The sequence below is a fragment of the Topomyia yanbarensis genome, chromosome 2 (assembly GCF_030247195.1).
Source record: "Topomyia yanbarensis strain Yona2022 chromosome 2, ASM3024719v1, whole genome shotgun sequence".
In the NCBI taxonomy this organism is placed as follows: domain Eukaryota; kingdom Metazoa; phylum Arthropoda; class Insecta; order Diptera; family Culicidae; genus Topomyia; species Topomyia yanbarensis.
The window spans coordinates 465880521-466024699 of record NC_080671.1 but is presented as its reverse complement, the minus strand read 5'-3'; the positions used below and the strand labels follow the sequence as shown (position 1 = coordinate 466024699).

Sequence of the window (144179 nt, the reverse complement as noted above, 5' to 3'; positions counted from 1 at the left end):
CAGCGGGAAAAGAGGGGCAGTCGGCTTCTCGCTCGAAGTAAACGGAATCACAACAGTCGAACCCCAAGAAATTGCTGAAGAATTAGGCAAATACTTCAGCCTCAGGCACTGCCCAACCTTTTTAGCACAATATAGAAGACTCGGAAGAGCGCCCATATTCTTCACATAGGACTTCGGACAAGACTTCAACAGAGCGTTCTCTGGGAATTAACGGCGGCACTCGCTACCGCCCATGGCAATTCCGCGGGACTCAATGATGTCGGCTACCCTATGCTGCAGCATGCTCCACCCGGGGCTAGAAGAGTGCTATTGGAATGTTTGAACTGCATCTGGTATGACCAATCCATCCCATCTTCTTGAAAAATGGCCCTTGTAATCCCCATACTAAAGAAGAGCAACACTCCTTGTACGGCGAAAAACTGCTCCTCTGCGTAGCGAAAAGTATGGAGCGGACGGTCAAAAAACGGCTTATGACCTACCGCGAAGAAAACTCCCATCTTGACCAGCGCCGATTCGCATTTCGCAAGGGTGGAGGGACTGGAGCGCACCTCGGATCCTTTGGAGATATCCTCCGACAGGCTCTGGCGGACGATCTGCATGTCGACATAGCAATATTGGACATCGTCAAGGCCTACAACATAGTCTACCGCGAGAGGGTTCTCCGGCAACTAGCTAGCAAGGGAGTCACCGGAAACCTTGGGAACTACAGCAAGGACTACCTCAACAATCGTCTCTTTCGAGTGGGAAGATCATACAATCCAGAACATATGTTGAAGAAAACGATATCCCACAAGGATCCGTCCTCGCCGTCACTTTATTTCTAGTCAGCATGAGCTGCATCTCTGTCGGGGGGAGTTTATATTTTCGTCTACTCCCACATCATCATCGTAATAGTAGGAGGATTGACCGCTCGAGTGCGGATAAAACTCCAGGCCGCAGTAAACGCTACCGAAAAATAGGCTGAAGCAGTGGGGTTCAACATAGCCGCCGCCAAATGGTCAGTATCGCATTCCTATCACCTAGCTACTAACTAACAGACCGGTTAAACACAGAAATACACTTATCCCTTTCCGCAGAAAAATCCTCGGTATCATGCTGGACCGCCGTCTCACATTCGTATCTCACTTCCGGACTGTCAAAAGAGACTGTGAACGCAGGAAACGCCTCATTCGAACCATCAGTGACCCGGCATCCGACATGGAACAGGAGAACTGCTCTGAACGCCAGCAGTGCGCTCATATACGGTATTTAAATAACCAGCCATAACTTGGATGGTTTACGAGGATCCTTGCCCCCTTGTACAACGGAACAACTAGGTTGCCTGTGTCGAAGCTGGCATTCTCCCCATCCGGTGGGCAGCCGCTAACATCACACTCAGGCGCGTTCTGGGATTTCTCGAAAGGACTTCTGGTAGTACTTCTACCCTCCTGAAAACGGATGAAAAAACATTCCTGGAATACACCGGCTCAGAGCTCCCAGAAATAGTTCGCCTCCACAGAACCCGGGACCGACCCTGGTACAGGAGAAGTCCGAACCCCAACATCAACCTATCCAGCTCGCCGCGAGCAGGCTTTCTCTTGGGGTCGCTCAGGCCAAATGCCTAGAGCTGATGAACCAACGTTTCCCGAACCATGTCCGGATCTACACTGACGCTTGTATGCTCCAAGAAAAAGTTTGAGTTGGGGTCTCTCCACAAGCTGCTTCATTTTCTCGGCAGTAGCTGCTGCCATCAGTTTCGGGATTGCAGGTAGATCAGAGGGAATACCGACTATTATTCTGACGGACTCTATGTAGGTTATATCCGCCCTGGAAATGGGAACGTCACGCCACCCTTACATACAGGCTATAGAGGACACCCGTTGACTACGATATGTTAGGTACCCGGTCACTGCGGGAATGAGGAAACCGACTTCATTGGTAGTTCGTGGGAGACAGGCCCGAAGATTACTGACCAAATTGGTCCCATCGACGGATATTATTTCCCCACTTCAAAGCAGAAACCACGGCTCACTTTATTAACCACTGGAGGAGCCAACCTGGTCACGTCCAAAAAAATCAAGGGAGGACCAGAGCGATAGGCCGACTGGTGTAACAGGCTCGGACAGAGAGCCCTATCTCGTCTACGAGTTGGACACACCAAAATAACTCACGCACATACGATCACCCGAACTGACCCCCTCCCCTCCTGCTAGGTATGCCAAACCAGACCGACCGTGTAATATCTTCTGGTAGATTGCCTAGTGTTTCAAAACCTAGGAAACCTCCATCAACTACCGTCTTCAATCCGAGACATTCTGGCCAACGTCAAGTGAGGAGACAATTATCTCATTCTTGAGAGATGACGAGCTGCTCGAGAAATTATATGTATCCCCACGGACTGTTCGCCTCACCCACTGTGCAGTACTCCAGCCAGTGGCGTGGGGGGGGGGGGTTGGTGACACCCCCCCGAAATTTTTTGATGAAATTGAATATGTTCAACAAAATAGGCCTAATATATTAAATGGAATCCTCAAAGTTTCATGTGCAAAAGCTATTTCGTGAGAATATTTTCTTGTAGTGAAAATTGGCGACAGACCTCGTCACCTACCGGTCGGCTCGTTGTGGAGGCTAAGTCTACCGCCGAGGACTACAACGAGTAGATCGCTGCGAAACTGGGAGCTTATTGGTTCACAAAACTGACATCGGTACCGTGAGAAATTCCGCCACATCCTTTAGTCCTTGACTGATGGCGAACATGGACTGGAGAGTGTGCGAGAAGTATCCCCTTAGCGACCATCAGGCGATTCGCTACCGCATCGGCCAATGGAACCCTGCTACAGCACAGAGAAGGACGACCGACAAGCTAAAGTGGAAGATGAATGTCTTTAACAAGAACCTCTTTGTTGAGTCACTTCGTGAACAGCGGAATAAGGTTCGTTGATGCGGCTGATCTAACAAGAAAGATTGTGACGGCTTGTGACTTTACAATGCCACGAAAACTGGAGCCATGCAGTAAACGGCCTGCAGCTTACTGTTTAAACGAATAGCTCAGTACGTCACACGCTGCTTGTCTTAGAGCCAAAAGGCCGGCTGCTCATAGAGCAAGATCGGAGATGAGAGAGAAGCGTAAGCGACGTTTCGAGAAGGTAAGGACGTTTGAAAAGGGGAGATCAAGCTTAGCAATACAGTTTGCCATGAGTAGCTGCACTGAGAAGTAGACGCCAATCCCTGGAGGAAGCGTACTGAGTCGTCCTGACAAAGATGAGGGCCCGTCGACACCAGCCGAAATATGCCCGGATAAGCTAAAGATTAGGGTTGAGGGTCTCTTCCCGAAGCACGATCCAACTACCTGTTCACCGACAACGTACGGCGAAGAAGAAGCAAACACAGCCGAGTGTCAAGCGACTAACGACGAGCTCAAAGAAGCGTCTATGCGACTAAATCAAAAAAAGCACCCGGTCTAGATGGAATACCAAACGCGGCGCGGAAAGCTGCGATCCTGTTATATGCGGACATACTCAGGATGCTATAGCAGAAGTGTTTAGATGATGGAAATTTCCCCAAAATGTGGAAGGTACATAAACTGGTGTTGCTGCTAAAATCAGGGAAGTCACCGGACCATCCAGCCTCGTATAGGCCAATGCCGCAGCGCTCCATAGAAGAATGAGCCAGATCCTGAAGAGCTACTTCTAGAGTAGAGTATTGCTGAACGAGACGAACGAAGGGCAGAAGTCAAAGCGAGTCGCAGCGGGCGTTCCTCGGGTCCCCATTTGTAACGGGTCACTAAAGGAACTGAACGGGTTAAAACTAACTTCACTTCGCGCCCCGATTGCATGTGAAGCAGCAAGATTTCGTTTGCCCGGCGCGATTCAGGGCGAGTCCACCAAATTCCCCGAATTACTTCCCTAGTTACTCCGCTAACACATCAGCCGACACCCAACCACAATATCGTGTAAAACCCTTGGAAGACGGTAATCATGAATCGAATTATACCCCACCAAATAACTACTCTTTTTTCTTCTCGGCAATACCATAAAACTATATTTGGCTTGAAGGGGTTAACATCGATCACTATTCTACCCGTAGAACTCTACTTAACCGACCTATACTACTATCTATTTCCAAGCGCTTGAATTTCAACTCCTCTACGGCACTAACCGTAGTCTATATTACATTTTGAAAACACAATCGATATGTCTTACTGCTATATTTACAATATTTACAATTTGTTCAGATCTGACCTTTTCGTCCACGGTGTTTTCCTCTAGAGTTGAGACGGCTGTAATCGCTGTTACTGCTTCAACACCGATGCCGTCAGTGTCTCGACTAGGTGTCCGAACTGCTGAGCGGCGGCGAAAATACCGACTTATAAATTCGTGCCGGCGGCTCAATCGGCTGATCGTGATCACGACGTTTTAATTCCTGCCTCTCGAGAGGGTTTTGCTTCGAGGCTATGTGGCCGATGCCCGACTTGTGGTGGCCGGTGAATCAGCTCCAAAGGCGTGCTGTTTCTTTGTGTGGCCCGCAGGGTGAAGGAGTCGAACACTGGCCCGACGGCGAGCTAGGCTACAAGCCGGCAGCCTTCGGGAACGTCTCCAGAGACAGCGTGGCTGGTAGCTATCCCCTACTCCTGCTTGGATGCTATAGCACCCGGACGGAGCACCTTCGCTTGTAGGATCCTGAGATTATAACTACTAGAGGTCGCTGTTAACACTGAAAATTTATCATCTCGCTCTTACATATGCTACACCCATTTGTTTGACACATACTGCCCCGGGTACACACATGTCAAAGTAATGGGATACAATATGCTAGAACGAGACCCCATGTTTCAGTCCGTGAATAAATGGAGACAGTAGCGCTTTGCTCCCTCTAGTAGTTATAATCTCTTTTGTTGCGCCACACCTATCTTGAGCGTTTTTTCAAAACGTCATATCTGCAATGAGTTACTCTCTGTTTATACTTTCTCTTTCGATTTTTACGGCGTCACTATAACACTTTTCACTTATTTTACAGTACAGATCGAAAGACGGTGGTTTTATCTAGCATATTATGCAAAGAGCTGAGCGATAAATGTTAAAGTGACCGAATTATTAACAGAAAAGAAAGTAAACAAAGAGAGTAACTCATTGCAGATATGACGTTTTGAAAAAACGCTCAAGCTATGTCCAACTAACGAATTTGATTCGTTAGTTGGACCGACTGACAGATGTCAAAAACTCTCCAAAGGAGACGTTAGGAGTGTAATTGCATCTATTCACATCTCTAATAATTGTCAGATTGATTGTCAAAGTAAATTTGACATAAGATTTTGACATTCAGATGCTTTTTAGTTGGACAATGGTGCAACTAGCGGAGATCCAACTAAAAAGCGGGCCTGTTAGAAAGTGTCCAACCAGCGAATCACGACTGTATGCGTTATCGTCGACATCTGAGTGCATATAAGTGCATATTATATCCTTACATTCACTCTGGTCGACATGATCCTCATCTGCATCACCCTGGCGTAGGATATCAAGTGCTACAATCAATGAAACGTCAGAAACGTGAGGAAGATTGTGAGAATCGATTCGATGGTGACGTGGCAGCAGGAATGGGACAGTAAGGAGAAAGGAAAGTGGGTCTACCGGTTTATCCAAACCTGTCGACGTGGGTCAATAGAAAGCACGGAGAGATTACCTTTCACCTGAAACCAGAGTTAAAAATATTCAAATGCATTGAATGAAAATTGATTATATTCAGCCGCATTCATTTTCAATTTTCAGTAACGCAGCTGAAAACGTCAAACGAACAAACCGCCCATTCATCCATGCAGACTTTCATTCATCTCCGATTATTACACGAAGCGACTGTACAACAACGAATCAAACGCATCAAAGTAGGCCGTGGCACAATGTACAATGGCGATGATGATTGTTGTTTTATATGCTTTACCGGCATTTGAAAACATTTTCCTAGATAATTAGTGAAATGAATATATTGTACGATATTCAACTGAATGAATAGCATAGATATTTGAATGAATATTTTTTCTATTCACCGCGAGTCGCATCAGGTTCATTATCAGCCATCAAAAAAGAGCTTCGATTATTTTTAACTCTGCCTGAAACAGCTCCTACCGAGCCACGGCTGTTTCAGGAAGTATCTTCATCGGTTCGGGTACGCAACGTCACCATTGTGCCTGGCGTGTGAGATCGTCGAGGAGACACCGGAGCATATGGTCTTTGAATGTTCGAGGTTTGAAGCTACGTGTAGGGAGCTACTTAAAACGGAAGGACCGGACACCAACCCGGATAATGTAGTCTACAGAATGACAAGCGACGGGGAAACGGCGTGAGGAACATTGAAAATCTTGGAAAATCTCCCGAAGTAATTCCGTAAGGTAATGCCGGGGAGGAACCAGGTTCCGTGCAAGATTAGTTGTATTAGCGGGTCGGGTGACTATCCAAACCCGTTCCCTGAGTTGTTAGTTTATGTACATTTTTTCTGCTCAGATTGTTTTTGAGCATTTTTTCATAAACATACAAAAAAATCAATCCCCCCTACTACGCAACTGACTCCAGCGACCCACAATGAACAACCTATCAGTCAACCTTTAGAACAAAGAAATGAAATTAAATCTACAATGAAATGTAATGTAATATGTACACACAGAAAAAAAATGTTGGTAAAAATAAGAGTTTTTCACTCTTAGCAAAAAACAACCAACGTATAGTCTTAGATTAAAAATAAAAGTTTTATTTTGACTACTATTCTTCATTTGCTTAAAAGGAAAACTTTTACTTTGATTATTATTCTTGATTAATTTAAAAGTTTTACTTTCAACCTAATAGTTGGCTTTGGTTGTTTTTTGCTAAGAGCGGAACACTCTTACTTCTACCAATATTTTTTTTCTGTGTGTATACACTTTATTATCTTATCAGGGCGAAAGACCAAGTAGGTTAAAACCACTGTAGTCTTCCGATTAACTAAGGAGCAGGGCCAAGATCCCGTTCGTTTTCGGTTAAGCGAAAGTTCTGTTGCCGATTGAAGTAGTGAAACCACCTGCGCTCCATGATTCGGGCCTTAATTATCCTCCAGAGCTCTGATGTAGAGGGTTTAGAACAGAGGTCATCAATAAATTCATCCCAGCTGGAGGCTTTTGCCTCCTCAACTGCAATTCAGTTGAGATTCTTTGGGCGGCATTGGTACACTACTGAGTGTCTTTGCCAGGAAGGACGGCCTAATCAAGGGATCCGGCAATTGTACTAGAGCACATGGACAGGTCGATGGCCGAGATAGCACGACCACGAAGAAAGGTGAGTCTACCTCCGTTGATGATGATTGCGTCAGTGTGCTTTATTGGTTAGAGATGTGTATGTCCTCTACTATTGTATTTCTTCGCTCCCCATGCGGTGTCGTGGACAGTAAAACCACCTATAAGATCATTGGTGAAGGTACATGTTTACCACTGTACAGTTCATTGGGAACCTAAACAGATTCGAGTGAAGGGCTGATCTGATCGCGGAACCGATGGTCTTGTACAGGTTGGAAATACTAATACAAATGGAGATACCTATTGCAACTGGCTCAGTTTCTAATGGAACGGCTTTAATTTTAACCAAAACAGCTGTTGTTTTCCAAGCAACCCATCTCAGTTCTACTAGAATCTAAGCTAGATTTTGTTTCAAGACATTGTTATTGTTACTGTTATTTCTCAGTGTGCAATCGGGCTGTCTCAACAACCTATTTCTGCAACCTATGTGCATTAACTGTACACCTACCGTCCCCCGTTGCACTTGTCAGTGTGTGCAGTGCTTTATGGTCACACCTACGACCGCGCACCCGGCTTCCCATGAGCGTTTTGGCGGCTCAGAGGTGTCCTTCCATGTTGCTCAGGGATACATTGGTCCTATACACATCCATGCATACAGGCATACAAATGGGCTTACATTCATACATACATACAAACTATTTGGCGCAAATTTAGAGGTGTAACGTCGTGTCATCTAGTCAGTCATCCTATGGAAAATCATCCTACCATCGCCTTGGGGTCAACATCATATTGGCAAATTTCGCATTGAATCGGCTTCCGTCTCTTCCTAATCTCCTTTTTGTCTCCTAGGTCCGAAGCGGATCAATCGACTATTAATTGAAACGGTAAACATACTAGCAGTATTAGTCCTTACTCGCGAATACTTTTCCTACAACTGTGCTGTTTCTTCTCTATCTTATAATATAACTCGATTATTCCTGTTCTAGTCAATATATATATTCATTACATTATGGACCAGGCAAACCCTTAATTTTTCTATTATTATTATCCTGAGTAGCTATACCAGTGAAGGTATTTTAGGATTTCGCAAAAAGAATCTCTGCCAATAAAGGCGTAAGCAATATTTATCCACATAAAGTTTGCTCGAACCGAATGTCCGCCTGATTCGACTCGAACAGACCACACCGACCCGAAAGGGTTGCTTATCATTTCTGAGAGCCGGTGTGCGTGGTCGAGTTTAGTAATCATAAGAACAAATCCTGAATAATTAACTATCTCTTAGGTGCCAGTCCTGCACTCCTTTCCTGAACTAGCCTCATACTCACGATCAAAAGAGTCGACAACTAGTAGGATCCACATGTCCCCCACCCAAGCGAATTGATCAACTTGCAAGTAGGAGCACATATCTACCAACCAGCCAAGAAGACTTCCGAATCAACGAGAAGGGGCCACGCCAGTCGAAGGCCAAAGGCCTAGCGCCATCTCGTACAGTGTCATTGTCATTTCTCAGCCCACCCCCTGGCCGACGTTCATCCGCCCATCTAGACTCTGTCAAGATGAGAACCTATAAAGCCTAACTGTTCGTATGTGCTAGTCCGTATAGTTTTGGTTTGCTGAAACGAAACAAGAAAAGCAAAATAATTGTGATTAGTATCGTAGTTATAATAAATAAGTAAACGATTTCTCATCTGTTGTTTGTTCCCTTGTTCGTAGTCCTCCTTCCTGTTCCTGATCTGTTTGGGCCACTGGCTTTCCGTTTCCTTGGCCGTCACGCTCGAGCCGCACATATTGTAGCAAGAGAAACAAATGAAGACAAAAAAAATGAAAATAAATGGACGTCTGCTATCTGTGCCTAAATTGATGTTGCTTCTCAGTTCTAGGACAATTTTTCAGAAGGGCGTTACAACAATTGCATGGTTTCGAGAAAATCAACATTAAAATATTTCGGAACGTTTTCAATTCTCAGTTTTTAACACAAAAAGCTAGAAATCTAATTTAAAGGCCAAAAGAAATAAGGTTTATGAATGCATCATTATGAACATGCATCTCTTAAGAAAAAAATGTTTTGGTTCTTAAATAAAGGAAAATATGTATTACGCCTTTTTTGTATGTTAGTACATCATAACGCCCTTCTTTATCGTCCTTTGACAATCAGCTGGTGTTGCTGCGGCTTTTGACATGAGTCTTGTTTTTAAATCGTGCCGCTCTTACGGCCTTTTATTTTGTTTGTTGATCTTGGCTGAAATCTGGAAAGGGAAATGTCGCAAACACATTTTACTTAGAAAAAATATGCACAAGTATAAATAAGGAATTTGTTGGAGCTGTGCATGGGGAATTAAATGCACTGTACAATGTGTTAGGCGGACACGATGGAAATTCAACAGATGAAAACAACTAAGGAGGAAGGAACGGCGGTACATAGAGCGAAATAAACATAATTTGGCGTTTTTAAAGCTTTTTTCATAATAATTTATATGTTGAATGATAATTGTATACATAAGCATGTTACCGTTTTTTCAAATAAATGTTCAGACTGTTACAATCGATGGAATGCATATAAATGCACACCAAAATCTTCCTTTCGTTTATAAGAATCAATACGATAACATAAATGGTCAGCAAAGAAGCAAATTACAGAGAGGATACATAACTGCGATCCGTAAGATGAAGATTTAATAAATAACGTGATTTTTCATAGTTCACGTATTGTAAAAACATAAAACGACATGAACGCCCAGTGGCACAGGTAACGTCAGTTTTAAATATACTAACTTATAAACACAAATCTCAAACAGCCTTCTCGTCAATATTCCCCGTTTAATCTGGTCCAGTAGTAGTTGTGATCCTGAAGCCAAAGGTGGAAAAAGCGGTCGACGAAACGAGTGACTACAATGTGCATAGCGTGATCGTTCGACAGTGGGTCGACTGTCTTTTGTCGAGGAGACACACGAAAACATATTTGAGATCCCGATGCTGCATTCTCTATAACAGGAATCAGTGGATTGCGTGTCGAGTGATCATTTCGCCGTGAGGATAAACAGAACCGTAAGTCTGTTTCTAAAACGCTGCCTCTGTCTCGAAGAACTGACCTGTTCTATTGTTTTCGCTTCGTGTCGATCGCTGACAAAGTTCAATGCTTGTTGTTCTCGCGATCAGCATTACCAACATTATGTATTGCTGGCAATGCCAAATTCAGAGGTTCCGTATTGGAGGTGTGGAATGTTTCATACCTGTTCACCTCGAACCAAACAGCTGTTGGCACCGAACACAGGCGTCCCTCCAAATCGCTTTGTAACATATCCGCAGCTTCTGAAAATAAAATAGTAAACATACTTTTTTTGCTCCCTTATTTAAAACTAAAACATACTTACTGAGTAAAACATCCATATTTCCGAAATACTATTCAAAAATATATGATGCTTTCCTGTTTGTTTCATCCAAAAATAAATTATTAATAGCACGCACGAGAATGAAAACGACGGGCTTTACAGCATTGCATTTTAATTTACGCCGGTTATAGAGAGGCGCATGAATGTTGGCAGATGAAAAACGGTCGGTAAAGCAGGGCGTATGGAAGACTAACCGATTATAATGGCCTAATCCGTTCCAATGTTAATCTCAGACTAATTTCGAAGTAATATTTCAATCTATTCAATTTATTAGATTGTTAGGTTGCAGTGACCTATTACGAGTATTGTTAATTTAAATAAACGTATAATACCTCGTTTATATCGACAGAATCATTAAAGTAAACAGAGAGGGCGTAACAACAACTCGATTTCACATCCCACAAAATTGAAATAAGCCTTTTTAAAAAATCTTAGTAATGCGATCTAAAATGCTTATTACTATATTTTTTTTAATTTTTATGGTAACTTATACCATTAGCTTCCATATTAAGCATAAAACTGGTTTGTTTACATTTTGCTCTTACGCCCTTCTGAAAAATCGTCCTAGAGTTTTGGACGACCCAGTGGGAACTTGGCCTTGATCCCAATGCTCTGTCGCAGATGTTACGTGATATTTGTTATGGAATATTCTTTGTTTGGGGGCCATTCATAAACAATGTTGTTCGTTTTTATCCCTGATCCGCTGATACGTCTAAAATTCATTTTTAGTTTTTATCTTGTTACGTGACGATATTCGATATCATTTATGAACGGTCCCCTGGTGATATATTTAGAGCAGACAAACCAATGAAAAATAGGATTGACAGGATTTTAGTGCGCTTTTGGCGCCTTGTGTCACATCTTCATGTTTGTTATACATAGGACTAAGAATACCAAAGCATGTGATGTGATGACCGGAAGATTAGAGAAGCAACTCCTCCCGTTCCCCCCAAGCTAGATTTTGTTTCAAGACATTAGAATAAAAAATCGAATTCAACTAAATTACAATTTATTGACACTTAATCAATATTTTTCACACCTGAGGAGTTGCCAGCTCCAGCTTCACATTGATGTTCATTGCGGTAAGCTGTGACACTAAAAACCTAAAAATGTAGGGGATTTCCACATATCCTATGTCGCGATCACTACGACAGAGCCTGCAGGTAGCTGGCGTACGTTGCGTTTCCGTCGTATTTGACGCCACCTTCTTTGTGATGCTACTGATCGGTCCAAGCAGCGTACCACACCCTTTGCAAACCAGTGTGGTAATCTTGTCGGAACCATGGAACAATCGGTCCTGTAGCAAAAATGAAGCTCCATGTGCAATCAAAGCATCTCGTTCCATTTCACCAAACCGCACACCGCCACCCCGCGAACGACCTTTGTTCGGTTGGTGAGTTAGCTGATCTAGCGGGCCGGTTGAACGAACCTGCCACTTGTCGGAAACCATGTGCCGTAGACGTTGGTAATGGACAATCCCGAAAAATATGTCCGCCTTCATTTCACGACCATCTACTCCACTGTACATCCGTTCGGTTCCGAAGTAATTGTATCCACTAGCCTCCAGCAGACGCCCAAAGTAATCAATTGCTGTGTTGTTCTCTGTAAATCGGAAGGGGGTCGCATCGTGAACCAACCCATGGGAAGCACCCGTTTTCCCTGCCATCGTCTCTATCATCATAGCAATTGTCATTCGCGAAGGAAATCCATGTGGATTAAAAATGATATCCGGAATCATTCCGGACTCAGTGAAAGGCAGATCAATCGCGGGCCACTTTTGCGAACAGATTCCCTTCTGTCCGGCTCGAGAAGCAAACTTATCGCCCACGTTCGGGTTACGTACGATTCGGTACGTAATGACGGCTCGTTTCGGGCCGCTGCCCGAAATAGCCCCACACAGTTTGATATTGTCCACAACTGCCTGTTCTTGACCGTCAAATTTTACCACGTGGTAGGTATGGTCATTCGTGTCGAAATAACAGTAGAATGGGTCTTTCTGCGTCAGCAGAGCGCTTCGAAACGGAAGCCCGTCGTTGTCCAGAAAGGGTTTCAGGTGTTCGTTGCGTGGATCACGAGCAAAGAAGCTGTCCCCTTTCAGCTCGATCAGTTCATTTTTGTACACCGTTCCGTGGGCGAATCCTCGCTCGAAGGCTGATTTGTTGATAATCATTGCGTCCTCCATGTCGTAACCTGAAATATACGGAATGATTGTTTGCATCTTCTGAAAGTTCAGTTCTTACCTGTATAAGAGATAACGGCAACCACCGCATTCGTCCCCATAGCATAATTGTCCAGATCAATGTTATCATGATGAACGGGTCGGAACAACGGCGTAGCTGGCGTTTGCAGTCGGTAGAATTTGGCAATACACTGCAGCTGCCAGTTGTGGCAGGGAGTTCCCATGGTTTGTTTTCCCATCTGACACTGGTACATGTTACGCGGAGACTGGTTGCAGTCGGGCATCGGAATCAACATTGCCAGATTACTGAGAAAGGACGTTTTCGATAGTTCCATGTGAGTGGTCACTTTTGGATAGGCTTCGTCCGGCGTGATGCAAATATCCATGTAGACCTGTTCGAACGTTCCGATCAGTTCAACTTTGTTCACAAACAGGTTAGTCACAGGTCGGACCATGCGTGCTGCTCCTACAAATATATACAATCCTGGATACTGGCCGCCTTCTTTTGAAGGGATTAAAACGATTTCCGTAGTATTGGGAATATCCGTTCCTTCGATTTTCAACAGACGAAGCTTATGCACGGCTTGAACTGCAATGTTTTGCGGAATACGGCCAATAATTCTACCTTCCAACATTACTGGATAACTGTTTTTAGCTTGATTTTCTTCGAACGACAGCGAGTTCGCGGGAAGCATTCCGAATCGTATCAGACACTGTTCGATGTTGCCCACTTTCACCGGATCGGGACTACCGGATACGAGACAGTCGGAAGTCAAGTGATTTAACAAACCACAAGGAGTTCCGTCTGGGGTATGAACTGGACAAATGAACCCCCACGCATCTGGCAGCAGTTGTCTCGCTTCGGTAGTTCTCATCGTAACGAAGAACGAACCACGGTGGACTGCTCGGAAATGTGACATGTACCGCATTCGGTTGATGTTTTCGGCAACTATCACTAGACCAGAGTCCTGCATTAGACCCATTTCACTGGCCTTCGGAAGATTTCCAGTTGCCAAAAAATTTCCAAAGGAGCGATCAAAATTTGGAGTATTTTTACAGGCCATAACTACGTCGTTCTGCATCACAGGGGTGTCAGCGTCGTTACAAAGTTTCAACAGGTTGAATTTCATTCCATTTAAGAATGAACTAAAATGTTCCCGTAGTAGCTTCTGATAGAGATGACCACCCAAGAGCAGTTCCTGCATCATCACACTGTCGGCGCCTTCGGTTTTACAACGACCTTGAGCCGCGGTGAACAATTTCTGCATCATCAGCACCAACAGATTGAATTTGTCCAACTCGTTGTCCAGGTGGATTAGGACATAGGACTTCAGAAGGTAATCGGCAAATTCTTCGTTGCTGTACCAAGACGGTAGGAAGACAAGTTTCGAACGGAATACATTTCCCATGTAATTTTTGCACTCAATTTGGTTGTGAATTCCTTCTTCGTGTAGCTCTCGAAGCATATTCTGTACGCAACTAAAATTAAAAATTAGAATTGAATCAAGTATCCAAACATGTGAATACCTACTGTTTGTAGTACTGATCATTCTCGAAACCTGCCGTTAACTGCTTGAAGATTTCGTTATCAGTGTAGCTGGAAAGTGCTTTAAGTAGCATAACTATAGGTACAAACGTAAGTGATTTGCGTATCGAAAACATCAGCTTTGCTGTCCCATTCACGAGGTAGTGAAGTACATTTTGCTATCAGAAGAAATAAACCAATTAAATGTCTGATAAAACTCATCAACTAATAACCCTATACCGTAGATGTCTGATCCGTCCTAACGCATCGAATTATAACTCCCGTACTGGTGAAATCCTTCCCGCGGTCCTTCCACGTGTTCCTATTCAGAGCAATCGGAAAGTTACGTCTTGTCATAATCAACATTCTGATCAACTTTTCCAGCCCGTGCACGATAAAATGTCCACCCCATTCATCCTCATGTTCGCCCCGTTCAACCAACTCTCGCGGTGACATCCCATACAAATTGCACGCTTTAGATCGCAGCATCACCGGAACCAGACCAACATCCTTGGTAATCGGTGGCTTCGGTTGTCCATCCACGTCCCAGTCCACCACCACCGAACACATACCGGAGTAGTTTTCATTCTTCTGTCGGCACTCGGACGGGAATATTCGCTTTTCCCGGACGTTTATTTGGCCAAACGGAACCGTTGGTTTGGTAATTGAACAGCTCGAGATCCGCAGCAGGATTCGACTTTTGTTCGGTAGTTCGAACTCGACTGGGTCTAAATTTCGAATAACATCGTCGATGCCTTCTTCCAGCATGTAATTGAAGGATTCTATGTGTGGTGCGCCAAGGTTGGCAAGAATCTAAAATATAAACCCGGTACGCGGGATAAGCGATTAGAGGTTATTTTTTCTTACGTTATGCTTACCTGGTTTTGATGCTTGGGAATTTCGCGAAACTGAGGTTTCGAGTTAGTCAACTCTGGTAAATGTTTCATATTTTTAAATTGAATGAATTTAATTATTCTATTAAACAGGAAAATAATGTGCTGCTAACTCCTCGATTCAAAATATGATTTTCGTCGCACACATGCCGTGCACAAGCAGAGCAACGAACGAAAGTGACAGATTGGAAGTTTGTGTTTGTGAGAACACGAATGTAAACAACTGGCAAGGCAAGGTTTATTAAATAAAAGGTAGCATATGTTTTGCCGTGGTAACGCTCGCATAACGCCTCTTCCAGATATAATATGGGAAATCGGGGCAGATCGATATACGGACCGCATAAAAAGGCATACATAATAATTTTATTATAAAACTATCTGGAATCATGATTCCCCGTCTATCAGAACATAATAAAATGCTCGAAAATCCTTTAAAATGCACATCATTATGATGAAAGCAGCACAGGAAACAGAGGTTTATCTCGAACGTTGAGTTGTGTGCAAACTAACGGTCTATTCAAAGGTAGAGAAAATCGGGGCAAGATTTGAGTTTTAGACGCAAGTGTTCTAAATTCGTATTTTTTGCGTTAGTATGCAATACAAATGATTAAGAAGATATTTTTCATTTGTACCTTCAAAAAGAGACTGTCAGCATCGTACTGACCATAAAATCTGCCGCGACAAGGTATATGAATACCAAGAAAATCACTATTTATCCGTTTTTTCAGTCTTTGCTGAGTGAACAGTCTTGGTGATTTAGTATAAAGGGTGTTAAGATCAAAATTTGGTCAAACAAGAACGCGAATGAATCATCTTATCAAATTTTTATAAAAAAAGAATTAAATAGTTTTTTGCTGATGTACAGTTAGTATAAAATAAAGAAAAAATATTCTGCTAAGCCTCCAGTTTACCAAATCCGAATTACAGGGTCTTTCCTTAAACTCCTATCATCCGATTCTGTGCAGCCACCTAGTCCATTTTGCTCGCCGTAAACTACCAATTTACCTCAAACTGCTTCTCGGTTCCAACAGTTTTCCGGTTCTACTTTCAGCTTTCTGTTCCACATGACGATCGCCAAATATTTTGCCATCGGGCGGAGCTTTTGGGGGGTTCGTGTTCTTGGGTACCACCTGCACATTGTTGGCAACATGCAACTCCATGACCTATTTCCTATATGGTAGGGGACAAATTCGGCCAAAACAGCATGAAACAATCGTGTAGTTGGGATATGCAAGTGTTTTAACAGAAATTTTATCAAATATTTACACAAGTATCTTACAACTTATTTGTTCAAACATGGATATTTGGTCTTTGTGATTATAGCTTTATTGAGTGTTACGACTGAATTTCGGATGCTTTTCTCACAGCAAAATCGAAGCTTTCTCCGCTTGAAACTGCTCAAGCTGTAAATGTTTTTAATTTAAATAGTAACAAGTCAGTGATGGCATGTTGTTTGGCTAGGGTTATGGGATACTTGGCATCGTATGTTAGGAAATCACTATTAACTACACGAAGTATCCCGTAGTATTGTAGCAATAAGGCCCGCTGTGGAAAATGCGGGGAGAATCATCTAGATGATTCGTGCAGTAAGAATGCTGAGAAGTGTCCTTACTGTGCAGAGAATCTGCATGATATCTCGGCATGTCCCGCGTACAAACTACGCGGGGATAAACTAAAACGTTCCCTTGCTGGACGATCCGAACGTTCTTTTGCAGAAATGCTAAAGAAAGCTACACCACCAACCTCAACAAACATCTATGCTCACTTGCCTCCTAACGAGGGCGAGGCTGATGACCCACAAGAGGGAACATCTACTAGGGCGCCTAGAAGTTATAGGAAGAGGAGGAACATTTCCTCTCCTAAAGTTCGTTGTAAAGGCCAGAAGGTATCCCTTGACGGGACTCAGAAAGTCACATCTATTGGAAGTGTTGCAACCAAACCGAAGCAATTAGCTCCTGGTCTCGGAGGATTAAACTCAGAGAAGGAGTTCCCAGCACTTCCCGGAACATCAAAAATCCCAAGTGTTCCTCTGTTTCAGTTCGAGAATAATCGCGGCACTGGAATTATCAAACTCTCGGACATTGTGGACTGGATAATAAAAACTTTCAATATCACTGATCCTATTAAAAGTCTGTTGTTAGCCTTTCTCCCTACAGTAAGAACATTTTTGAAGCAGTTGACTGCTAAATGGCCCCTCCTTTCAGCGATTGTATCCTTCGATGGCTAACTCATCGAACGAGGTCACGGATTTGATCACTGTTCTACAGTGGAATTGCAGAAGTATCATCCCGAAAATCGATTCCTTCAAAATTTTAATAAATAATTTGAGTTGCGATGCATTTGCATTATGTGAAACTTGGTTAACTTCCGGCATAGATCTCAACTTCCACGACTTTAATATTATTCGCCTGGATCGAGATACCCCCTATGGAGGAGTGCTTTTGGGGATCAAAAAGCGCTATTCCTTCTACAGAATTAACCTTCCCTCGATAACAGGTATTGAAGTTGTCGCTTGTCAAGTAACAATCAAAGGCAAAGATCTTTGCATAGCTTCCATATATATTCCCCCCAACACCGCGATTGGGCATCGCCGGCTACATGACATCATAGAATCCCTGCCTGCACCGCGACTAGTTTTAGGCGACTTTAACTCTCACGGTACGGAATGGGGTTGCCTTTATGATGATAACCGTTCCTCTTTAATTCACAATATTTGCGACAACTTCAACATGACAATTCTAAACACGGGTGAAATGACACGGATTCCTCCCGCACCAGCGCGCCCAAGCGCATTAGATTTATCCCTTTGCTCGACCTCGCTAAAGTTAGAATGCGCGTGGAAGGTAATCCCTGATCCCCACGGTAGCGACCATCTGCCGATCGTAGTCTCAATCAATAACGGCTCAAGGCCATTGGAAACAATCAATATTTCGTATGACCTCACACGGAATATTGATTGGAAGAGTTACGCGACCGCGATATCCGTTAAAATCGAATCCACTCAAGAACTTCCTCCGGAGGAAGAGTACAGGTTTTTGGCTGGCTTGATTCTCGACAGTGCGAATCAAGCTCAGACTAAACCAGTACCCGGCGCGAACATACAAAAACGTTCTCCCAATCCCTGGTGGGATAAAGAGTGCTCAGACGTGTACGCAGAGAAGGCCGCCGCGTTTAAGACCTTCCGGAACGACGGGTTACCCGCTAGTTTTCGACAGTACGCGACGTTAGACAAGCGAATGAAGAGTTTGATGAAAGCCAAAAAACGCGGTTATTGGCGCCGGTTCGTCGACGGATTAACGAGAGAAACATCGATGAGCACTCTTTGGGGAACAGCCCGACGTATGCGAAATCGTAACAGTACTAATGAGAGCGTGGAATATTCAAACCGTTGGATATTCGATTTCGCCAAGAAGGTTTGTCCGGATTCCGCCCCGGCACAGAAGATCTACCGCGCCGCGTCCCGTCACGATAACGCGAACGAAACACCTTTTTCTATGGTGGAGTTCTCACTTGCTCTCTTGTCGTGTAACAATAAAGCTCCAGGGCCAGACAGAATCAAATTCAACTTGTTGAAGAATCTGCCAGACTCTGCCAAGAGACGCTTGTTGAACTTATTTAATAAGTTTCTTGAGGCTAACATTGTCCCACACGATTGGAGGCAAGTGAAGGTCATCGCCATCCAAAAACCAGGAAAACCAGCCTCCGACCACAATTCGTATCGACCGATCGCAATGCTATCTTGTATCCGGAAGTTGTTCGAGAAAATGATCCTATCCCGCCTCGACAATTGGGTCGAAGCAAATGGCTTACTGTCAGATACACAATTTGGCTTTCGCAAAGGCAAAGGGACGAATGATTGTCTTGCGTTGCTCTCAACCGAAATTCAAATGGCCTATGCTAGTAAAGAGCAGATGGCATCAGTGTTCCTAGATATAAAGGGGGCTTTTGATTCAGTTTCTATCAACATTCTTTCAGAGAAGCTGCACCAGCATGGTCTTTCAGCGACTTTAAACAACTTTTTACTAAACTTGTTGTCGGAAAAGCACATGCATTTTTCGCATGGTGACTTATCGACATCACGATTTAGCTACATGGGCCTTCCCCAGGGCTCATGTCTAAGCCCCCTCTTATACAATTTCTACGTCAACGACATTGATGAATGTCTTGACAATTCCTGCACGTTAAGACAACTTGCAGACGATGGCGTGGTGTCTGTTACGGGACCCAAAGCTGTCGATCTACAAGGACCATTACAGAATACCTTGGACAATTTGTCTGCATGGGCTATTAAGCTGGGTATCGAATTCTCCACGGAGAAAACTGAGCTAGTTGTATTTTCTAGGAAGCGTGAACCAGCACAACTACAGCTTCTATTAATGGGTCAAACTATAGCTCAGGTCTTCACAGTAAAATATCTAGGGGTCTGGTTCGACTCGAAAGGTACTTGGGGATGCCATATTCGGTATCTGAAACAGAAATGCCAGCAAAGGATCAACTTTCTTCGTACAATAACCGGAACGTGGTGGGGTACCCACCCAGGAGACCTAATTAGGTTGTATCAAACAACGATACTGTCGGTACTGGAATACGGATGCTTCTGCTTTCGATCCGCCGCGAACATACATTTCATCAAACTCGAAAGAATTCAGTATCGTTGTTTGCGTATCGCCTTAGGGTGCATGCAGTCGACCCATACGATGAGTCTCGAAGTCCTGTCGGGCGTTCTCCCGCTGAAAAATCGATTTTGGGAACTCTCATATCGATTGCTCATTCGATGCGATATCTTGAACCCGTTGGTGATTGAAAATTTCGAAAGGCTTGTTGAGCTCAATTCTCAGACCCGTTTTATGTCCCTGTACTTTGACTACATGGCGCAAAATATTAATCCTTCTTCTTACAATCCCAACCGTGTGCATTTCATAAATACTTCTGAATCTACTGTTTTCTTCGACACATCCATGAAAGATGAGATTATTGGAATTCCGGACCATATACGCCCACAAGTGGTTCCAAATATTTTTTATAATAAATTCCGAGAAGTCGACTGTTCTAAGATGTTTTATACTGACGGATCAAACCTCGAAGGGTCCACTGGCTTCGGTATTTTCAATCAAAAGTTCACCGCCTCCTACGAACTCAGTGACCCTGCTTCAGTTTACGCCGCAGAACTAGCTGCTATTCAGTATACCCTTGGAGTCATTGACACATTACCCGCAGACCATTACTTCATCGTCTCGGATAGTCTGAGTTCTATTGACGCTATTCGCTCGATGAAACATGGAAAGCATTCCTCGTATTTTTTGGGGAAAATACGGGAGCTACTGAGTGCTTTATCTGACAAATCTTTCCAGATTACCTTGGTGTGGGTCCCTTCTCATTGCTCCATTCCGGGCAATGAGAAGGCGGACTCCTTAGCCAAGGTGGGTGCCATTGAAGGTGACGTTTTTGAAAGACCAATTTGCTTCCACGAATTTTTCAGTATTACTCATCAGAGAACCCTCGAAAGTTGGCAAACCTCGTGGAGCAATGGGGAGCTAGGAAGGTGGCTACATTCGATAGTCCCTAAGGTATCGACGAAACCTTGGTTCAAGGGGATGGATGTGGGTCGTGACTTCATTCGTGTGATGTCCCGACTCATGGCGAACCATTACACGCTGGATGCACATCTCCGACGTATTGGGCTCGTGGAGAGTGGTATCTGCGCTTGTGGCGACGGTTATCACGATATAGAGCACATAGTCTGGGCGTGCACCGAGTACAGTTCCGCCAGGTCTCGGCTTATGGACACCCTCCGGGCCCGAGGAAAACCACCCAACGTCCCGGTTCGAGATGTGTTGGCAAGCCGCGATGTCCTCTATATGTCCCTTATATACACTTTCATAAAAACCATCAATATCCAACTTTAACTGCCCCTTTTTCCTTATCATTCACAGAAGCGCTCTCTTCCACCTGTACCATACACCCACGATGGTTTGATGCGACTCCAAGGCGACACAAAACATCCCTGTCGAATGAGCCAACAAACACGGGACCTAAAGCACGAACATCACACGCACAACTCGAAATGTAGCCGATCAACATCTGAGCCGCACTACGAAATCGTCTGGAGAAACCCCTGCCATCTCGAGAACGACCACCCGGCGTCCCAGTACATGATTCTTCCTGATGAAGACCACCCTGATTCTGTAATCCATCCGTTGATCTCCCGAAGTCTGAAACTGAAATAATGTTCTCCCCCTGCCATGTTTGTCCACCCTACTTCCCCTGACTCTTATACACAGAAGTAACACCCCTTCCCCCCCCCCCCCCCAAATATCTTCATGAAGCATTTAGCTCTTCTTGCCTTTTCTAGTTTTAACTATTATATTATATGATCTCGTTTAAAATGCCCAACTCTACTACCACGTAAAATAACTCTAATTAATGTCTCCGAATCTTTACAAAATTTAATCACGCCCTCTAATTATTTCTACTTTTAAGATAGTCGTAAAAATTTTCCCCCTTAGTTAAACATTATTTGCTCCAATAATCTCATTGCTAAAAATGTCAAACCGTATTGCCATAAAAACTAAATGACCCCTCTAATCTTACGAAAATTATACTACCCCCTTGTGTATATGTATAGCTCTAAATTAGCCTTAGTTTAATTTCAAAAATCAATATGTAAACCCCTAGTTTTAAGTAATTTAAAATGTAAAACAAAACAAAATTGGCACCTTTAAGCTAACGCAAACCTGCCTTATCAAATAAACGAATTGAAAAAAAAAAAAAAAGTATCCCGTAGTCGTCCATTACCGGCGTCAGCTTCATAAGTGGACTTGTCTTCTCCAAACGTTTCATCTCGGATTTGTCGGCTTGAGCGTTGTGCTTTAACGTCGAAACTTCGTCCGGATATTTGTCTGATTGCACTAACGCCTAAAGAGTACGCTCTGCTTTCTGCAACTCGGCTGTCGTAAGTGCTCCTTTCTCGACTGGTCCCTTGTTGCAACATTGTTTTAAGTTGAACACAAAACGGTGAATGTACGCAACACTCCGCAGTAGACGTTTCCATTTAGAAAATTTTTCCAGATTCAGCAACGGTTTCGTTATAAAATGACTAAACACATATGCTGGTCTAAGTTCTTCCTCCGACTCCTTCGTCTTTTTCGTCGTTCTGCAATCCTTCGGCCACTCTTGTTGATCATCACATAAGAACAAAGGTCCAATCATGATACGGCTATCTGATTCAAACGATGGACCTCGTCCCCATTTTGTGGGTTCGTCAGCGACGTTGAGTTTAGTGGGGACCCATCGCCATTCTGTAACCGTAGACATAGTCAATATCTCGCTGATACGGAAAGCAACGAATGGTCGATAGCGACGTGGGTCAGACTTGATCCAGGAAAGGACAGTCGTGGCATCACTATGAAGGAACGTCTCTTGGATCTGTACTGAATGGTTCTCGACGATTGTTTTCCTTAACCGCACTCCTATCACTGTTGCCATTAACTCCAAGCGAGGGATTGACAAAGGTTTCAGTGGCGCCACTTTAGTTTTCGATGCAACTAGACAGCAACGTACTCGTTCTCGGTCCACGATGCGGAAATAAGCACACGCTGCGAAGGCTTGTTCACTCGCGTCGACGAAAATATGCAGTTGTAGTGATCGGTAACTGACCGGATCGTAACCGGGAAAGTAACAACGGGGAATTTCAACGTGATCCATCTTCCTTAGGACCGTTAACCATCCCAATCAGTTCTCGCTCTCCAGACATCTTGTATTAGGATTTTCCCATGGATGACAAACGCCCCCACCAGTCCCATGGGGTCGTAAATACTCATCACCAACCGCAGCATTTCCCGTTTGGTGGGCTCTACTTCCCCTTCAATCAGCGCGCGGACACTGTCACTGTAGTTCAATGAAAAGGTATAAACATCTTCCTCCGGCATCCAGACTATACCCAGCAGACGTTCAACACTACATTCTCCAACAAATCGCTTCACCGTAGTTGGATTGGTTTCTCCGATCCGCTCCATCACGGTGCGCTGGTTGGAAATCCATTTCCGGATTATGAACCCAGCAGCGGCATGAACTTTTGCCACCTCTAACGCCAACTCAACAGCTTCATCAGGGTTGTCGAGACTATCAAGGTAGTCGTCGACATAATGTCTTTCTTTAATCGCTTTAGCAGCCCTTGGGTAGACTTCCGCATGTTCATCTGCATTCTTATTTTTCACGAATTGTGACTGTGCAGGAGAACAAGTTGCACCAAAAATTGCAACGCCATCACCATGACATCCATCGGCAAATCCGGCGAGTCTCTCCATTTGTATAACTGTGCGCTGCGATCTTCCTTTCGAATAACTATTTGGTGGAACATCTCCATTATGTCTCCACAAATGGCCACCTCTCGTTCGCGGAATCCAAACATTACCCGCAGTAATGGTGCAAGTAAATCTGGACCGCTCAAAAGCTCCGTGTTCAACGATATACCTTTCACTTTAGCTGCCGCATCCCAAATAATTCTAACTTTCCCCGGTTTCTTGGGATTTAATACGACTCCCAACGGTAGGAACCACGAACGTCTTGGGTCGAACTCATTTAATTCTGCCGGAGTCGCTTTGTGTGTGTAACCCTTCTCCTTCATTTCAGCAATCTGTCGACGCACGGTGTTGTATAGCTCTGGATCTCTGCTAAGCCGCTTCTCGAGACAAACCAAACGTTTCTCTGCCATAGATGTACTATCTGGAAAATTCACGACATCACTTTTCCATAGGAGACCGGTTTGAAATCTACCACTGTCAGTACGTACAGTTGTTTCCTCCAGGATCTTCCGGGGTCTTGAGTCTTGCTCACTCTCCTCTTTCGAAAAGGTGGTAATCCCCAAACTTTCTAAGCCAAAGAACTTTTGGACATGGGCGTGTAGATCATCATCGGCTGTTCTTGCGTTGATATGCATCTGACGGTGAGGGAATCGGTTGTTGTTTCCCCGTAGGCTTCCGTATACAGCCCATCCAATGCGTGTTTTAGTTGCGATCGGTTCACCGATACCTCCTTCCCGCAGTTTCAGGGTGGCCAGCAAGTGAACATTATTCACCCCAATGATCAATCCGGGGTTTGCAGCTGTGAAGGTTTTCACTGGAAGCCCCTTGAGGTAATTGAAACGTTGTTCCATCTCGTAGAAGTTGACCGTTTGTTCTGGTAAACCTAAGTTCTCGACCACATACACTTCAGTTGCCTTATACCGATGGTCACAACCATCAGCCGAAACATTCAAAGTTACTTGTTTTGTGGACAGGTTTTTTTAAATTCCACCTGTCCAGTGGATACACAAGTCCTCGACCTTCCCTTCGAGACTCAACGCATCTGCTATCGATTTTTCCACCATGGTGACGGATGATCCGTCATCGAGGAAAGCGAACGTGTTCACTCGCCCTTTGCTTCCGTAGGTCACTACTGGCAACATACGGAACAGAGTCGACGATGAAAGCACACGATGAACCGTAACGGTAGCATTGGTTGTACCTGCACTCGGATTTGCTTCCACTGGTGGCTGGTCATAATGAAGCAATCGATGGTGGCGCTTTTGACAACCGTTCACGCCACATATTTCTCCACGGTATGGCCAGCGTTTGTGTGCCGTCAAACATCTACGACAAAGCTGCTTCTCTTTCACTTCTTTCCATCGAGCATCGACAAACAGTTTTTTAAACATCGCACAGGTCGCTATTTGGTGGCCTTCACCACCGCATGATAAACAAGATTCTTCCACTTTTTTCGAAGGTATGGCTGGCTGCTTGTACGACGACTGTTCGCCTCGAGATGCACCTGCTTGCTTCCTGGGATCACATTCGACCGCTGCATGAGTGTTTACGAACGCCTTCTCCTTGCCTCGATGTCGCTCTTCACGGATCGCCTTCGATGAGTTCGCCATGGGCGTAACAACTCTGCTGGTAGCAGATGCAATTGTCGTCATATAATCTCCAAAGCTGTTCAGGTCCACCATCGGCAAATTTTGCTGGTAAATAGTCCAGTTAAGTTTTACCGTGGCCGGCAATTTTTCAATGAGCTCCTGCAACAAAGTAGGATTCGACAGATGGTTTGAGCATCCAATTGCCTTTAAGTGCCCGCATAAGTTGCGCACCATCATACCAAAACTGACTATCGTTTCCAATCTGTCCGATCTCGGAGCAGGGGAACTACGAACTTTTGAGATAAGGTTGTGAACTATTTGCTCAGGCCTACCATACAAGATCTGCAATGTCGATATCACCTCAGGAACCGTCGACGGATGTTGAAGAAGACTACTAACCGCTTCCTTGGCACAACCCTTGAGGCACCGCTGTAACCGCAACAGGTTCTCCAACTCCGAATATCCGCATGCATAAGTAGACTGCTGGTAACTAGTGATAAACACCGGCCAGTCAGCAGGATCGCCAGCAAATGACGGAAGCTCTTTGGAGAAAGCTTGTCTTGCCGCAATTTGCTCTTGCGTAAGTCCACACTGGAATCTCGATGACCCATAGTTCACGACAGAGGGACCCACGCCTACGGGAGGTTGCTGCAGTTCATGTGGAGTCTTTATATGGGGGAGACACATGGGATGGTTCGATAACGGTTCGTATTGAGAGGCAACAGGGGGAGAAAACACTGACATTGGTCTATACATCGCACAGAGGAGTAACTAGAACAAATTCTTGGCCAAAAACCAAAATATTTTTTTTCGATTTTTTTGTTTCGTTATATTTTTTACATACCTAAGAACCTACTGTATAACGTGGAAAAATAAGGAGTATATCAAAAATTGTTAAAGAATTTTTGCATGTATACCCAATGGTGATATTTTAAAGGGATATTTTTATCGTTTTCGTTATATATACAGCAAAATCGCTTTCTAGTGATGATGACTGTATTAAATAAGACAATATTATTGCAAACGTAGTTCAACACAACCGTTTAACTTTAGCTTAAAATTAACTAAAAAAGTAGATTTGCTGTGTATTGCACCAACTTTAAAAAATACCTTTTTTAAACATTTTATTCCAAATTTTAATGATAAAAAAGTTTTATTATACGGCTAGATCCGGCAAAGTTGCTGAAGCAGTATTATAAAACAAGATTTCAGCTATACAAAAAATATTTGAACTCTTCCGATCTTGTCCGATCCACCAATCCCAAGCGATTTGAAAATATTGAAATTTTTACTAATTTGAGGTACACAGAAATTCTGTAGGGCCAAATATTATGTTTGCCAAAATGTATCTCTATGAAAATATGTACAGGCGTCCCTTTTCTTCTCCCTTTCCCACTGATCAAATGTTTGTGCAACTGGAAAAACAAATGTATTCACAAAGATCACCTAGAAATTACTAGTATTCGAAAGGATATAGAAAATTGGCCTCTGCACTGGTAGGTGGGTAGATACCAAATTGTCCCAAAAACTAGTAATTGTCTATTTTTAGTTCATTTTAAGGCATAATAACAACAATTGCAGCAGCAAATAATTTTGGCCAGGATTCGACCCCAATTACTCCTCTGTGCATCGGGGCAGAATATTGAGAACGATCTCCCATTGGAGGTGGTGTATTTATTTCACTCAATGACTTAGATTGGGTACACTTACCGAGGGAATGAGCTGGCTGACGGGGGTTTTACCTGTACGTGCTTCCATTTCTCGTGGTGGTTGCATTCCGTCGTGGGTACTTTCAGGCATTACCTGCAACGATGGTTTATCCGCAATGCCTTCATCAGCACCGGGCTGCTCCTGCCGCTTGACGATTGTCCAATATTTTTCCGCACTGCCAAGATATCAAATCCAGCCAAAACAGAACGGAACAATTATGTTGCTTGAGGAAAGGCAGCACACGTTTTTTCCAGACACTCCTGCACATAAATTTACCTGTTGTCAACGCAGAAACCGTCGAGCTAGCAACACTGCCTGGCAAAGGCAACGCGTCAGCGTCAAAGCAAAGCAGCAACAGTTAAGCGTCGCGTCAATGGGTGACAGTCGTCATTTGACATCAGTCGAATAACGTCATCAAACTGTCAGCGACCAGACCACATTGCTTCTGGCAGTTCCTTTTCCTTACTGAAGCTCAGCGCGAACGGCAGCAAATAAAGTTGATGGTGAAAATTGAAGCATTGATAGAGAAGTATAGTAAGATTAGTAAAGATCAATTAAATTAGAAAAGGTGAAAGATAGGAGAGTAGAGAAGGAAGTCGTGGAGTACCTGTAAAAAAGAGGTGAGTTAACCTGAAAAGAGAAGAAAATATTATAATATTAATATATTATATTATATTATTATAAACTTGTTAGACAGGAAAATCTCAAGCTGTAAATCGCTACAGCTAAATAGGGCGCAAGGAAGGAACAGCCCACCAAATTGTAAGTGTTAATTAAGGTACCAAAACTTTCACTAATTTCAAATTAAATTTTAGTTGAAGCCTATTAAAAAGTTCGCTATCAAAACGGTCTTTTCCTGCGCCCTACAACCTCGACAATCTTCAAAAATTTGAGGTAAGATGGCCGAACAGACGCCAATTGGAGATACAACGGAGTTGGAACAAGAGGAATCCAATTGTGTGGCCTGCCAACGTCCGGATAGTGCGGACAATATGGTCCAGTGTGACCAATGCGACGGATGGCGGCACTATACATGCGCCGGGGTGGATGCGAGTGTGATGAACCGGTCATGGGTGTGCGGTGATTGCACCTCCATGCAAGAGGATGCCATTTCATTGAAGAGCGGTTCCAGTCGTGCCAGTGCAGCGTCGGCGCTTTCCGTCTGTATGAGCCAGCTGGTGGAAAGGCAGCAGCTAGAACGAAAACGTGCGGAAATAGAGCTGCAACGCCGCCATCTTGATGAGCAACAAAAACTCATCGACAAAGTGCTGGAAGGAGAAGAAAATGGCAGCCATCGCAGTGGTGTTTCAGCGCGCAGTGGTACCATTGAAGCGGCTTCACCTACTTCAAGTAAGCGTCTTTCTACCCCACTTCCCCCCGGTGCCCCACTAGCATCATCTGTTCGTCGTTCGGTACCGGCGCCGGGTACACCCAGATCGGTAGCGCCACCGATGGTAACCATTCCCCTAGCAGTGTTGAAGCCGTCTGCGTCTCAGTTACCGCAGGGAACGAAATCTGAGGATGCATTGTTGAAACTCAGGAACCGAGTGGAGCAATGCGAAAGGCGAGCAAAACCGACACACGAACAGCTATCAGCACTACAAGCACAGTTGGAACTGTGCCGCAACATACTTGAGGGATTTCAATCCAGTGCGGAAATGTGCGAACGAGTCGGACAACCGGAAGCAAGCAGTACAGTGACGGAGCAGTTACCAAAGCCAGCGGCAAGCCAGCCGCGCATGGAGAAGCAGACCGGCGCCATTCCCAAGGCGGGCCGAACGTTAGCAACTGTCCCGGAGGACGAACGAATTCGGTCTAAAAATGGTTCCGAAGCTGACGCAGTAGGTGGAATCGACCCAATGAATCGTCGCTGGCCTGTGAGGGAACCGGTAAGCCATACTAGTTTGGCAGCGGTAAGTCAAACAATCGCAGCAACGGAAAGCAATCCAAGCTATATGGAACCCCCAGGTAAGCGTCAAGCCTTGAGTAATTATTCAATAAATGCAAACGAATACACTTCTCAATATTGCCCCACGACCAATATGTATGAAATTTCCCGTGAACAGTCGCGAAATTTCGCGCATCCGGGAAATAGTAAAATTCCTCCTGAAGTTCCCCGCGAGCAGCAGCAAGTTTTTCACGCGCGCCCGGGTGTAACACAAATACTAACTCTGCCCAAGAGTCAATATAAGAATAAAACCGATGAACGAATGCGTGATTCCCCCACATACCCGGTTGAATTCAATAAATTTCCCCTGCCCCCTCGTCTGTCAGAAAATGTGTATCAAGACCAAGTGATTCCCCCTCGAGCTCCAGGAGGTCCAACGCAGCAGCAGCTAGCAGCACGGCAGTCCCTGGCTAAGGAACTTCCCCGATTCTCTGTAGACCCAGCGGATTGGCCGATCTTTATTTCAAGCTATCGATACACAACAGAAGCCTGCGGCTTTTCGGATGGTGAGAACATGCTTCGCCTGCAACGATGTTTGTCTGGTTCTGCGCTTGAAACAGTACGTAGTCGGCTGGTGTTACCAGCAGCGGTGCCCCAAGTGATCGAGACACTTCGTATGCGATTTGGACGTCCTGAGTTGCTGATCAACGCTCTGCTACGCAAGGTGCGAGACATCCCAGCACCACGGTCCGACAGATTGGAAGGTCTCATCGATTTCGGGATGGCGGTGCAAGCGTTATGCGACCACATCGAAGCGGCGAACGAACGCGCTCATTTATCGAATCCTTCACTACTACAGGAACTCGTTGCGAAGCTTCCCGCAGATCAAAGGATGATGTGGGCAGGATATAAGCGTAGTTTTCAAGTCGTCGATTTAAAAACCTTCGGCGATTACATGACGTCGGTGGTGCAGGACGCGTCGAGCGTAGTAACCTTCGAACCTGAGTCCAGAAGGAACAACCCACGCGATCGTCCGAAGAACAAAGCGTTCGTGAACACTCACGCGATGGAAGGAGCAGTCAGTTCTATACGGTCAATAAATGTGCCAACCGGCGCAGCGAAACAGTTTGACTGCGCACACTGCAGCAAAACTGGTCATCGAGTGCGCGAGTGTATTGCATTTAAAGCGTTGCACGTCGACGACCGCTGGAGAAGAGTCCGAGCTTTAGGTCTTTGTCAGAATTGTCTATTCAGCCATGGACGCAGGGCGTGTCGGATTCGTAGTAGTTGTGACATCGAGGGTTGTCAGTTCCGCCATCATCCACTGCTTCACTCTCTACGTGGGCCTCCAAAGGCTCCAGCATCGAATGCATTAGTGGCGGAGAATCACACCCACCGTCTTCTGACTTCGTCGACGCTGTTTCGGATAATTCCCGTAATCCTACATGGAAGCGACGTCTCGATTGATACCTTTGCATTCTTGGACGAGGGATCAGATCTGACACTAATGGAACATGATCTGGCTGTATCGTTGGGTCTGAAAGGTAGCCCTCAGCCTTTGTGTCTACGCTGGACGGGAAACACTTCCCGCATGGAAAAGGGATCGCAACGCATCACTTTCGAGTTCGCAGGTGAAGGACAGCACAAACGGCACAAGATAGTGAACGCAAGAACGGTTCAATGTCTCAATCTGCCGAGTCAGAGTTTCCAGGTGGAAGAAGCAGCGACAAAACACGCGCACCTTAGGGGGATTCCGGTTAGCAGCTACCATAACGCAAAGCCTAAGATCCTCATAGGAATCGACAACCTACGACTTGCGCTACCACTTAAAGTAAGAGAGAGCGATGGTACCGGTCCGATAGCTGCGAGAACCAGATTGGGCTGGTGTGTCTACGGCCCGCGAGAAAGCGGTGACACCGAAGCTTATAATTTCCACGTAAGCAGATGCGATTGCGACGAAGAACTTCACGATACGGTGAAGCAGTTTTTTGCCATCGAAGAAGCAGGCGTGCGCCCGTCAAACATTCCAATGTCTAAGGAAGAACAACGAGCGCTAACCATCCTGGAAACTACAACCCGACGAGTAGAGAACCGTTTCGAAACGGGTTTGTTGTGGAAAGAAGACAATGTAGAATTCCCGAACAGCTACACGATGGCGGTACGTCGTCTAGAATGTCTCGAACGCAGAATGGATCGCGATCCGCTGCTAAAAGAGAACCTCCATCGACAGATGTGCGAATACGAGGCAAAGGGTTACGCGCACAGGGCTACGAAAGCGGAGATAGATGCAGCGGACCCAAGAAGGGTATGGTACCTCCCGGTGGGAGCGGTAATAAACCCTAAGAAACCAGGAAAGGTCCGAGTTATTTGGGATGCAGCCGCCAAAGTCGATGGAGTCTCACTGAACAGCGCTCTTCTCAAAGGTCCGGATCAACTCTCGTCACTTCCAGCCGTGCTATTCCGTTTTCGACAGTATGGGGTGGCGGTCAGCTCGGATATTCAGGAAATGTTCCACCAAATTCGTATCCGAGAGGAAGATAAGAATTCCCAGCGCTTCTTGTGGCGCGCTTGTCCATCGGAGAAACCTACGATCTACTTGATGGATGTCGCTACCTTCGGGAGCACCTGTTCACCAGCTTCGGCACAATTCGTCAAAAATCGGAACGCAGTACAGCACGCTGAACTGTTTCCTGAGGCATCGAAAGCGATCGTCCACGATCACTACGTTGACGATTACCTGTCGAGTTTCGGATCCGTAGAAGAGGCGACAAAGGTAGCAAACGACGTGCGATGCATTCACGGCCAAGGAGGCTTCAAATTGCACAACTGGCGATCAAATAGCGGCACGGTCCTCGAGCAACTGGGCGAAGTACCAGATGGAACTGAGAAGCAACTGAACCTGATCGACGGGTCGACAACCGAGAGAGTGCTCGGTATGCTTTGGAGCCCATCATCCGATGAACTGAGTTTCTCTACTCAAATGAGCGACGAGGTACAAACACTGATTCGCATGGCAACCCGACCGACGAAGAGGCAGATTCTACGTTGCGTCATGACGTTGTTTGATCCACTGGGGTTACTCTCGCCGTTTATCATCCACGGAAAGGTCTTGATCCAGGACCTGTGGCGCGAAGGCACGGATTGGGACGAACAAGTAGGCGATTTAGTCTATGCGAAGTGGCAGAGGTGGATCGAGATGATCAACCATATCGCAGAGATCCGAATTCCCAGATGTTACTTCCCCAACGCCACGAGAAGGACCTACCTCAGGGTTGAAATGCATGTGTTTGTCGACGCAAGCGAAGTAGCTTATTCGTGCGCTATCTACTTACGCACCTTCAACGAACACGGTAAACCACAGTGCAGCTTAGTAGCGGCAAAATCAAAGGTCGCCCCCCTGAAACCGTGGTCTATTCCCAGGCTGGAACTGCAGGCATGTGTACTGGGCGTACGGTGGTCAAAATTTGTGAAGGAAAACCTCGACGTCCCAGTTTCCAAGACGGTTTTCTGGACCGATTCCAGAACGGCGCTATCCTGGATTAATGCCGACCCTCGAAACTATCGACAGTTCGTGTCCTGTAGAGTAGGTGAGATACTTGAGCATACTTCGGTAAGCGACTGGAGATGGGTGCCTTCCAAATCAAATCCAGCGGACGAAGCAACGAAATGGGGTAGTGGACCGTACTTCAACCACGACAGCAAGTGGTTCCAAGGACCGCATTTCCTGAATCTCCTGGAAGCAGATTGGACCTGTCGCAAAGAACCGGTGATGGTTACCGTGGAAGAAATGCGTGTATCGACACTACATCACAGTTCGTTTGAACAAACGATCGATTTCGACCGATTCTCTTCCTGGGACAGGTTGCAACGTGCGACCGCATACGTTCTCCGTTTTCTGCACAATGTATCGAAGAAACAGCCACGATATAGTGGACAGCTGCAACAGTCGGAGCTGAAGGCTGCTGAAGAAGTCATCTTCAAGTTGGTGCAACGTGAACAATACCCGGACGAAGTTGCAGCGCTGTCAAACAAAGCGCCCAATGAGACCGGTCAAGAAGTCATCGGGAAAAACAGTTGCATCTACCAAATGATGCCGAAGCTGGACGAGAAGGGTTTGCTACGTGAACAGGGTCGAATCGCGGCAGTTAAGAACGTCGCCTACAACGTGCGCCATCCCGTGATTCTACCGAGAAGGCATCGCGTCACGGAACTTCTGGTGCATCGATTCCACCGCAACTTTCGCCATGGCAATGCTGAAACGGTCGTTAACGAAGTTCGACAATTGTACGCTATCCCGAGGCTTCGATTGGTGGTCAAGAAAGTGGGCAGAGAATGCCCGTCCTGCAAAATACGGCGAACCAGACCTATGATTCCTCCAATGGCACCACTGCCATCTGCCCGCTTAGCCCATCACGAGCGAGCTTTCACCTACACAGGGGTGGATTATTTCGGACCATTGCTGGTGAAGTTGGGACGATCCAATGTAAAGCGATGGGTCGCACTGTTCACCTGCCTAACGATTCGTGCCGTACACCTAGAAATCGCCTACACACTATCAACGGAGTCCTGTATTTCGTGCGTCCGCCGATTCGTTGGACGGCGCGGGCCACCTGCCGAGTTTTTCAGCGACAACGGAACGAATTTCCAAGGAGCCGATCGAGTACTGCAGCACCAGATAAGCCAGGGGCTGTCCGCAACGTTTACCAGTGCAAACACGAAGTGGAACTTCATACCACCAGGAGCGCCACACATGGGCGGAGCGTGGGAACGCCTAGTACAGTCCGTTAAAGCTGCAATGAAAGAAGCGTATTCCGAGGGGAAGCTTGACGACGAGGGGTTGCAGACGTTGGTCGTGGAGGCTGAAAGTGTCGTAAACTCAAGGCCTCTGACGTATCTGCCATTGGAGAGCGAGGAGACCGAGGCCCTCACCCCGAACCACTTCCTGTTGTTAAGTTCGAATGGGATGAAGCAAATGAACTACGAAGATGAAGGACCGAAACAGTTCAGCGAATCAGTTCGGTGTCGAATCCTGGGGGATTCCTGGGAGCAGATCCAGCATCAGCTAAATGTATTCTGGGGGCGCTGGTTGGTGGAATATCTGCCGGTGATCCGCCGGCAACCGAAATGGTTCAGCGAGACACCATCATTGAAACCAGGCGACCTGGTGATGGTCGCGGAGCCGACGAGACGGAGTGGCTGGGAGCGAGGGCGAATAGTTTGCCTGAAGCAGCATGCGGACGGCAGACATCGACGAGCGGTCGTGAAGATAGGCGACAAGATCTGTGTTCGACCGGTGTCGCGGTTGGCCTTGCTCGACGTCAAGAGGAGTGGAGCTCCGGCAGACTCCGGACTACACCCGGGGGAGACTGTCAACGCAGAAACCGTCGAGCTAGCAACACTGCCTGGCAAAGGCAACGCGTCAGCGTCAAAGCAAAGCAGCAACAGTTAAGCGTCGCGTCAATGGGTGACAGTCGTCATTTGACATCAGTCGAATAACGTCATCAAACTGTCAGCGACCAGACCACATTGCTTCTGGCAGTTCCTTTTCCTTACTGAAGCTCAGCGCGAACGGCAGCAAATAAAGTTGATGGTGAAAATTGAAGCATTGATAGAGAAGTATAGTAAGATTAGTAAAGATCAATTAAATTAGAAAAGGTGAAAGATAGGAGAGTAGAGAAGGAAGTCGTGGAGTACCTGTAAAAAAGAGGTGAGTTAACCTGAAAAGAGAAGAAAATATTATAATATTAATATATTATATTATATTATTATAAACTTGTTAGACAGGAAAATCTCAAGCTGTAAATCGCTACAGCTAAATAGGGCGCAAGGAAGGAACAGCCCACCAAATTGTAAGTGTTAATTAAGGTACCAAAACTTTCACTAATTTCAAATTAAATTTTAGTTGAAGCCTATTAAAAAGTTCGCTATCAAAACGGTCTTTTCCTGCGCCCTACAACCTCGACACCTGTTGATGGTTCCGGTAATCTTGAAAATTCAAGCAATAGTGTAATCTTGAAAATTCAAGCAATAGTGACAGATGGCCTGCCACACGAGATATTTCTTTTCGAACTTCGACAGCTTAATGTGTGTGAAACTCTCTGCCACCTTTACTTTTCTAGTCAACGTATAATATTCCTGCCCAGGAAACTGTTTAAAGTTTTCCTTGACGTAGGTTTCGTCGTTCTCTTGTAATGATTATCGTCACGATTTGGAGTCACCACCTTCTTGTAAGTTGACAGTTCGATTCGTTTTGTAGTTCGATATACGGTTGTAGACGACATTCTCAGTTTGCTTACGATATTTCTGATGGAGAGGTTGGGATTCCGCTGGAAACAGCTCTCTTTTCGTAGTTTTTGTAGCCTCTGGCTTTCGATTTCCCCCTGATTCAGTCTTCCTGACTGGCGATAAATGTTTTTCGAACACTTAATAAAATTGGTGACAGTTGGTTTGGCAATATTCAACAATTTTTCCAACTTGGCGTGCGAATAGTTCGGATTTTCGCGATGCGCGAGCAAAATGTTGCTACTTTTCATGTATAACTGAAGAGCAAATATCAAAATCAAACATTAAGCATGATGCCCCACACATATATCTTTAAAGTGAAGGGTGTGCAGGTTTTTTAATGCACAATGAAAAAAAAGTGCTGAAGTTGAAGTTGACCAATTTTCGATCGAAACACCGTTTATACGTGACAGGCTCCACAGATTTTGCGATTTCGCGCTCGCAACTTCCTATGGCGAATTGAGATCGTTTCTCGCAACGGGGAAATATTAGCTTGTTCCCTTACTGCATCTGCATCTTGCTGGTTGGCTTTTAATTTGGAGATGCTGTGCACATTTTTTCGGTTATGCAGTTACTATATTGTCTGAACAGTGGTCACAAGCTGTAGAAAGGGAACTGCGGAGACTCCATTTTGAATCGATTGGATTCGGGTTTTACTGTCAAAAAACGAATCCAATCGAAAACACAGCCTATACCGTTGGACGTGATGCCATACAACGGGTATACGTTACCAAAAATGCTGTTAAAATCAAAATCAGCCATAATTCTTTGCAAAGTATTCACAGCTATTGTATCTCTCCAGGAATGCTGCGTATTTTGTAATGATAAAAAATTCATTCTAACATTATTAACCCAAAAAATCAAAAGGTCTTCTTCAAAAATTATAAAAATATTCACTTCGTTATCTCGGTTCGAAAGTTAATTTTTCATAGCCTACTTTAATCATATTTTTTAAACTATATTGCCACACGATGGCGCTTTTTCACACACAAAGATTGTAGAATATGTAAAATCGATAATATGGACAGTTTTGACTCCAATTAATTAAATACCTTAATACGTTGGTTTGAACCACTGTTGTCTTTTTCTCGGGTGTTTCAAACACTGTGCGTATGAGTGTTTGAAACACCCGAGAAAAAGTTCCTCCAAGTATTAGCTGTGACGGAATCTACTTCCCCCTTGCTGATTTCAACATTGCGCGCTGTGCTGCATATTGTTCTGCGAAATGAATGACTCTGTTTGGGTAATGCCCTTAAATATAATTAGCACTTGGTTGGGAAATATGATGCAGTTGTAGGGTGTTTGCTCCTGCTGGATTGAGCTTCATCTGCACTTCCAATGTTCCAATTCCCGAATAGCTGATCTTACGTGAAATTTTGAAAAGTCAATAGCAACACAATTAGTCCGCAGTGGGGCTTGCTTTTGCTGTGTGTTGACACTGATCAGAATAAAAATATAATAAACAAAACATTTAGTGGACATAACTAACATCTGTACTGAAAATAGTACAATGAGATGAACAATGAGGAAATACTCAATTTAATTCTTTTGCTATGCTGCTCGTTACTAATAAAATCAAAAAACCATGCAGTATTAACATCAATCAATAAAAAGTATCAGACATAATGATGAACATAATGGAAAAAATAAATGAAATCAATATTATGAACAAAATTAAAATTATGATTATAATAAAGCCCTGCCGTTAGTTTTGAGTTGCGATTGACAGCCCATGTGAACATGGGCTAGAATAAAAAGCTGCTGAAATAAAAAAAAATTCTACTTGGGTGACCGTTCATTTCTAAATAAAACCCATATTGATGATGATTTTGAATATTTTGTGATACCGCCATCATGCTTTCCAAAATGGTATCAGTCAACATCCGTATCTGCTGACCATCCACTCGCAAATGACTTCCATACTGATGATCGTTTTCACTACTCTGTGGAAACCGGAAAATATTTTCAAAATGGCGTCAATCATCAGTTTCCGTCTTCCTCTGACCATTGTATCATTGTTCCTTTGGAAACGCAAGCCACCATTTGGGTTTTCAAAATGGCTTAAATAACCAATTTCCGGCTTTTGCTGTCTACCCGTTTTACAATGGCACCATTATTGATGGTGTTTTTCACTGTTTTGTGGTAACCGGAGGCCGTCACCTCGGTGGTCTATCGTGCCTGCTGTTCAACGTTGCGTTAGAAGGTGTAATAATGAGAGCGAGGATAGACACGAGTGGCACGATCTTCAGGAAGACTGTCCGTCCTGCTTCTTGGCTTCGCCGACGACATTGATAGAATGACACGGAACTTTGAGGTGATGTCGGAAACGTACATCAGACTGAAAGCTGAAGCTAGCAGGATTGGACTTGCCATCAACGTTTCGAAGACAAAATACATGAGAGGAAGAGGTTCTAGAGACGACAATGTGAACCTCCCATCCCGAGTTCGGATTGACGGTGACGAAATTGAGATGGTCGACGAATTCGTGTATTTGGGCTCACTGGTAACCGCCAACAATGATACCAGCAGAGGAATTCAGAGACGGATCTTGGCGGGAAATCATACCTACTTTGGCCTCCGGAGGATGCTCCGGTCGAACAAAATTCGCCGTCGCACGAAGTTGATTATCTACAAGACGACGCTGATTGGACCGGTGGTCCTTTACGGCCACGAGACCTGGACTATGCTCGTGGAGGACCATCTGTGGTGGCGTGCATATGGAAGACGGAACGTGAGGCATCAGCTGCTGGAAGAACCACCCATCGCGCATACCGCAAAAATAGGACGTTTGCGGTTGGCTGAACACGTCGTAAGAATGTCGGACGACAACCCGGTGAAGATGGTTCTTGTTGGCGACCCTACAGGAACAAGAAGACGAGGTGCACAGCGAGCACGGTGGATCGACCAGATAGAGGACGACCGGCGGACCCTTCAAAGACTGCTAGGCTGGCGACAAGCAGCAATAGACCGAGTGGAGTGGAGACGGCTTCTGCATACAGCAAGAGACAACAAGGCTCTAAGGAGGCTTGTAAGTTAGGAGGCAGTCACCTTGATTTAGCAAATGGCGTCAAATATCATTTTTTTCGTCTATTGACCACCTCCTTTCGAATGATATCCATATTAATACTTTGTACTGATTTGTGGTAGCTGGAAACCGCCCTTTTGGCTTACAAAATGGCGTGAATCATCAATTTTCGTCTTTTGCTGACCATCCCCTTTCAAATATTAGTGATCACCATTTCACACGGTAGTTAGAGCTAACGTGTTTGTGTACTGAATAAAGAACAAGCGATAGGTGAATTGTTTACTTACTTCACGGATGTCTATAGGGAAGTGTTTTTGGGCATGCCGCTTGTGTTCAACAGTTGTAGACTTTATCTGGAGTCGCCAATAACATAATCGCATAATCGATTACAATTTACCGAATCTTTCCTGACCCCGACAATTAGGAATTGACAATCACAAAATCGATTTGTTCCGGCCTTCAGATATTCAATCTTCACAATTCCAACGGAAGGTTACTTGACTTGGTGTTCGTCAGTGATACCGATCGTGTTGAACATTTCAAACGACCTTCTTATATTTTAAGAATTGACATTCATTCCAGAGCTTTTGTTTTGAAATATGACACTCGGACACACACACCGCACAGAATACGTCTTCTATCATGATTTCAATCGATTTAAAGCTCTTAGCATATCTATTGGAAGTACAATTTGGTTGTCGCTTCTCTCCGACTGGTCTGTCAATATCGCAGCTACTCGATTTTACGAAAATTTCTACACTATTATTATACACGAGATTGTACCAATGGTAAGGATCCGTCGTTAAGGTGAAGATATGTGGAAATCAGGAACGCACGCTTGTTGCTAGGCACCGACTCACTTGTTTACATTGAGAAAAAATGTAATACGAAGTGAAAATTCAAACGCTCAAATGAGAGTTTTCGGACATTTTCCTTCGGTAATCTGCACAGTGGTAGAAAATTTGAAGTTTTGTTAGTAAACGATTAAAGTTTCGCGGGTGTTTATTGCAGTGGTGTGCGATTAAAGTGAATTTGAAAAAGTGCAATAACAATGAGAAGAAGAAAAACCCCATGTGAAGAGGGGTAATATTTTCGCACAAAATAAGAGCTACAGATGGCATTGATTGTATAGGAAAATGATCTAGCTTCCTCGAGTAACAGTTTCGTGGCACATCGGCCAGGTTAGTGTGTACAAAAACGTATTTTTATTTTTGCTCGTGTCAGATACATAGTTAGGCAGGGGAGAGGGGTATGTGTGGCGTAGGAGCTATGTCGTGGCTTGCGTGCATAATGTCCTTAAACAACCATGGTGGAATCCAATACTTCGTAGACTCCACAACAATCTCAGGAAGCGATTTTCGAATGCAGGTCTACGATTGCTGCAAAGTCTCAAACAACTTCATCTGTCGAAACGGAAAGTTACTTTTCGTGACTATATTACCCGTGTTCAGACTAATGTTAAACAGGATCCTACGGTTTTTTGGTCATACGTCAAAAACGAAAGCACTGTTATCGTATTCCAAAGGACGCTTCTACGGTTAAGCAAACCGTTGAATTCTTCGCTGATTTTTTCAATTTAATGGAATAGCCACTCGTAATGTTCACCTGTCTCGGTTGAACTTCACTCTTTAGGGTGTCCCAAAGGCGCTATTGTCAATTGATCCGTCAAAAGCTCGTGTTTGCCTCCGTCGTTTGATAGGAAATATGCAGCTGCATTGACCGCTCCGATTGTAATAATCTTCAACCAGTCTCATGTTTCCGGTTGTTTTTCTACAGCGTGGAAATTGGTTTCTATCACGCCAGTTTACAAGTATGTATCCACAATGTTGAGAGTTATCTCCCGATCCTAATTTTAAGCTACATACCAAAGGTTTTCGAGAAAATGGTGCATGAGGTACTGTACAGTGCCGTTCGTCCGATTATTTCCGACTATCAGCGTGGTTTGTGAAAAAACCTTTCGAAAACCTCCAACGTAATGATGTTTGTTGCTGAATTGAGAAAAAAGTTAGAAAAACACTTTCAGGTGGATAGGCAGTATAGGCTTTGGATTCTGAATGGACACACTCTTATCAGGTCGATCGATCAGCTTTTGTAAAAGTAGATACCTTTCACTCCAGCCTGTTCGAGATTCCATCTGGTGTCCCTCAAGGAAGCCATCATGGACCCTTGATATTCATATTATTCGTTAACATTTGTAACACGATTGGCTCTAGTGAATTACCATACGCAGACGATTTGATGCTTTTCCGTATCATCAAAAATCCGCTCGATTACTGTGCTCTTCAACAAGATTACAATGGTGTGATCTAAACGGAATGCAAGTCAACGTTGCAAAGTGCAACGTTGAAAATTGATCATTCTCGTAAATCTAGTTTTCCGTCCCAGCAACTTTATTTCCAACTCTTTTTGGTTCTTCCGTAGTTTCCCCTCAAATTACATCTTGACTTTACATAAATGTCTTGAGAATCATAATTATAATAATTATTGATTTATGATGTAATATAAAATTATGATTTTTTCGGAACCATTCCAAACACCATGGTGACCATGGACAATTTCTCGCTTCCAATATTCAACTTGGGTCGCGTTAAAACAACCTATCCTTCCCGATAAAGTCACTAAAGCCCTCGCCCGTTCGCAAATCGGGCGGGGAAAGCTGCTCAATTGGTCTTCGTTTGTAAATATCAGCGATTTGTTTTGTTATAATATTTGCATTGGCGTTGTCGCTACCGTCTTCCACTTTGCTCTCGTTGTAAATGGTCGTGAATTTTTCGCATGTCCATACTGGCATGCCGTTTCTGTTTGCCTGATTCAGTGGCTCCTCCGAGACGGAGCCGCCGATGATCCTGGCTGCTTATGCTGTTGTTGTACCACGAATATGAGCCTTTTTTTTATTCTTTCCTCTGTGCTCTGTTTCTGTCCCTTCTTTCATTGCTTGCCATGCTATCGGCCGGCCTTCATTGGCGCATCTGTGGGGATCCCACTCCAATCCACCCGATATTTCACCCGGTCAACCTCTTACGATTGGCATTTGATTCCGAAAACTTTGTTTGGGTCATGTTCCGATTCCAAAGTATTCTTATTACGACTTTGTGGTCACTTTACCCTTTACATGTCGATGGTTGGGGAAAAGTTTGTTATTTTTTTTCGGAAATAAATTATTACAACACAACCCTTCACTTATTGAAAAGTTATGTTGCTTTTGAAAATGTTTCGTTTTTTCTTTCCGCAACCATTTTGCCTGAGAACCGTTTTCTGTTTCCCAATTGCTGCAGGCGAAATATTTTCTTATTATTCAAGCTTTTTTTCCACATCTTTCTTTCTCATCTTTCGCCATTCTTCGAACTCGGCTTTCATACACATTACTGCTTTATTATTGTGGCTTATCACATATATTTATATTATTATTTTTATTTATGTGCAGGTTCACTTGTACGTCTATATACATTCTTATTTGTTACAATTACTTATTATTTTTTCTCCATTGTACATTTTTCCTTTCCCCTATCCATCGCACTAACGGCCACTTGCACGCTGGTAGCCAGCGTGAGATTGGGATAAATAGCGAGGGAGGAAACAGCAGTCAAAGACAAAAGATGTTCAGTTGGATTCTCCGCATGGGTAGCACAATGCTTGCGAGGCTGTGAAAGTTCGCCCATCCATCCGGTAGTAGAGGGAGGGAAATAAGCAGTTGGTATGGGTATTATCCATTCAGAGAGGGCAGTCGGAAGCCCCTGGGGGCAATGTAAAGTTGCGCTCTGGCGCAGTAATAATAAAAGGTACTTGCTAAAGTCGGTCTCGGTGCAGAAAACGTACGGAACATCTTTATAAGATAACGAATGCGACATCCGCTACTACTACTGCTGCTGCTGCTGCTGTTGTCTGGTATATGGTTGCTGGTTAATTCGAATGGTCGCTCGCCTTTGGACAATTGCAGCCAACAACGCCGCGCCGCCGCTGCTGCAACTGATTGTTTCGGAACAAGACCTTTGAATAGGTTGAGGATACAGCTACGGCACATATAAGGTCATCCTTCTAATCGATTAAACGTCATTAGCATTAAAATGGTTTTATTCGATGGCACATTAGTCAAAGGCTATGTCCAAGGAAGCCGATGGAAAGATTGTTCCAATGTCACGAAGAAAGTAATATCATAATTTGTTTTTTTTTGTCTGCATGAAATGGTGTTTCTGTGTTACGTTCTTGGAACACGAGAAAAAAAAAATCCTGCAATAAAAAGTATTGGAAGTCGTCGATTTTTTCCCTGATTGCTCTACAATCCCGAAACAGTAGCTGTCGGTTCGAATCCTCGAGCCATGCGGAACATAAAGAAGGAGGGAGTAATTAGTTATTCGAATACTAATTTAATAAATTTTGTTCATTTTTTACCTCCTGTCCGTCGCCTATATAAAGCACTGGATACATAATTCTTCAATCTAACTTCGTGTCCGAAACGATCCACATTGGTACCAAATAGAATACCATTTTGGTCAAAACCTGTAATAATTGAGCTGTGATTTATTTGTGTAAAAATGTTAACAAGTAAATGGGTAAGGAAGTAAAGAAGAAAAAAAGTGAAGTACAGAAGTAAAAACATAGTTTAATCAAATTTAAATGAGGAGGGCACAATACCTACCTTAATTCAATAAAGTTGGATTTTTCGTTTCGAATTCATCTGATCAGTAACTGAATTGTCTTGGATACAAAATCCATGGGGTCACTCATCTTGCTTGAACGCTTAAACAAATGGCTGGTCTCGAGGGAATCTCGGGAAGTAGGCAAGGAAGCACTGGTTACTTTACTTTACTTTTGGATTGCGAGCTAAACGACTAGTATATTAAAAAATTCTTCCTTATGGGGAAGTCTGAATAAACTAATTTTATTATTTTTTACACGTTTGAACTTACTCACTCATAATCTAATTCGCCTTTTTTCACAGCAGAACTCTGCGAATGTATCGCACGAAGATTTAACTGTTTTAAACGTTTGCTTATATTTTCCGCATTTGACAGTTTCCAAGGCCTACTTTGTACTTCATACAAGCATCATCGCCACTGTGCAACCAGTGTGTGTGTGCTGTTTTCTGAAGGGCTCTGGCCGTAAGCTTCTGATAGCTACTCCCGGACTCGCTGTGCTGCACATGCATGCAGACGTTATTTAAATTTAAGTTTTTATCTCGATTGCAATTGTCGCCCCGGCTTCGCCTTTCCGTGGCCCTCCGACCGCCACAGCGTGGCCACTGCACGTTTTCGCGAAATGCCAACACAACCGAGATACCAAACCAACCTTGAATAAGTGGTATGGATTCAGGGCGGAATCAAAAAATATCTTCATATGTATAACAAACAACAGCAAAAATAATTTTCCGCTGCGCGCTCGTTTTCCATGAAATCACATAATAAATTGCAATATTTTCCTCTTAAAACATGGCATCTTCACTGTTCGATCGATTCCGATATTTCTGATATGCCGTTGCCCGTTTCGGTTCGGGCTGGTTCTCATTTCATACATGGTGGTACGGCTAGAAGCAAGAGCGTGTGCACTAAGGCAGAACGGAGTATCCCGGACGATCGATTGAAGAAATGGCATCGCATGAGCGAACCAGGTCGGGTAAGGACTTCTGCTTCCCAGGCAGCATCAGCAGCAGCAGAAAGAGAGAATAAATGAATGTACACATAATCTTTATGCTACGGTGTCTTACGTGTACGTGTTCTTGTCTAACACTCTCGCTGGATGCTGTATCTTGCTTCTAAGCATTTCGAAACACCTTGAAGCCGGAGGAAAATTCCGGCCCCAGATTGCTTTGGCCAGGGAAAATGCCTTCGTCAGATTTGCGGAATAGTTTCCTTCGGTGCATACGCTTTCAAATCCGGCAAAGGTCTTTATCCCGAATGGTTGTTTTCAGGAATCGTAAAATTGATTGCAAGAATAAAATCTTTTCCCTGTGTCCCTTTGCAAACTCTCTAACACAGGGCATAGACGAATAATGGCACCGGTGGTTTGCTGTAGGAAGACTGCCTCGGAAAATCGATACAGAGATGAGTGAATAGATGGATGGAATGGATGATAATATAGAAAAATGAATATGGCAGAAATAGTTTGGATAGCTTTTGGGTAAATAACTTTACGTTCGAGAAATTCTTTTGATTGCTCAAACATTCTCTTGGAAGTGAGGTTCTCAGGAGCAGGAGTTCAAATAGGGAACGTTTTGTGCAACCGATTTCTATTGACTACTTGAAATAAATTGGATTAGTACTAATGCTTTCATGATGAAATGGTAAGAATGTAAATGGATCATCCGTATTCTGTACAAATTTATCTTTTGCAGAAATAGCATATTTAGTTTTTAATCTATTCGAGTGGAATGTGTTAATTATGGTCACTTGAAACTGACTGTAGTTTTGAAAGTTTCTGAGTGAAAACAGTTCCAAAACTAAGGCAATAGATAATATGTTGTCTGATACAAGAAATGGTATAGTACATCGACGAATTTTTGCTTTCGAATTTGGTTTTTATTATTGTGCCGACAGAACCCCTCGTATCGGCAACGCTGCCGATCGCAGTCATGCTGCTCGACGCGGCCCAGCACCGGATGGTAGCACTGACGTACGAGAACGTCAGTTAAGACAACGTATGGGTGAAAAATCTGTACAGTCATTCGAAGAAGGACTACCACATGGTGAAGTATAATTTGTCAGAGAGAAAAAAACTTATACTAATATTAATCTAGGTTGTATCGGTTTAGTTCTTCATCACAATTTATTAATAAAATCTCCAGATCCAATCCACACGTGTGGGACAGTAACGACCTATTACTTCCACTGGATTCTTACGGTCACCAAATTTGTAAGCATACTTTATACTATATGTCACATGCAATCATTATTAATAAACTCTAATTATAGCTTAAAGCTGATTATACAAAAAATTGAGTTTGCTGTTGAGAGTTGGTGCAACCTATCCCCACATTTCTTTAAGAAATTTGATCGGGCAAGTGGAAACGAGAATGGAAGACTCCCCACCATCACACACAGCAAGGAACTGCCAGTCCTGCGACCGTCCGGACTCCGCCGAGGCAGAGATGGTCCAGTGCAGCATCTGCAAACTCTGGGAGCAGCGCAGTATCACATACACCTGCAAGCTGTGTGAGGCCAAGCAGGAACCGTTCATTGAGCAGCTCCTCAAGATTCCTTCGGGGGAAACACGTCCATTCAAGGGGGTCAAAAACGACGTCAGAAGCGGGCTCAAGAAGAGGAAAGAAGAATCCCGACCCGCCGAAGAGCACTACTGCAAGTGTCCGTGTGGTACTGTTAGAAGAAAAACTAAAACTCGTCGAAGAAGAACTTCGGCTCAAGGAATATGAGGTCTTGGAACAGAACGAGATCAAGCAGCGGCAGCTAAAGGAAGAAGAGCGCCAGTTGTATGAAAAACGAAAGCTCGCCCAAGAGGAACGGGACCTACGTGAGCGCAAACTGAAGGAGGAGTTGGCACTAAAAAGGATGCAGCAACAAATTAGGAAGGAGTCTTTCGAAAAGCGGCAAGAAATCATCCGACAGCAGGCACAAACGAGCAGCAGAGGTAGTTCGATTTCGGATATGGGAAACAAAGTGAAAAACTGGCTGAATTCCTCGGCAAATACTGGAGGATCGGAGGGAAATCAAGATAACAACGGCGACGATGATCAATCCGTCGATCCAGATGGCGAAGATGTTCCTGAAGACCCAGCAGACGATTATTCAGCTAGTCATATATCAGCACTCTCAAAGCACTCACATCCCCTCGAACTACCTCATTCTCCCGCACCACGCCCATCGCAACCCGTTCAGAAGCTGCAGAACGTACCAGTTTCTCGCGTACACTCTCCTTTGCCGAACCAAACGCTAACACAAGAGCAGATTGCCGCACGGCACATTTTGGGAAGGGACTTACCAACTTTTAACGGGAACCCAGAAGAGTGGCCAATATTTATATCCAACTTCGAGCAGTCGACTGTCACCTGCGGATACTCGGATGCAGAGAATCTAGTCCGCCTCCAACGATGCCTGAAGGGACATGCCCTTGAATCGGTACGTAGCCGTTTACTTCTGCCCGCCAGTGTGCCGCACGTTATCAAGACCCTGCGGACGCTCTACGGAAGACCGGAGCTAATAATTCGATCGCTGATGAGCAAAATTCAGTACGTACCGGCCCCAAGGCACGACCGGTTGGAAACGCTTATCAGTTTTGGCCTCGGTTCAGAACTTAGTGGATCATCTTAAAGCAGCTGGCCAGCAAAACCACCTTTCAAACCCGACGCTAATACAGGATTTCGTAGAGAAGTTACCAGGCTCGATGCGATTGGATTGGGCCATCTACAAAAATAAAAGCCAACCAGCTAACCTTGAAACGTTCGGGGAATTCATGTCCGGTCTGGTCACCGCTGCGAGTGAGGTTTCCTTCGAGATTCCTGGACTAGGGAGTGCTCTTAGACACGAAAAACGGAAGCCAAGAGAAACCGGTGTCACTCATACTCACTCCAATGAGCGAACTTCCGCAGTCGCAACTGGTAGTGCTTCTAATAACTTCAAATCTGGAAAGCCGTGCGGGGCATGTGGCCGTGTTGGTCATCGAGTGGCGGACTGTCACCAGTTTAAAGGCGCAAGTTTGGACGAGCGATGGAAACTGGTCCAGCAAAAAGGGTTTTGCAGAACCTGCCTCAATAGTCATGGAAAATGGCCATGTAGATCATGGAACGGGTGTGGAATTGAGGGGTGTCGCCAGAAACACCACACTCTCCTACATTGCTCATCCCCTCCCACCGAAAACGTAGGCGTATCAGCTAGTCACGTGTTTTCTGGTGACCCTAAATGGCCACTCTTTCGCATCGTGCCTGTCGTTCTATCTAGCGACAGCAATCGACTAACCACTTTCGCATTCATCGATGAAGGCTCTTCGTACACTCTATTAGAAAAATCTGTTGCAAAGCAGCTGGGGGTCGAAGATCATACGGAACCACTCACACTTCAGTGGACCGGAAATGTAAAGCGGGTCGAGCCGAAGTCACAACGTGTGCAGGTTGATATCTCCGGTAAGGGATGTGGCGCTCAATACAAGCTCGTTGGCACTCGTACAGTTAGCCGCCTGGTTCTACCTTCCCAATCATTAAAATATGGAAATTTGGCCAAAAACTTTCCCCATCTACGTGGTCTTCCGTTGCAGGACTATGATCTGGTTCAGCCCAAGCTACTGATAGGTCTAGACAACTTGAGGCTATGCGTTCCTGAAGTTGCGAGAAGGAGGACCTAGCGACCCAATCGGTGCAAAATGCCGGCTGGGATGGAGTATTTATGGATGCATACCTAACCAACCGTCGCAAACGGCAGTGGTAAATTTTCATGTTGGAGCAGTGTCTGACCGGATCGGGAATTGAACGAGCAACTCCGCGATTTCTTCACTTTAGATAAAACTGGTATTTCCCATTTGTGCGAGGTCCCTGAGTCCGACGATGACAAGCGTGCCAGGCAGCTGCTAGTGGATACAACGAGGCGCCTATCGTCCGGATCTGGTTACGAAACCGGGTTGCTTTGGAGAACAAACAATCCGAATTTCCCAGACAGCTACCCACTGGCCTTGCGGCGACTAGAGGGGCTGGAACGAAAACTCCAAAAGGATCCGTCACTAGAGAAGCGAGTTCGTGAGCAAATCTATGAATACGAGCGCAAGGGCTATGCTCATAAAGCAAATCTGGAAGAACTGACATCCGTTGAATCCGGACGTGTATGGTACCTTCCCCTGGGTTTCGTTACTACCCTCGAAAGCCAGAGAAGCTACGATTAATCTGGGACGCAGCAGCCAAAGTGGGTGATGTGTCCTTCAATTCAAAATTACTTAAAGGACCAGACCTCCTGACTCCTCTTCCAAGAGTTCTCTATCAGTTCCGTCAATATCCCGTTGCAGTGTGTGGAGACATCATGCAGATGTTCCATCAGATTAAAATACGAGCTCCCGATTGCCAGTCTCAGCGATTTCTGTTCCGAGAACGCCCATCAGACCACCCCCAAGTGTACGTGATGGACGTCGCAACATTCGGTTCCACCTGCTCGCCAGCATCAGCACAGTTCGTGAAAAATCTCAACGCTGACGAGTTAGCGACTGAGTATCCACGTATTTATAAGCTACCATTTTCACCGTTGGAATTTGCAAACGTGGTCTGGTGGGTGCCCCCATCATACAACTTGAAGCCAACGAAGTGAGGCTGTTCAGCGCAGATTCATACGATATGCGTTACGTCAATTGCCTTGGAACGATCCGCTGAACCTGAACCAAACGAAGATCGTTGTCGATTATTAGGACCAAGGTGCTTTGAGTTATAAGGTGATTCGTCTTTGGCAGTAACTAGGTGAGGAGTGAGGTAAGCGTGGAGTATACTGCGGGGAAGAAACCGCCTGAAATCTAAGCAAACATATGGAGAGAAATTGTAAACAATGTTGTTAGCTGTCGTTTCTAAAACCAACATGGCTGATCGGCGTTTTTGAGGATTGTATCACCTGAGAATAAAAACTCCTTGATTAGGACTACACACTTTAGAAGATCGTAGATCTGCGTCGTAAACTACCTTCGTGTATAAGCTTCTCATGGCTGAATATGATGTTCCCGATCTTCTATCACAAATTAACCTCTACGCACCAATCCGTGTCCTTTGTTCTCGAACACTGCTGCATTCTGAAATGCACAACACTAACTACGCTGTCAACAACCGATATTAGAAATGACCCGTCGCTTCAACGATTATAACGACATCTTCGACTTCGTCATTAGTTCCGCGCATGCCACTTCAGGTCATTTCTTTTTAGTATAGTTCATTAAGACTCAATTATTTAAAATCGATTTAAAATCGAAATTCGCTCCAAATCTTCTGATTAGGCAGGCGATTTGTAGATGCGCAGAAACGGTTCAACTCCTATTCAGCTCAAATTTATAATAATTTTCAATTTAAATGATGATACATTAAAGAATATTTTCAGATAAGTGAGAACAACTAATTATTTATCTATTTAAGTATCCAGATTTTTCACAGATCCTATTCTTTTATGAAATTGCTACTTTTTATATCATTAGACAGGCTTATTTTTCTAGGCAATTCTTCTACTAGATTCTTGAAACTATGACAAAAGACAGACCAGTAATTTTATTTGTTGACATGTAAAGGGTGTACAAAAATACTACTGATTTCTCTATAAAGCATAAATAAGAACTATAGCTGTATTTACCTAGATTAAGCAAATATTATATTTGAGCACACGAAGCTTACAGGTTTCATTTCGGAATTCATGGATTTTTGGACAATACAAAAGAGATGTTTCAATGAATTAATTTACTAAACTAGCTGTAATTTTATCTGCTATAGGACTGTTCACTAATCGAAAGGAAATCCCCTGACTACTGTTATCTTACAATTTACGTAAATTTTGTTAAATGTAACCAAAAAAGCTTAAAAAAAATTGAACCGAAATTCAATTCCTACCCGCCGCGATGAATGAAATGTTTGGTTCGTTTCCCTCGTCATTCATTCTCCCGACATAGCGCATTCGGTTTCGCATATGTTCGGTTTCAGAAGCAAACTGAATTTTGTTTCTATACTAGCTCTGAGAGGGATTATTGTGCAAAAATGCACTAGACATAGATTACGCAGCTCACTAATGTTTGTACTGTCCACATAATAACAAATGAATGCTTTGGTTGATGAAGGAATTTATATTTCCTCTGCACTAAAACATTCGATTCTGCATGAAATTTCAGTCAGTTGGAAAGTTAATGAATGACCGAGGCATTGAATCTGAACGTCAGTTTCGATAAGCAGAAATAGTTGACTGGTTTTGAAATTTCGAAGCACTGAATGTAACATTGATGACATCACTAGAATTACTCGAAACTATAAATATGGGTGAGCTAAATAATTTTAGCATCACACTTGCTTCCGACAAATCAAAGAAAACACATCGCACTTGGTTCTTCTGTGCCGAAGAGACTTTCTTTCAGATTTTTTTAAAATTATTTTAATTTATCCGATTTCTGTGAATCTTTTGCAAAAATTTTTGTCAGCGGAAGTTTTCGTGATGCGAAGATGCTTACAGTTACACTTTCTAAGTCAATTCAAACAATCTGCTCAGTAATTGGTTTGTTTTTAATTAGCTCAAGTTTTTTTACAATCATCATCAAGATTGGAAGAGATGCATGACTTCTTGAAGAGAGCTGTAATGCTTTCTGATTACAGGTTTGTTTTACCAAAATTTAGGAAACAATTTCAATCAACGTTGTTCCACCTAACGTTGAATGTTGTGCGGATAACGAAGACGTAATGTGTTTTCGCAAATGCCGTTTTATTCAAATCGAATTCAGAGGATCAGAGCGAAATTCCGAAAGCACTCGTTCTAGGTGCATAGAAAAGATAGAATAGGTGCTCTTGTGGCTTCTTAGATTAGATGATTCTTTTTTCCTTCTCCGTGATTTCTGATCATCTCTTATTTTAGTCCAAAATGAATAAAAGACAGATCGTGAGACTGCTATATACTGAAGACATAAAATCGAAATTAATGGACCAATAGCTTCAACCAGTCACAACATTTTAGTCGCAACAGTGTTGCGAACTCGCATGAACGGAACGAATTCCTCGCATGAAAGTGAAAGCAAGTGTCAATGAAAGTGATGATGCGTTAAAATGACGCGAAAGCAAAAACTGTCGCCTCAGCTATATCGTTCTCAGTAAATTGAAATATTTTTTTACCTAGTACGCTTGAATGTGATGTCTAGTATTTATACTAAGAATACAGAGTGCACAGGCCTAATACAGTAATTCAAATTGGGTACAATTCAAAAACCTGTCATTTAAATTTAAAATAGAGTTGCCAATGTCGAGTATAACATCTGAGTTTTGTTAAACGGGACAATCACTTGCGATGATGCGTTCACTTTTGGAGAGTTTTAGTACTCAGTCGTCCATTAAACTTCTTCTACTATTTTTTAAAATAATTCATAAGTGAACCCGGTTCAATGCTTTAGTCAATCGAAACAGTGGTTCTGTTATCTAGTCATATCTATTTCCAACAATAAAAATAATAAAATGAGTTTTACTGGTTGTCCAACAGATCTCACGGAAGTTCTTAACCATTGCACGTTTACGAAGTAGTTAAATATTTTTTCCTCACCAACTGCGTATAGGGGGTCGTTCATATATATATATATATATATATATATATATATATATATATATATATATATATATATATATATATATATATATATATATATATATATATATATATATATATATATATATATATATATATATATATATATATATATATATATATATATATATATATATATATATATATATATATATATATATATATATATATATATATATATATATATATATATATATATATATCGCTATTGAACACTTCCGTGTCATAATCGTGGTTGCTGCCTTTATGTTCGCAAACATGCTTGCTTGTTGCCTTTATGATTGTGAATTTCCTCAATGATTGTGCTGGCTGTAGATTTTGAGATATTGACGCAGCTTTTGCCGTTGTCCATATTACCTGAACATGTGCCACATATTTGGTAATTGTTTGTGTTCAGCGGTAAATAAATCGTAATGTGACGTTTTTTCACAGAACTGGAACGTACTAGTTTGCCTTTGATATGTGCACTATGTGCAATTGTACTATCGCATTATGTTTTGTACTGCATTTCTCCCATATGTGATATATATCTGCAAGTAAGCGGTATCCGATCTTGTAACCGAACATTGATTCTCTCGCCGTCCATTTATATGAAGATCTTAATTACAGCATTGTCACACACAACCATTAAAATTTAATGGCTTTAACTCATTCAAAATCAATGATTTCGGCTGATCCAATTTGTTGAACGCTATGAGGTGATAGAACTCAATAAAAGTGGCTATCGTAAGTATAACCTCCATTTTCACCTTCAGAAAATATTCCTCATCACAAATACTCGGTCGTATACGAATCACCACTGATCACAGTATTTGGTCGGTGCTCCACTTCTTGCTTCTGCGACTCACTCATCTCGACAGATTACTAGGGCATAGAATAGTTGAAGTTTCCTTTGTTCTTCCGATAAGGAACACAATATAAAAGTAACTTTATTTGTCGTTCGCTTCACACCGGCTGGGACAGAAGCATAAACCACACTGAATTTCGTGACCATTAATTTTGGTTGTTGGAAACAGCAATCTTCTAACTTTATCTCAAACCCAACTGAGCTACAAGCTAAAGTCGCTGATAATAATGTTTTTGAAATTTATTTTCAAACAAAACATTTCGGGGGACTTTAGTCCCCTAGCTCCCGCTCTAGCTACGTGCCTAGTGCAGGCCCTGCCGCGAAATCGTGTGCCTTTGCCGTGTTTAGCATTAACGGATAATCGGAAGTCTACTGTACGTCTGACATCAGCAAGTAGAACACGTTTGTCAGTTAGATTTGTATAGCAATGTATTCCTAATCATGAATCAATCGATCAACACTGTCCTCCTTACCCCACCAGTACACTTAATTTTCAAACGCTCGCATTCATTCACTCATAAACTAACTTGTTAACAACAAAGATGGCGTCTCAGGGATAGATCGCCGAAATTCTAAAAGCATTCCACAAAAAAAGTTTTGTATCACAATAAACCATAAAATTAGAAAGTTGAACGTTTGCTATTATTGTCCACGTTTAACAGTTTTCAAGGCCTACTGAGTGCTTCATAAATCAACGTTATTTATCAAGGGGTTAGTCGCTTAGCACAAATCAAGTTGTGCTTGCAAACAAACAGCGTGATAGCCTGTGCCGCGTTGTGCCGCAATGTGACACGATGTGCCATGGTGTTCAGCAAAACAGAAACACTGGTTGCTGTGATCATTTAGTTACACTTTGTTGACTGTTTTCTAGTTTACAAGTGTGCATCAATGTGCCACACATGTGATAACGTGTGAAATGATTGTGTATTACTGTGAATCGTACTCGCCCCTTTGTTATTGATAATTTGTATCCGTTTGTTTATTTGTGACGACAGCCTGTTAAACTATATGCAGATTAAGAAAATCGTAATGATAGAGTACGAAAACAACTAGTTTTTTTTCAATTTTAAAAGTATTATGTTTGAAATAATCATGCATGTGACAACGATATTAGCCGCGAGGCGTGCTGATGCTGCGAATAGGACTTTCTATGGCTTGTGTAGTCAGCGATAGTCCCATTACCATGGGAAGTAGACTTTCGAGTGCTCGGTGTGTGTGAGAGAGAAGATTTCTGCGTTCAATATTTCAATTATCAGCGGCACAGCATAAAATGGAGAATGGTTTTGATTCATGCACCACGAGCTGTACCAAGCATATAAACTTTCTGTCAACGGAAGTCTGTTAAAGCTCGACATGTAGCGCGAATGACGAAAGAAAGACCAGTTAGAGTTACGCTTAACAGAGAACCTGGACGAATTGCATCGAGGGAAATGCGCGTGCGGTGGGGTCGTCGCGAGCCGCGTTGTGCCCCTAGGGTGGTATTACTGAAGGGCCCTTCTAACCCTACTTATTTGAATTTTGATTAAATTGAACACTGTTCAAATTAAACTAGACTGAATCTGTTGATCAGAGTCCTATTATGCTAGTATGTAGTGATTCTATACAAATGATCGAATTCAAGGAACAAAAGTCTGTGGAATATTAACACAGTAGTGATCGATTTACCATTAGCGAGGTTGAGCGTGTGCTGATGTTGATAGATAAAGTGTGACCATTGGTATGCTCATAATGTTGTCTAATAGTTAAATTACAACAAAGTTTGTTGTTGCAAAGAATCGTAGAAACGATAACGAAAGAAAACGTTAATTACGAGATTTCCATCTGTATCGAAGATGGTGCAATAGAAGTTCAACTACATGACCTGTAAAACACAATAAAGTTCGTCTACTTAGAGAAATGTATTTCCTGAGAATAAAATCTAGTGGGTAGAGTTTCTAGTACCGACCTTTTTTGGCGAGAACCGATTCTACGGTACTGAAGCACTCAGTACCGGTAGTACTGGTAAAATACCGTTACTGCAATATTTTTATCACAAAAAACAACTCAAAACACCAGAATGAAATAAAATATTCAATAGTATACTTTTATTGGTGAGTTGATAAGCTTCAGTCTACCTTCTAATCTCGCACAGACCAGAACTAAAAATTACTCTATTGTAGCTATCACTAAAGCAGTGGTTTTCAACCTTTTTCGTACCATATACCTCTTTCCGAATATTAATCCCCATGATGTACAATTTTCTGAGAATTGTTTACCATCATTACCATTGACAGAAAAAAATGGTTTTCGATCGGATGAAAACCATAATTTTACAATCAGAAACCTGTTCCTGGGCACTCTCAGTAAGCATTTTAATTCTTGACACACTGAAACAATATATTAACACAGATATCAAACGAGAATGTTAGAATAACAAGTTAAAATTTGTCCCGCATAATTCATCCCCTACAATAACCTAATTTACCGCTGGAGGTGAATTCACCTTAGGTTGAAAACCACTGCACTAAAGCAAGCAATCAATTGCTACCCCTTTGTTGCTCATCCTCTGCACAAATTGTACAGCATCGTTTTCCAGGTTCCGCAGTGAAATGAAAAGACCACAGAATTAGCAAGAATTACCATTACGACTGACTGTGTACAAAATCGTATTAGACTAAAAGTGCGCTAGGTGTTACTAAAGGTGAAAGCGGAGCTTATCTTCACAGATGTCACTATACCATGGACATAAAGTGGTATTGATAACGTTCGGAAGTATAACCGACGCTGGAAGCATCATTGTGAAGAAAATCATGGAACACAACATCAGCACTCTTCTGTGACTACCGGTATTTTTGCTCAACTTAATTCCTTTCTGTTTTACTTTCAGGCAAAAGTGCGAACCCCCAAATACTATCCGAATCCCGGGGCAATTTCCCAGGTTGATCCTCCTTCTCATCAGGGCTGAGCGGTCAAGGAGAATGGTAAATGGCGGCCCAAGATCGAGTGGCCGGGATATACAAAATCGGTCATGATTTGGAATACTCGGATTGTTCGGCTACGATGATGATGATCAGAAGGCCCGGAATTCGTTTTAAGCATGCAATGCGGTCTGGAAAGCATATTTTGTTATCTAGTTCTTTAGTTAGTCTAATGGTATTCGGTCACTAGAAAAAAGGTTTCGTTTTATTTTTGCGTTTTTAAACTCTGGGCAGCTGGCTACCGAGAGTAACCTATACATTCTACACAATGGTATAATGAACTCCAAATAACCAGCCGCGGGAGTATTGTCCTTAACAAGCTGATGTTACCCGAAAAATAGTTGAATTTCTTTTCCAGCAGTGTATAGAAATATATATTTTTGAAAGTTATGATATATGTATTTGATCGGATGTAAAGCTACCGCACGATAACACCTAATGGTGGGAAAATATTACATAAGCGCGAAATCACAAAAGTCGATCAACATCGTCTGCCACGTGAAACACTTTGAGTTCTTATTGGACGGATAAAAGAACAGAGAAGGCATAAAGAAAATGAGGCTTGGAGATTAAGGACAAGATGTGAATCCACCCACGCTAAACGAAGCACGAAAGGCTTTACAAGAATTGGAAACTGTAAGGTCGGTGGGAAGGATGAAATCGCGGCCGAACTTTTAAAAAATTGGAGTGGCCGGCTGCACGAAGCTGTACGATCGGAATAATCAGAGTTGAAGAAGAATTTCCTTTGGATTGGTTGGATGGTCTCATAAGCCCTATCCCTCAAGCCGCATACAAGATGCTCTACCGTGTTCTGCTTAGCAGACTGCGCCTGCTGTCTGAATCGTTTGAAGGCGGATCCCAAACAGGATTTCGGGAAAGACAATCAACGACGAATGGAATGTTTATCTAACGAAAAATCCTGGACAAATTCCAGGGATACACCTTGCGGACTCACCATCTGTTTATTGGATTTAAATGCGGCGTATGATTCAGTGAAACGAAAGGAAATATGGCAGATAATTCTTTGGTATGGCTTTTCGACAAAACTGATGAGGCTGATTCGTATTACTCTGGATTGGTCAAAATCAAGATATAGCAGGAGAGAAATCTGATTCGTTTGTGGCGCTAGATGGTTTTAAACCGACTAGGTATCAAAATCTGCTTTGAAGGTCGCATCGCATGTTTGGAGCGAATCTTTGATCTTCTACCGTACAACCCCGCTACAATAAATAGAAAGTTTATTACTTTTTTACATATTTCGACATATAAACAAGATTCTCTGCTAATCAAATTTCATTCATCCCCAGCCTACTTTTACTCAACACATTCTCCTTCCAAAAGTAAAATTACCAGCGATCATGCCGACAATTCCATCCAAACGAAAGCTCAAATTAAATTTTAACCATAGTCCAGACCAAGTTCATGCAACTGTCACTCAGTAAGCGCATTGTCATTCATTAGCATTATTACACATATCAACGTCATCTTATTATCGACATGCGACTACTTTCCTGTGCTACTGTGCAGTACATACATACATACTCCTGGAGCCGCCCATATCCCCATGACGATGTTGACCGTGTCGTGCTGTGTGTGCACTAAACCCGTCTCAGGAGTGTAATGCAATATCATTGCTCCTCGTTGTTGCTGCTGCCTTGCCAGTCAGCGTGCTTGATCGCATTATGAATAAATAATGATGAAAATGAAAACGAAAATCGAATTTGTAAGTTTTCCGAGTGACTGTCCATCGTCCCCCGCTACAATCCACAAGATACCGCGCCTATAGTGAAACCGACTGCTGGCCTATGTACCAGCAGGGAAAACCGTCGAATTCATTATTATCCCATGTCGGACTTCACTATCCACCACTGCATACATATCGATGCCTTTCTGCTGTGTGCTGTGTGTGCAGCTCTTATTAGTGGGTTTATTTGTTTGCTCATTTTTATGGACTTTACTAATCATGAAATTGACCTATCATCGGTATCTCGTTTCAACCACCACAGAAACGACAGTCGACGACAGCCGGAGGACATGTGGGACAGCGAATGGATGGACGACGGATTTTCGTTTAATTTGCCCGTCACATGCACCATACATATCAACTGCCATCGTACATGGATGGATGGATGGATGGATGGACTAATCATATCGTCCTTCCTTACATATCGTGTGTTCTGATTTATGTCATTCTGTATGGCATTTCTATGGCGGCCCCAATGCTGGAAAGAAGTTGTTTATAGTTCGCTGCAATGAAGCCGCCGCTATCTAATTCGGATACACCCCAATTTCGTTCGGGAGAGTAGGGTGTTGCTTTTTTTCGATTTGCCGGAAATGTTTACTTCACATGGTAACCTCATCATTTGCCCTAACAAACTGATGCGCGATCGGTTCAAACATGGAACTCTAGGATTGCTAGTTCAAGGGGCGCTCAAACACGTTCTTTTGCGATAATTGATGCCCTTGGCATTGCGCAAAACAAGCTTCAATAACTTACTAAAATATATGAGGAGAATAATACTTTTCATTCAAATTTTCCAGAAATTTGATTTTTTTCTTTGCATTTCTTGAAAAGTATAAGTGTCTACTATATTGTGTTAAACGTGTTTGTCGATCCGCGCACCAAAAAAGTTTCTACAGGCCATTGTTCGAAGAGGGGTCCTGGCCGCCATGGGACGCTCTCGGCTCGAGACGCGCGAAACCTTTTCATGGCATTATACTCATACGAATGCTTCGCGTTTTTTTTTTTTTTTTTTTACAATGGAGAAGACCTTTATGTCCTAGCCCAGTACACGTGCTAACGGTAGGGTCCAATCTACCACACGGGGTGCACTGGGGGCGTGTCGGACTCGAATGGTGACCAGCGATTAATACCGACTAAACTCCATTGGGCTCCGCCATCATTCCTCCCAGGAACTACCTCTCGGTATTACTTCTGGGGGGATGGCTGTACTAAATGTACTCATTCACTCTCACTCACGCGATCATACATCCTGTATGAGGCTTACTTGGGTGCTCTCTCAATCACACTTTGATTCTCTCTCAAACACTCCCACATGAGGCTGACTTTTGTGCTCACCTTTTACGTTCCATGCGAGGCTGACTTGTGTGCTCACCTTACTCATTCCTTGCTAGGCTTACTTTTGTGCTCGCCCTACCCATCCATGTGAGGCTGACTTGGGTGCTCACCCTATCACCTGATTCACTCTCAATCGTGCCACTCTATTGTACCTTTGTCACTCCCTCTGGCATCCCATGTGGGACATTTTTCTTAGGCCCCACTTCTGACATACCATGCGAGGCTGACTTTTGTGCTCACCTTTTTCATTCCTTGCTTGCTACCAACCTGTGAGGCTGACTTTTATGCTCACCCTTAACATGCAGTGTGAGACTGACTTGGATGCTCACCCTTTCACTCCTCTGCCACGCCATGAGGCATCGATAGCTTAGTTCCAACATACTACGCTACGACCCTCCCGTCTTGGCATGAGGCAGTCCACTTATACGCCTATACACTCACTCTTCTGTCTTGCTTCGGGGTGGCTGGGTTTACCCCTTACGCGGTTGCCATTCGCTGCGCCAACCTACCTCGGCATGAACAGACCATTCACTCTCTTATTTTGCGCTTGGCCTTTTTCGCTCCAACTAACCAATCACTAGTTAGCCGTGCCCGCCGTCTGTTGCTCGGTTCGCCAGATTACCTGTAGCCTACTGGCAATCTGGATGGTATCAGCCGAGACTGCGTTCCACTTCTCCACCGTTTGACACATCCGCTGAATAAGGGTATCCGGGGTTGTGTCCCAGCCACAGACGTCAAGCATTGCTCTTCTTTCGACGTCGAACCGATGACATACGAACAGTATGTGTTCGGCAGTTTCATCTACACCTGGGCAGTCCGGGCAGACTGGGACCTCCGCGTGTCCGAACCTGTGGAGGTACTGACGGAAACAGCCATGGCCTGACAGGAATTGTGTCAGGTGGAAGTGAACTTCCCCATGGGGTCTTCCCACCCAGCTCGATATGCTAGGTATCAGCCGGTGGGTCCACCTACCTTTCGAGGAGTTGTCCCACTCACGCTGCCATCTGGCGACCGAGGTCACCCTGGTGCGCTCGCGGGCTCCCCTATTTCCACGTAGCTCAAAGCACTCCTCATCTTCCCGAATGACCAGCCCGACTGGCATCATGCTCGCTATCACGCAGGATGCATCGTGTGATACCGTGCGGTAGGCAGATATCACTCTGAGGCACATCACGTGGTAGGTGCTCTCCAGTTTCTGTAGGTAACTGGTTACCCTCAGTGCTCTTGACCATGACGGGCCGCCGTACCTGAGGATAGATACGGCAACGCCTGCCAGTAACCTACGTCTACTGGCGCACACCTTTGAGCTGTTGGACATCATTCTCGATAGTGCCGCAACAGCAGTCGACGCTCTCTTGCACGTATAGTCGACATGGCTGCCGAAGGTCAGCTTGTCATCTATAATGACTCCGAGAGACTTCAGACTTCGCTGTGAAGTGATCGCGACTTCTCCCACATGGATAACTGCATGTTGTGCCGACTTGCGGTTGTTGACGATAACTACCTCCGTCTTATGATGAGCGAGCTCCAGGCCTCTCGCGCTCATCCATTCCTCCACCGTGCTAATCGCGTGTTCTGCGGTTAGTTCTACCTCAGGAATTGACTCCCCGTAGACCTCCAAGGTTACGTCGTCGGCAAAGCCGACGATCTTGACCCCAGGAGGGAACTTCAGTCTCAGAACCCCGTCATACATGAGGTTCCATAGCACCGGGCCTAGGATCGAGCCCTGCGGGACTCCGGCGGTAATCGGAACCCTTTTCTGACCGGCATCGGTCTCGTATAGCAGTACGCGGTTTTGGAAGTAGCTTTCCAGGATCCGGTACAGACCCACCGGTAGGCTAAGCCGGTGTAACGAGAGCGCGATGGCATCCCAGCTTGCGCTGTTGAATGCGTTCTTCACGTCAAGTGTCACTAACGCACAGTATCGAATACCTCGCCTTTTTCGTTGGATCGCTATCTCGGCAGTATTTATCACTGAGTTGAGAGCGTCCACTGTGGACTTACCCTTCCGAAAGCCAAACTGGTTGCTTGACAGACCGTCCGTACCTTCCGCGTACGGGGTGAGCCTGTTGAGGATGATCCTCTCAAGCAGTTTGCCAGTCGTGTCTATCAGACAGATTGGTCTGTACGCCGATGGGTCGCCTGGCGGCTTCCCGGGCTTCGGCAACAGCACCAGTTTCTGCCTTTTCCATCTATCGGGGAAACGGCACTCGTCAAGGCATCTCTGCATAGCTAGCCTGAACATGTTCGGGTTCGCTATGATCGCTGCCTTGAGAGCGTTGTTCGGAACTCCATCCGGCCCTGGAGCTTTGTTCATTGCTAGGGATTTAGCCACTGCGAGTAGTTCTTCGTTCGTCACTGGAGCCACCATTTCGACCGTGCCCGCACTGTCTCGTAGTGCAGGTGGCCAGGGGCTTGTGGCTCGAGACGGGAAGAGTACTTCGATAATCGTTGCCAACCGGTCCGGAGACCGTTCTGGGGGTGAGGAGCCCCCTTTGGTCTTGGCCATCACAATCCGGTAGGCGTCACCCCACGGATTCGCGTTGGCACTCTCACACAGGTTGTCGAAACACGCTCTCTTGCTGCTTTTAATAGCCTTGTTAAGGGCTAATTTCGCAGCTCGAAACACTTCACGGCGGTTCTCTCTTGCATCCTCGGTGCGAGCTCTTTGCATCCTACGTCTAGCTCTGAGACAGGCTGACCGTAGAGCTGCAATCTCGGCACTCCACCAGTATACCGGGCATCTACCGTTTCTTGGCAGTGTTTTTCTCGGCATAGTGGCGTCGCACGCGCGTGATAGAACAGCTACCAGCGCATCCCCGCTTAGACTGTCGGTGTTGGCCTCCAGTCCCAGGGCCGCGGTGAAAGCTTCGCTGTCGAAGTGATTGGACTTCCACCCGCGTACCTGACAGGGATCTCCCGCCCTCGGATGCTGCACACCATAGTTGATCTTAAAGCGGATTGCTAAATGATCACTATGGGTGTAGCCTTCGTCTACCCTCCATTCCATGCCTGGAGCCAGACTCGGGCTGGCAAAGGTCAAATCAATCCACGCCTCCACTCCGTTTCTACGGAATGTACTAGCGGAGCCATCATTAGCTAGCACAGTATCGAGTTTCGCAAACGCTTCCATTAGCGCTTGACCCCTGCTATTTGTACAGCGGCTGCCCCACTCCACTGCCCAAGCGTTGAAGTCTCCCGCTATTACTACCGGTTTCCGGCCCACGAGGTCCGACGAGAGCCTGTCGATCATCTGGTAGAACTGTTCTATTGGCCACCTTGGTGGGGCGTAGCAGCTGCAATAGAACACACCATTGATCTTGGCAATCGCCACACCCTCGGCGGAGGGGTGTATTACCTCTTGAACCGGGAACCTTCCCGTTGTACAGATTGCCACCATTCCAGACCCGTCCGACACCCAATTGCCGTTGCCGGCAGGGATGCTGTACGGGTCTGATAAGAGGGCGACATCTGTCCTCGACTCCGAGACCGACTGCCACAGCAGCTGTTGGGCTGCTGCACAATGGTTAAGATTTAGCTGTGTGACTCTCACGGCTTCTTCTTATTTAACTCGCCGAAGGGACACGAAGGTCCGCCCATAGCATGTTTATGGGCTTGCTTCTTAGAGGTGCAGATAAGGCACTTATATGCCTTAGTGCACCCCCGCTCTTTATGCCCCTCCTCGCCGCATCGACGACATAGCTTACTCCTGTCTAAGCCTTTGCATTCATAAGCTTTATGGCCGGATTCTAGGCACCGATAGCACCTGTCCACTGAAGGCGGCTGGGGTATACTAATAGGGCATACCGACCAGCCGATCTTCAGCTTCCCTTTCTCGGTTACCTTTTTGGCATCCGCATTCAGTAGCCTGAGGTAGGCTACTTGGGTGCCAGAGGGTCCGTCCCTCAATCGCACAGAGGCCCGCTCGATTGTGACGCCGCATTGCTCCTTGACGGCTGCGACGACGTCTTCTGCGGTCGTGAACTCGTCCAAGTGCTTGCACTGGAGAGTTGATTCCGCACCTAGCGACCTGATTTGGGCGCCCTCGCCAAGGACCTCTTGAGCCAAGGCCTTATATATTGCACTTGATTGTGCGCCTCGCTTCAGCACCAGGAGCATCTCTCCCGTGTTGGTGCGTCTTACGCTACGCACATCCTGCCCAAGGGCCGAGAGGCTTTCGGCCGCCTTCATCGATTTAAGGACATCGGCGTATTTGTCCTTGTCGGTTTTTAACCACAAGGCTTCGCCTCTGTCCTTGGCCTTCCTCGCAGGCCGCGGTACCTCCGGTTTCGGTGCCGGCTTCTTCTTGGTAACCAGCGTCCAGGGGTTTGAGCCCCCCTGCCCCGGTCGTGTCGGGTTGCTGGTACCATCGCTCTCCACAGCGAGGTCACTCTCGCCCTCGCTTACCTCACCCAGGCGGCGTTTGACCTTGACGGTTGCACGCCGAGTGGTGTCGGTTTTGGCACCCTCTCCTGGCGACTTCCTAGGGCGCTTCGCATTCGATGCCGTCTTGCGATTGCCCTTTCCCTTTCCCTTCGAGGGGAACTCGGTCGCCGCTCCGATCGACGTGGCTGCTCCATAGAAGGTAAAGGCCACTGTCTGTGAACCTCTATTAACCTTCTCTCTTTCCTCCCTATTGGAGGCCACTGTCTGGGTTTCTCTGTCGGGCCTCTCCCGACATTCCACCCTCTCAACATATGCCTGCTGTTCCTGTCTTGCGACACGAACAGCTTTCCGGAGCTCCAGAAGGCTCAACTTCAACTCCTTGGCTATGTTCTGCTTTGCGCTAGCGAAGTCGATTATAGCATCGAGTTGCTTCGCTACTTTGCGCATCGCAGCTATTGGCCCCTCCGATGCATTGGTAGGGGTATTGCCTACCGCTGCTGGGGGGTCACTGGTGCTTTCGAGTACAGCACTCATCGTTCCACTACTCTCCCCACGGGGGGGAGACCTCGCCAAACCACCTCTTGCGAAGGGGTTTGGCACCTCCGTCTGTTTATTTTTATTATTTTTATTTTGCTCCATGAAAATTCCCACGAGTAGCGCGAGAAATATATGTCCGCCACGCCAGAGCTCCGCATTAGCGTGGTAAGGGACGCTTACTGTGGGGGTTGCCCAGGTACCCCACAGGCTCCGTTAACGATCGAGCATCTTTTTCACCCCCTCGATCACTCATCCCTCGGCACGGGTCGCTTCACGCCTTGGAATTGGGGTTATGCCCTACCTTGCTTTACGTGGTGATCTCGGCCCGGATCATCACAACCATCCTCCTTTACCAGGGCTTTGGACCTGTAGCTCTGGATCTCAATAGTTCCATGTACGTATGTTATTACAGACATGCTACTATTGGGATCCGTCATTCGCTAGCGGAGTTGTGTTAAATGCTTCGCGTGGCACTATACATGTGTACAGGTCTCGAGAACGTATATGTCATGGCTTGATCTGTAGAGGCATGGCAGACTCACCGTGAGTTATCAAACAACCAAAGAAAATGATGAAAAACGAAAAATTTTGGTCAAAATTGTTAGTCACATTTTAGTCCGCCATATTGGAATCGCCATTTTTTGTAGAGGGGGTCTGCAATATTGGATCGGCCATTCTGAATTTCGAAAAACTTCAGATTCGTAATCAGCGATGCCCCAAACCCATATATCCATGTAATTGTTACAAAATATTGACAGTCTACCTCGAATAATTCATCGAAAGTGTTCGCAAAACTTTAAATGCGTTTCTATTCTATTCTATTCTATTCTAACCCTTACACAGCCAGCATTGAAAAGCATCCTGGAAAACACTGCAGTTATTCATTAGTGCTTTTCTTGTCAACATTAATATTTGAAGCATATTATGCGTAATATGTCGCAAATATTAAAACGGCCAGGCCTACTGTGCAGAGTTTGTGTTTAAAGATGTTTCGAAATTATACGGCAATTAAATTCTTGAAGGAGGAAGAAACGAGGACAACCGTACCGACCGTTTCAGTTTTAAGGGGATATGATAAATCGTTGGGAGTGACTTTGCTAAGAAGGTTAATGTCACTCCTGGTCCTTAGGGATGGGACAAAGGTATTAACACCTTGCCCTGGCTAAGGAGCCTAGGCTAAAGCGCCTTTACTCGCTCTGTAGTACTCGGAAAATTATAATTGATAGAAATCTAGCGCTTATGGAAAGGAAATACCTTTCCATAAGTGCTAGATTTCTATAAATTTTCTCGAAATATATATGAAGTTGGGTTTTTGCGACATATTGTCCCAAAAATTCCCCATTCCCTACTCTGTTCTACATATTTTGCTGTCCCTCCAACGTGAAAAAATCTCAGAGTCGAACGGAATCCCCGCGAACATTGCCAGAATACGAGAAGCTGGGACTCTAGGGCATCCTATCACTTTCGATATGAGTTTCTCGTGCATACATCTCTAATATTACTACATCAAATTTTATTAAATGTACCTTGTTGAACGTGAAAGATCATAAGTAAAAAAATAAAAATAGAGTTGCCATCGCTACAACTAAGATGCACCAGACCCTTTGACATTCAGCTCCGATTCCACATTTTATCATCAAATACCACATATCAACTCCATTTATCAATAAATTATTATTCAATTTTCTTTTTTCAGTGTGAAAAATGTTCAGGAATCACATGGTAAATGTTTCATTTCAGGAACAATACGGAAAGTTGGGGTATTAGGGAATTTGATGAAAAAATTAGGTTTCTAGACTAAATGGTAAAAAAATCCAATGCTTCTGAATTTTATAGGCAACGAATCAGTTTTTCCTCTGTTTCTGATAACCTTTTACGTTCAACAAGGTACTTAAAAGAAATTGCTTGAAGTATAATAGAGATACATGCACGAGAAAATGACTAAATCCGATATGAATGACAAAACGCCCCAGAACCCCAACATCACGTACTCCGACAAAGGCCGCAAAAGAACCTTCAGATCTCTGAGACTTCCTCACGCTAGAAAAACTATAAAAAAGTATGTTTTGCAGCATAGAGTAGAATGGGTATGAATTCTTTGAACAAAATGCCCCAAAACTCCAGCTTTCCCCATTTTTTGGGAAACAAAGATTCTTTTATTGAAATGCTAAGAATGTTTTTTTTTAAAACAAGGTATAAATTGTAATGTTTTTAGTGCTACTCTAAAAGTTATGCCATTTAATATATATTTTCCTCATATTTTGCCACAGCACCAATGTCAAAAACTTCAAGCGAAATGGACGGGGTTCTAAAATTGTCCAACTGATGTGAAATTTGGCATCTAAGTTTACTTTGACATTTTTCACAATATGAAAAGGGGTGGTCTTTGAGATTTCGAAAATGAGTGTTTTTTGCAATGCATAGAAAAACTACAGAATGTCATTGAAAATTAAAAAAAAAACGCGTAAAAAGTTTTTTAACGCTGAAACCCTTAGCCCTCCCTTAAACCTGATGTCCCTTTTACTTGAGGCAGAAAGTGACTCCATTTTGAACCCAACTACTGTCAAACTGTTTAATTAAATCAGTTGTGCACCTAGGTTCATCGCCAATGAACTATAAATCGGATAGAATTCTAACCCGACATTCTATCGAAAACGTCCATTTGAAGCAATAACCGCTCTTATGCAAAAACAACATATGTTGTACTACGGAAAGATAAGCCAAATTGGAAAACTAGAACTTATCTGTAATCTTGACGGGATGTACAGCAATTCATCCGTCGATTTACTGGAAACTGCCTTCAGATAGTCACTCGATGTCCTTCATGATGTAACCAATATTCTTCCAGTGTAAACTTAGCCAGCACCTATTTCAAATTTTTCACAACCATACTGTGCTAACTTTGCATTTTATCATTAAAACGCGTACACAAACGACCTCGATATATTAAAAACATTTTTAAGTACATTTCCAACATATGCTGAACAGTTATTTGTCAAATTTCGAAATTTGAACCACTTTTCAGGAGCACATTAGTTTTATTCCGAAATAATTGCAAGCATTTTCAAAAATATTTCGTGGGAATATTTGAACAATAATAATTTAAAACGATCTCACCGATATAGTTGGCCAAATTTGACGAGTGCGAAATTGCGGTGGTCCGAATCCAGACTAGCCAATTATTCCGCATGAGAGCCTCTTGGTACTGCCACCTACAACAAAATCCGTTTGCAAGAGCAAACATACTGCTGACGCTGTTCTAAATAGTTTAGAGCCGTTTCCGGAAAAACCTTCCGCCCTTCCAATGCTGCTTGCCTACACATGTTGAATATAAACCACCTGGAATAATCATTTCTCCCAGAACGCAATTTTCACCTATGATTTCTCTTCTTTTCACCAAAATTTTTTCAACACGACGGTTTTATTCACAATATCGTTTCTAGCATTTTGATTTCTACGAGAATGTTTCACTGCTCGAACAAAATTAAAGGGCAAAAATTTTTGGATGTTATTGGAAATTTTTTACGACAGCAAAAAAAATTCGCGTCTAATTTGTATCTATGGCTACTGCGATCCGTTCTCAAAACTTTTAACGCGTTTGTCTCAAAACATGATTTTTCAAAACTTCATACAATCGCATTTGAAAGTGGTTCAATTAAGCGACTTGATATTTTGACTTCTCGTAAGAAAACCTTTTTCATTGGAGGAATGACCTATACAATCTACATTATTTATTCACTATTTTTAGTGAAGCCTTAAAGTGGAAAACAGGGCTAAAAATTGATCTCAAAGTTTGAGATCTCACCATTACGTCAAATTCATAGTTTTTACCCGTTATTAGGCCATAAATTTAGTTTACTTTAGAGTCTTATTATTAGTTTTGTGCTTCAGATCGATCCTGAGGCAGCAGGCTGTGCGCAGTTTTGGAATTCCACGCCCACCTAACGTTAGACAGAACGTCACCACTGTCGCCATTTTGTTTTTGTTCGTCTTGAAAAAATTTATAAATGAAGACGAAAATATAAAATTTTTGAATTCTAAAACTGTTTCCTTCTATGTTTTTTCATTGTCCCACTAAAAAATTCCAAATTTTCCTTACTTTTTGGTTATTTGAATGAGAACCTCCCCTTAAAGGTTTAAATTGTTTTTGCCAATTTTTAAAATTTGATTGAAATTTATCTCAAATCGAAGATCTTCTGACAATGTTTTTGAACAATTGTTTTTGGTTGTTGAACTAAATATACATAAATCTTTTGAATTACAATTACTTTATAAGAGCGTTTAAAGTGGGTAAAAGGTAAATATAAGTGCAAGTGTTAGATAAATGGCGGAAACGTGTAGAACGCAGTCGAAAACGTGAACGCCCCTCACCCGCAATGGTTTTGACAGTCGCAAGATGACGGCTCGAACAACACCAGCTGCTGGACAGCCGGCAGCACGCCTTCCGGAAAGGGAAGGGCACCGGATCGTACCTGGCATCCCCTTTGGCCTTGACCAGGCCAAAAGGTATGGCCTACACATTGATATTGCCGCCCTTGATATTGACCAGGCATACAACACCGTATGTCGTCAGCTTGGCCGCTGTGGAATCCGAGGAAATCTTGGCATATACATACAGCACTTCCTATAAAATCGACAATTGAGGTACAGAATCGGCGGTAGCGGATCCGGAACTTACACCGTCCTAGCGGTCTCCCTTTTCCTCATCAGCATGAATTCCATATTTGCCACTCTCGCCAAGGGTATATCCAAATTCGTCTACACCGACGATATAGTAGTGGTTGTGACGGGAAAGATCAAGGGTCGAACCCGCATCAAGCTATAAACCGTAGTCAACGCCATCTTCAAGTGGGCAACCGCAGTCGGCTTCCGGCTTTCCATCTCTAAAAGCTTCTACTCCCACCTTTGTTCCACATTGCATCGAGCCACTGATCACCCGATCCATATAGCCTATTCTCCAATAGCCTACAAAAAGGAACCGATCATCCTTAGAGTCATAATGGACCGGAAAACTTCTTTTGCTCCCACTTTACGAGGATAAAGACCGAATGCGCCAACCACAAAATACTGGCACATCCCTACACCCGAAGTGCAATGCTGCACTCCAAAGAAGTGAGGCACTGATCCATAGCCGGATATGTTATGGAAGAAGGGATTTATCAGATCTTGGCCCCACCGCGGGTCCATCCGCATCGCATCGAAGTTACTGCCCAGCACAGCAGCGGAAAGCGCCTGCGTAGAGGTCAGTGTCCTACCATTTCGCTGGAAAATCGCCCTAGTGATCCTCCGGCGTGCGCTGAAGGTACTCGAACGGACTTACGGAGGTGACGAATCGGCAACGATGAAAACAGTTCGATGAGTATATACGGAATTCGCAGGATCCGCCCCACTACCACGCTATCCCACTCGCCCGGATACACAGGATCCCGTCCTTGGAACGCTCAACCTCCCCACATCCACATATCCCTGTCCCAGACCCTTCGGGCCGGAGGTACCCTCGAAATTGCACGGTGCAGCGACGCTTCTTGAATCACACTCGCATTTATACGGACAGATCGAGGAAGGACGGCTGGGAGCTGAATGACTCACAGAAACAAGAGCTTAATGACTCAGGGAATCTGCATCTAAACTGCTCACTGGGACGAGACCTAAGTAGCGACGTAATAGATAGAGACAAGAAGTAAGAGAAGAGTCGAGAAGCAAATCAAAGCTTAAAAATTCGATAAATTTCTTGGACCAAGTGAGGCTCCAAGATATATATGCGACGAAAGCAGTTCTAGTTATTTTCCGTCGGGTTATTTCCGCTACGAGGCCAAACAACGACGCCAGAGAGGTGACCCTAGTATCTGGACTAGACATCGACCCATCAACTCATGGACCGGGGATCAACGGCGGAGTAGTCGGAGTTAGCAACGGCGGAGTCAGCAAAGTGCTCGATATTTCCGCCAAAGCCACAGCCATCGCTCTGGCCCTTCCTCAAAAGCCAAAAGGAACTGAAACTACAATGTTCATTGATTTCCTCTCGGTATTTCGCGCGCTCGAGAGCAACCAGTCTCGACACCTCTTCCAGGTAATAGAGATAGAAGTCGATTCCTTTACGACACTTTGTTAGATCCCCGGACACTGTGGCATACAAGGGAACGCTGAAGCAGACTTCTTGGCAGTGCGCGGTTGGAGAGCCAGAAGAACCCTCACCAAGGAAGTGCCAGCCGCAGACATCATGTGGCATTTCACAAGGGCCTCAACAACAACTTCATCGGTCATTGACGGGCGTCTCGAAGACACCTACAGAAAATTAAGGGACTCTCCGTCAAATGGGACAACCGCCAGGACTGGAAGAAACAGAAAGTTCTCTCTAGCCTGTGGATTGGGCATACTAAAATTTCGCACGCACATACAATATCCAACGTACCACCCCTAGCTATACCACACGCAGGACCCGATAAACAGTGAACATCTACTCTCCAACTGCTTGGAGCTCCAAGATCTCCGGATGAAGCACGACATCCCACGCGACGCACTGTCCAACGATCCAGTAGGGCTACTCACGCCCTCCTTAGGAAGGAAAGTACATCCGTTGATCCCCGGTCCATGAGTTGATGGGTCGATATCTAGTCCAGATAGTAGAGTCACCTCTCTGGCGTCGGTGTTTGGCCTCGTAGCGGAAGTAGGTCGACGGAGAATAACTAGAACTGTTTTCGTCGCACCTATATCTTGGAGCATCACTTGGTCCAAGTAATTTTTCGAATTTGAGCTGATTCCATGAGCATTTAGCTCTTGTTTCAGTGAGTCATTCGGCTCTCAGCCTTAGCAAAATCCATTCGGATAGTCCCATGCGGTGAACTCACTCTGACTGAGAGTTCCCCAACGGAAGGATTTCTCCCGACGCCGATACCCGCTTCCTCGAGCACTTTAGCTCCCACCTTTATCGAGATCTACTCGGATATTATTCGTCGGGTACCCTAGTCCGACTAAGAGTTTCTTGGCAGCGGAATACTGTGAATTTCTCGACGATAGATTTCTCCCGATACCGATGTTCGTTTCCATGAGCCATGTAGCTCCCCGCTTCGTGCCGATCGACTCTATAGCGATTCCGACCCATTCGACGCGATCTACTCACTGTAACCCCCGGTGGTGAATCTAGCCTACTCACGAGCCGACTGACGTCCAGTTCAGTGGAACCCCGACGACTCGAACCCGGTGCTACGATCGAGTAAGGAGTGAAGAAATAAAGGCGGAATAGCTGAGCTGTCTAAATCAGTCGTAACCGGAGCGTGAAAAACGTAGACGTCAACGCGCAGGACAAGTCATTCAGGCTTATCGTTACCGTAACGAGAGATAGTGGACGCACGTCAAGAAACAAGTTAAAGGCTTCCAGGTGTACCATTACCGCAATGAACGGGAGAAAGCAGATTAGACAAACCGGCTAACAGCGCGGATAATGTCGATTCCAAACAAGTGAAATCTACAGACATGAGCAGTGCCAGCTCTGTATTAATATTCCTAAACTGGATGAGCGTCACAATGAATGAACGCATAACTCGGATTGCAGCTCATCTTGGATCGAGGAAGTGTCACCACGACGAATCTCTAAAGTAACACGAATTGCTACTCTGTGGAGGTTTGAGAAAATGCAAGCATGAAATGAACTGGACTTGCGTGCTTTACGAAAAAAAATTGCTAGTGGGTAGGATTGTGTTAAGTTTAATATGGGTAAAAGGTAAGTATAAGTACAATAATGAGGTGAATGGCGGGAGTGTGTAGCACGCAGTCGAAAAGTCGAGAGAGCGTGAACGCACCCCATCCACGATGGAGCTGTCAAACAGGATAATCGCATGGTTACAGAATTTTTCAGCCTGCTGAGTTTGGACGTGTGACGAGATGCGCCTGAGTCGGGTCAGTGCAAAAGTGCTGTGAAGGTTCCGAGTTTTGAGTTTGAGAAACAAAGATCGCGAGGAGAAAACAAAAGAACGCTGAGCATCGGCGGCGAAAAGAAACGCCTGCTATTGCCATAGTGGTGGTCGATCCAAAGGTTTGACGATGGATCGCCAGGTGAACACAAGTCATATGCAGAGAGGGCCCTCCGCAGCAGCACTGTGGAAGCGAGAACGACGGAGGGGTGAAGTAAAAGTTCTATTCGTCCCCTTGGGGTTTGTGTGACCCCCGCGCGAACGTCGCCAATCATCGAACGAAGATGCACACAGGGGCCGAGTATGACCACTGACGATGCCAAAGAGGCCGACGGATGACGAAGGAATTGCGACGTTCTGGTGGTAAGTCTTTCATTCTTATATACGCTTTGTTTTATCCTGTACGTTATGGGTCAGCTAGCCTTTAGATTTTACAAAGTTTGCCAAGCAGTAGAAGAAAAGAAAATTGTTAGTTACCTTTAAAATCCATTAGAGTTAACTCAGGTGCTGGCAAAACTACTGGATTATCCTAAAAAGATTGTGGCTCGAGTAATTAAAATTTACAAGGAAATTCTTACAAACTGTAAACCAAGGTTAAAAGTCATTAGGAAAATCAAGGCTGAAATGCTACAAGGCAAATTCTCAAGGGAAGGCAGATCCTGGAAGATTCCGGGTTGTTTTCGCGAATGAATTCTCTAAAAAATTACGATTTGGCACCGTTTTGTGACTGATAACACAATTAAATCTCACGATGGTCTGTGTAGTTACGTTTTCGCCAGATTATGCCAACTGCCATTACAGCAAGAACGTGCTAGAGTGGAACAACGGCAATGGACTCCAGTTCGTTCCAAGTGAGCTCAATCCACAAAATTGTCCCCAATTTCTTCCAATAGAGTAGTATTAGGTGATACAGAAGTGGACACTGTAGAACAGTGAGCAGTTTGTTGAGTTTGTGGGATATTGCTGAAAAATGTTGAAAATGTTATCTTCAAAAAAAGAAGATATTATTATCTTACGGCCGATTTCTTCACCCTCGCTTAACTTTTAAACCAGGTTTACCAGTACGTTTAAACCTGGATTAAGCGCTAAGCGAGTGTGAAAAAGGTGTATTTGAATGTTTCGCGTTCTATTCGTCAGTAACTGACGACTACTTGCTGCCAGTTAGATGAACTAGCAGTAAGTTGGTGTTAGTTACTGACGAGAGGAATACGAAATGTTCAAATCCAACTTCTCTAAGTTAGGTTTTGTGCCCTTAAGTGCAAATCGGTTTATCCAAACTTTTTTTCGTTTAGGGAAAAATAAAGGTTGCATTATTTTCTTACGAAATGAAACACCCTAATAATTAGAGCAACTTTCTTTCGTGAATGGGTCGTGTATGAATCAAACGATAATTTTTCGATATGTGATATAATTAATCCTATGTGGAATCCTGCAATGATTATTTGGGGTTTTGCTTGCTTCGACAGGTTTCCAATTGGATTTTACATTGTTTCCTTCGCTGGGTGTAAATTGATTACTACCAGATTAAATCGTTTTGTAATTGGAGCATTACACGATTGGTATATGCTAACTAAATATATAGTTTGATGAACTTTGTCTTTAAGCAAGAAAATTCCGCCTAAATCCTATGTATACTTATGTATTCGTACATAGTAATAATTAATTTCATAAAATAAGAATCGATAGCATCTTATAATAGGATTACTTTCGCTCGTTCTTCCATTGATTATTCCGCCCACGTTGGCAAAGACGTTAAGGAACGACCACTCATCCATCCTTTTACCAGTTGTTGATCTAATTATTGATCTGTTTCTTCCTCCGGCAGGAAGAGGGAAGTTTTTTCACCTTTTGATTGAGCACCGCTGCGCGCTCGAACACCCTCCAGTGAATTCGCGAGAAAGGGTGTTTATAGGATATAGGGATAAAAACAACATAAACTTTGGCCAATAACTGCGGCGCCTGTCGCCTGCGGGAATTTCACGTTGCTCAAGATGTTGAAAGTGATACCACCATGGAACGAACCACCTTGAAGTTTGGGGCTATTTAATAATTCCGTAACACGATTCTCCTCCTCCAATTTGGCCGGTTTCAAAATCCGATCACCCGCGTCTAAATCAGTAATGATTTACCCATTACAAAACACTGATCTGTAATTTTTGTTGTTATTGTATAAATCCGCTAATGACGGTGCGAAATTGTTTTTAATTTCATTAGCAAGGCTGTTGAGCGATGAAAGCCAGGGGTTAATTTATATTTTTAGGAGCCCCGTTCTTCCAACACTACCTGAACGTTTACGGCTGCTGTTTTTCGCTGTTTCACTGTGTGTCTGCAATGCGGATAACGTTTTTTTCCTCTCTTAGACAGGGAATAAAAATTCAAGTGTAGGGTAAAAAAACGAGCCTTGCTCGAAGCGACGTTTATGTTTATTATTTTTTCGTTTCATAAAATAACGTAATTTAATATGTGCGCGCTGCTTTTGCCATTATGTGCGATATAATATTTTTTACTGTTTCAAATTGTTTTACACTGCCTCAAACGAGCGCCAGAAGTAAGTGCAGATTTATCATCAGCGTAATTTGCGATTGTAAAATTTGGATGATATTTGAGATACCTATTTTTGCTTAATTAGAAGCCAATTATGCTGGTAGCTGGGTTGTCTGACGATTCTCGAGTATCACGTTGCTCGTAGTGGGCTTTTAATTTAACCGAAATCGTTATGAGTATTGCATAATATAAAATAGCAGGCGGCAAAATCTACTTTTCATGTAGTTTAACTATAGTTTTATTGCACTATTATTATTTTTATGAAAAAAGGTCACAATCCGACAAAAAAGATAGTGTGTGGAACTTTAATTTTGAAAGTAAATGAAAATTATAAGAAATGGCGATTTCCGTTTGTATTTAGTATGCAAGAGTTATTTTTAACACTTTTGTAAATAAAAGGCCTTCAAGTATGATTACCTTTCTAATTGATGCAAACTACGATGCTATGACAGATTATGTTCGAACACATATGCCGTCTTTTTCATTCAACCCATATTTCGTTGGGGTATACGATTGATTAGATTAAAGGCTAGATCATTTAGAAATGGGGCACTTTCAAATGCGATTATAACAATCTATTTCACGAAAATAAGTTAAACAAATCATTTATCAAAGAATTTTTAACGCTTTCCTGTTGATGTCGCCCATCAACTTTTTTCAATCGCAGTCTTAATTAGCTGATTCTATCGATTCCTCTTAAGTTCTTTTTGATTGAATTACACTCTGTTATCGTTGTAACCTTGCAGCATACCCTAACTATAATGGCAGCGGACTAGATCTAGCCGAAACGTCCCTTTTGAATATTTTCGTATTAATAGTCTTATCTGTCACACACTTAGGTTTTTTTTGCCGCTGGTACATATTCCTTGCCAAATCACAACAAAACGCTTGAAAAATTTTACATATCAGACCACCGGAAGCGCCGCTGTCACCAAAATTAAGCACTACATTTCTAGATGATATGACCTTTAGTTCAATATTTCAGGTTAAACAATTCGAAGAAAGATATTCCGATAATCCCACGGCGCTTATTGCTTGTAAATAGACAAAACACGCGATAGTAATTGATCAACCACGAAATGTTAATTGTTCAAGTATGGTCTTCAGCAAACTTTTTTTTATATAAAATACTTTTAATACAAGAAAGTTTTTGTTTGGTCATTTACCTTTACTCTTTTAACTTTACTTTACTGAAGAGGCTATATGCCTGTCAAATTTATCGAAAAAAAATAGTTCTACTTTTCGTTGTGAAACATGAATTGAAGCCGATTCTTAAATAGCTGAAGCTTGGCTGAACCGTACAGCAAATTAAAACTAGTAGAGATCTACGAGCAAAGGGGATAATACAAATCTCTCAATTGATTCTGCCCCGGAATGGTCGTTTTGACCATTGTGAAGTTTTCAAAAGGGTCACAAGTGCTCTGAATGTCAGTACTTAGGAGTTTTTTGATTTATTAAATTAAATTTGAACAGATTTATTTAAGTATATTGTTATTGTTGTAAGTTGAACGCATTTGGTGAACTGTTCGACAACATTGATCACCAGCTAAAAGAAGCGGTGACTAATGTAAATAATATCACCTGCGCGAAAGTTGATTATGCGGTGTCAACATTATCGCGCACTATGGAAAACAACGCGGTCAATAAGGCCGATGAGCTCGTTGTTTTAAAAAATCATATAACGTCATTATTCAACATATCTATGGAATCCACAAGGAAGCGCATTGAGGAGTACGTGATGGAGCTCACAACTCACCTGACTCGTGAGCTAAAAAAAATATGCTGCGAAGTTCAAAATTTAAGCGTAATAATGTTGGCGACGATATTTTAGACGAAGTAAGGGCAATTGCCGCGACAATTAGTACCCTGGAAACCAGTGTTAATAATGCTCGTTTGACACCTGCGGTGTCTCCCCCCAGTCTGATGGACGAATTGACCGTCGTTTCAAATAAAACTGCTATCTCAGGTTCGCAGCATAATCAAGTGGCAAAAGATGGATAGCGCACACTTCGTTCGAAAAGAGTGTGGCGCTCCGACTGGTCAGAATATACTTACGTAAACAGCGTCGCATTAAACAACAAAAAGAGAAAGATAAAGCAGCAAAGAGTAAAAAATCGAGAAGGAAACAGGGTACAAGATACAGCAATATCAACAGTAATAACAATAACAACTACAACAACAAAGATAGCAAGTGCAATAAAAACAGGAACCGCAATAAGTACAACAATAACAATAATCACAACTACAACCAAAATAGAAACAACAACAATAGCAACAAAAACAACAGCTACAAGTCCAATAATACCACCAACAACTTCAATAGAAACAGGCACAACATAAACAATAACGACCACAACGGAAACAGAAACAACAACATTAACAGCAGTAACAACAACAGCAACAACAACAACAATAATCACAGAATAAGCAACTACAACAGAAACAGCAACAACAACTACAACAGAAATAACAACAACCACAACGAAAACAGAAACAGCAGTTACAGCAACAACAACAACAGAAACAGCATTTGCAATAGAAACAACAATGGTCTTAACAACAATCACCATAACAATCAACATCATTGTTCATCTTGCTCCTGTGAACGTTCGTGTTTTCGCCAATTTTAACGCACTTCTCAGAGGCAGACCAGGACAAGCATGACGCAGCTGGTAACAGTACAATAGTTTTAAACAATATTTTTACGAATAACGAATCACAACCAACTTCTTCGAAAGCCACTGAAATTTTGGTTTACTGTCAAAATTTTAATAGAATGAGGAGCACCGTAAAGATGAACGAAATCCATAAGAATATATTAGGATCCTCATTTTCGATAATTCTAGGTACCGAAACAAGTTGGAATGAGGATGTAAAAAGTGAAGAGGTTTTTGGTAGTGACTATAATGTTTTTAGAGACGATCGTGATTTACGACTAACCCAAAGAATGTCAGGCGGAGGAGTTCTCATCGCAGTTTCATCTATATTTAATTCCGATCTTATTGTCTCACCAAAATTCAAAGAATTTGAACATGTATGGGTTAAAGCACATATCGCTGATGAAATCCACATTTTTGTCTCAGTGTACTTTCCACCGGATCTAGCTTGCAAATCAACATATGAGATTTTCTTTCAAGCAGCTGAAGAAATAATCTCTAATTTTCCTCCAGAATTTAAAGTTCATATTTATGGTGATTTTAATCAGCGCAATTTAGATTTTATTCCTGACTCTGAAAATGAATCTTGTTCATCCACTACCGGAATCGAGAGGGTTTTCTAGTCGTTCCGAGAATTTTACTGGAGATGCCAACGCCACACCACAGATGAAGATTCTAACGTTAATGATTTGATATCAAGAACACGTCGGGTAACCTTAATTAACACCCTTCGACACCAGTTTGGCAAAACCAAATCGTAACGGTGGTGGCGTCGTGCAAACTGTCGAATAAAAATTAACAATAACAAAAATTGAAACTCTCATCAAATCCGCTGGCGCACTGAGGTGCAGAATGATACCATGATATTCCAAAAAAAGAGGTAATTTCCCATACAATGTATAATATTTGACCGTTCCGAACTGTTTCGCCTGATTGTGCAAAATACATTCGTGAAAAAAGTATTTTTGATCAGACCACCTCAGACATAATTAAAAGAAACAGTCACAGTTCTAGGGAAATTTAGCGAATACATTATAACTGCAAACCAATTTCATTTATTTCCTTTCAAAATGAAACTATTTGTGCTAAAATCGGACCAAAATGACATTTGAAGTAAACGTAGAAATTGAGGCTTTGGAAATGAAAATCAAAACAAATCCGGACATACGTTTAAACTGCTGTTAATCGTGTTCTTATCCAATGATCACAAAATTTTTAAAGGGTATCATTGACTACATGAGAAGTTTAGGAAAAATAACGATTTTTTTAGGTTTTGTCCGGCCTACGGCAACTGTGCGCCGCACAGTGGCTGGAGGCTGGCCAAAACCTCAAACATTTATTTTTGAAATATTGATATTTTATATTTTTCCTGAATTTCTCCTGTATTGTATGACCTATATTCAAAATTTTATGGTCATTGAACAAGAACACGATTTTTAACATGAGTGTAAACGTAGCAAAGTCCAGGCTTTTTAATGATTTTAATTTCCGAAACCACCATTGCTCACAAATGCATGTTGCTCTCTTGATTTTGGTCCGATACATTTCGGAACGGTCACATAGAATACATTCTATGGGAAATAACCTCTACTTTTCGAATATCATGGTCTGGTTCTGCGCCTAGGTGCGCAAAAAGGTTTAAGGAGATTTTGAAGCTTTGTTGCTGATATAGAGGTGCATGGTGTTTTGTGTAAAATAGTTAAACAATCTACAGTAAACCAACACGTTATGCAATGGATTTAAAGTAGTGTTCTTCATTTTTTATGATATTGCTGACATTGGTGAACAGTAATAGAAAATCTATCATGAAAACTGGATCATAGTTATAAGAAAGGTTCAATGACACTGTATGGAAAAATGCATTTAATATTTTTCGACTTTTGACATCAAAAATGAGCTCAGAATCTCAAAATTAGCTTAAATTGTGATTTTCAGCCAAATTAGGTAACGTTTGAGGTTTTGTCCGACTTTTGTTTAAAGACCCGCCACTGTGCGCCGTCCTCTTGAAACTAAAGGTTGCCAAGACAACGGTCTTTAAATTCGGGCAGTAACCAAAGTGTTGATATGGCACGATAACGGGGTCCACTCACAGTAACTTTGCGTCCATCCTTTTTTTTTAAGCAAATACGGACCAATTATACCACTGTCGTGATTTAAGGTCGTCGAAGCTGTAGATTGCGCCATTTTACGATGGCCCTCTATTGTGGTGTGACGTTCTGCTATTTGAATTTGGGGAGGGACACTCGACCCACTACTGCTGCTACCAGGCGATCAGTTCGCCACGCCGTCTGATGCAAGAATGAGCTCTCCTTTTTTTTTTTTTATTTTTTTTTTTTTATTTTTTTTTATTCGTTTATTTGACACGGCTCATAGCGGTAGCTTAACGGAGCCGTGGATCTTTTATACGTTTACAATACATGTAAAAATAAAAATACAAACAAGAATTAATTAGTTGGATCTCGTGCGCGCAACTTTTTATTGCGAGCGGAGACCTTTTTTCTGTTGGCAAACAGCGTCAGGGGGGTCATTTAATTCTGTCATGATTTTCACGTCCCGGTCGAAACTGGCTTGGTGTCTGGGATCAGATGTTCTCCCTTGCTTCTTGCACTTATTGTTGATCACTGTAAATCCGTCGTCATTGTTACTGCATTCGTTGCCGATGTTGCTTACAGTTGCTTTTGGGGTGCTGGATGATTCTTTTGCGGTTGTCATTATGGTCTGAACAGCTGCCACAAATTTGGCCACCGTTTGTGGTTCAGGCATTGGTATTGAAAACTCTGTTTTAGGTTGGTTTGCCGTAGATGAGTTAGCAATCGGTTGAGATGCATTTTCCTCTGCATCTTCCGCGCAAGGTTGTCCATGATGAGCTGTCAGATTACAATACTTGCACGTAGGAGTTTGCCCCTCATGGGTGCATAGCGTAGTTTGCATAATTGTAGTGCCGTGAGTATTGAGTTTTATTGCCAAGTAGGAGGGTATAGGCCTTTCAACCCGCATCCTCACTACAAAAACGCCGTTTGGAGTACCCGGGAAGAAGTTTCTCCAAGTATCAGGTGTAACGGATTCTACTTCTCCGTATTGCGACATGCATTTTGCAATTGGCTCAGGAGGGGTACGAGGTGATAGGTCATATAACCTTACATCTATATAATCATTCTCAATGTATACGGGAATCTTAATTCCAACGTTGTCACTTTCAACCACGTGTTTTAAGTTGTTCTTCAAAACGAAACGCTCGGCATGTGCTAACGTGTTGAATGATATTAACACTACATTGCGAAGATGATGATACTGAAGGTACAAGACATCCGCAAGCCTAAGTTGCATTTTTACCTTCAGAAGGTATTCCACTTCACTAAAACTCGGTCGTTTTAAACAAAATTTAAAGTCAACGACCGCTGCGTTGGGTCGGAGTAGAGCTTTTTCGTCAACTTTACTCATGATAACAAGAATAATCCGATATTTCCTTTGTTCTCGAGACAATGCACACTAGATCGAAAGGCCTGTTGTTCACTTGGCTCGATTGTACGTCTGACTGCGGCAGAAGTAGAAAGTAGACTGAATGAGCTCTCCTGTGGCGATACCGCTTGTTTTATATATGATGCAAGGATGGAGAAGTCTCCACCCCAAGAAAGCTTAATGAAATTAGGCGATAGGAAGTCGCTATTACATATGTGAAGTAGCCAAAATAAATACTAACAGTTTGGCAGTTATGTGTCCAAAAAAACACCTTTAACAGGCCAACGAGGGTACCCGGAACCCATACATTGAAATGCTCCTGGCTTCCTTTAACCGATTTGGACATTTTTAGATATTTTGCATTCAGGAACTCGTCCACTTTTTGATTCTGTATAATAGAACCGGAAGAATGGATCTGGTTTTTGGTAATCCGGATTTTCCGGAGTAATGTTCCAGTACTAGGGTATGATTTGTAAATTTTAATAATGTCCTAGCAATATGACTATCAAAACTCTTCAAATTGTCTCGGAAGTCTTTTTTTATCGTTACGGGACCCTACGGAAATTTGAAAAAATGGAATTGGAATGGAATGGCCACTCACGGCCCCACGGAAACCTGCTCCGGAATGTCCGTTTCGGGGTCAAATAACCAAATGGTGCCAAAACCACGAGATACAGCCTACTGATGCAATTCCAAGAATTTTGATACCCATATTGCTAGTATTCCATTGAAGTTCGCAAATAGCATCCCAGCGGGAACCGAATGAAGTAACCCGATTCATTTTACCAATTCTAAAAGTGGATAAGTTCCTGAATCCAAAACACCCAAAAGTATCGTAATCGTTTGGATATTATCTTAGTTATGAGCATTTTAGTTTGGTGGGTACCCGGGTACCCACGTCGGCCTGTTACGTAGTAAAAAAATTCAGGAGCCCCTGCTCACTCCCCCCATACCATGTCAACAATATTATTAACCAAAAAGCTTGACTTAGTGAAGTTTTAAGATGTCACAAAGTTTCAATTTCCAGCTATGGATAAAACATGGGAATTTCATTAATTGAAACTTATAAAGGTACACGGGTATCGCGTCGGTCACATAGCGGTTAAATTAATCAATCGCTATAGAAAAGCACATTTTGTGATTAATTTCATTGGAGTAGTCTTTGTCTAGTTAATTAATAACAATTTGTTTTGGAGTATTTCACTATGTCAACGTATTTATTTCTTATCTTGTCCGTAACATCTACAACCAACGGCTCGTAATCCGCACCAAACAGTTGTTTTTGTGGATAAGTGTTAGCTCTTTCATTTCGTCGGGTTTCTCTTCACTTTGAATACGGTAATTTCGCTTATTGACCTAACCATTGACCCAGAAAAGGTCTTTATCGCCGAACAGAATGTTGGCCAAAACCAGGGATCCAAAACCACTTCTCAATATTTTCAATAGCTCAAACATTGAATTCGCGCTAATTTTCGTAATACAGTTGAACAATTTGAAGACTGTTGGCCAGTGTAAGCCGTTTCATTAAGAAATGGCAAACAATACTGAACAACAATAGCATGAGAGTTTGCTGTTTCCACCCGTTATCCACTAGAAGATGCTCTGTAAAAATATCATGTTGAATCACCCTGTAGATAACGAGAAAGATATGGCCAATCGAAGAGAGAGAGAGAGGGGCAGCTACGATCGCTTATAGGAGACAATGGGGGTTGTTAGGTCCCATTAGTAGGTATTGACAGTTCACTCAGCTGATATTGTACCTGTATAATTTTCAACTTAAACCGGTTTATCCTGCCGTCTACACCATTGCTGGCGAACTCAATGCATCCAGTCTATCAACCGGAATGATTCCTTTCTTCACCATACACTCCATCCAATCCAGCTTCCAGAAATTATGACAAATGTTTCTACACTGTTATTCGTCTAACATTAAATATCCGAGCTTCTAACGTATTTGTTTGTGTTTGCATAGCAAAAATTTGACGCGAGAACATATCAATGTCCATCTTTGGTCGATCCCAGTCCGTAAATAAATGGAAAGGTTTTCATAGTAATTTTTACTGAAACATATCATGAATACTGTCTTCCATCACACCATAAAAAATAACTATTCTGCGTCAAACTGGTCCTCACTGGCACCGCTTATTAATTATAACGTGAACTTACTCAGAACGTACGCGCGCACAGCGTGCGTAAACATTGAATGTTCAGGCAAAATTTGAATTCTCACAACAGGGTACAGTGCCATGTCTAAAAGCAAAAGTTCTGCCGATGATTCTACATATCACCAATACGTATAACGTATGCTTCATAGTGTATTCGATATTTTCCGCTTGTTTACATCGTCGATAGCAAAAGTGGTAGAATGTGCCATCACTCAGTGATTTATTTTCAGCTGTGAATTGTGGACTGTTTGGTGTTAGAAAAGTAATAAAAAAACAAACCTGGCACACTAGATTTGAACTTATCCAGTGAGATGAGACATTTCTTATACACTGCTTGCTCATTAATTAATTTGTTGAACTCATGTGAACAGTGGCGTGGTAGCGGAATGAATATGTCTAGTCTAGTCTAGTCTAGTCTACACATACACAGCCAATATATGTAGGGATCCTGAAAAATTGCAGACGTTCGTCCACAATTTTTAATGTTTGTGGCACATATTGAATATGACACAAGCATTAAAGCGGCCAGGCCAACTGTGCAGCGTACAAAATAAAGATGATTCAAAATTATACGGCAATCAAATTATTCATTCAATGAATAATTTAATGAACGGATTATTTTGAACCTTGAATGAGGAAGAAACGTGGACAACCGTACACAAACGTTTCAATTTGATGGGGGTTTGATAAATCGTTGGGAGTGAATTTGGTAAGAGGGATAATGTCACTCCTTTGGTCCTAGGTTCCTGGGATGAGATAGAAGTATTTAGCGCTGCCCTGGCTAATGAGTCAGTCTTATAGCGCCCTTACTCGCTCTCTGAAACAATAGGGAAAATTGGCGAAATCGATTAATTAGTAATAATAGAAACAAACACGTATAAAAAATACAAACCAACAGAGATTGAGAAGTCATTGCTATTTCTATCCGGCTCAAAACAACAATAGTGATTCCTCAAACAAACATACAAACACGAAAGACAAAAACGATAAGAAACCATAACCAGTAACATTAGAAAAATCCGTTGAAAATCACCATCGCAAACAGGTCCGCTTGCATAAATCATCATATTGTCCAAATTTGCATGCAGGGTCCGTATAGAGATTAATGGTCAATTGTATCACCGGCCAATGACAAGTTGCTACTTGGCGATAGCATTTCAAAATGACAGTTCTCAGTGTGATAATAAGCGTGAAAGCTAGATAAGTATAAGAAACATTATAAAAAACTGACAATACTGCAGTTTGTAATACAGGTTGAATATTTCCGATTTATATTAGAAGACATTTTTTTTTTTTTATTCATTTCGTTTATTTGATAGGCACAAATGCGTTAGCTTGGCGGTGCCAAATTCTTTTGTTTTTACATTTTTTATATTTTAAAACTAGGAGGTTACAATGTTGAAATATTTTTTTAAAAAAGAAAAATTTTACAGCTATCTTAAGACTAGAAATAAGATTCTATATACAAGAGAGGGGGCGAAAGATTTTTTTTATGAAAAAATTTTAAAACAAGGAATTCAATAGTAATAATTTTTAGGAAATATTTACAGTTATCTTAAAACTAACAATATAGTTTGGTACACAAAAGGGGGAACAAATATTTATGAGAAAATTCGCAGGTGTTTTAAGACTAGGGATACAATACTATTTACAAGATGGGGGACAATAGTTTTAACAAAGAGGTAAAATTACAACTATCTTAAAACAAGGAATACAGAATACAAATTTGAACTTTTTTAGCGGAGACTTATGCTTGGTCAAGATATTCAGAGGGGGGCTGTAGAAGCAGTTGTATCAAGGACAGGGGAGAGAAAGCGTAGATGGTGACCGGGAGAGAAGAGCAAAACTTGCAACTTTCGCTCAAACGGGAGATCAGCGAAAGATTACCGCCTCAGACTAGTAGGTCGGATTGGCGGATGGTATTCTTCGGACCCGCGGGGAATCCTTCAAAAGTCATCGGACCTTGAGTCGCTCTCGCTTCAGTTTCCGTAGTGGTAAGTGCGACGGCGGTTACATAGTTGCAGTCTGGAGCTGATCGGTCCCACAAGGCAAGAGAAAGCTTCTAAAACGAGAAATAAAAAGAGAGGGGCTAAATTGGGATATTTGTCGTTTTTATGAAAGTATAAATAAGGGACATATAGGGGAAATCACGATTTGCCATTATATCTCGGACTGGGACATTGGGTGGTCTACCTCGGGCCCGAAGGGAATCCTTTAACTGAGACCTGGCGTCCAAGTACCCGGCGCATACCCAGACAACGTGCTCGATGTCGTGATAGCCCTCGTCACAAGCGCACAGACTACTCTCCGCAAGCCCAATACGCCGCAGATGCGCATCCAAGGTGTAGTGGTTGGACATAAGTCGGGACATTACACGAATAAAATCCCGACCCACATCCATCCCCCTGAACCAAGGCTTCGTTGATACCTTTGGGATAATGGAATGTAGCCATCGTCCAAGTTCACCATTGCTCCACGAGGTTTGCCAACTGCTGAGTGTCCTCTGACGACAAATACTAAAAAATTCGTTGAAGCAGATTGGTCTTTCATATATGTCACCATTTAATGCGCCCACCTTTGCTAATGAGTCGGCCTTTTCATTGCCTGGAATAGAGCAATGAGAGGGGACCCAAACAAAGGTAATTTGATAAGATTTTTCAGATAACGTACACAAGGACTCCCGTATCTTCCCCAGGAAATATGGGAATTGCTTTTTGGGCTTCATCGCACGAAGAGCCTCGATGGAGCTGAGGCTGTCCGAAATGATGAAGTAGTGATCTGTGGGCAGAGTGTCGATGATCCCAAGGGTGTACTGAATTGCAGCTAACTCTGCGACGTAAACTGAAGCGGGATCATTGAGCTTGAATGAAGCGGTGATAGTATTGTTGAAGATACCGAAGCCAGTGGACCCATCGAGATTTGATCCGTCAGTGTAGAACATTTTGTCACAGTCGACTTCTCGGAATTTATTATAAAATATATTGGGGATCACTTGCGGGCGTATATGGTCCGGGATTCCACGAATCTCTTCCTTCATGGATGTGTCGAAGAATACAGTAGAATCAGAAGTATCTAGGAAACGAACACGGCTGGGAGTATATGAAGAAGGATTAATGCTCTGTGCCATGTAGTCGAAGTACAAGGCCATAAATCGGGTTTGAGAATTAAGCTCGACGAGCCTCTCGAAGTTTTCAATCACCAACGGGTTCAGAATGTCGCATCGGATGAGCAATCGATATGAGAGTTCCCAAAATCGATTTTTTAGCGGAAGAACGCCCGCCAGCACTTCGAGACTCATCGTATGGGTCGAGTGCATGCAACCCAAGGCAATGCGCAAGCAACGATACTGGATTCTCTCCAGTTTGATGAAGTGTATGTTCGCAGCGGAGCGGAAACAGAAACACCCGTACTCCATCACCGACAATATCGTTGTTTGGTATAACCTGATCAGGTCTCCTGGGTGAGCACCCCACCATGTTCCAGTTATTGTTCGGAGAAAATTGATCCTTTGTTGGCATTTCTGTTTCAGATACCTAATGTGACATCCCCAGGTACCTTTAGAGTCGAACCAGACCCCGAGATATTTAAATGTGAAAACCTGGTTGATCGTTGCACCCATTAATAGAAGCTGGAGTTGCGCCGGCTCACGCTTCCTAGAAAAAACAACCAACTCAGTTTTCTCCGTGGAGAACTCAATACCCAGCTGAAGAGCCCAAGCAGACAAATTGTCCAAGGTATTTTGTAATGGTCCTTGCAAGTCGGCAGCTTTGGGCCCTGTAACAGAGACCACCCCGTCGTCTGCAAGTTGCCTTAGCGTGCATGAATTGGCAAGACAATCGTCAATGTCATTCACGTAGAAATTGTAGAGCAGGGGACTTAGACATGAGCCCTGGGGAAGACCCATGTAGCTAAATCGCGATGTTGTTAAATCGCCATGCGAAAAGTGCATGTGCTTTTCAGACAACAGGTTTAGCAAAAAGTTATTTAAAATTGGCGAAAGACCATGCTGGTGCAGCTTCTCTGACAGAATGTTGATAGAAACTGAGTCAAAAGCCCCCTTAATATCCAAGAAGACTGATGCCATTTGCTCTTTGTTAGCATAGGCCATTTGGATTTCTGTAGAAAGCAACGCAAGGCAATCGTTCGTCCCTTTGCCTTTGCGGAAGCCAAATTGTGTATCTGACAGTAAGCCATTTGCTTCAACCCAATTGTCGAGGCGAAACAAGATCATTTTCTCGAACAACTTCCGAATACAGGACAGCATTGCAATCGGCCGATATGAGTTGTGGTCGGAGGCTGGTTTTCCTGGTTTTTGGATGGCGATGACCTTCACTTGCCTCCAGTCATGAGGGACAATGTTACCCTCAAGAAACTTGTTAAATAAATTCAACAAGCGCCTTTTTGCAGTGTCAGGTAGATTCTTCAGCAAGTTGAATTTGATTCTGTCTAACCCTGGGGCGTTATTGTTGCATGATAAGAGAGCAAGTGAGAACTCCACCATCGAAAACGGTGTTTCGTTCGCGGTATCGTGAGGAGACGCGGCGCGGTACGTTTTCTGTACCGGGACAGAGTCCGGACAGATCTTCTTGGCGAAAGCAAATATCCAACGGTTTGAATATTCCACGTTCTCGTTGGTACTATTACGGTTACGCATACGTCGAGCCGTACCCCAAAGAGTGCTCATCGCTGTTTCTCTCGTTAACCCGTCGACGAACCGGCGCCAATAACTACGTTTTTTGGCTTTCATTAGACTGTTCATTCGCCTTTCTAACGACGCGTACTGTAGATAGCTAGCGGGTAACCCGTCTTCCCGGAAGGCCTTATATGCAGTGGACTTTTCCGCGTACAGCTCTGAGCACTCTTTATCCCACCACAGGGTGGGAGACCGTCCATGGGTATTCGCGCTGGGTACTGGTTTAGTCTGAGCTTGATTCGCACTGTCGAGAATCAAGCCAGCCAAAAACCTGTACTCTTCCTCCGGAGGAAGTTCTTGAGTGGATTCGATTTTAACGGATATCGCAGTCGCGTAACTCTTCCAATCAATGTTCCGTGTGAGGTCATACGATACATTGGTTGTTTCCGATGGTCTTGAACCGTTAGCAATTGAAATCACGATAGGCAAATGGTCGCTACCGTGGGGATCAGGGATCACCTTCCACATGCAATCTAACTGTAGCGAAGTCGAGCATAGAGATAAATCCAACGCGCTTGCGCGTGCTGGTGGTGTAGGAATCCGCGTCATTTCTCCCGTGTTTAAGATGGTCATGTTGAAATTATCGCAAAGATCTTGGATTAATGTTGATCTATTATCATCATGAAGACAGCCCCATACCGTACCGTGCGAGTTAAAGTCTCCCAGAACTAGCCGCGGTGCCGGTAAGGATTCCGTGATATTACAAAGCGTTCGGTGCCCTACCGAGGCTCTAGGAGGAATGTAGATGGAAGCAATGCAAAGGTCTTTACCTTTGATTAAAACTTGACAAGCGACAATTTCAATGCCTGGTGTCGAAGGGAGGTTAATTCGGTTGAAAGAATAGCACTTTTTGATCCCCAAAAGTACTCCTCCATAGGGGTTTTCTCGATCCAGACGAATTATATTAAAGTCGTGGAAGTTGAGATTTATATCGCAAGTTAACCAAGTTTCACATAATGCGAAAGCATCACATTTTAAACTATTTAGTAAAAATTTAAAGGAATCGATTTTCGGGAGGATACTTCTGCTGTTCCACTGTAGAACAGTGATCGAATCGGTGACCTCGTTCGATGACTTAGCCATCGAAGGATACGATCGCTGCAAGGAGGGGCCATTTAGTAGTCAACTGCTTCAAAAATGTTTGCACTATAGGGAGAAAACGTATCAGAAGGCTTTTAAGAGGATCAGTAACATTGAAAGCTGTGAAAATTAAGTCCACTATGTCAGAAAATTTCATTAGTCCGCTACTGGACTGAGTATCTGTTTGAAGAAAGGGGACACTTGGGGTTTTTGGTGTCCCTGGAAGTGGTGGGTACTCCTTGTTAGAATTAATATTTCCAAGTCCTGGAGCAAATTGCTTCGGCTTTTGTGCATCACTTCCGTTGGATTTATTGGTTGTAGATGGCGCACTCTGAGTGGACGACACCTTGGCACCCTTACGAGGCAATGTAGGGGAGGCTAGATTTCTCCTCTTCCTGGATTCCCCTGGGTTAACCAATGATGTTCCCTCTTGTGGGTCGTCAGATTCTTGCTCAACGCCAGCCAAAAGAGCAAAGGAATTTTCGGAAGGGACAGATGGCGAAGCATTCTTTAGCATTTCTGCATAAGAGTGCCTCGAGCGATCCTTAAGGGAGCGCTTAATTTTATCCCCGCGCTGCTTGTACACCGGGCATGACTTAAGAGCATGCGGAGGGCCCCCGCAGTAAATACACTTCTCAGTTTCTCCACCGCAAGCGTCATCCTCATGCTCTCCCTCGCATTTGCCGCACCGTTTTTTATTGCCACAATAAGTGGCTGTGTGGCCCAGTTGCTTGCAATTGCTGCAGTTCATTACCCGCGGTACAAACAGGCGAACAGGTAGGCGAACCTTATCCAGGAGGACATAGTTGGGAAGAGCAGATCCGGAGAAAGTCACCCGAATCGAGTCTGACGGAGAATAAGTTGTCTTATCATCTTCAGTTTTTGCGGAATACAATTGCTTGCATTCCAGAATTTTCACCTTTTGAAGTGAAGGGTCCTTAAAGCAGCCAACCCCGTACTTCAACAGGTCTTCGCACTTTAGACCCGGTTCGGCGACGACCCCATCGATCTCCACAACTCTACAAGGCACATACACTTTGAATTGCTTCGTAAAACGCTCGCTGCGAGCAATCTGGTTTGCCTGGTCGAGGTCATTTACTATAACGCGTATCTTATTAGCTCGAACACGTGTTATCTGAGCCACGGACGGGTAGTTGGCAGTCAGCTCCCGTGAGATTTCTAGAATATTGGGCGATTTCGTGTTGGGCCGGAAATACACCACCCAGGGTCCAGTCGAACTGGCTGGGTATGTTTTAATACGGGGAGGACTGGGGGAATCAGGGGAGGGAGTAATTTCGGGTTTATCCGGTATATCCATGGGAATATCATTCCCATCCAATGTTACTTCGCCCTCGGCCATTTAGGCACGAGGATAACACGTGGTGTAAACGAGAGATGAAACTTATATTCAGGGGAAAGGGCAGAAGTAGAGACCGATCGGGGAAAGGGAAATGAAAGAAAAAAAAATACTTAGCTTATATAGCGGCGATTCCGGCTATTCTGGTATTCACTTCACCAGCCTGGGCACCGGCGAACAAAGACTGCCTCGAACAATGGTTGACCTTCACTGACAATTTATTCTTGTTCACTTTATGCACAGCACCAGAAAACGAACTGCTTCGATCGAGAGCTCGGAGAGTTATGTAGAAGACATTTTAATAAATCTTGGTAGTATTCTACACTAATGAAACGGAAAAAGTATAGTATTATTAACACCTGTTAGAGGGAACATGAGTAAGAAAATGCGTATTGGCTTTATAACAGCTCGATTATTTTCAACGTGTGATCCTGAGCCCCGAACTCAATTTCCAGACCCTTTTGTATACCGAAATAAATTGATTACGCAGCTTATTCCTTGATACATTTTTTGTTTCGGGACTAACAAAAATATTAGAGTTTTAATATGCGGTTTTGGTTTTAAATGGTACGCATCCATTACGAAAAAATAATCTGAAATTTACAGGCGTAACCCGTTGCTTTATTCAATCCCGATATCTTTCAGAATTTATCGACGTCATCTACTTTGTACATTCAGAAATTGGCTGAATCTATAGGAAAAAATCAAAATCAGGTCGTATTCATTTTCGCATTGAGCTAAGCATAACTTGGCCTAGCTTACCCATCGTGATTGACCGAATAGTTCGAATGACAAGGAATCAAATCTCAGACTCCCGAATTAATGGCTCGAGATTTCATCGATTCATAATTACTATCAACTGAATCAACGAAAGAAAATTACAGAAATAACTTATCTTATTGGTGATCCATGCTTTACTCCGATTTAAATATTTTCAGTGGATCCGGCACTATATTGCTTTCTCTGTTTTTTTCCTCACTATTACACAACGAGCGAAAATATTTCTACCAATTTATCAGAAATATAATAAACCAAAATGTATTGGAATTCCTTGTGAGCATTTAACTTTACAAAAACGGTGACAGCCATAACTTTTTCACTTCCTTTGTCGATGGTTGCTACGATCGGACTCCTGGCGTAGTAGCGGTATGAATATGTTCAACAAAAATGTGCCTAATGTTTCAGATACTAAGTACTAAGTACTTCTGTAAGTTTCATTTGCAAAAGATATTTTCTGAGAATAGTCATTTGTAGCGAAAATTGGCGACAGGCCTCGGCACCTACCGATCGGCTCATTGTGGAGGCTAGGTCTACCACCGTAGACAACAACGAGTAGAACACGGCGAAGCGGGGAGCTAAATGGTTCCTGGTAAAACTGGGAACTAACTGGTTCACGAAACGGAACCACGTTGTCATTCACGAGCATGAACATGGAGAGTGTGCGAGAAGCATCCCCATAGCGACCGTCTCAGGCGATTCCGCATTGGCCAACGAAACCCTGCTCCTGCACGGAGAACGACGACCGGCAAGCTAAAGTGGAAGACGAAATTCGGCCGGGCAGCGGAATCAAGAACGTTGATGCGGCTGATCTACCAAGAAGGATTATGACGGCTTGTGACGTTACAATGCCGCGAAAATTGTAGTCACGCAGTAGACTGCGTCTAGCTTACTGGGTAAATGAGTCGCTTGGTACGCTATACGCTGCATGTCTCAGAGCCAGAAAGCGGGCTCAGAGAGTTAGATCGGAAAGTGGGAGGGGCGTGCAAGGTGACGCTTCGGCAAGCTATGGCCGCTTTAAAACGGGAGATAAGGTTAGCAAGCCAGTTTGCCATAAGGAGCTGTGTTGAGAAGTAGACGCCAATCTCTGGGGGACTTGTACCGAGTCATGAAAGCGAAGATGAGTGCCCGTCGTCGTCAGCTGAAATGTGTCCTGGTAAGCTTAAGATAATCGTTGAGGGTCTCTTCCCGATGCACGGTCCAACTACCTGGTAAGTGACTAACGACGAGCTCAAAAAAGCGTCGTTGAGCCTAAAATTAAAGAAAACCCCCGGTTTAGATGGAATAACAAACGTGGCGCTGATAGCTGCGCTCATGGCATATCCGGACATGTTCACGGTGGTGCTGCAGAAGTGTCTAGCTGAAGGCAGTGTCCCTGAAATGTTGAAGGTACCGCAGCTGGTGTTGCTGCCAAAGCAAGGGACACATTTGGAAAATTCCTGAAAACAATTATCCTTAATCCTTGCTGTCGAGGATGCAGTTAGGATTACGCAAAGAAGTATCAACATTGGAGGTAATTCGGACAATGCTCGTGTGTATTGAGAAGATATCTAATCAGAAACTGTAGTTACGATAGATGTGAATAATTCGTTCAATAAAGCCAGCTGGGAAGCCAACACCGCAGCGCTGAACCGCAAATTCCAAACCTGTTGGCGCAGGTCAACAGAAAGCACAGTCGGGCTACGGCTGCTTCTGGAAGTAGCGTCATCATTGTGCCCGGAGTATGAGAACCTTTAGGAGGCACCGGAGCATGTGGCCTTCGAATGTCCGAAGTTCGAAGCGACGTGCAGGGAGATGCTCGAAACGCGAGGACCGGACATCAACCCTGGTAATATCGCCTACAGAATGACAAGCGACGTAAACACATAGAACGCGATCAACAGAGTGGTGATGCTGATCATGATCGCCTTACAATGGAAATGGCGTGATAAACAGCGAGCAACGGTTTCGGGAGAGCAATCACCGTCACCGCCAGGAAACTCCGCAGGATTAGGATAGATTCACCGCCGAGGATTAGTTGAGTAGGCTGCGACTGAACACCGAGTATGGGTCGTCGGGACGCCACGCTCCATCCGGAATCGCCAAACTGACCTCGGCACCTAGCCGATTGGCTCGGTTTCGGGAGAAATTCTCTCGTCGTGGAAGAATCCGTCCGAGAAGGCCAGGTCTATCATCGGGGACTATACTGCCCAAACCCGTTCTCTGATAAAATTAAAATTATAAATTTAAATTATAAAAATTAAGAAACATAGAAATTAATAATATAATAAGATAATAAGATGAAGTGGGAGGATTACTAAAAATAATAGATAAAATGGTTTAAAATCCTTAAATGAATAAAATGAACAATCAAATCGTATAAATGGAAGGTTTAAAACAATATAAACAAATAAAATCAAAAAAATAAATAAGAAATTGAAAATAATAATATAATAAATTAAATAAATAAAAAGAGATTAAATGAGGTTGAATGGAATACAATGAATAAACAGAATAAAATGGAAAAAAATCCATAAAACGAAAACAGTAGTTGAAATGGATTCAATTAATGAAATGAATAAAATGCCCAAAATGAATAAACTGGATGAAATTTATAAAATGAATCAACTGAGTGAAATGAACAAAATAATAAGATTAATGCAAAACGAAGTAAAGGAATAACATGGAATTTAAAATGAGTCAAATATTTAAAATTGATAGTATAAACAAAATCAAGTGAATAAGACGAATTTAGGGGCCATCGTTTTTGAAAGTTCTAACTTTTTTGTGAAAATCCTACTATTTGAAGGCTGGTTTACCAGCATCTGAAAAAATGGTTAATCAAACTTTCAATTGTTTTCATCCTGATATTTTTTCACCTTTTCGCCGTCTTTTGCTTTTTATGGTGGCATCGTTAAACTTTATCTGGTGTTTCAATTTTTTGAAAACTCTTAAATATTTATTAAGAAGCTGGAATTAAAAAGTGCCCATTCTGTCACATATTTCTGAAAAAATATTTGTTTGGGGCAAATGACCAACGTTTCGAAGAAATTTCCTTCATCTTCAGTCCTAACAATCCAGCGCGCAATATTGTTTACGCACAAAAAAATCTGTTATACATTGGGTTTCTGTGGTTGTCTCCGCATATGTTTAGTTTTTTTTCATGATTCTAGTTCATAATTTGGGGATATACTGATTTAAATTAACTTTATCAACTGGAAGAACCAAGAATTGAACAGTGTTCACGGTTTCAGGTTGTCAGCCCCGATTTTCGTGATTTCTCTTCATGTTATTGTGATATTTTATTCATCAATTCACTCAACTGATTTTTCATTTCGCGCAGGGTAATGTGATTCAGCTCATGATTTCAGGACCTTAGTCACGATTTTCGTAATTTCCAAGCACTTTTTCATATGACAGTCAATCACCCCTCTCAAGGGGTGATTGACTGTCATATTTGGAGAAAAAAATCTCAATTGTAACAGAGTTATTGAACTTTTTGTGTAAAATATCTATTTGTCTTAAAATAGCTCTATCTCAAAAAGTATACTTTGTATTAAATCTTTTTGCTCCAAAGGCGAGAAGTTTTCCTATTGAATGGTGTCCCAATATCTTTCAGTTAATTAGTTTTAATTACCTTTTAGTTGTAAAGTAGTTAAAAGTTTGTGTTTTTGAGGTGGTTTTCGTTAATTTTCTTAAAATAATGAATTATGATTATAGCAATATCTATTAACCAAAAGTAGGGTTTTATGACGATTCATAATTTTTTCTTCAACATCATATTCCTATCTTGTCTCATTTTTTTTTAGTAATTTCATTGCTAAACTTTTCCTGTAATCGACTTGCAAGTGCTTAAAAGACTATAATCTAAAAAAATATGCTCTATATCGTTATTTCCAAGGTTTCATTGGAAAGCGGAGAAAATTTTCTTTCGATGTATGTACTAAACTCTTAAGGGTTAAGGGTACTAAACAACTTTTTACTACTAAAATTGCTCATATTTAGCATTTTTTGAGGAGTTTGGTAATTATTCTAATTATTAATCAACAAAATTAACAGTTACTATTGATCATTTGGTGTCCCTTAACATTCTCTATAACTTGTTATTTGACATTTTATCCATATCTTGTTTCATTTTGCCGCTATTTAATAGTTAACACAACATGATCTCATCATAAATGTAGTGGGTTCGAAATCATTGTTTTTGCATATGAAACGATGTGATAAAAATGATTTTGCGTCGAAACAAAAAGAGGTAATTGTATGGAGTCAAAGAAAGAATTAAAGAACTTTCTGAGATGCATTATTTTCATGATAATAATGGTTATCTTTATTATTTACTATTTCAAAAAAAATTAACGAAAATGCTAATAATAACACTAACTTTACACTAATTTACTTCTAAAAGAATGCTAAATTCACTTAACTGAAAGGTATTAATACATTTTTTTCTGTAAAATTTTCTTGGCTTTCGAATGAAAAGAAAAAAAGTACAAAAGTGCCATACTTTCTCAATTATAGCTAGTATTAGTGAAAAAGAGATAAAAATATCCATGTTCAATAACCCAAACACATGAAAACCAGAAAAGATAAGTGCATCATGTCAAAGAACGAATAATGCAGCTTTTCAAGACTAACAATCTGAATTATTAAAATGATGATGTTAACTATTAAGATTTTCGAGAAATGAACGAAAAAATGATCAGAACTGTTAAATTTTAAATAAATTACTTTAAAAAGGTTACTTAAACTCATTAGCTGAAACATGTGAGGGCATCACTCAATGGGAAATTTCCTCACCTTCCCAATGGATCTAGAAGACTTGAAATACAAAGCATTCTTTTTGATTTAGAGGTATTTTAAAACTAATAAGTTTTAAACGCAAAAAGTTCAATAATTCTGTAATGGTTGAGATTTGATGGTATGTGTGGAACAATTTTTTTTCTCCAAATATGACAGTGAATCGCCCCTCGAAAGGTTCCTAACCATGAACCAAACACCCTGTATAAGCCTTGAGTTTACTATCGGAGTAACGTGACAATTTGGACTAAATCATGGAAGCGTAACCGATCTGCAGTATCTTATGATTTAATGAAGTATTTCGCGAGAGGGAAATGTGAATCTGTAAAGCATTTTTGAAGTTCAAAATTTTGAGAAACAGTTCGAGCAGAGTTGCATGAAAATGAAAGTGATCAGGAATATCTTCCAGATTTGTGAACTTATTTAAAAACACTAAGAACCAGTTCACGAATCCTTGAATATTAGTCCAAATTCCGTGAAATTGTTCGCGTAAAGATATTAGGAACATACACAAATCGCATATTTCATGAAATGAAAGTGGAATCGTATTCTTTGATTTTGTGAACAATTTCATGAGCACCAGTGGTGATTCGTGACTAACATACTAGGAATCATGAACCAGTTCGCGCATCCATGAATAATATACTGAGTTCTGTGAAATTGTTTACGTGAAAATACTAAGATCATGCACCGAATTGCAATTTACAATAAGGTAAGAATGAAGAATATTTAAACGCTTTATTGCATCCCTTTGGTATGTTTATGTACAAAGATTGCATATTTGAAGAGTTACCGTATAAAATATAGTGGAAGAGGGTTATAGAAAATTTGAGCTAACCTCAACAGTCGCGATTCAGAAGAAAATAAGAATTATTAACAATGTATAAAAAATGCAGGCATCTACACGTTATCATACTATTCAAGTAGATTAGCGTTGGATTAGATAGCTTCGTTTATGCTATCCAAACAAAGTCGGAGATCAAACTATAGTACCTACATGTACGAAATCCAGTTTGTTTCAAACTTATTTCAGTTCGGTCGTGTCTGTGCAGTGATGCCCAAACGTGTGAAGTTATTTTACAGTAATATGTGATCCATTAATCAAACAGCGATAAAAACTGCTCCCAAAGTTTTCGGCTCTGCTGCTGATGCGCTTCCGAAAAAAAAGAGTTCATTTGAATATCCAAACCTCTTTGTGGGGCCTAAATATCCCGGCTTGTTCGCTGGTATCCGCTCACCGCTCACAATGCTTATTTTTTTTGAAATTTTTCGCTCCTTTTCTTTGTGTACGTTTATATAAAAATATTTCATTTTAATTTATTGTTAAATGTTGGATGGGAAAATAAATTTCAAACATTTTTGTTCTTATTCTCTCGTTTGCTTTTCCCCGCCGTTCTGTTATATTTTAGTGAGCTTAAGAACAAATAAATTTTACCATAAATATGTATATTAGACACATATAAAACGGCCATTATTTAATTTTTTTCCTTCGTTTTTCTGTGTTCTTTTCCCTTTCCGCGCACAGTACAGGGTCCATATAAATATGAAAAAAGTATAACAAGGAGAGCTTTTACACAAAGAACTCGGTTTCGGTCGATGCGAGTGGGGGGAACGGCGAAGGTGGAACCCACCTGGCAAAACAACATGGAGATTTTATTCATCAAGCGCGAGGAATGAAACATGAAAAGCCAAAATAAAACAACATCGTCAGGAGTACCGATTCGAGAGCATCACATCAGTTGAACCAGTCGCGCCCGGAATCCGACCGAACTCGCCACCGTTTTGTATAAATATTGATGATAGTTTTTGTTGTGATACATTTATATTTATGTGTAACTAAAAATTATTAGGTTGTTAGGCCTTTCATCGTGGAATAAGACTAAACCCAGTTGGTCCCGATTCTCCGCAGCTCGTTTTGTTCGGCGTGAAGCGGTGCTACATAAAACGGGGCCGGTTAGCGAAAGACAATAACGGACGACAGTTTAGGAGTGTTCTTTTTCACACATCATAATTTATACAGCTGTTTAGTGCTTTGAGCTCTAACCTCCTCGTGGCACTCGGTTGGTCCACTGCTGGCACTTCCGGGGTCGTCAGCCCTACGCATAATCCGTCCATCAACGGAATCTCCAACCGCATGGCGGCAGCCGAACTCCTGGGCATGTTTTGTGTATTTGTTTAGCAGAGTTTCCTAAAAGGTCGAGAAGGTGTGAAAAGTGCTTGACATTGGGTTGGCACGCACTCACGCAGCCAACATCTGTCGCTTTGGTTGTTGTTTTTCTCTTTTCATGTTTCGTATTTGTGGCATCCGCAAGTTATGTTTTGCTTTGCAAAAGTGTGGGGGTGTTTCGGTGAATGAATTGAGAAGTAGTGTCGCCTCAACACGAAAGGTAGTTTGTTTATCAATCAATATTGTTTAGTTGATGAATTATTCGGATGCTCTCAGCTTGTATGTTTCTTAGAGATTTCCCTAATCTCTTCGCTTATTGAAATATGAGCTCCGCGAGTGGACGAAAGTTTCATCGTCCTGGATTGTGACAAAATTCCCTGGTACCACCCACAACGAACACTGAACGATCAATACTCGATATAGCATTAAATAATATGACCTTTTCCCGTATGCCTGGTCGGCCGGGGCACGAGCGGTCAAACGCATTACAATGGATCTCGGTGACCGGTGTACACACTTTTGACGACCATTGCAAACATTAACGTAGGGTAGGCGAATATGTCCATTGATGTGCGCTCGCACTTTAGAGTACGAAGCATCGGACTGGACATCTGCCGTTTGCATTCAGTGCTTCACCACCCTCTCGTTCAGCGTTTCTAAAGATTTTCAAATGCAATAATTATCTTATTGGAAAATGTCACCGATGTGCACATTTGAAACGGTTCGTCTTTTTGTTGTTTGGGAATGAGATCCGGTCGAGTACGTGCACACGTAGGATGACGGAAGGGGGTGGACAGCATCCAGTAGAAGCATGTGCTATGACAGTTGCCTATCGTTGATGAGTTGTCCGTTGTGATTGGGGGAGGTTCTGTCGTGTAGGGAAAGACCATTACAGGATTGCGAATGTGTTCTATTATTTATATTTATGAGAGCCTATGACCAATGTTTCAATTCTCAATTTGTATTGTACATTTCGTCCGTCGTTCTTCGGGGCAGTTTAAATTTTCTGAACCACTTCAATTTCAATGCGATTTTCTCCGCTGCCAAGCAGTGTGAATTAATGTGAAGAGCAATGTATAGCATAGGAAAATTCGAGAGGGTTCGATAAAATTTACCATGTTCGATCACCTTCGAGAAGTTTAACGTTGTAGTAATAGCACAACATAGGTTTAGGTATTCGTATTCCTGCCGATTGGTGGTTTACATAAATCGCTCCAACTGTTTTTACTTTTTGACGAGATTTGTGAAGTTTTTATCGTTATTTGTCGTGTTAATCGACTGAGAATTTTGTTTTTAACATTGTTATTGTGCAGTGTGAAAGTGTCTCCTGTTTGCTTTTGTGTTGCGAAAAAACCAGCGAAGAACGCAATTGAGTGAACTTCTGTGCAGGGTGGCCAGATAGAATTCCTTAATATCGGTAGGGTCACTAAAAGTTTATCGGTAGTTATCGGTAGGCCGGGTTGTTGTCCCAAAAACGTAGTATTGACATAGAATTGTAAAATACTGACAACACAGATCTCAGACCAAATCCAACCCAAAAAATGAATGTTGAGTAGGATTTGTCCAAAATCAATAAAAATCGGTAGTTTTCGGTAGGAATAACAAAATATCGGTAGTTTTGCCTTGGTCGTCTGTGAATCGGTAAAGAAGACCAAAATCGGTAGGACTACCGATAAATCGGTAGGTCTGGCCACCTTGCTTCTGTGACTTAACCACCAAAACTTTCAACCGAACGCAGCGTCATCTATATTTCATTGTTAGCATTCTCAGATCGGCACGCATTATGGCAAGTACATGCGATCACTGCGCGAAAACCGTCAAATCGGATGACGACTTTATCGAATGTATGGCTTCACTTGGATGTGTTATCGCTGCTATCGCTGGGAAAACGGATGACATCTGTGCTGAACTAAAGGCCGAGTTATCCCAAAATGACCAACAAATTTCGCGCCCCGCTAGAAAGGTTTCAACATCTACTCCAGTCCGGCCAAACTCCGGTACCTCTCGACCACCTCAGAAACGTCGTCGCGAGGACGCCCCTGATCCGAGCCAAATTCTTGTTGGTGATCGAAAGCTAGTCGATAATAGCAACATTGTTACGGTTCCACCTCCCGCGCCGTTGCTCTGGATGTATCTTTCCCACTTTCATCCTAGCGTTAGCAAAGAGACTGTCAAAAAATGTCTAAAGAAGGACTAAGTTAAAAAAGGCATAGACGTCAGTACTTTGAACTTCATATCCTTCAAAGTTGGAGTTCACCCAAAGTACCGTGATGCAGCTCTTAACCCTGATACATGGCCGCAAGGAATACTGTTCAGGGAATTTGAAGACAGCCGTACCCAGAACATTTGGATCCAGCCGACTGATTTTCCACCGCCTCCTGGTCCTGCAGAGGACTCCGCAACGATTGGCCATGCCACTATACCAAGCTACCCCACCCTTGTGAAGGTGTATTGATGCCGATCGCATACTGGGATGCAATGCAGTTGGTACTATGGAAGCCCTCGATCCCCCCCCGCTACAGTCGAGTCCTTGCCGCCAGCGTTCATCAGTCGTCCCGGTCCTGTATGTGTGGGTGGAGAAAGGGTCTTCCAAGCTGTCTTTCTCGGCAACTCATCGAACGACTCTCGCCGTAAGCTGCTACCACCCTGTTCCTGCTCTCCTCATCGGGTTTCAACTCATACTGGGACGCACCACAGTTGGCACTATGGAAGCCCTCGTCGACCCCCCGCCACAGTCGAGCAATTACAGCCAGCGATCATCAGTCGTCCCGGTCCTGTGTGTGGGATGGGTGAAAGGGTCTTCCAATTTGCCGCAAATGGCAAGTATACATCTGTTCCGAACATTTCGCTTCCAGTTTTTTGTCTATTGCTCCGACATCTTGTTATCAGATGCCAGCCATTTCTCTCGCCGACGACGATAGTCGTATTTTGGGGCGCGACGCAGTTGATTCGAGATGCGTCGAATCCCTCACCACAGTCGACCAAGCGACCGTGCGCCGCTCCGATACTGTTCGTGGGATTGACGAAAGGATCTTCCTACACGGCAACATGGCTTCGCTCTTTGCTGTACTTGATCCGTCCACCAACAGCATCGAGGTTTACTACCAGAATGTTGGTGGCTTAAATTCACCAACGGACAGCTATTTGCTCGCGACCACGGGTTGCTGTTACGACGTTATTGCCTTGACCGAGACGTGGCTCGACAACCGTACTCTGTCTCGCCAGGTCTTTGGTTCAACATTCGATGTCTACCGCTGTGACCGCAATGCCCTCAACAGCCACAAGACATCTGGCGGTGGTGTGCTTGTCGCCGTTCGCCATGGTATAAAAGCCCGAGTGATCAACGATGACCGGTGGGCGAGCTCCGAGCAAGTGTGGATATCAGTGAAACTTGCCGATCGCAATCTCTTCCTGTGTGTCGTGTATTTTCCACCTGACCGAATTCGTGATTGCAGCCTGATCGATGTACATCTTTCCTCTGTTTCTTTTGTCGCCTCGATCGCTGCGCCGTCTGATGATATTGTTATACTGGGCGACTTCAACTTACCTGGCTTGACGAGGTGTCAGGCAAGTAATGGTTTTCTACGATTGGATATCGAAAAATCTGCGCTTATTAACAATGCCAGTTATATTTTGGACAACTACAGCAGCGCAACACTTCGACAAATTAATAATGTCATCCACGAGGATGGACGTACTCTGCTTTGTAAGTTGCCGGGACTACGCTCCGTACTGCTGCACTGCACCGACTCCTTTAGTCAAGCAGGTGCGTCATCATCCCCCACTACATCTTGTATTCGCTGGTAACCTAGGAGTGAATTTTGAAGACGTCTCAAGCTCTATCGTCTACGATTTTAAAAACGCTGACTACAACAGCATCGTTAGCACGCTGTTGGATATAAACTGGGACGAAAATCTTAACAATGAGGACGCGAACGAAGCAGCGATGACGTTTTCTAGTATTCTTAACTACCTTATCGACCGCCATGTGCCAAAACGAACAATTAGTACCGATCAATACCCTCCGTGGCAATCAACCGTCCTTAGACGTTTAAAATCTGCCAAACGAGCTGCATTTAAAAAAATTCTCGAAACATAAGACACTTGCATTACGAAATCACTACTTTCAACTCAACCACGAATACAAACAACAAAGCAGACGCGCCTTTTTTAGACACCAGCGAAACGTTGAACGTTAACTCAAATCCAAGCTCAAGTCGTTCTGGAAGTATGTTAACGAGCAGCGAAAAGAATCCAGTATTACCATCTTGTATGTCGTTTAATGGAGTTTTAGGCACCGACACTAAGGAAATTTGCCAACTGTTCTCCGACAAATGTTCATGCGTTTTTTCCAACGAGCGCCTTCCACCACAACAAGTCGCTGCCGCGACACAAATTCGGTTGATGGTTTTGTCCTTCTCTAGGACAAAACCATCAACCGAATTTGTGTCGATAATGCTGCCATTCTTGCAGCAAATGCCAAACTGAAAGCATCTTGTTCCCCGGGTCCAGATGGTGTTCCTTCGATTTTTGTCAAAAAGTGCATCAGCGGGCTTCTTGAACCACTTCGGCGAGTATTCGAGCTATCACTCACTACTGGAACATTCCCTTCCTGCTGGAAAGCTGTTCATAAAAAAGTAAACAAATCGAACATTGACAATTATCGGGGAATCTCGTGTTTAAGTGCCGTATCAAAACTGTTCGAGCTGGTTGTGTTAGAACCTATTTTCTTTCACTGCAAACACTACATTGCAGATGACCAACACGGTTTCATGCCTAAACGATCGACAACGACAAACCTGCTCTTGTTCACAACATATGTAATTGATGGATTCGCTGACGGATTGCAAACCGATGCTATTTACAAAATCAACCAGGATATCGCAATAGCGAAGCTGGACAAACTCGGCATTCATGGACAACTTCTGCGCTGGTTTCGTTCCTACCTCGAAGGAAGGCAACTCCAAATCAGCATTAAGGACTGTCTATCTGCACCATTCTTCGCTACATCCGGCATACCACAAGGAAGCCATCTCGGTCCTGTAATATTCCTCCTCTACTTTAATGACGTCAATATCACATTACAAGGACCCTGCCTATCTGTCGCCGACGACATGAAATTTTTTCAACAAATACGGGATGAAACCGATGCCGAGCTTCTTCAGGGGGAACTGGACAGCTTTAGTACGTGGTGTAAACCGAATGGTTTTAAACCCGAGCAAATGCTCAATCGTTACGTTCACGCGGAAACGTCATCCGACTCAGTTTAACTACCATTTCTTCGGCTCGAGCATTCCAAGACACTCTCACATCAAAGATCTCGAAGTCATCATGGATTCGGCACTAACTTTCAAACCACATACTTCATACATCGTGGATAAGGCATCACGACAGCTTGGGTTCATCTTCCGAATAGCGAAAAACTCCAGGGACGTATATTGTCTTAAATCGCTTTACTGCGCGTTGGTTTGCTCAATGTTAGAATATTGTTCTGCTATTTGGAATCCGTACTACCAGAACGGGATTGACAGAATCGAGGTTGTCCGACGCAGGTTCATACGCTTCGCCCTTCGGAATCTCCCATGGCGAAACAGATTTCAGCTGCCAAGCTATGAAAACCGTTGCCAGCTAATACACCTCGATACACTCAGCATTCGGAGGGACTGCTCTCGTGCCCTGTTCGTATCGGACTTACTCTCTGCCAGAGTGGATTGCCCTACAATCCTCGGACGTCTGGATCTTCAAGCCCGCGTTCGAGCTCTACGCAATAACTCCCTTCTGCGAGTTCCGTTCAGGAGAACCAATTATGGTTGCCAGAGCGCTGTTACCGGACTCAAGCGAATTTTTAACAGTGTGGCGACGGCCTTCGACTTCAACCGGACGCGGAATGCGATAAAAAGCGAAAATGTTGGCAATTTTAAAATGTAATTAGTAGACATAAATTATGGTTTTCAAAAAGCTTACTTTTGAAGTAGAATACTTCTTACGTTTCAATTCAGGGGTACTGCTAAGAGGATCACGTAAAGCGGTTTATCGCACATAATTTTCATCATTAGTTGGCAGGGATCAAGTTTTCGTTTTTAGAGAAATTGCGAAAAAATGCTGACAATGTAGTATGGAAGCGCAATAATTTCGCGATTTCGAGCCTCGTGATGAATCAAATGCAAGAAAAACAATTAATGTATTACAATATAGCAGTTTTTTCTCCACATTATTTCGAATCTACGGATCAGTATCTATTCATTTTATATTTGGCGTGAAGAATCTCATATTATACAGCGAAAAGATCTATTTTTGCTATCTTGTCATGAAAACGTTAATGACTATTATCCGAATAATGGCTATTGGCATATAGGAGCAGGATTGGTGTTCCCAGAAGAGCTGGGTGCTTTGAGAGTTCCTCAAGGGAGTGCTTGAGTTTTTCCCAGCGCTGGTTGTGCGCAGAATATAACCTTTTTTCATGAAAATCATCCTCATGTTCCATATGCAAATTCATCTCTTCAATTGTTTTGCGGCTAAACAATAAGGTTTTATGTTTTGGTGACCTTAGAAAAAGTTTCTGTAGTTATTAAGACGGATTTTCAGAAGTAGACGGTCATGTTCCAAAATGAAGTGAAAAGAAATATAACTTTTTACTGGAAGGAGATAGACAGTTCGAGTCTTCAACAACCTTGTAGAAAATGTCTTTTTAAACATTTCATCTGATGATACCAACTTTCTAACTGCAGCCGATTTATTGTAATGAAATGATTTCGTTAGCTCCCTTTAAAATCAGTTTTTAAAAAAATAACTTTTGTCGAATTCAGCTTTCTACAACAATGTTTTCGACAGTTTTGAGTTATTATGACACGCCATACGAATTTTATGTCACGTGTGAGTACGACTTTTGTTTACATTTAAAGTGAAAACTCGCAACATAGTCAACCGATTTTCATAATATTTGAGAGATTAATACAGAATAGATAGAAGCATCAATTACTTTCTTTGAATTGTTTGTACAATTTCCAAGTTTCAAGATATTAAATCTCAAACTTTAAAAATCGTTTTTCTCGAAATGTGCTAAATGGCGCTTGTCATAAGATAGCACAACAGCGAAGATATTTGTTAGCCAGTTTTCTCAAAAAGTTGCAATATATGCAGAGGAAATAGTGTTATCTTGAAACATCCTGAAGGAATGGTTAGTATCCAAGAATGTTTTGAACGAATGAAACTGCGAGTATTTGAGTTTTTTATTAAAAAAATGGGAGAGTAGAAAAAGTCTATATTTAAACCTTAATGATCTAGTTATCTTCTGCTCTTTCGACGAGCTGTTGTCTCCAAAACTGGAACAAAAATGAAACAAAATCGCAAACGAACCATATAAAGAAACTTAAACTTATTTATTTATTCGTCAATCGATCGAAGACTACATTACACAAATATTTATTACTTTTATACTATACTGTATACTGTTCTTATAGACTATTAATTTGCAGAGAATTGTTTCAAAATTGTTCGGGGCATGGTAAAGTCAATACTTTCACAACGATCGTTATACACAGCCATCATCTGGTTAAGCGATCCGAATTTAGCGTAATCTGTACGCTGATGACCTATCGCGAACAAATTTCTATTGCGTAATTGACGAGTAGGAGCATATAGATTTAATTTTGACAATATGTAAGATGAGTCAGTACGCTGCATGATGATATCGTTTAGAAACGAGATCATAGCATAGTCCCGACGTTCTTTCAATGTTTGAATATCTAGCAACGTACAACGTGCTTCATAAGATGGAAGAGGGAATGCTGTCCATCTTAACTTGGGTAGTGCATATAATTGAAACTGCTTTTGAATTGACTCAATTCTCACTTCGTGTTTTTTTATGTATGGTGACCAAACAATACTACAATATTCTAAAATAGAACGAACATATGCTATGTAAAGAGTTTTAATTGTGTAATGATCTTGAAAGTGATATCCGAAGCGTGTTATAAAATTATGCATATTGCTAGCTCTATGAACAGTTGTGTTGTAATGTTCCACAAATCTTAATTTGTTGTCTAAGATAACTCCTAGATCTCTTATTTTATCGCATTTCTGAATGATTTGATTACCTAATGTAATTGACATGGAAGTCGTGGTTTGTTTTCTGCTAAAAGTTATAAGATTATATTTTTCAACATTTAATTCCAGTAAACATTTACAACACCATGTATAAAGATTTGTGTTTCATTGTGAAAAACATTATAGTCATTAGTATTTCTAATTTCAAAAAATAGCTTCATATCATCCGCATATATGATAATTTTAATGTTCTTTTAAATAAGAGAGATATCGTTGACATATAAAATGAAAAGAAGAGGTCCTAAGTGTGAACCTTGAGGAACCCCCGATGTTACTTTAATTATATCGGATTTCATCTCATAGCATTTTACTATTTGCTGGCGATCTGTTAAATACGACTTAATCCAATTGAGAAGTCTCGTTTCGATTCCCAGTTTTTGAAGCTTGAAAATTAACATGGGAATGTCAAGTTTATCGAAAGCTTTGCTGAAGTCAGTGTAACGAGCTTCTATGTGATTTCCTTTATCCATGGCATTTAAAGAGTAATCAACAAATTCTAGAAGGTTTGTACTTATTAAACGGCCTTTAAAAAACTCATGTTGTGCATTTGTTATTGTTGTTTAATTTGGTTGAAAATGTTTTTATTTATGATGGATTCAAAAAGTTTAGGAAAGCAAGACAGAATGGCAATCCCACGATAATTGCGAATGTCGAATTTTTTACCCGATTTTTTAAATAGGTATTAGAAAAGATTTTTTCCAGTCTTTTGGGAAATTACCAGATTCAAGTGACTTATTGAACAGCAAGAATAAAGGTGAGGTGAGCTTAGTTGCTAAATTCTTTATGAAAGCTGGTGGAAATCCATCAGGTCGTGAGCCTTTAGTGGCATCTAGATCATTGAGACCAGACAAGATATCTTGAACATTAATGTGACTGACACCAACATCTCTTGAATAATCAGGAAGATAAGAAAAATATTCATAGTCACGATCATTATTCGAATAGTTAGAATAAGTTTCTTGAAAAAAATGTTGCGCAGAGATTACAAATATCTTTTAAAGTTTCATCCTCTTTTCCATCCAAAGACATTTTTGATGGAAAGTTGCAGGAATTCAACTTAGTCTTGATGTAATTAAAAAAAATTTTTGGGCATGACTTGATCTCATTTTCAGTTTTTGCATTATACACAGTTAAAGTGTAGTGCCGTTTGACTAAGTCTACTAGCGGTAACGGTCGACTAAGATGTGTTAATGCATGTTAAGATCGACGAGAGGGTGAGAGGTAAGGAAAGATTGCTTCTAATAGTTTTTGATGACACAGAGAGTGTTGGTTTATACAATCTGTTTCCCTATAACAATGGAACATTTTAACTTAATTTCGCTAATTTTCATTGCAAAATATTGAAAAACATTGAAAGTGAATCTTCGGGGGAGACTCGAAGATCGGTGTGTATCATAACTCAAAATCTACTGGACCAATTGTATTGAGATTTTACATAATTCTTCTTCACACAAATCCCAATGTAACTACAACGTGCGAAAACGAGAGTAGCACCATTGAAATTCCTGTCCATCCCGAAGTCCGAGTTGCAAGCGGCCTTAATTGGTGTCCGATTGGCAGATACGATAATGGCATCACTGTCCATTACGGTTAGCAGATGGCACTTCTGGACAGATTCCAAGGACGTATTATGCCGGCTGAGATTCGACCACCGACAATATAGTCCATTCGTTACGTTTCGCGTCAGTGAAGTTGGCGAGTGGCGTTGGCTCCCGACAAAGCAGAACGTCGCCGATCTAGGGGCGAAGTGGACACGTGTTCCCAATCTATCGCCGGATAGTCGCTGATTTCGGGGACCAGCAGCTCTTGGACAAAACGCACACGTCTCGCCTCCGCTTCCTAGCTTCGGGAAACCGACGACAACGGAGCTTCGTCCAGATCTACTTATTAATTCCGAAATTATGGGTTCTGTTATAAGGCTGCAAGAATACTCTAGATGGACCACTGGTACGCCGATACGCGGTACGCGCTCTATGAGAGAAGAACAACGTGTCTTTGGACCACTGGTGTAACAGAAGCTAGCCAAAGCGGAGAACTACGTGTTGCGCCAAGCGCAGTCGGAAGTCTATATCGAAGAGATCGCTGTGCTGGCCGCAAATCACACGGCAAAAGATGAGTGGATGGAGATAATTACAAACAACCCACTGTTTCGTTGCGCCTTCCTGGATGAGAAAGGAGTTGCTCGTGTCCGCGGTCGAAAAAACCTGTACGTTTGCCCAACACGATTCTGTTGACGTCGTCATTCTTTCTCATAACCATCGCAACAAACAACTGATCATGTTGAGGATTTCAACTACCATAACCATCCCACAATCATCAACGAAGCTCTACAACGCCTTGCGGTCCGGAGAGTGTGCCAGTGGTGCAAAAACGTTTGAGCAAAACCGCAACCGTATACTGTTTAAAATCTCTCTATTGTGCGCTGGTTCGCTCAACACTGGAATATTGTTCTGTTGTTTGGAACCCTTACTACCAGAACGGTGTCGACAGAATCGAGGCCGTCCAACGCCGGTTCATACGCTTTGCACTCCGACATCTTCCTTGGCAAAACAGATTTCAGCTGCCGAGCTACGAAAACCGTTGTCAGTTAATACAGTTCGATACTCTAAGCATCCGGAGGGACTGCTCTCGAGCCCTGTTCGTCTCGGACTTACTGTCTGCCAGGGTGGATTGCCCTACAATCCTCGGACGCCTCGATCTTCAAGCTCGCGTTCGAGCTCTGCGCAATAACTCTCTTCTGCGAGTCCCGTTCAGGAGAACTAACTATGGGCGCCAGAGCGCTGTTACCGGACTTCAGCGTGTGTTTAACAGTGTGGCGACGGCGTTTGACTTCAACCTGACAAGGAATTCGATAAAAACTAAAATTATTCGTATTCTGAAATGTAATTAGTTTAAGTAACCACCATTGGGGCCAAGCGGTCTGTTGGTGACGGTACAACAAATAAACCTCCAGCGATGACTGATCTTCCACATGTTCGTCTGGCCGCTTTCAGCCGCCCGTTCTTCATCTAACCATTACTGAGTATTACCGGATAAAAAAAGCTGTCCAAATTTCACAAAAAGTGGTTGGTTTGGCAGGTCATATACAGTTACGGACGCAAACCCAAAAGTCTCATCTCTACAGGTAGGGTGAGGAAGTCTTTCGAACTCCCTTCTCAAGCGAGCTTTTTGCTTTAAGTGATAATTTAATTTATAATCTGCTCGCTTTAATTCATATCATGCCGTCGTGTACAATACATGATTTCCTGTCCATCTGCTACCAGTACGCTCGTTGAATGAGACCAAAACCGCAGCCCTTGCGCATACTTACTGCGACTATGATAATATCATTCTCACTGAAAACTGGCCACGTGATGGTATATTAAACGTCGAACCCACGGCGAACTGCGCAATCTACCGATGCAATCGCAACTCTTCTACAAGTCGTCTACGTCGCGGAGGTGGTGTTCTTATAGCCGTAAAGAAACATAACTGGGACTGTATTAAACCTGGATGTGAACGTACGAGTTTCACTGCCAAATCGGTCTTTAAATTTATCTGAGGCCGAACAGTGATCCTGACTTGTGCAACATTCACTCTTCTACAGTCCAAAGTATTCTGGACAAAGCTAATAGGCACAGCTCCCTCATCTCCGGAATCTGCTCTCTTAGCAACGTAAATGGACGGACCCTCAATTTAGTCTTCATCAACGACACGGACGTGTTCGAACTGATTGGGTCTTCGACCTGAAGACAGACCCTCACCTAAAAGCCCCGGTTTTAAGACTTGATATGCGTTCTGATGATGGTGAAGCCTTAGATTCAATTAAAAACGACCTCATCTTTGATTTTACTTGATGTAACTTCGACGAAGTCTCAACGGCCATTGGTGCAGTCAATTGGCTTGATAGGTTGGTTGGAAAGTTTCCGTTGTGGAACTCGAAACAACGAAAGTGATACTCACGTCATAGCACCGACGGCAACAAAACTATTCTTCGTCAAACTGAACTACAATATGAAACAACCCGGAACAGTGCATTCGGTGAATATTTGAACCAAGTCCAACGCAACCTTTCGAAATAATTTCTCAACTTTCTGGACGTTTATAAATGGCAGAAAATGTTTTGGGATATTCCAGAAAATGTTTGTCTTCGAGACAAACATTTACAATCTGCAGCCGAGATCACTACCGAGATGTGTTTACCAGCCCTACCCTGTCTACTCCACGCAAAAGTAACTTAAAGCTATGCCAACCTGGTCCGGATTGCTTGCCTCCTGTGTTTATAAAACATTGTGCCCTAGCAGTTTCCATGCCTGTAAGCATTTTTTCCATCGTTCAATCTCGGAAAATGTTATTCCAAATGCTTCGCTACTGATTTGCTTGGCCAATATTCTGAAAATGTTGGTCTATAATGCTATGAACGCGTCTTCTTCCAACCTAATTTACGAACGTCAACACGGATTTGTTAAAAACGATACGCCACTGTACATCCCCAAGTTTTCAAGTTCTAGCTATCGAGAAGCATCAACAAGCGGACGCAATATACTTTGATTTCGCGAAAGCATTTGACATTTCGCGAAAGCAAAGGGACAAGCACGATATTGCTGTTTTGAAATTGGAGCGACCAGGTTTTTCTGGATTCGTTAGAATTAGCACCACACGCTCAAGTGCATTCGAAACGCCAACCTGTGTGCCTCAAGGAGGTCACTTAGGGCCACTGATCTTTCTCTTATTTATCAATGATCTTTGCACCTGCATCAAGTTTGGAAAACTAAGTAAATCACCAAAGATGTGTACGAAAAAGAATGTCTACATAAGTGGTTGGTACATAAATTTATTATGTAGGAGCCACGACGGTCCACTGCCTTTTTATGAAAATGTGACGTAAATGCCATCGAAAATAATTTTCAGGAAATCAATTTGCATTATTCGTAATTCGAAAGGAAATGTTTTCCGTGTTTTAAAAGGACATTTTGCATTTTTATGTAAAGTTGATGCAGATCTTTGTAGCGTGCTGTAGTTCAGTGTAGTGTACTTACAAATGAAATTCAATCAAAGTGTAATATACGACACCTTTGCATACAAGAGCAGTCCAACTCTGTTTTGGTCTGATTTGGCCTCATAATGCAAAATCCGCCATTGAATGTAGTTACTCGAATGTACAAGAGGTCAAATATGTGCTAAAACAGCTAATCAAAAAAAAAGTGTTGGGCTCTGGTTAAGCAGAAACTACTCGAAACTAATAGGAAAGCAAATTGCGTCATTGGTTTCAAGAGTAGATAAAAAGTACCGCCGCTAGAGTATCTGACGATACGATATAGGAGCTGATGACGGGTATACCCCAGAAAATTTGAGAATTTTATACACAAAATAATTGACATCGAAATAAGTTATATTTACAAGAGTTATACATCTACTTTCTGAAATAAACTATCCGTTTTTGAGGGTAAATCGCTTGTCTTATACGCAGCTCACCTGAGTTCGCTTCCCAACTCCGCACAAAGGGTTACAGATTTTTCGAAAAGAGATTTTTCTAATCCAAAAAAAGAGGTAAATGACCATAAGGATAAAAAAAACAAAAACCAACCAGTTTTGATCTATAGTGTATGAATTTTTATTTATATGACATAATTTCGGTGTCCGAAATTTAACGTGGACATGCTTTATACCAAAATATGTACTCGGTATATTCAAAAATGTTCCAGGTTGATATATTACTTTAAAATAAAATAAAATAAAACACTTTGTCGTTGCCAACAACAGATGATCCCATTTTGACCAGCCTACTGCCATCGCTTGCGCAGGATAGAAGAACCATCTCATTTGACAAACGCTGCCGTTCGGCTCCATCCTATAAGCGAATCGCAGTAGTTTAGATCCGGAAAACGTTCATCCGCGTGCCCCTGCTAAGCTTTTTCGGGATTTCACAGCTTGAAACATATTAAATATAATAGCCAGGGGTCAGCCGGGGTAATTGCTCAATTCATTCGAATCGTAGACATTCATCGGCAATTGGATTTCTGCAACTGCGCACGAAATACGACACCATTGACCGGGGTAGTGGGATCGGTCGTACGTCGTCAGTTTACAGTTTAATGAAAAGTGTGTTCGATACACTGGACGTATGAAATTTCCATTTATGGGCTTCTACTTCCTAGTCCAGCACAGTGGCACTATAAATAAATGACCAAAAGGGAAAACTCGGCAATAATTATTGTAACCAGCTGAAAAACTATTAAATCAACATTATAATAAAAGGAAACTAAATAGGGCAGGGCGCCCTTTGCATCGGTGTACAAAGATAGTTCGTTGGACGTCCTCGTTGCTGGACCCCAGAATCCAAGTGAATGCCGTATTTCAGACCAGAATGTAAGTGATATAATAAATTTATGTGAACGCGTATCTTGCTCATTCGCTTTGTGCACCCTTCCCTCCGCGAGCACAGAACTCATCGAAATTTTTAATATAAATATATATAAAGTTTCAATAAAAGCCACGTTTTCGGTTTATTATTCAGCCTTAAAAATATCATGGTAACCGTAAATAAGTCATTAAATTTACGGACTGAATTAAAATAAATTGTTATCTCAACATAAATAAACGAATATCTAAATCACTGAGACAGACTCGGAGTTGCAACTACCCGGCACGCCGTGTGGTTAGTTCGGTACACACTCACCGGGTTCACTTGCTCGTGATCTGGCTGGCATCGTACAGCAACGGCGCGAAAGACCTTGTAAGGGAAGAAGCAGCGGCGGTTGTGGAGGCGATGGAGCGCGGATATTACGGGACTGGTTTGTGACTGTTGATCGGGGTTTAATAACTGAAACTCCCGCGAGGGTTTGTAGGGGGAGCCACGAATTCAGTGGTTTCATAGCACCGGCCAGAAATAACAATGATGGGTGTTCCACAACAAGGAGCGATAGGTGGTTTGATTCCTTGATAGGGTGGTATTGATAGCAAGGTTCCGAAATATTTCCTAAAACATCATTGCCCCATACTTTTTTCCTTTATGCTATTTTAGTTAACAGTTTAATATCTGAGTCCACTAGAATCTTCAGAATTTTGAAAAAATTGAGAACCACCCTAGCAAACAAGGACCAAATGTGATGACGGTCGCATTGAAGCTTTATGTAGATGTCTGGTTGACCGTCTTTGGGTGACTTGTGGCACTTCCACCCCGTCTTCGGAAGAGAGGTTTTCCTCATTCATTTTCCCAAACCGCAAACGGATTCCGCCCGTCAGATTTCATCGCGCTCTAGATGGTGCGGAGTTAACTGCGCGAAATTCATCATTTCAATGAATCTCAACATTTAGCAAATCTCACATAGAATTTCAAATGAAGTAGTGTAGGAAAACGAATACTTGATTGCTGTAAAACTGTTGATTTTTTTCAGTCATATTGTTTATGAATGATATCATAATCGTGGCCTGCTTTTTTACGATTAATTAAAATGTAGCCCTCGGTGAAATATTTCACTGCTCTCGACTTGAGTAGCCGGGGTTGAAGGCGCATAAAAATAATTTCTGCTTTTATAAGGTGGCATAAAATGAAAAATCAGTAAAGTTTCTTGTCGGAGACAAAACGAAATCGGCTGTTTATGGAGGTTGGAAGTAACATGTAGGTGGTCGGGTATCAACAAATAAATACTTCTGTTTCACTTTTTATGATAGTTTATTTGCAGGCTGCGTAGAATATTTTTTTTATATTAATGGGCAGTAAACGTTTTACTTTATTGTTCTGCGATACGATTATGATTATACCGACGTCCTGCGTCTAGACTGGATAGAATCAGTAGTTGGTGTCGGTAATGATTCGTTAAATAGTTCAAAAGTTTATTTCTGTGTTGACACGGAATGGTGCGTCATTTACTTTTCAAAGAATACATTATTAGTCTATATAATTAAAATTCTTGAAGAACCTATAAAATATTTTCACTTCTTTGTTTGTATGAGACGACCAGTATTGAAATCTATTGCGGTCGAAACCACACATGAATTCAGAACTATTGATAGTGGACAGGAAATTGTGTAAGCAAAAATATATCAAGACAAAAGGTAGAATATGATATATGTATTTGAGCCAGTAAATGGAATATAAGATTATAATCAAATTTCAAGTCTAAAGGTGTGGTTATTGGTTGATTTATGCTGATTTCGTTTTTAGAATCGAGTAGGGTGACCATATCAGACGAGTAGAAAACTAGGACAGTCGAAAGGGTACTGCTTCCCCCCATTGCCTCTCAATCGACATTGCCTTTTCCACATGTTTTCGGCAGTTAAAAAGTTCTGGGGTCTGGCAGAGCTTCGACAGTAAGAAAGTTCTGGGAGTCTGGGAGGAAGAGCTCAGCCAGAAAGTCTTTCATCGGAATTCGAACACCAAGAACTTTTTCGGATTTACACAAAGGCAGTTCTTGCTACACCACCATCAACAAACGTTTCATGCTGAGATGGTCTGTGCAGGACCGGCGAGGAGTTTTCAGTACTAAAAACACGACATTGATGAAAATCAGAAACATCAGCGATCCCAAGTAGCTTCCCTGCGCTATGCCTGGCAATCTCCAATGACAACCATAATCTCTCGATTTGAGAGCTGCAAAACCTACCGTTGTTAAAAAAAATTTCTCCGTTTAATCGATTGTTATATTAAAACTGGCGGATAGCTTGGTGTAAATAATATCAGTTTGAGCCCGAGCTTGAAAAAATTGACATCCCTGCGTGAACCTAAAAGAAAACAAAATTCAATTCAGTGCTTTCAGGTTTGAACATGTTCGGTTTCAAAAGCAAACTGAATTTTGTTTCCGTTCTACCTATGAGAGGGATTATTGAACAAAAGTGCAGCAGATATAGATAATGCAGTTCACTTATGCTCGAAAATGTAGAAGATGTCAGCTTCTGCCTTCAAACTGTCCACATAAAAAAAACAAATAAATGCTTTGGTTGGTGAAGGAATTTATATTTCCTCTGCACTCAAGCATTGCATTCGGCATGAAGTTTCAGTCAGTTGGAAAGTTAATGAATGAGGGGGGCGATGAATCTGAATTTGGTTTCGGTAAATACAAGCAGAATTAAGTAACTGATCTTGAAATTACGCAGCACTGGTTTGAGCGCGACATTCCATACTCCCTGTTATGTAGGATGCTAAACTCGGCGGTTAGTCGCTGTTCAGCGTCCAGGCGTGAAGGCATGTTAATCGTCCATTAACTATTTCATTTATTTAAAACGCCTCAATGCATTACCTGAGCCGCGGATTTTTTTTAATATTATCAGCTGCTGCAACTCCGGTGGTTTGTGATTTAGTTGATGTTGATGAAGGGCTGTGTGATGGGTATGCTTGTAGTTGATATTGCTTCGTTAGAGGTTTGTGGTGTACATGGTTTCTCGTAGTGTGTCTTCTTGTGTGACAGCGTAGGGTATGCAGGGGTCTGTCCTTCATACGTGCACCATGTGATTTGAGATTTGGTCACACGTTTTGCTTTGAATTGAAAGTTCAGATATGAAGGAATAGGTTCCGTCACTCGCATTCCCACGAAACAAACATCATTGGAAATACCTAGAAAAATTTTCTCCAGGTTTCAAACTTAAAGGATTCCACCATGACGTATTCCGACATGATGGTTGTAATAAATTTATTAATAGCACCCGGGTGTAGATCGTGCAGACGCATATCAATCTTATCATTGTCGATATAAACGGGTATCTTAGTCCTAACATTATCATGCTCAACGACGTATTGCATGTTATCTTCCATATGGTAGCTTTCCGTTATGGCCAAAGTTTTAAACGTTACCAGTAACGAGTGTGGTGGGCTTGTATAACGACGACTTCCGTTAGTCTCAGACTGCATTTGCAAATTTGCTGTTGAATTTTATTTTGCTGTTGAGTTTCAAACATCTTGAAATGAATGATCGATATCGCACCGATGAATGTAACGGTGCTTTATTGTTCACACTGTCTTGGGACGAATTTTATTATTCGATTGCTTTGCTTGTTTATAGTACTAGCACGGTACACATAGACAGCAGACTTTAGGTAGAAACGTTCGTTTGATTAACTGCATTGTTCACAAGCAGAGCAACTGATTAGATACTGGTGTCGACTCTGTAGTGATTCCATGATCCCCAGCTCGAGAGAGCGCTCAATGAAATTATTCCACGATAGTTGCTATTTTTCTTTTTATGGAATGGATTTCCAGTAAGACGAAAAAATTAACTAGCAAGAGATCTCAAGTAGAAGCAGAAGCACCAAAACGCCGATGTGTCTTTTCAGATGTACCAAAGGGAGATTAGAGATGAGGAGAGATTAAATAAAACATCAGAAAGTACGATTGGGAGATTCGACTGTAATAAGTTTTGTTTGTCGCATTCCGATTGAGGATAAGTATACCTTGCAGTCATGGTTGCGGCTAGAGCATAGTGGAAAGCGAAGACTGAATAAATAGGAATATATTAGGCTTACAGGAGAAAAACCAGGACAAATCAAGCATTTTCCTCGACTTCCCAGGACACCAGGACAGTCCACGCAAAACCAGGACATGTCCTGGGAAACCAGGACGTATGGTCACCCTAGAATCGAGTCACTGAAAAGGCGTTACTAGAAACAAAATGTTTGTGCCACTAACTAATCTATACATTCTCCAAAATCATTGGGTGGTTGTAAAAATTCGGATCATAACCTCGAAACAACTAGTTGCAACTGCGGTGCTTGTTTTTAACCGGACCAAGCTGACGGAATGATGGTTTCTTGGGGCAATTGCTACAACTGGTTCCATTCCAGTTCTGTTAAAGTGAAAAAAGATATTTACAATACTACTTAGAACTGCAAAGAATGCAACGAACAGAACATTCTTACGCAAAGGATCGACGGTATAGCGTCAGAGTCTCTCATCGACCTGAGATTGGATAAGCTGAAGATACCTAGAAAGAGAATAAAAAAGACCAATCGACAGCCGAATTACAGCACAAGCGAAAACTAATTTGGATATTCTTCGTGATTATGTGCGCGGTACAATTGGCCCTTTAACGGGGTTTGTTTGAAGAACTAAACGTTGTCAACACTATCTGCTCAGAAGTGCCCGGACATTCCAGTATTATTGGAAATGAATGGGCTGACGAATTCGCTAGGGCATGTAAAGTGGTTGACCGCTGTCAAAAATCCGGTCTTGAGTTTCGTCCGAGCACCGCAATTATAGGATAAAACTACAAACGTGTCGCCAAACAAAGGCGTTTCTAGAACAACCGCGCCCAGCGATTTTGGAAAAAATCTCCTGCATTTTTCGAAACTCCACTGCGGCATGCTGATCAGGGCTTTAACTGACCACTGAAAACTCAATTATCTCATGGAAATTATTCAGCACGCTGAGTCATTTTCGTGTGATCTTTGGGAATCTGACAGCGGAGCCTCATATCATCTGATATGCAACTGCCAGGTGGTAGCGTAACTGCGATTTCGAGTTTGAGACCGTCCTTACATAGACGACACCGTGGTTGGACGACTGAAACTCGGAGACATATTAATGATTCTTATCCAATGCGGTAAAGAGTTTTAGGATTTCTCGAAGGCGATATGAACTACTTGTGAGTGTAGCTTATGTGCTATTATTTTTCCCACCTTTCCAATTCCACTTCCGCTTTTCTTCCGATCAGGGAAATGATGAGAAAACACGTCAGGGCAAAATCCGCGATTACATATACAAGTAATATTGAATGATTCTCCTTGGGGTCTTTCTGTTCTGTTCATTTTTCTGACGTTTCAATATGTACTACTTAACTCTTTGCATAATATACTAGTAAAACCGAGGTAATTAACCACAAGAAAAAGTCGCAGTGATAATAAAGCAGCGAGGCCAGGGCTCAGTCTCCTGTTAATAGGGAGTTGTGGTTCATATAAAAGTAGTGCAAAGAGATTGCGACCAAAGAAGGGAGACAGATAAGTGTGCAATCATAACCACTACACGCACGTTAGTCAAATCTCTGATATACTGGCACTAGTTGAGGTATGCGATAGTGGCAAGCGCAGAAGGCAGAAGGGAGTTCGACCTACTTCCCCCTGATTGGGAAGATGGCACCTTACCTAGGCGTCGATATCCGTGATTAATGCATTCCGGGGATATAACTGGCCCACAGACTCTAGTCATGCGCCCTGTTGGATTTACCTTCCAACCCATTTATGATCCAAAGGTTGGTTAACTGAGCTTTAGGTATACCAAGCTAATTACTACCAAGCTAGTAACGGCGATTACGGAGGAAAAGGTAATTTGTTATGCCCTTCGTGCGTCATCAAAAAGAGTGTACAATGTATTAATCGGCATGAAGCAGTTAATACATGGACAAGCCATAGAGATGATTTCGCACCCACTCTCAATACACAGCAAGGGATCATTGCTGACATTGAGACGCTGAACCTCTGTGTTGATAAATTGCTAAAAGAGCTCAAAGGGTCACCGCAGCCCATTGCATAATCAAAACGGTTAATGGAATTCTTTCATTCCTGTGCAATCACCTCCCTGATAACATCATTTTAGGCTTGGCAGAACTCGATTGAGACCAATCTCCAATGCAATGCTACCATTGTAGCAAATTTTAGCACAGGAATTGATCCTGTGGACAGCCAGAATCATGCCGTAATTACAGTGGTCCCTACTTTTCGTTTAATAATGTTTCTTGCCATGAGGGCAATAAATGTGTCAACTGCTAGGGAGCACACCCAGCGTGACATGGAAGGTCTATGAAAATGAAGAAACGATCATCAAACTAGAAACAGACTAAAAACACCCCTTTCGATTGTATCGATGTAGTGATTCCTAAGCCAACTACGCCAGCACCGTCAACGAACGCCTGTTCGGAAACACAAATGACAAGGTTCGAAGAATCGACATACTCCAAAAAGAAATAACAAGGCTTCGATCGAGCACAACTCGCTGAATCAATAATGAAGCATACCAAAAATCCTCGACGTACTGGCCTCCATCAAAAAACCTTTGCGGACCTCAGTAAACCAAAACCAACCCCAGCATTAACATCTATCTCGAGTTTCTCATTCACTAACTCAGATCGGCTGGATTTGTCGTTACCATCTGCCGATAGGCTTGGAGGGCAGACTTCAATACGCTTCTCCGTAGATCTATTCATCACTAAAGCCTGGCGGTATCTGGGCTAGCTAATGGGATGCAAACATGCCTGACCGCGATCCACTGGAGCTAATAATGTATAACAAGTGAGATCTGCCTGAGAGGGGGCGTTGACAATTTGCTTATCGGAGACATTGGGGGTCGATGGGTCCATGAGAGTCTGTGATGACATCATCACAGTGCCTTGATGACCGGAAGATCGCAGGTTCGATACCTGCTTGAGGACATATTGTTTCCCTGTCTAATTTCCATTGGACACGTTCCTAAAAACCTTGAACTCTGAAAGTAGCAACACTCCCTGAACCACGTCTTCCTGCTTCCCTACACTGGGAGGAAATCCGAGACCTGACCATCAGAGGGACTATCGACAGCTTCGAATCCAGGCAGTCATGCACGGAAGATCAGCAACAAAACCGTTACATACAATATCTCAACCTATCCCACACTATAGTTATCAGAAAAGCCTGACCCCTTGCCGATTCCGATACAAGATATCCCAGTATCAGCCGAAAAAATCCCGGTGCTTGCTTGCGCAGGAAACCCGGTTGACTATCAGGTGAGTACCATGAACCGTTTCGAACTTTCTCGATCGTAGCCGTAATTAATCCCAGGAACAATTGGTCAACATATTCACCGGAGTCGCTGAATAGATTATCCCCCGACCCAGCAGCATCTCGCAGGCTCGTGCAACTGGTGTAACTCGGAAGTAAGCGATGCTATCAAAGTTCGCGGCAAATCCCTCACACTCAGAAGTACTATTCTCAAACACCCGCAATGGGAACAACGGTCACTTATTTTCAAACGTCTACTGGAGCTTCTTTATCGAAGGAATCTCTACTGACTCTTCTACTACCGAACTATGGAGGAGAGTAAACGCCACCAGTGACAAAAGGAGACAGATCGGCTTCTACTTAGTCAGCAATAATAACACCACCACCGACCTGTTAAAGATTGACAAACTTCTCATCTCCTTTCAATCGGTTAAAATGGGGCAAATCTTTGATTCCTCGGCGAGATTCTCAAATTGGCCCAAATTGACGGATTGCAGCGCTGGATATCGCCAAAGTATACAATTCTGTCTAGCGTGAAGCGGTGCTCCGCCGACTTCACAGCTGGGAACGTCACCGGTCATTCAAACCATTTCGATGGGTCTAACGGAGTACCGCAAGTGTCGACGCATGCCGTTTCGCTGTTTGCTACTTTTCCTAGCGGAGTATTCATCGTCATCTACGCGGAGGGTTATTATTATTGGCGTAACAGGAAAAAACACCTGATTTATTTAAATTAGATTGCAGGCCGTCGTAAACGCGGTGGGTCGCTGGGCCAGCCCGATGAGATTTAAGATTGCCATTGCAAAATCTTCAATTAGCCAATGCTGTAACTATAATCACAAAACCACCAGTAGATCAGTAGTGCTGTCAATTTTCGGTCTCCCTTTCCAACACCTATATACTAATAACCGCATTTCAGATGTATCAAACGCAACTGTACTAGTCGATCCAAACTGATTCAAACGATAAGTGCTCATTTTTAGCCGAATTTTTATGGGTTGAAAATTACTTGTCGGTACCTGGAAGGCCTGGCAGAAGTAGTCGCTCCACTACATCATTGATCAGTAGGCGCGGCGTCCAATTTACTCCCCAGTTCTCGAACTGAAGCAGCCTGTGATTAAGCCGACATGCTCCCGCTCCGATAAGCAATCATCCAAAGAATACTAAAGCGGACCCTTGGCTTCCTGAAGAAAATTTCAGGAAACGAATGCGACCTTTTGGGAACAGCAGAATCTATTCTCCTCTATTACCAGCTAGTAATGGACGAAAGGTACCGGAACCATGACAGCATATTACAGTCGAATCTAAGGACTAGGTGCTCTCTATTTATTTTTAGGACATAATGAGCGACTCTTGGAAGAATTATTTTGAAAAAGACGATTTTCCTATGCAAAATCCCATATAAACTTTAAACCGTGGGCGCAAAAATATAGTTTCACCGATCGAGCTAAAAATTTGTAGAGTTGTTCTGTTTTATTTTTTTCATATAACCATGTTCCACTCTGCTGGTCACGTTCAAAGCAAGCGCCGGTTGTGTTCGGTTCGTGCACGCTAAGCTGTAGAAATTCTACACAAAGAAAGCAGCGTTATTGTTATAGCGAGCATTGTGTGCATTTTGTAGATTGAGATGCACAAAGTACAAGGACCTTAAGCCGCTGTTTCTAAGCGATCATTGGCTTCAAAATCTGTGGAATTCGCCCACCGATACGAGAAGTAGAACGCTTGTTAAAGGAGAAAATGTGTATTGCCAGTTATGATGCGAAGCTTATTCAACTACAACATGTTCGGAATGTGGCACTGCTAAGGTCAAGATCCACGTTTTATTATTCATTGTTTTGTAGATATATAAAAGACCTATGGTTCCTTTAAGCTCACGCATCGAACCGTGTCAAATGAATGAATTGGAAAAAAGAAACTGTACGGTTAAATGACGATCGTACTAAAGCACACTTAGCGGCCCAGAAAAAGCCATTTCACAAGCATGCCATATTCACTAGAAGACCAAAATTGTGGCTGCTATTCCAGCTTCCAAAGTGAACATCGAGATTGCAGACTTGGAAAACGTTGGTCAACTTCAAGAGAGACCTTATCAGCTTCTACACACGCTGCTGACCCACAAAACCTTCTCGGATTTTCTTTCACAAATCCTTCTTAAAGGTAGTGAACTCAGTGAGCCCGTTAGCGGTCCTTGGCGGCGGTTTTTAGTGTGACCTTGGTGTAGTCTTGTTGTTCTGGGTGGCGGTGGGCCGCAAAAGGGGTGTTGTTCTGAGGGGTTGCTGTCGGTGTTGTCTTCAGTTATTGGCTTCGTTAAAGCCGTGGGAAACCTCTCCAGCACTTCTTGGAGCATGACAGTTGGTTGTGGAGGATATTTCCTGGTGGTGGTTGGTAGGGGGAAACTTTGCGGGGTTCTCGGTTTTGATTCTGCATGGCGTTCTCCGTAGTGTTGGAACATAGGTGGTCTTTCCAGTGCTGGGGCAAAATGGCGGGTGGGTAACCCCTTTGGCTGAAGTAGAGTTGGTGTGTCGTTGTTGGGCCAAGAGCGACTTCTCTAGCGCTGGGTTGGCGTGGAAGAGGACCCATAGGGGATGCTTGTAGAGGGTCGTTGGTATTGCTCTGAGAGCTTCGGTGGTCCTGGTTGCAGAAGGCCACGGAGAACCTCCTTCCATCTTCGGGGAGTGTGGTGGAGGGCCCGCGTTCGTTTGGAGTACGTCCTTCCGGACCGATTTGTTGGCAAATACGTATAACCATCGGTCTACCGTCAACTTCCGTTGATTCTTCGCCCTAGGAGATTCCGCCGAGTATCCAGCTAGCTGATTCATTATTCTGTAGTACAAACCCGACTGATCTTATCTTGGGAAAGTCTTCTCTCGGTCAGCCAATTGTTCCAGTCATCGCAAATCTTGCATTGTCAGTGGCGTGCATCGTTTAATGGAAAATTGGAAAGGTTTTGGTCCATCAAAGAAGATAACACCTCTCGGTGCTATTCTGTCGAAAACGCTACCTGCGAGGAATACTCCCGTCGCCCAGTAACCCACAACGCTAAAGATCGATACGTAGTTTGACTGCCAATAAAGCAGGACGTGTTATCTAGCTTCATGGATAGCCGTCGCACAGCTTTGCGTCGCTTTCAGCAACTAGAATGTTGTTTAGTCCGCAATTCTGACTTGCAACATCACTTTCGAGTCTTTGTTGAGGAATACGACGCGCTAGGGCACATTCAGCGCGTAACGGACTGCGAAAATCCTCAGACTCCATGCTATCATCTTCCACAGAACGCTGTTGTGACCAAACTGAGGGTAATTTTTGACGCGTCGCCCAAAACCCCCAACGGACCATCGCTGCTAGTTGGACCAAACGTGCAAGAAGACCTGTGATCAATGATCATGTGAGGCTGGACACACCATTAAGAAGATGTACCGACAAGTCCTGGTAGTCGAGCAGGATACTCCACTTCAGCGAAGTGTTGGGCGAGTTTCATCGATGAAAACCTTCGAACTAAACAATGTAATGTACGGAACTGCCTACGCACCATACCTTAGAACGAGAGTTCTTCAGCAACTAGCCGATGACGAGTACCACGAAGCCGCTGAAGTTCTACGTAAGAATTTGTACGTCGACGATCGATTCTTTAATGAACGCAACGTGGCAGAAATAACCTCATTACGCATGCATTGCAACGTACTGTGACTCAAAGACGGGCTCGAACTCCACAAGTGGGCATCCGACGAACAACCAGTACTGGAGGATGTCTTACATGAAAATCGTGCTGCACAAAAGTCGATCATTCTAGGCCGACATCCCTGCATGAAAACGCTTGGACTGCACTGGAAACCGTCCACTGACCAGCTCCACTACAGAATTTAACTCCCGCCATCGACGACTAACGCACCGCTAACGACACACATCTTGCATCAGCTGTTTATTTGATGCGCTTGAACCCGTCTGACCCGTTGTATCAATGGCCAAAATCCTTATGCAGACTCTCTGATCTTTAAAGGGACCACGATGGCAAGATTTGGAGCTGGGACAACGAACTACCGCCAGTCACCAAGGAACGCTGGCAGGAGCATCAATCGCAACTCCCTCAGCTGTACGATTTGCTCATGAACCGTTGCATTCTTCTGTCTAGTCCCGAACCAGTCCAGCTACATTGCTCCGATCAGAACACGCATATGGCGCTTGTATCTATTTCCGCTTGGCAGATACACACACACCTCGGTATTGGGTTGGTTGTCTACGCGTCACGCTTCGCGATGTTTCTACCACCACCTTCAGTCGCTCCTGCTACCCAGACATGGCCTGCCTCGAATGCCTGTTTTGTACAGGTACTTCTTTGCCGTTTCGCTGGTTGCTCAGATCTGCCGGCCGCACAAAGCGCGGAAAGAAAAGGCTACCTGCTCTCGGGCTTCTGTGTCACTTTATGGTCGCGCGGCTTTGGAGTCAAACTTCCGTTCGACGTACTCGCCGTTCTCCGAAAGGAAGAGGATGTATAAATACCGAATCGGTGATATCCAGCGGACTCGAATTGCCATTTTTTCGCTTCGGGTACTGTCACGAACAAACCATCGAACGTAGCTGTTTGACTGTTTTCGCCATGGCTGCTGCCACTCAACGCTGTCATTTTTTTCTGTACACAACAGGAGTGCTACGATTAGCGATGGATGGATGAATTTGAATAAAAATCGATAGGGCGGTTGCCAATGAAACGAAGCAAGATGGAGTGTCGAAACCAATTCTGGTCAAATGGACGACGCATATGGCTTGGCTTATACGGTAATCTGAATTTTTCCATATCCAGCAGCTACCTACCTTTGTGACCTTGCCCTGCTTGTAGCTGACTATAGTGATCGTGCGTCACGAATACTGATCGAACTAAAACACTTCAGAAATCCAGGTGAGCCGGCAGACAACAGCTATCCGATGGCGGTGAAAGAATCACTCAAATCTTCCAGAACTGATGCAGACCGTTAACATGCAAATTGAAGACTGCTTACGAAAAAGAGGAACTAGTGCATAATAGATTAAATGACACGTTCCCCATGTTGTGCGAAGACTTGTGAGGCCGAGGAATACCAATTCAGTACTGTTAAAGGGTTCGGACATGCTGGCGAGTTCTCCAATTGTGATCAACTGCTTCTGGGAACGGCGTGTTACCCTTGGTGGTGATAACTATCGAAAGCGATAAGCGCAAACGTTTTCAATTAGTTTATATCCCGCCAGACGCCTACTTCATGGAAATTGTAACGTTTGGCTCAACCAGCTTACTGTGTTCTGCTCAATAAATCATAAGTCGAAACGCTCAAGATGATTCAAAGCAGTTTTCAGGTGTCGTTGATGGTCACTACCAAGGTGCTTAGAGTTCTAAGGTGATTCGTCTTTGGCAGCAACTAGGTGAGGAGTAAGGTAAGCTTGCAGCAGACTGCGGGGAAGAAAAATGACAGTCAACAACTTTGTTTACCTACTGAAATCAAAGCAAACATATGGAGAGAGCTAGTAAACAATGTTGGTAGCTGTCGTTTCTAAAACCAACATGGCTGATCGGCATTTGTGAGGATCGTATCACCTGAGAATAAAAACTCCTTGGTCACTACGATGGTAATTATTTTGACAGTAAAGAAGCGGTGAAGCGAGCGACCGAGGTAAGACACATGCATACCTTATAAGACGGGTTTTCGAATACGCAATTGAGTATTCAATTCGGAAGAATTATCTCAAGCACATGCGGATGAAACCAGTAATAGACCAGTAATTTATTTCGATAACGACAAAATTATCGTTGAATATATTAGGCTGCGTAGTAACCCTGTTTGACCCCTAGGCTTGTCGACACCATTCACTATATTCGGCATTAGACAGCTTCTTTGCTGACGTGAGTGTTCATGGGATGACAAAATAGATGAATAGATGATGGCGTTGCTTTTTCGTGGCATCGACGGAGCACTACAAATCCCTGCCGAAAATGTGAAAAGGTGCACAGTAGGCTGAGAAAAGTGAAAATGATAAACGTCATTTGAAGAAATATAGTTGCACGTGGAGTAAAGTGATTTTTTTTGAAAAAAATGGAAAATTATTGGAAAATTCATAGAGTAATAAAGTGAAAGTAAGTAAAATTTCTACTTTTCGAGTGGGTTCGTGTGTATGAGCATTACACTTGACCCAGGTGGATCAGACGTTTGAAGTAAATCCAACTTTTCAGCGATTCGTTGATGATGGCATTCTCGATAAATTGGGGATAGTGGTTTTTCGTTGTCATGTCTCAAACCACTAGAAACGGTACTGTACGAAAGTGTGGAACGTACATTTGGTACGTGAAGGTCATAATCAAATTTGAAGTTTAAAGGTTAGTATTTAGATATAATGAAACAAAGTTTATATGAAGATTTGTGTTGGTTTTATGATTGAAAAAGTAGAAAGTTGAACAAATTATTTGTGAACATAATGGTTGAAGCATGGAATTTAAGAATCTATATTATCGAAGATTCTAAAATCTGCAGAGTCTGTTCAGGTCAGGTCTATATGGAATAGTGGAAAATCATTGATGTGAGTTCGATGATAGCCTAAACTTAATTTAAATAAAATTAGCATTTACAGTTTTGAACAACTGCTACTGAAGTTGCTATATAAATGTTTGTGCCTCCGACTGATTCGAACAGAAGCCAAACTGAATTCTAAGAAAACGTTATTTTAGACTCATTACTAAAATTTGTCTAAAACAATATCACCGTCCTAAACAGGTTATTTCCTGGAAATCCCGAAAATTTCATACCACCTGTGCTCGCGGGATACTATCATTCCAAAAGCGACAATAACGACCTTGGAAATGTTCAAACAAACTCGCAAAGTTTCTAGATTGATCTCCACGTGTTCCCGAGCGAATTTACAAAGGTTAACTGCGCCGTCCTTCTTCGACTTGTTCCTGTTTATGTGAAATTAGTTGAACAAAGTAAAAAATTAAACCCACTCGTTTTCTGTTTTTGAGTACGGGAGGTTTCGCGTTGTTCAAGTCTGGCAGGAACCAGACAGAACCAACCGAGGTGAATCGAGGAAATGCATATTGGGCGATAACGATCTCCGCGCGAACGGATCTGCATCCATAAATGACCGTATTTTAAATATTACTCGTTGATCTATATCTCGACGACCGATGCGTCGCTGGTCTCGTTTTGTCCCACGGAATCCTGTCCCGTGTGTGTGTGTGCTACGGCGATCCCACCGGTAGAATGTCGCCAGCGCTCGCGCGTATATGCAAATCGACGGACGTCGAGGGCTACGACGAGTGAAAATTTGCGTATTCCGTTGTCCTTTCCGAGGTTTCTCGTTGGCCGGAGTCATCTTCCATTCAGTTTTTTTTTTGCGGGGTCGGATAATATTTTTTTGGTGAGTGTGCCATCTTCTGTTTCGCTCAAAAATAAAATCATCATTATAATATAAATGTGAATTCATAAATCTTCCGTATTAGATTCAATTTTATATTTCTGCTGAGTTGGATTTAGTGCTGGGACGAAGGCTGCAGATTCAAATGGCGATTCAGCAAAGACTGCAACGGGGGCTACAAGAGAACCGATAATGATGATGACAGTAGGGAAAATGGAAAGAATAATATTTTTCAGTTTGTCCAATTCAATCACATGCATGTACCTCTGGATGACGCACAGTGGCTTCGACAGACTGGAGTTTGCTACATGGAACGGGAAACATGTTCGACTGACTCCAGTCCGCAGATCGTAGCTATTTTTTTCCCTTTCGCTGCACAGACAACCTTTAAGGCGACTGTTTGATTTATCGTGTTTTTCGTTTCGCTTTGCCGGAGACAATGGACATCAATTTTGCCTCTCCACAACTCATCAGGGTTTCGCCGAGTCCCTCCGGTTGCTTTCTAGCCGCTGATCCCTCGGACTAACGACTCCCCAAAAACGGTGTATGAAATAAATGAATGATACATTTTTTTTATTCAATTATATGCGGGGATAAAAATATAAATATGTCAACTAAACGTCAAAAAGTTGATGTTGAGAGATAAATTTAGTATAAAATGATGGTTTTTGCGCAAGTGTTCTAAAGTTAACTTTGTATCGCTTGCACCAGCAATCAATGGCATGAATGACACGTAGACGGAAGGTTTGCATGTCCCTATTATTTTTTACGATTTCCACAGCAGAACATGGCTTCATACATTTCCTGATTTATGCAGCGACGTCTAATTAGGCAATGAATAAATATGCGTACCACTGAGTTTGAATCAATTTCCTCTGCTCTGACCTTGCACGATGATTTGTTTGCCCTTTCAAGAAATATCGAATAAATCTTATTTATTCCTACTAAATCAATATAAGTTATTCAATGGTATTGTATCATCCGAAAACGCACTGTTTGCGGAGCACCATTTGAATGCAGAATTGGTGAACGTACGTAAGAAATATCTATCGCCTAAGGTGATCACATAAATTTCCGCAAATTTGTGGGTTCTTTTTATTGATTCCAACCAGCACATATTGAATAGTCCCCCTCAAAGGCAGACGTTCAAATCATAATTTGAAATCAATTTCAACCCTGCGGACTCTTCTTTTTATGAAAGAAATCACTTTGCGGAATACCTTTTGGTCATCTTTTTCATTTCATCTCGATATATCAGTAGAAAGTGTAGGTTTCAGCTCCCCTTTGCTTCGATGGTAACTAAAAAGTAATACAGGGGAGAACCATATCCCCACATATGTCCGAGATGAGTATCCAGAGAAAACCACTGCTTCTATCTAATATTTTACAAATTATTGTCTATCATACGGAAAACCGAGACGCCATAAATCAGAAGTCGATTCCCTTGATCCCCAACAATTTATATCAATAATAATAAAAAATATATATACATTCTCCTCGGTACACGGCTGATAGCTCTATCATCTCTTCTATAGATACACCACACTTCAGAGACAGTATAAGGTCATCACTGGACCGGAGTGCCAAAGTGATGACCATCATCGGTATCAATTGGTATGGGATTTCTATCGAATGGGACGGTACAAAAAGGTAAACAAAAAATATAGTCTCTGGTTATCTCTCTCGAGAGATCTGCCGAAGAAATCATACATTTATTACTACACCTAATCCCGCTTCGGAGTTATGAATTCCATAAAGATATATTTCAAGGATAGTGGTATGGCACTGCCGGACCGGTATCTGCCATCGCCGGGATCAAATGGCAGAGCTGAACCGTGGTGGTGGTGGTGCTGGTGTTGTTTACTTTTATTGGCGAGAGGATTTGCGATTTCCCTCGCACCGAACTCGTCCTCTATTGTCGAGCTTCAAAGGGGATTATGGTTTTGAATTATAGTGTCCCTTCGCATTGATTTGCTCTATATGTTTGATATTGGATTTTCTTTGCCTGTCTGCAGTTTTCCTTGCACACTGGTGCTTGAGGTTTACGTGGTCAAAAGCTGTAAAAAAAAACAATATTTGTGAAATTTCTCATAAATATTTCTTCCCCCTTTTATATACCAAACTATATTTTTAGTTTTATCAAATATCATTAAAAGATAGCATTAAGAGATAAAAAAATATCATTAAAAGATAAAAAGCTGCTGCGACAAAAGAGTTAGTTAATTGCAACGGATTAAAATAGCGAAAATAAGTTACCACTGAAAGCCGAAAAAGACAGTTCAGCGAGTCTGCTCACAAGAATCCAAAAGCAATAATTTCCATTACTATTTGCATAGTAAAAGTATTTCTGAACACTGTCAAAGAGCTCAAGATATTGTCTACCCGTGCATAAATGCCTAACTATACCTATTCCAATTGTTATATGTGTGTGTGTGTTAACCTTCCTATCTCCCACTAGCTGGTAGTGATTTACAGAAAAAAGATGTTTGCATGTATTTAAACATTCATGCAAATAACTTGGTTCACGGATTTAGGAAGGTGTTAGCTCAATTGACTTTCGGATGACCCATTTCGTGTACAGTGCCAGACATGTTCCGAGGTCATCGTTCCATCAACTAGCCCCGCCTTACTGTAATGTTTGTACCAATTGGATTGTAACATTACAGTAAAACTTTCGATTCCATTTAAGCAGGAAATCGACGCGTATTTATTATAATGGCTCAATTTGTATATATAACATAACACATGTGTACTAGAACTTACCATTTTTTCAGTTTTCTACCTTCATTCCTATCTCCCATTTATGTCTCCTTTAACTCTCATCCACATTTCTTGAGTTCCTGCTTATTTAAGAAAGAAAAGGGGAAATAATAAAAAAGAACCGATGTTTTCCTCAGCGCTTCCGTTTCTCCTAGTCTGGTGTCACAGCCTGTTGGACTTGTGTAAGTTGTTATATTGGAGATCTCCAAGGAGCTGTAATTGGAGGAAGATCTGACTTCTATCCAGAAGTATCAGTTTTTCATATTAATAGATTATATGTGTACACTACAAAACAATCCCGTGTATAATGCAACCATTTTTTGAACATTTATATGTACATATACACACATAAACACATACACATATATGCACACATGTATACATAAAACCGATTTAATCCACCCATCAGTGGGATGAGACACCTCTCACACATATAACTGTTGTATCATTCATTAAATTGCCAAACGCACGCAAAGCTGGCAAGCAACTATATGTGAGACAAGCACAGCCTTGAGTCCTGCACGTATAACACGTATAATAAACTGAATAAATTAAAAAAACAATAACAAAACAAACCAAAAATCAAAACAATTATGAAGCAAAAAAAAGTTATTCATAAAATGGAGAGAATGATCCATATAAATCAAATTAATAAAACAAATCAAATTAGCTCAAATGAAAATCAGACAATATTAAAAAAGTTATGAAATTAAGAGAGTAAACTAAATTGTTTCAAGCTAACTAACTGTCATCCAATAACTAAATAAACTGACTAAACCGAATTAATAAAATGAAGAAACTGAACAATATATGAACTGGGAAAAACTAACAATTTAATAAAATGATTAAAACAAATGAAACAAATAACATGAATAAAACAATAAAAAAAATTTATTGAATTAATAAGATAAATAATATGAATAATGTGGATAACACTAACCGCATTTTTTTTTGACCGGGTACTGACTCCATTCAGATATCCGAACCGGTTCCGGAATGAGTTTAACTGGGAATCAGTGAAATCGTTGCATCAACTAGTCAAGTTCAGATGGCGCTGTCGATGCTAAGTGGGAACATTTTTTTGGTAGCTCGCTCGAGTCGCGCACATACATAGTAAAATAATTGTGATGTGACGATAAAATCAGTACGTCAAATTACACTATTCCAACGATATTTTTGCCTACCAACACATAACACAACAGGAGAAACGACTCACCGAGCGATTAACATCGATTTCCTATTAAATATACTATATTTCACTGCAAAATTTTGTAAACTATGGGAGGAACACAAAATCACTTCCGAGAGATTCGGCAGTGCTGCCACTTTTTCCTATTCCAATTGTTATATATTATGCAAAAGTGTTGGAATACAGCGAAATAATTGATTCGATGTTTTATTCCAAACAACGACAAATGAGAAAACCAAACTAGGAGATGAATGCTTGCGGAAAGGTACTTGCGGAGGCAGTGGGAAGCTTTGCCAGAACAGACAAAATAATGTTTCAATAACAGATCAACAACATGTGGAAGAAAGGCATACCGACACCAGTTGTGATCACCGACCGGGATGGGAACCTGTCCTGTTGGCACTGTAGAGACGGACCGAACACGTACCCGTAGGGATCGGGTCGGGTTCGGGTTTTGTTACCACCCGGTACGGGCTGGGCCGGAACATTTCGCACTTACCCGTATACATGTTTTTAAATGTTTGGATAACCTTTTGCCGCTAATGTCAAAAAGTGGTAACTTATCCTGGTAGGAAAATATTATAATAAACATAATTTTCTCATTTTGACATACATTCGTCCTATAAGTGTCAAACGAACACGAATATCCATAGATTTTGAACTGGAAGTTCATCATCTAGAAAATTTCATTGTGAAAAAATAGCTTTACTATCAAACAGGGAAACATTTATCGCTTTTTGTAAAGTTTCTCAAGTATTTTTGAAGTATTAATGTTGTAAATTTCCTTCATCTTTCCAACATATAAAAAGAAAAACAAGTGCATGGGAAAGATATGTATTGTATGACTTCTATCCATCTGATTAAGGAAAGTAGTCTAAATTTTCAACCAAACATAAAAAATTGTAATTTTTGTATGACTTTATTGACAAAAATGTTTAACATTATACGTTACTACAAAATGTATTGATAAGTTTAATAAAATAGGAATGTTAATAAGTACACGAGATTCTTACAATTCATCAAAAATATGCAAAAAATTTGTACCTTTTTCAAATGCAAGATTACTAAATTACAAAATAATCGTAACGGACAGAAATTGAGCGTGTTAAGAATAAAATTGATGTTTGTTTAGATGATTTTTGGCAGAATTGATCTTATCGAAAATTTACTAAAAGAAGTCTCATGTAAGCTCAAATATACCCCGATTTTATGGTAAAATAGTTTCGAAAAAAATGTCCTCGCATCTCACTAACTACATCGTGATTAGTAGCAGTTTCCATGTCAGGTGTTGTCGTCGATGGGAATCTGGAACTGAGGTATTGTATTTATATAAATTCCGGATACGGGTCGGGTTCGGGTAAGCTTACAAAAAAATATTCAGATTCTGGTCGGGTCCGGAAATGAAAAAAACCCATGCCCGCCCATCTCAAGTCGGCAGGTAGAAGAAGCACATTGGGGGTGCTATAGAACAGTAGAGCAGGTTAAGTATTGGGGACGATGGACTAGTTCTTGGCGAGAAGGATGGACAACGACGAACCAAATGTTTACCGTTTGATAAATTCTCAATTGATTTCGGGAATACACCAAATCGGGAATCAAACTCATCATCTGTTTGTCTATTTTAGGACAGCGTACGATTCAGTGAAACGAAACGAATCGTCACAAATAGTTATTGGTACTTTTAAAAAGGGCGCTCAAAATTCATAGGCAAAGTAGGTAATAGAAATGAAGCAACTCATGAATCACAAACAGTATCTAGTATAGAAGCAGGCTGAACTTGCAAGAACGATAAAAGATAAAGGCTACATCGAGCTGAACAAATAACGCGAATGCCGGAAAAGACATTATTTCGAATAAAAGCAGGTCGTTTTCGCTAGTACTGTGCAATTTAGCCAAATTAGTGAGGTTTTACAACGAATTGATCAGAGATAATACCAATATTTCTGTTCACAAAATCAAATAATTTATATTCGCATAATTCTATTGTTTTGTTACTCCGCAGTTTTGGATAAAATGTTTTCTAATAGATATGGTGCTAGTGAACCAAGCATTTTCCACGGAGCATGAAATATTAAACCAACCATATGCAAGACTAAGAATCTCAATTATAGGGAAATTAAAAGAAACACATTTGTCTTAAGAGAGTTAGTTACGACCCACCATTAGGTCCCTTAAAAAGTTTTATTTTAAAAATTGTAGTATAGAAGAAGATAGATGTTTCAACTAGCACTACTAGAGCCGTTAATTTTATTTCGGGTGCCTCGATATGCTTCTGTTATATTTCCTTCTTTTAATCATGAGCTGCTCTTCTCTTTTTATATTAATAAACGAAGGCTTGTTCGTCCCCAACTTGGTCTTCATTCTTTTCTCGTTCGCTAACGCGAACTTAGATTTGGTATATTTATGATATTTAGAAGATCCGTATGTGGAAGCAATTTTTTCGTACTCAAACACGAAAAAGTCCACATTTGCGTTGCGATCATCAGAAAGAGTTGATTTTGTTGAAATTGTGCAACATCTCCAATTTTCAAACAGGTTTCAAACAGGAGGCTCTTCAGCGGTGGTTCCGGAAGCCAATGTCGTTGCAGCCCAGCCAAATAAATTTAGTGGGATCGATCCAATTAATTTTTTATTATCTATCATATTGGATATTATAAATCACACCAATTCCACAACCCGAATTCCCTCCTTACTGACAATATTTAATATCCGTAATACCTATGGTAATTGCGTGTGTTCCCCGTGTCTCCTTAAGTAGGTGTTCAACTAACCCAATCAAGCCTAACAAGCCGCCCAAAAACACCACAGAACTAGCAATCAGGAAAAAATATTTATCGAAACAATCGGTCATGGCCTTCGCGACAAAACAGGACTATGGTTGGAAACTTGGTACATGGAATTGTAAGTCATTTGGCTTCCCTGGGTTCGAACCAATCCTGCACGATGAGCTGAAAACTCGCAACTTCTAAGCCGTAGCATTGCAGGAGCTTTGCTTGTCGGAACATTGCCGATTTTTATCCGAAATGCTAAACAAGCCGTGTGGTGTCTGGCGGGCTGAAATTTTTTTACGTTATTTCAGCTAAGAATAGAACCTGTTCCCATGTTGTAAGAGGCGACTAATAACATGCTAGGAGTTCCTAGGTCAAGCTATTGCTCCGTACCGAAAACTTAACCTGTCCTTATGGTCAACGTTATAGGTTTCTTCTGGCGGTTGTACATTAGCCTAAATAGTGGAAAACATTTCAACACTCCAGAACTTCACTCTTGCAGAAAATATAGGGCCACCGGAAGCTAAAACTTCGTAAAATCGCACTCCTAGTCCTCTCTTCAAAATCATCCAGTGCAGTATGATGCGTCGCTCTTTCGAGTTTGAACCGCTTATATGGTAGTCGGTCTTTGCCTGTATTACTCTTCTCCCGTCCTATCCATTCTTCTTCTGGGCCGCCGATGGATCAAGAGCCCATGTTTATTATATTTTTTACGAATAAGAAACATGTCGTGTGCAATTTGGCATTCAACCCAATTATGGAAACGTGTCTGATAGGGAGAGTTGAGATGCCAACTTGTCATTAACATTTCGCAGTGAATTTCTTCACATTCATTTGGAATATCTTTTATACCTTTTGTACGCTTGCTTTGTACTGTAAACTTTGGATGATCATAGAAGTGTTAATAAGAAGCAATACTCCCGATAGTCGGCTGTTCGGAGTTCAAATTGCGCGTTTCGAATTTTCGGAAATTGATCACATGCGAATTTCGTACATATTCCTAAGATCATATTGTCTATAGATGAATAGATAGCTCTTTCATATTCCGCGCGGCATTATCCTTTCATGTAACGCCCCGCGGAAGAATAATTATGCCTATTCGAACGGCATTCATATTTCTACTGGAGGTCGCGCGATTAAAAATTTTGATGACAAAGTACGTGAGTACTTAGCTAAATTACAATATCTACCTAGATATATCCTGATTCATTTTCCTACCTACTAACACCAATCCTATCCTGTGACACTTGTGGATGATGCAGAGAATTCCTCGGTCATAATAATCACAAGTGTTGAACTAACATTCCTTCTCATCCCAAAACGAGCCTGCATGGGCGTGGCCATCTACGTTATTGATCATACTATAATCTTAGTCTCGTTAGGTTGCACGTTGAGTATGATGTACTACACCCAAGTATCATACAATTGGTTCAATATGCAATTTCAACAGGCTTTGATCAATCACGGGAAACTCACGGGCGGTCAACTGAGCTAAGAAATGCTAATGATGTGACCATCAAGAACACGTCAAACAACCACAGTTGAGCCCCTTCGACAGCAGTTTGGTTCCACCAAGCCGTAACGCGGGTGGCGTCGTGAAAACTGTTGAATAGGATTTTAGAACAACTTGAAGCAACATCTGATGTTGTTCCAAATGTATATAATTCAGGACAATATGAGCCTAGTTTGTATACCGAGATATTTACTTCTCTGTGCATTGGGATAATTATTTCCATTTCTTAATCTTTGAAAATATTCAAACTTCGTTGCAGACATCTGCAAATGACACTTCTTCCCGTAGCAGAGAGGCTAGTATCATCACAGAAAAGTCACTATTTACCGCCCACGGGTGAATTTGAAAGAACAGAGGTAAAAAAAATCGACAGGATTTGAGCGACGTTTGACTCTTGTGGGTCGCATATTAGAGTTGCAATCCTGGTAAGTTACCCGAAGAGCACGATCGCTTTTTAAGCAGAATACTAAAAATTCCATCATCATCAGGAGATGTAATCATTTTTGATTCTTGATTTGGAGCATGTTCATACTTTTGGAGTCGTCATTTACAGAAGGCTGTTTGGGTTGAGATTAAGGATATTATAGAACTGCTGAGCAAATTGTCGAGCTTTTTCTTCGTTTGTAAGAAGTATCAAACAAAGTGGTCATTTTCTTACAAAGTTGGAATTAGCTTCTGAGGTTTCTTAATAACCTCCGAAGGTTTTTAGAATGGTTCAGAATATGGCTTGATATCTTCAATCTCTTTCGCAAAATTTTCATTTGAGAAAATTTTGAATCTTTGATTTATTTTTACAGATCTCGATTGGAATCAGGAATCAGTAGCGTCTGGCTCAAATGGCACGATCCCCATGTTGATCGGAGATTTGTGCCTTGCCAAGAATAGTCTTTTCATCATTCTCCTGATGTGCAGGATTGGGGAAGTGGTAAGGTTAGGGGTAAAGAATACAACGACACAGAACAATTAAAACAGAGCATTCTGCACCCCCGGAGTGATGCTGAAAGATCTGCAGGTGCTACAATAGCAGGAATAAAACTTCCAACTCCCGAAGGGATTTAGAACCCTTACTCAAACAGTGAGCGGATATATCAGTACCCCCGAGGGGATATTGAGATAACAGAACGACAACACCCCCGAAGAGATATTGTCATTCAAATACGGCTAAAAACTATAGCTCTTTACCACACTGGGTTAGATACAAAAGCATATCCTTAAATTTCAGCTCTCTGTACATAGGTTCATCTATGTATGGAGACCCAAAAATCCGGATACGCAATTGCATTGAATGATACTCAGTGCGCTGAATAGTAGCCATGTGATAATTGAGTTTGCAATGTCCAGTCAGTGCCCTCACCAGAATACTGCAGTTGTGCTTGAAAAAATGCAACACATTTCTTGACATTTTCGGACTCACATCCGGCAGAAAAGTCTTTGTTTGAACGCAAGTTTGCAAGCTACGCCAATGGTTGGCATGTTCGAATGCAGCCCAAGCGCGAATCGTGTGCTTTATCCAACTTATCGACAGTGGTAGCACTGGTTCTGGACCAACGAAATTAGGCGCAGCGCTGGCTCTAGCCAATTCGTCCGCCCATTCATTTCCAGTAATACCGGAATGACCGGGTACCCATAGAAGGTAGATAGCATTTGAAATGCTAAGTTCTTCGATTTGAGTTCGACATGCGATTACTAATTTCGATCTCGAATCTGCCGAACTAAGTGCTTTCAGGGCAGCCTGACTGTCAGAGCAAAAATAGATTCTTTTACCGCAAATGCCCTGTTGAAGTGCGGATTGTACGCCACACAGAATCGCAAAGAGTTCTGCTTGGAATACGGTACAGTATCTACCAAGCGAATGAGATTGGTTTAATCTCATCTCATGACAATAGACACCAGCACCGGCTCGGCCCTCCAACAAAGAACCGTCAGTATAACAAACTAAGTATTCTTCAAGTTGTCGGTTGCTAAGCATTGCGTGTATCCAGTTCGTGATTTATGAAGGTACTCCATGACCTCGTGCTGCTTCCAAAATGGATTCGAAAGACACGTTGTCAAAAGCACCTTCAATATCGAGAAAAACTCCTAAACTTGATTGCTTTTGTGGAAAAGCTTTTTCAATGTTGTAGACAACATTGTGTAACAGGGTGGAAGTAGACTTCCCCCGCTGATATGCATGTTGCATTGCATGCAGCGGGTGCTCTCCCAAGATACCATCCCGAATGTAGTGGTCGATTAAACGTTCCACTGATTTGAGAAGGAAGGAGGTCAGACTGATCGGTCTAAAGCTCTTTGCCTCCTTATAGGTGACGCGACCACCTTTGGGAATGAATTTGACAGTTATTTCCCGCCACGCTAATGGAATGTATCCTGTTGCAAGACTACAAGTAAGAACCTTTTTCAAAATATGCTTGAAGTGTTCATATCCTTTGTGTAGTAGAATTCCGTCCTTTCCCGGAGACTTATACACCCAAAACGGTGAGCTCAGATTTTCTGTTTTTGGGCTCACAATCTCATTCCCAAAAGCAATCCTTTTTGAACATTGAGCTGTTCGCGCACAATTCGGGATGAGCGCAACGCTCACGCAAAAAAAACGATGACACACACTCACACACAAGGAAACTTTGTTAGTATTTAGTTTCGTATCTTTCTTCTACACCTTACATTCCCCCCACCCAACCACCACAAGCAATGTCATCACCATTGCTGCTGCATTGCATTTTGTTTTGTTTCATTCTTTTCTTCGCTGCTATAAATAGCTCGTGACCTGAAACTTCTAGTAAAAAAAACCTTATATCAGATTCAAGATTAGAACCGACAAACATCTAATCGGTAAAAACACCTCTTTATTGCCCGTACCATGACGACACACTGGTGGAGTAGTATAATGGCGTATATAAAGCTTCACACTTATGATGAGTGAGATAATATCGTTTGCATCCCGCCGCCGCGTCGGTATTTCAGCATCGTCATTGACGCATTTTGCTTTGTACCATTTCCCCGCTGTTATTAATATTTTGTTTGTATGTATGTGTTGGGAACTAAGCCTTACTAGAAAAAAGATTAACGGGTAGCATCAAGACTGGAACCGACAAACATCCACTCGCTAAAACGCCTGCTTTACACCTTATGCCATAACGACACATAATGAGCAATCGTTCGAATGGGCTATATAAACTTCGCATCATTGCAGCAGTGATCACAAATGGGACAGTATGGAGACGATGGTATGTGTTATTCAAGTTATCCCTGCACTACATGAGCCAACAGTGTGCAGCTATGGGGTACGATATTGTATTCCACAAGTATGAGGTTGGTTTAACACTAATGCATCGTTTGGGAGCTTTTCGCTCACAGTTTGAGAGCGAAAAAAACAGAATCAATTCCGCTCTCAACGATTCGTTTTGGGTGTACGGAGCAAAACTTTCAATCGCCCATTTGATCGATTCGGTTGTCACAATTCTACGAGCAAATGCCCAAGAATCAGAACCACCTGAAAAGAACTCAGGGGCAGTCGCCAGTGATGGCTCCGTACAACCTGGAAAGTGTGTGTGTCAAAAAGACAGTTGAGTACTACATCTTCGTCAGACGAGTATTCACCATTAGCAGTTCTAATGGAACTTACATGAAAGTCTTTCGATTTCGAAAGTAACTTATTCAATCTACTAGTCTCGTTGAGACTTGAGACATTTGTGCAGAGGCATTTCCAACCACTTCGCTCAGAGGATCTAAGGGCATTTCTGTATGCTTTGCGAGTCAACTTAAATGCCTCCGACCCGTCCCTGCGTCTGCGATTCCAAGCTCTTCTACATAACTTTTTGAGTCGAACAAGTTCTAGAAGCACGCATAACTCAAAGCGGACAAGCCTCTTGGTATGCTACTACTATGAGTGAGTTTGTCTTATCCACGACCTCATCCAAATTACTTGGAGATTCAATCGTAGGAAGATACCCATGAAACCTAGTCGCCAAGCCCTCTTCGTAGAGGTCCCAGTTCGTAGAGTTGGGATTATGATAGGTGACGATATCTAGCGAGACGTTTAAATGATCAAAGACGATGTACTTATGATCAGACGGTTCGGGCTCGTTTGGTACGAGCCAGTTTGCCAACTCATGCGTAATACTGTCAGAGCAGAGAGTTACATCTAACACCTCTTCACTGCCAGCTCGTGCAAATGTTGGGCGGTTTCCTGCATTAAGAATGTGCAGATTTGTAGTACTTAAGTATTCCATTAATTCGGTGCCTCTCAAATTGATATCTGAGCTGCCCCAAATTATGTGGTGGGAATTTGCATCACTGCCGATTATGAGAGGAAACCCATTTCTGCCACAGTATGATACAACCCTTTTGAAATCATCAGAAGGTGATGGTTCATTATGCGGCAAATATGCCGAACAATAAACGTATTTCTTGTTTATGTTGTCAACAGTCATATTTACCGTGACAGTACAAATATCACGAGTTGTGAGGTTCCGATATAAGACAAGCGTCAATAGCACTACACTGAAACTTTCATTTACGAACTCTTTTTTTACGTAATATTCGATTTACGTAACTTTATTACGAACTAAATTCGAAATAACGAACTCTTTTTGGAAAGTTTGAGTTCGTACATTACGGCATGAAATTATATACTTATGTATTCTTAGTTAATTGTTACTTATATAAGTTGGGTATTTTCGAAATGGGGTTGACAAGTGCATGCCGGAAATCGATGTCTTGAGCTATTTAGGAATCCAAGATGGTGACTCCCGGTTTAGATAAATTTTCTGTAACCACAACAATGGGGGTATTTTCGGAATGGGGTTGACAAGTGCATGACGGAAATCGATGTCTTGAACTATTTTGGAATCCAATTCTCTATAACCTCAACAATATGGGTATTTTGGGATAGGGTTGACGAGTACATGACGGAAATAGAACCCATATTGTTCGTTATCAAGAATAATGCTCAACCGGCAATCGTCATATTGAACTTGGAAAAGTTTCTAATTGTCCATTTTAAGCATTTACTTGGCAAGCTCATTCCAAAAATACCCATATTGTTAGGGTTATCGAGAATATTGCTCAACCGGAAGTCGCCATCTTGGATTTTGAAAAATACCCATATTGTTTAGAGGTGTGCGCCGCGCCGATTTCAGGTAAAGTAATATTTTTACATGCAATCGTCGGCGCGGCGAGGCGGCGACGGCGTGGCGCACACCTCTAATATTGTTAGGGTTATCGAGAATATTGCTCAACCAGAAGATGATATATTGGATTTCAAAACGGTTCTAATTGTCCATTTTCAGCATGTACTTGTCAATCCCGTTCCAAAAATACCGATATTGTTAGGGTTATCGAGAATATTGCTCAACCGGAAGTCACCATTTTGGATTAAACGGTTCCAATTGTCCATTTTCAGCATCTACTTGTCAATTCCGTTCCAAAAATACCCATATTGTCAGGGTTATCGAGAATATTGCTCAACCAACGAATATTAATAAGAATGTAAAGAAAACTTTTTTTTACGAACTAAATCCCAAATAACGAACACTTTTTTTACGAACTAATTCAATTTACGAACCCCCGGTTTAGTTCGTAAATGGAGGTTTCAGTGTATTCGCAAGTATACATGCACGAGGCATTTCACGTGGATTTGTCATGCCATTTTTGTTGAAAGCTACGAAGACGGGGTTAAGTATCATTCCAACACAGAAGTTTCCTTTATGGAAATACGGTTCTTGAACCAAAGCTATGGAAGCTTTTCCTTCCTGCACAAGGCGAGATAGATTCATAGTTGCTGTACGTTTATGCTGAAGATTAATTTGTGCTACTCTAACCATATTCGATTACAGCACTACACATTTCATCATCAGCACTTGTTGTACAGCAACTAGAAGATACCAAACACGTTGGCTTATAATTGCATATAGCGAACCCCGAAATGGGTATTAGGGGCATGACCATTATTTGAATCCCACGATTTGCGAAGAAACGAAAGTCCACTGTGTCAGAGATTCGCATAACACAACAAGGGTAAGACCCACGACACTCCGTGCGCGACTGGCATATTTTAGTCTTGCCAGCCATTCAGTCCTCGGCACGGATTAACACCTTGACTTGAGGACTGCTGTTTTCAGTCGCGTCCTACGACATGGGAACAGGAACCCAGTGGATCAATTCTCGGTTGACATACTTCAACCCACCGGATGCCACACGCCCTCTAGGCTGGTTTTGTCCGGAGAAAGATAATAGAGTTATCAACCTCCTAGTGGACCAAAGCCGGAAAATGGCTCAGAATATGGCTTGATATCTTTAATCTCTTTCGCAAAATTTTCATTTGCGCGAATTTTGAATCTAGGTTTGATTTATTTTTACAGATCTCGATCGGATCAAATAACAAAGTCAATTATGCGTTAATTCGGACAAACGTCATTCTTTCGTCCACACAACAACTCAAACAAACAACCATTCGGCCAATAAAGTTATTATTTATTTCCGTCATATCAAACATTTCTCTTTTCTATGTCAAGAAAACCGTAGCAATAATATTCTGTGTCCTTTCAACTCGCAACTTGACCCACTGTGTCTGCAAATTGAAATCAGAATCACAGTGATCACGTCTGATTTGCTCTGACTGTTTCCTTTTTCTGCAACTTCGACACATGACACTATTGTGCGAGGGTTTCTTGGCGATTTTTCCTCCTTCCGCCACCCACCCGCCAATATGCCCATTATCGTAAATGTTTGATAGAAATATCATAAAGTAGCAAATATCAATAAATCTACTCTATTCTGTAGGGATTACCGGTCCAGTATCCACATTTCATATGGAAGAACCGCGTATAAAACAGGACGACACATCACGACTGTTTTTTTCCTCCTTCGTTCGCTTTCTGTTGTTGCTTGCCGCAGAACTAGCCTTTATGGGTGATATTCTTCGCCACCTTGGTTGGCCCTTGCAAATTTGCCCTTGGCTGGCTCAATTCGGTAGCAGTGCGAATCATGATCAAATCGAATTTTTCGCCTCTCGACAGGAATCGATAGGTTTTCAATGGACAAATGGCCATAATTTATAATTTCTGTCCATCTCGTTCGGTCTGCTGCTGCTGTGTGTGTGTATCTGTATAGCCAAGTCCAGTGCGGAATAACTCGTGCCACCAATCCTTGCGGCGGGACACCAGCTGAACCGTGTGCCCGAATAAGAGTGCAATCACAGAACTTGTCCAGCTGTAACATAAGTTGAAGTTGAAATCGAAACCTGTAATACAAGAGTTATGGACAGCTTCGGGAAACGGACGCATCGAACCTTAATGTTTAATGCATACAAGTGAGATCGAGCGGACACGATGCGAAAAGTTTTGTTGAAGGGAACGGGGTTGGGTTGGTAGACGACGGCGGTATAGTGTGCAGTGAACATGATTCATCAATTTACCGCTCTTTTGATGATGAAAATATGAGAAGCGTAAAAACACATATAAGGGGAACCGAAAGCGGAGAAGTGCAGAAAAAAAAATCTGCTCATCTGGGGCGAGGTCAGAAAATTGCCCGAAGGAGTTGCTTCCAAATCGCCGGGTGTGTCGTTCCGCAGTTGCCCTGATGGCGGTCCGGTAGAACAAATAAAGAAAGAAATAATTATCAATTGGAAAATTTGTTAATTTCCCATTTCTTTTGACCCATCATTGGATAGTGATATATCGGAACTATTAGTTTTTCCCCGCTCGTTTGCAATCAATGTCAATTATGTAGCGTTTTGTTTGCCTGTCAGAAATTAATCTATCTGTCGAACACTTCCTCACTACGGACGACGGCGGCAGGGACTGATGGATAGAGCCGGTAGTTCGGGAGATGGTACATCAGCAGTTTGCGTGGGTGTTGTAGGGCACGTCATTAATAATAGACAGTAGATTCGTTGGTTGAATAGTCACATAATTAGAGTAAAGTATCCAGGAGGTATTAACGGTTTTAATTTCTCTTCTGTCCTTGACTCTAAATTAAAAATATTAAGCTACCTGAAAATAGATTTCAAAAAATTCATTATTTGATTGGACATGAACTTACCCAAATTAAAAAGAAAACAATCTTAATTCCTGTTTCGTAGGCCTGTAATTTCCATAATGTTTGCAATGGCCAAACAACTTTTTCGTTTTCCATTCCGTAAAAGAAAGCCGATTTCACACGTTTGTAGCAAATCCATTGATCTTCTGTTTGCAAAGAGGCTCCTACCTCCTAAACGGTTTACGCAACACCAATGTAAAATCACTTCGGCCGGCTCTATGGATCGGTTTCTAAAACGGAAAGGCCGCCAAAATGCTTAACCTCAATGTTCAGTCATAAATATTTTAATTGCCCATCTGTCATGGAGTTTCGCCTATGCCCCGGTTACCCGAGTAGTGCCTACGTACAGTTGTCGGACTTTTGCACGTACACCGCCACAGATTGTACATATGGCCAGTTATCTCCGCCTGCTGATTGGTTCGCGACACTCACCGTAGTCTAAAAACCGATGGTCGTTTCCCATGGCTTGCTTAGTTCGCGATGGTTGATTATCGACCGGGGATTGGTCAGAGCGCTTGGGCGGCACAGACAGCTAAATTCGACTTATAGAAAATAATAAAATTTACCTAACGAAAAGAAAAACTTAGAAACGAAGATCATTGCCTCATTAAAATCTACGAGTATTCCGGTGGCGTCGGCACTATTAAATCATCTAAAGCGACAAGTGAATTGATCGTTTCAATCCACTTCAATCAAACACACAGTTTCAAATACAAAGTTGCCTTCGGGCCATTATTTATCTGGGTGCCCATAAGAGTAGTGGAGACGATTGTCGATAAGTTCAAAGTTAAATTTTATTGCTTCTGAAAACTATAATTTTTATATAACAAAAAAGCTAAAATTGCTGGAGCTTTTTTCCCCGAGGATCGATTGTTCAACCTTTTTGGATTGCCACTGGCTAGTACAGGGAATTTTATGTCACATTTTCTGTGGAAGTATGAGAACCTCAATCGGTTATTTTCTCAGGAAACTTTATTGCCATTAACACAAAGCGATAAACAAACATCCTAACGACGGCGACGATGATAACCATTAAGAGCAATCGTTATTATGATTTCTCTCATTTCGTTATGATTTATAATTTTTAATTAATCAACGCTGACCGACTGATATGTGTTTGTGTGTGTGTCTGTGGAAGGAGACGAAAGTGGTCAGATTCAATATTTTGTCGTTTGTGAGAGAGCCAAAGACAATTAAAACAAGCGCCTGGGAATTTGCTTTTTATGAGCTTGCCATGTTAACTATGTATCTGTAAATGAATGGTTTCTACAGTAAAACCTCGGGTGGTTGCGATTTCAAGAAAGATTATGGTCGAAAAATTAAACACTTGCTTCGTATCCCATTCTACACTTAACGAAAAAACGTTTATTCACTCAATGATTTATTCGCACTCGAAAAGTGTGGAAGTCTTTTGTTTGAATTATTACGCCTCCGACATCGAAAAGCGGTTTAACCAAACACAATTTACTTCAAATGTTTCGTCGTAATCCAAATCAGAGATATGCGTAATAGAATCGTATATTTTTAACGAGAATTCCCTCTCATCTTCACTCATGTTTTAATATTTCAGCAACAGAGAAGGCACTTATTAATGTCAGCTTATGATGGTCGTACCGAGAAGGACGTAAAGAAATAATTAGTCAACCAATTTAGTTTTAGATGAGCTTATTATTACTCTGACGGCTGTCTCATACTTGCTACGATGTCTATTAGCCTTGCGAACGTCGGTTTTCAGTGAAGGTAATTATAATCCAGAGGCAGTAGACCGTATTCTGAACGGTGGGTTCTTTCGGTGTAACTACTCGGCTTAGTAATGCTGAAATTTGATGACGCTCTGACCCGCTTCAGATGGTTTTGCGTACGTGTTTACTATACGACAGCCAGTAAAAGCATCTTTCGTCAGTTGCAATTTCTGTGTGTTGATTGTTTCTTTGCTATGCTTACTATTGTCCAGACCGGTTTACAATGTATCAATTACACGGTGATATGAGTGTCCAAGAACACAAAAGGCAGACTTTTCTACCAGTCAGTGCAATTAATTATTAACGCCAAAATGGCTAAGTTTAGGCCAATGGTATCTTCGGAGAGAATTGTAAACATAACAAGCGCTCTTTCATATTGTATATTTTTACTGATCCC

General features: G+C 42.4%; 3 protein-coding genes across 4 annotated transcripts; 1 reads left to right on the top strand and 2 right to left on the bottom strand.

Moving 5' to 3' along the window:
• Window positions 1-11626: 11626 nt before the first annotated feature.
• LOC131686135 (DNA-directed RNA polymerase I subunit RPA2) lies at window positions 11627-15362 on the bottom strand. Its single transcript, XM_058970304.1, has 5 exons — window positions 15206-15362; window positions 14568-15140; window positions 14334-14506; window positions 12864-14281; window positions 11627-12813 (listed from the first exon to the last, which is right to left on the bottom strand). The coding sequence occupies exons 1-5, from the start codon at window positions 15272-15274 to the stop codon at window positions 11657-11659; spliced, it is 3390 nt and encodes a 1129-aa protein (XP_058826287.1). The 5' UTR covers window positions 15275-15362; the 3' UTR covers window positions 11627-11656.
• Window positions 15363-22135: 6773 nt separating this feature from the next.
• On the bottom strand, window positions 22136-22924 carry LOC131681207 (uncharacterized). The gene has a single exon (XM_058961915.1). It carries the CDS (start codon window positions 22922-22924, stop codon window positions 22136-22138), a length of 789 nt encoding a protein of 262 aa, XP_058817898.1.
• Window positions 22925-33086: 10162 nt separating this feature from the next.
• Window positions 33087-115286, top strand: LOC131686134 (uncharacterized). 2 transcript variants are annotated; one of them, XM_058970303.1, is made up of 3 exons: window positions 33087-34417; window positions 34491-34559; window positions 115226-115286. In XM_058970303.1, the coding sequence occupies exon 1, from the start codon at window positions 33089-33091 to the stop codon at window positions 34157-34159; it is 1071 nt and encodes a 356-aa protein (XP_058826286.1). In that variant the 5' UTR covers window positions 33087-33088; the 3' UTR covers window positions 34160-34417; window positions 34491-34559; window positions 115226-115286. The 2 variants fall into 2 exon arrangements, with proteins under 2 accessions (XP_058826286.1, XP_058826285.1); XM_058970302.1 differs by lacking the exon at window positions 115226-115286 and adding an exon at window positions 34613-34675.
• The last annotated feature ends 28893 nt before the right edge of the window (window positions 115287-144179 follow it).

Excerpts from the sequence above, each read along its gene's own strand:
- LOC131686135 (XM_058970304.1), bottom strand. The coding sequence starts at position 15,274 with ATGAAACATTTACCAGAGTTGACTAACTCGAAACCTCAGTTTCGCGAA. Across the intron at positions 15,141-15,205 it reads TTCCCAAGCATCAAAACCAG|ATTCTTGCCAACCTTGGCGC; the intron begins GTAAGCATAACG and ends TTTATATTTTAG. Across the intron at positions 14,507-14,567 it reads GGACGGATCAGACATCTACG|CAAAATGTACTTCACTACCT; the intron begins GTATAGGGTTAT and ends TTCTTCTGATAG.
- LOC131681207 (XM_058961915.1), bottom strand. The coding sequence starts at position 22,924 with ATGGATCACGTTGAAATTCCCCGTTGTTACTTTCCCGGTTACGATCCG.
- LOC131686134 (XM_058970303.1), top strand. The coding sequence starts at position 33,089 with ATGGCACCACTGCCATCTGCCCGCTTAGCCCATCACGAGCGAGCTTTC.